Source organism: Oncorhynchus mykiss, chromosome 17 (genome assembly GCF_057628025.1).
Source record: "Oncorhynchus mykiss isolate SJ-2025 chromosome 17, ASM5762802v1, whole genome shotgun sequence".
Classification (NCBI taxonomy): Eukaryota; Metazoa; Chordata; class Actinopteri; order Salmoniformes; family Salmonidae; genus Oncorhynchus; species Oncorhynchus mykiss.
In genome coordinates, this window is record NC_143038.1 from 7,349,364 (window position 1) to 7,467,419 (window position 118,056).

Here is a 118,056-nt window from a genome sequence, read left to right on the forward strand (position 1 = left end):
ATATGTTTCTTACAACTGCATTGTTGGTTAAGGGGTGATGAGTAAGCATTTCACCTGTTGTATTCGGCGCATGTGACAAATACAATTTCAATTGATTTGACTCTCATAGCCATCACACCAAAGCCAATGTTGCCAATATCAGACCGCTGCGCTATAGGAGTATGTCTGAAAAAAGCAATTTCCTGGTGCAGAGGAATGGAATGGTGTACCATATAATATCAATTCCTACGTTAAAAGTCCCCAAGATACACCTTAAGAAATGGTTTATGGGCAAAATGCTTTAAAACTCTACAGGCTTAAAGAAAGTATAATTGTTTTCAATGAACGTTACATGGTCATCTATTTTATTCCTTTTACGGTTTCGTCCCTATTTATGAGACGTATTTTGTTTCCATGTTATAATGTTGTGTATATTTTGTTTTCATGTATTTTCATGAGGACCACAATGGAAATACGTTTAAACTTTTTGTGTCAATCCTCAGTGACTTTAATGGCATGGTACTGTATCTACACGTGTGGTTGTATTGTGTTTTAAAATGGTAAAATACATGAATGGGAAAATGTGTGTGGAAGGTCTCGTTCAAATCAAAAGGTGTGCGGGCAAAAAGTCAAATGGATTTACCCTCCTTTGCTGCTACTCGTTGTTATTATCTATGCATAGCCACTTAATATAACTCTACCTACATGTATATAATTACCTCAACACCGGTGCCCCCGCACATTGACACACTGACTCTGTACGGATACCCCCTGTATATAGCCCCGCTATTGTTATTTACTGCGGCGCTTTAATTTTTTGTTATTCTTATCTCTTACTTTTTGTTTGTATTTTCTTAAAACTGCATTGTTGGGTAAGGGCTTGTAAGTGAGCATTTCACTGTTGTATTCGGAGCATGTGACAAATAATATTTGATTTGATTTGAAGATGCGTAGCGATGCCATCTCTGCCAAGTCAGTGGCACTCATTTACCAAATACTTTCAAATACAATATTAGACAAAGAATATCAACTCCCGCAATTGTACACTTTATACATGATCTAATAGCAATATTTTATTTAATAGCAATATTGGACCAATGGGGCAATGGACTCGTGTATCTGTTCCATTATGGCTGTGAGCACACAGTCAACGCCATTGAGGCCATCTCCATGATCTTCTACCTCCACTATGAGTTGGTAAACAAACTGAATGGTTGCACACTGCCACCTGGATGTGTTGTTTGAACAGATATAAAGCCAAAGGGTTGGCGATGTATACTCATGTTTGCTAATGAGTATAATTCATGGGCTGATTCCTCTTGATGACCCAGATGGAATTATACGAGCCTTCCTTAACCCATAGGATGTTCCACCCAGTTAACCACTTCAAAATGTTGAAAGTCCTCAATGGTGCTGCCCAGGCTAAAACAGGATTTTGAGCACTAAAGTCCTCTGTCTCGATGGGCAGTGCATGGTCAGGAAAAACGCATAGCCCTAAATGTTAGGCGTATTTGACTTTATTTCACTCTGTTCATCTCTGAAATGTGTGTCTGTCTGGGCATTTTGCTCTGAGGTAATGTTATCTTCCTATCCCCCCAGAATACAAATTCAGTTGCCTACTTGGAGGCATCCAAGGCCCACGTCTTACATTATTCAACACAGGTGACCATCCAATACATGCATAGAGTAGAAGACTCACTCTCACTCTCTCTGAAAAACACACGCGCTGCAAACTGGAGTGAGAGTACATACTGTCCTCACTGTTCTCCCTCTCCCTGTCTTCTCAGCTGGAGAAGTGGGGGGGGGGGGGGGGGGGGGGGGGCAGGACCGAGTTTTAGAAACCCTCTCCTAACCTGCCACGTTAATTATCCTAACCTGCTGTGTAATACTACCTAACCTGTTACGAAATGTCACTTCTGCTTGTCAAAACCGGCAGCCTGCTTTCAGAACAGTGTGAGTTTCCACTAATGCGATACACATGTAAAAGATATGTTCCAGGTAGAATGTCCCAGATAATAAACGCTATTGTGTACTGACAAGTTTTTACCACTGGGTGGCAGTATATGTATGTATTTGGCTGCAGGTTGAATGTGGCACCTAGACTCACATACCTAAACTCAGCAAAAAAATAAATGTGCTTTTTTCAGGACCCTGTCTTTCAAATATAGTTTGTAAAAAAATCAAAATAACTTCACAGATCTTCATTGTAAAGGGTTTTAAACACGGTTTCCCATGATTGTTCAATGAACCATAAATTTAACCATAAATGAATGAACATGCACCTGTGGAACGGTCGTTCAGACACTAACAGCTTACAGACGGTAGGCAATTAAGGTCACAGTTCTGAAAACTTAGGACACTAAAGAGACCTTTCTACTGACTCTGAAAAACACCAAAAGAAAGATGCCCAGGGTCCATGCTCATCTGCGTGAACATGCCTTAGGCATGCTGCAAGGAGGCATGTGGACTACAGGTGACCAGGGCAAGAAATTGCAATGTCCGTACTGTGAGAAGCCTAAGACAGGGAGACAGGACGAACAGCTGATTGCCCTAGCAGTGGCAGACCACGTGTAACAACACCTGCACAGGATTGGTACATCCAAACATCACACTTGCGGGACAGGTACAAGATGGCAACAACTGCCTGAGATACCAGGAACGCACAATCCCTCCATCAGTGCTCAGACTGTCCGTAATAGGCTGAGAGAGGCTGGACTGAGGGCTTGTAGGCCTGTTGTAAGGCAGGTCCTCACCAGACATCACCGGCAACAACGTCGCGTATGGACACAAACCCACTGTCGCTTGACCCGACAGGACTGGCAAAAAGTGCTCTCCTCTGACAAGTCGTGGTTTTGTCTCATGGTCGGATTCACGTTTATCATCGAAGGAATGAGCGTTACACCAAGGCCTGTACTCTGGAGCGGGATCGTTTTGGAGGTGCAGGGTCCGTCATGGTCTGCGGTGGTGTGTCACAGCATCATCGGACTGAGCTTGTTGTCATTGCAGGCAATCTCAACGCTTTGCGTTACAGGGAAGACATCCTCCTCCCTCATGTGGTACCCTTCCTGCAGGCTCATCCTGACATGACCCTCCAGCATGACAATGCCACCAGCCATTCTGCTCGTTCTGTGCGTGATTTCCTGCAAGACAGGAATGTCAGTGTTCTACCATGGCCAGCCAAGAGCCCGGATCTCAATCCCATTGAGCACGTCTGGGACCTGTTGGATCGGAGGGTGAGGGCTAGGGCCATTCCCCTCAGAAATGTCCGGGAACTTGCAGGTGCCTTGGTGGAAGAGTGGGGTAACATCTCACAGCAAGAACTTTCAAATCTGGTGTAGTCCATGAGGAGGAGATGCACTGCAGTACTTAATGCAGCTGGTAGACACACAAGATGCTGACTGTTACTTTTGACCCCCCCCCCCCTTTGTTCAGAGACACATTATTCCATTTCTGTGGAACTTGTTCAGTTTATGTCTCAATTGTTTAATCTTGTTATGTTCACACAAATATTTACACATGTTAAGTTTTCTGAACATGAATGCAGTTGACAGCGAGATGACATTTCTTCTTTTGCTGAGTTTAGTTACCTCGGCTCACGGCACACTTTTCATATTTGCACTAATGTATGAAATGAGTATTGTGAATGATTTAAGTGTTGTTTGTCGTTAGCTGAATTACTGTATGGATTACATTTTAGTCCTTTAGCAGACCCTCTTATCCAGAGTGACTTACAATTAGTGCATTCATTTTAAGATAGCTAGGTGAGACAACACATCAATTGTATAATGTTCATTTACCCTCAACAAAGTATTATTAGTATTTATATAGTATTTTGGGAGGGGGGGGGGGGTGTTTCAGACAGTTTCAAAAGATGTGCAGGGACTTTGCTGTCCTGACTTTAGAGGGAAGCTTGTTCCACCATTGGGGTGCCAGGACAGAAGAGCTTTGAATGGGCTGAGCGGGAGCTGCCCTCCTGTAGAGGTGGCAGGTTCAAGAGACCAGAGGTGGCAGAACGGAGTGCTCGGTTTAGGATGTAGGGTTTGAGCATAGCCTGAAGGAAAGGAGGTGCAGTTTCCCTTGCTGCTCCGTCGGCAAGCATCAGGACCTTGAAGATGATATGAGCTTTGACTGGAAGCCAGTGGAGTATGTGGAGGAGCGGGACGACATGGCAGAACTTAGGAAGGTTGAACACCAGGTGGACTGCGGCATTCTGGATACATTTCAGGGGTTTGATGGCACAAGCGGGGAGCTCAGCCAAGCAGAGTTGCAGCAGTCTAGATGGGAGATGACAAGTGCCTGGATTGGGACCTGCGCCGCTTCCTGTGTGAGGAAAGGTCGTACTCTATGGATGTTGTAGAGCATGAAACTGCAGGAACGAGTCACTGCTTTGATGTTTGCAGAGAACGACAGGATGTTGTCCAGGGTCACGCCAAGGTTCTTCGCACTCTGGGAGGGGAACACTGTGGATTTGTCAACCGTGATGGAGACGTCTTGAAGCGGACAACCCTTTCCCGGGAGGAAGAGCAGCTCTGTTTTGACGAGGTTGAGCTTGAGGTGGTGGGCCGACATCCAAGCTGAGATGTCTGCCAGGCACACAGAGATGCATGTCGCCACCTGGGTATCAGAAGGGGGAAGGAGAAGAGTAGTTGAGTGTCATCCACATAGCAATGATAGAAGAGACCATGTGAGGACCGAGTGACTTGGTTTACAGAGAAAAGAGGAGAACCATAACAATAGTGATTGAATCAATCACCCCTCATTCAATACTAAATACTGATGAGCACTGAGGAATATCATTATATTTGATAAATTGTTGCCTTATCTTTTCGATCTAATATACATCTTGGTAGTCTGAAGATTCTGATTTTTAAAAATGACACAAAACGTTAATTTAATATTATAATGATGGCACCTGTAGAAGGTGGGCAATGTCATGGGCTACATACCCAGTTGATTGAGATGTATTGTCATTAGTTTGTAGTTAGGTTCAAGGATCCATCATAAATATTTTATTAGCAGCTAACGTGAGTGTTCAGTTATCAAGATTAATTTACTAAAATCATGCATGAATGATAAACATTGTACAGTACATTTTTGATTTGTTGTCCCTTGTTACTGGTTAGTGTAATCGTCAGTCATATACACCTCGCCAATCACAGGTCTATTTATAGCGTCCCCTTCTCAACCTTGCAGCTCGATTGGCTACTTCTCTCATCTAAAGGTAGGCGGGCTATGTTGCGACATTTCATCCCTGAATGCAGATTGGATTAGATATCCACAATATCAGATTGTTGATTGGCCTGCGGCTCGTGTAGAATAAAAATAGGAGGAGTTATGATACAGATAATTTCCGCTATTGGTGTTATTTGACAGTACTGTAAAGATTGACGAGAAACACGCAGTTCAGGTAAGGGCGGTTATCGTTTTCACTTAACAGGTCAATAAATATCATGTAATTGCTAGTGGGAGGTATGTCTAGCTGCATAAATTGACATATGTATGAGTCTTTGTGTTAGAGATTGTGTCACCAATGTCCAGATAGTGCGCGGGCTGTGCCGAGCATGTCAATCAATAAGCACTGTCCCTGCGGAGGTCAAAAGACAGCATCTTTGCATTAACCAGATTCTGGTGGCTTTTCTACACGGGCCGACTTGGTGAAATTCGAAAGCGACTGTATTTGTACATTAAATTAGATTTTTTTTCTACGGCTGTTTGGTCTCATCGTCAACAACGATCTAACGTTAGCTGTTGTGTTGGCGTTATCGGTCATTTAATGCCACTGCTAACTAGAGGGGACCATAGTTTGCGAGGTGTATGATGCTTGCCTGCTGTTTCAAAGCGTGTCAACTTAGCTATACTGTAACCAGGCTACTGAATTGTGGTGTAGAGGCACACATTGTAACTGTTAGCTATGTACCTAGCTAACTAGCTACAAAATAATGAGATTACTTAATTGAGTTCAAGTTTCTAATGGGCTTTCCAGAACATGTTTGGCCCTGTAGTACTGCTAAGGTAGATCAGTGCCTAGACACGAAATTAACATAACTTCACCAGTTTCATTACCGTACTCTGCGCAAAAACACACCCACGGTTTGCGCAGGTCCGAACGAGAATGCGGCTACATTAGATTCAAATGAACGAGTTGAGGCACGATCGATTTGATGTGGAGAAAGACAACCCTCTCTGTCACCATCAATTCATCGGACAGGCCCTGTCCCGACTTCTCTGTTTACAAATGGCTCTTTATAGCTACTAAAGGGCCGACCAGGTGATTAATGAGGACTAGTAATGCAAGACCACACGCCAGGGTTGCGAATTATGCAACAACTATTTTGACATAGACACCCGAGCTGACCTACTATTGCCACACTGTCCTGCTACGGTTCACGCGACTCATGAGCTACTAATTCATGTCACACGAGCTATAAAGTAGTTTTAATCTACACATTTGAAAACGGTAATATGGTTCATGCTAATTTCTAGACTTTTTAGAGAGCAACGGTCAAGTTGGGAACTATGCGTGTGCAGGTTTCTGTTCTCTATGACCCTAGTTATTGCTCATCACAGAAAGTTGGCTAAGTCACAGTTCATGTAGTTTCTATCGTTGCTGCATTGCCCAACTGCCATGCCACAGTAACGATGCCATCCTTATCTGCAATAAAACATGTCCAAGCCAAATCAGTAAGCCATGTATTGTTGTATAGTTATCTGAAACGAAGCACGCAAAAAGGGCAAGACCAATTCATTTGAGCAATCTAGTAGGCCTAGCCTATGTTCCAGTCCATTGTCCCCACAGTCGTTTTGTCTGTTCTCTAGGGTCTGACAGGCTGACCCAGTAGAAACAACATGCTATAGCTATAGGCTGTTGTTGGTGGTGTTAATCCCTGTCCCAGAATGTGCAGTGTACGTAAATAAAACGGGCTTGGTTGTGCTATTCTTGCTCCTGGTGTGAGTGGAGGAGGGATGACGAGAGAGGGAAAGGGAGTTAGTCCATGCCTGGCCTTGGGACATCAACACTGGCAGCATTGTTTTTATGAGGACAATGGGAATAGCCACCCAGCTATATGGAGGAGTTACCGGAGAGTGTGAGAGAGACAGTTCTAGTGTCTGCTTCTGCTAGAGGAGATTTGTAACATTTACTCTTTTCACTGACAGTGATCTTATTACTCTGTAATAATTCTGCTAGCCTTGTAGTAGTAGAGCGCAATGAATGCAATAGAGTTAGCATGGGCCTACTACGTGTTACACAATAGTGTATATACACTGACAACCCTTAATGTTCACTGAGGTGAAGGGACACGGACACTCGCTCTTGGGATCATTGGACACGCAGTACTTTATGTTTGCCTGATTGATTGTATTTCATCCTTCGAGAGCACATTCTGTCCACGACCAAAGCCTAGCACTGCAACTGTGAGTGAGGGGCAGGGAAAATGTCATGATGAGCCAATGGAAACGTGTATGTTTTCCATTCTATATGATTAACCCTGGGCCTCCTTGTTGTCTATACAGCACAGACCAGCAGAGCATGTGATGTTTCCAGAGCCAGACAGTACTGCTTGGCTGGGTGGAATCATGGCTAGGCCTAGTTTACCATGGTATTTAATTAAAATGGGCATTCATAAACATAGGGATATTCAGTAGTTTGGGTACTTACAGTTTTGCTTCAGCAGTTGGTTAAGTGAGTCAAACACAAATGAATGGTGGAGGATGAGAGAGAATAGACCTTGATGCTACTCGTCCTGTTTCAGGTCTGTTTGTGACAGGCTATGCAATATGACAGTCAGCCACTCTCTCGGATTTGATTTCATCCAATGCAGCTCTCGGGGGCGGCAGATAGCCTAGTGGTTAGAGCATTGGACTAGTAACCGGAAGGTTGCTAGATCTAATCCCCGAGCTGACAAGGTAAAAATCTGTCGTTCTGCCCCTGAACAAGGCAGTTAACCCAGTGTTCCTAGGCCGTCATTGAAAATAAGAATTTGTTCTTAACTGCTTTGCCTAGTTAAATAAAGGTAAAATAAATATAAAATAAAATGGCCTCTGGTTCCTAGACCATGATGTCATAGATTATCCCTTTAGCTGGAGTTCAAAACGTACATACAGTACATTCAGAAAGTATTCAGATCCCTTCACTTTTTCCACATTTTGTTGTGTTACAGCCTTACTCTAAAATTGATGAGAATTTTTTTTTTTTTAAATCCATCTACACACAATACCCCATAATGACAAAGCAAAACAAGTTTTTAAAAATGAGTATTCAGACCCTTTACTCTGTAATTTGTTGAAGCCGCTTTGGCACCGATTACAACCATGAGTCTTCTTGGGTATGAAGCTACAAGCTTGGCACACCTGTATTTGGGGAGTTTCTCCCATTTTTCTCTGCAGATCCTCTGAAGCCCTGTCAGGTTGGTTGGGGAGCGTTTCTGCACAGTTATTTCCAAGTCTCTCCAGAGATGTTACATCGGATTCAAGTCTGGGTTCTGGCTGAGTAACTCACTGGGACATTGAGACTTGTCCCAAAGCCACCCCCGCATTGTCTTGGCTGTGTGCTTAAGGTTGTTGTCCTGTTTGAAGGTGAACCTTTACCCCAGTCTGAGGTCCTGAGCAGGTTTTCATCAAGGATCTCTCTGTACTTTGCTCTTTTCATCTTTTCCTCAATCCTGACTAGTCTCCCAGTCCCTGCAGTTGAAAAACATCCCAAAGCATGATGATGCTGCCACCACCATGCTTCACCATAGAAATGGTGCCAGGTTTCCTCCAGATGTGACGCTTGGAATTTAGGCCAAGAAGTTCAATCTTGGTTTCATCAGACCAGAGAATCTTGTTTCTCATGGTCTGAGAGTTCTTTAGTTGCCTTTTGGTAAACTCCAAGCAGGCTTTCATGTGCCATTTACTGAGGAGTGACTTTCATCTGGATACTTTACCATAAAAGCCTGATTGGTGGAGTGCTGCAGAGATCGTTGTCCTTCTGGAAGGTTCTCCCATCTCCATAGAGGAACTCTGGAGCTCTGTCAGTGACCATCAAGTTCTTGGTCACCTCCCTGACTAAGGCCCGTCTCCCCTGATTGCTCAGTTTGGCCTCATGGCTTGGTTTTTGCTCTGGCATGCACTGTCATCTGTGGGACCTTTTATATAGACAGGTCTGTGACTTTCCAAATCATGTCCAATCAATTGAATTTACCACAGGTGGATTCCAATCAAGTTGTGGAAACATCTCAAGGATGATCACTGGAAACAGGATGCACCTGAGCTCAATTTCATTGCAAAGGGTCTGAATAATTATGTAAATAAGGTATTTCTGTTTTTAATTTTTAATGTTTCTCTAAAAAATTTTTGTGTAGATTGAGGATTTCTTAAAATGTGATCTATTTTAGAATAAAACTGTAACGTAACAAAATGTGTGGAAGGGAATGCACTGAACTTTCCCAATGCACTGTAGTAGGCCTTAACCATATCACATTAGATTGTATGGCTAAATATCTTTCTGTTTGCCTAGCTAGGGTATGTTTGCTCAGTTTCAGTGGGAGTCAATGGAGGTTTGAATGCAAAGCTCGCTGCTTGTTTGTCTGCTCAGCGTGTAGCCTGTAAAGACTTTGTTTGGATTGTATACTTGCATTTGTTTGGGTCAACAAATGGGTTAAGAGAGCGAGAGGGAGGGATGGAGAGAGGGGGAGATGGTGGAGGGTCTGGAACGTCTGCTGTGATAACTGGATGGAGTGGGAGGAAGAAAAGTAAAGAGGCGAGATGAAGGGAACAGATGTGGGTGGAGTTTCATTGGTCAGGGCTAGGCCTAAATCCCAGGAGTATTAACCCAAATAGGGCTGGGGGGGTAAACCCTCTTAGAGGACCAGCCCTCAGGGAGATGGTCGGGGGGGGGGGGGGGGGGGGGGTAGTCCAATGTCAACTGGGCACGGCAGGATTGTCTGTCTCTCTGGATCATGTGTCCCAAATGCCACCCTATTACCTATATGGTGCACTACTTTTGATTAGTGCTCAGTTCAAAAGTAGTTCACTGTGTAGGGAACAGGACGCCCTTTGGGATGTTGCCTGTGTGTCATTGGAGCACTGTTATTATCTCTAACTCCGTTTGGGACTGGGAGAGGATCATGTTGCCAGTTTCAGTGGGGGAGGGGAACGGATGGGGATTGGCTGAGAGGCTCTGCTGTTTATGCATAAACACATATACAGTACGTATCTATAAACAGCAGTACCTCTGAGAAACCTGGATAGGTGACTTTCCCAAAGTTCCCAGGTTTTCCAGGAGTATTCTGTAATTCCTGCTTGTTGCCTCCTGATTCAGGGACTTTTCCAACCTGGGATTTCTGGAAAACCTGGACATTTTTAGGAAAGTAACCAGAATTTTGCAACCCTAAACCTGGACAACCTTTACAAAGAGCAATGAGTCATAATTGCATACTAGAAAGTATTTAGAATAATTTTGTTAGTCATTGCTCCAGGTTTCTCTTCCAAGCTACTAAAAAGCTATTTGCTTTACTGCTTGTGTGTGAGATGTAAACTGTAGCCTGCATGTCTAAAGCCAACTTCCTGTTTTGTCTCCTTAGAGGCCATTGATGGACCAGCCTGGTGAAGAGGCGGGGTTAGAATGGGACAGAGCACCTCGGAACAAGAGGGCCAGGAACATGCAGATGCCCCTCTGGAAGTAAGAACACACACACACACACACACAATCCTGTCCTCTACCACTTACTCGGGCCCCATTGACCTCACCAACTACTACAGTACCGCTTCCATAGAGAGAGAGAGTGTGTGAGGGGATACCTAGTCAGTTGCACAACTGTATTAATTCAACCGAAATGTCTTCTGCAGTATGTACAGTATCCACCATCTCTCAGACCATAACCAACCTCTCATCAATAATTGCAGCTGAGTCCTTTTCTCTTTCGTCTCTTCTCCTGATCAATAAGCACTGACCGCCCTTCTCCTCCAGCTCAGTCACTGATTGGCTGAGAGCCAGAGTACTAAAAGCCCATTGGCCTTGCCCCATAGTTATACACGATCTGATTGGCCATGTGACCAGTGGTCAACTCAGCCATCCCCTTCTCTCTCTCTCACACACACACACACACACACACACTTTCTATTGCAGCAACACTGTATATAAGCTTATCTCCGAGCTAGGATCTCCACTCCTTCAATGAGTCATATAGGGCCTAGTCTTAATCAGTGAAGGAAATAGAACAGGGAAGGTCCGTTTGGCAGGACATCACTCAAGTTCTACGATATCCTTCTGGAAAAAAAGAGTCCTATTGATTTGATGTTAAAGTGACCTCAAAAGACAAGAGACTCTCACTGTAATTTCTCTGCTATGGTCCCCAACTGTGTGGTTGTGTGTGGCATAGGAGTTAGACATCTCTCTTGGGTCTCTCTCACTCGTTCCTTCGCGGTCTCTTGTATGCTCTCTCAAGTTTCCTCATTCCCTTTTTATCTTTCTAATTTGCTCTGTTTCTTGTTCGCATGCAGGCTACAGCCAGCTGATCACAGCCAAATTAGATTGCATCATGTCTCAATTTAGATCTGTGTTATTGTCTGGTGCAGCAGAGTGAAGAAGTAGCAGTCACTTTTCCTATTATTGGTCTCAGAGCCAGGCTGACATGGGTGCAAGGCAACTAAACCAATATTGACAGAAGGCAATTAGGCTTACTGTATAATAATAATGATCATCATCAAAGGTATTGTTTGGGAGTTATGTTGTCCCATATATTTATATGGAGCTATTTGAGTTAAGCTGGGTAAAGAAGGGAAGGCGGAACGAACAAGTGGGTTGGGGTGCTGACAAAAGAGGATGTTGAGGATAAATAGTTAGGCCAAACTAAACACATTGGGTGACTGGATGTGTTTAAAAGCCCCTCTGGGAATCGTCAGACCTGATTCAACCCAGATGAAACATTTTTACTTCATCATTCCTCCTTCTCCTCTGCCATTCCTTTCCCTGGGCATGGCAAATCCCAAAGCCTGGATTCCTTTACACGTCAGTAATTTAACTCCGTAACAGAACTTTCCCAGCTCTGGAATAAGTTCCCTGTCTACATAGTATATAGGCTATTTTACACGGTTGTTCACTTCTCTTTTTTTTGTCTACCAACAGGAAGGGTTTAATAACATCAAGGCGTTTGTGGAGGAAGAGCTACAGACGAGCATGGTTCGTTCGTATGTTGTGGTCTGGTGTGCAGTGTTTCATTCCATGAAGTCGTTCTAATTATGCTTTAATCAGCGGCTGCACACCTCTCCCTCTGTCCGCCTCTCTCTACATCTCTCTCCCTCTGTCCGTCTCTCTCTACATCTCTCTCCCTCTGTCCGTCTCTCTCTGTCCATGTGCGTCTCTCTCTCTAGATGATGGGGATGGTGATTGGTGCGGGCATCGCCATAATCCTCATCGCCATCCTCATCTTCTTCATGCTGCGGAGGATCCAGCTCAGAAGTACGTGTCACATTCTCTCTCCAATGTGTTTTCTCCGTTAATTATTAAATGAAATAAATGCTAGCTTCAGGTACTCTAGCGATTGCCCTTCACTTACACCTAAGAACTTTGGGGTGCTGTCCCCGACCCCCGAAGAATTCGGTTGACCGAAAGTCGTCGATTGTGTCTTTGTCCATAAACACTATATGGCCAAAAGTATGTGGACACCCCATCAAATTAGTACATTCAGCTATTTCAGCCACACCCATTGCTGACAGGTGTATAAAATCGAGCACACAGCCATGTACTGTCCATAGACAAACATTGGTAGTAGATTGTCCTGTACGGAAGAGCTCCGTTACTTTCAATGTGGCACTATCATAGGATTCCACCTTTCCAACAAGTTAGTTCATCAAATTTGTACCCTGCTAGAGCTGCCGCGGTCAACTGTAAGTGCAGTTATTGTAAAGTGGAAACGTCTAGGAGCAACAACAGCTCAGCGGCAAAGTGGTAGGCCTCACAAGCTCATAGAACGGGACTGCCAAGTATTGAGGAGCATAGCGCATAAAAATTGTCTGTCCTCGGTTGCAACACTCACTACTGAGTTCCAAACTGCCTCTGGAAGCAACGTCAGCACAAGAACTGTTCGTCGGGAGCTTCATGAAATGTGTTTCCATGGTCGAGAAACTGCAGAAAAGCCTAAGATCACCATGCACAATGCCAAGCCTCGGCCGGAGTGGTGTAAAGCTCACCTCCATTGGACTCTGGAGCAGTGGAAACGCGTTCTCTGGAGGGATGAATCACTCTTCACCATCTGGCAATCTGACGGACTAATCTGTTTGGCGGATACCAGGTGTGGAAGAACTTGAATGGGCTGCACAGAGCCCTGACGTCAACCCCATCAAACACCTTTGGGATGAATTGGAACACCGACTGCGAGCCATGCCTAATCGCCCAACATCAGTGCCCGACCTCACTAATTCTCTTCTGGCTGAATGGAAGCAAGACCCGGCAGCAATGTTCCAACATCTGGTGGAAAACCTTCCCAGAAGAGTGGAGGCTGATATAGCAGCAACGGGGGGACCAACTCCATATTAATGCCCATGATTTTGGAATGAGATGTTTGATGAGCAGGTGTCCACACATACACACCCTTCATGACTAAAAGTATCTATACACTAGGTTTGAATAAAATCAACTATATGTACTGAGCTTGTCTGATGCTTTAAGCACACTGTTTGGTTTAAATAATTAAGATACATGACCCTTGAGGAAGCCAGGGATCAAGATAGCCTAAATCATTTCCTGACCCTCCTGCTCACCTTCGCAGATTCTGCCGTTAAGCTCCCGAAGTTGCCGTTAATAAGGCAACACCAGGGGTCGGCAACCTTTAACATTTGGAGTACCAATCTTAACATTTCTACCGATCTGCGTGGCAGTTATGATTTTCGTATGCACATTTTCGTGAAACAGTTTAATTTAATTGATAATAATCTTTGTATCTCAAAGTCATTGTCATGTGGTTAATCTAAATTATATCGAAATCTAAATGAACATGATACAAATCTAAAAGCAACTATTGCCATTTATGTACAAATTGCCTACATAAAGCCAGCAAATAAAAACATTGCAGCCTGCAGGTAGAAAATATCCTGATTTTAAATATAAGTATCCTATCAATTACTTTGGCAATGCATGGCCTGTCTGCAATGAACTTGAAACAATTTATCAACTGTGTCCTGCAGAAGCTCCTGCTAGCAAACTTGTAACATTGTATAAAATACTCTGGGCCCTCAGTTTCCTGCTCCAGTGATCTCGAGACAGACACAGCTGTAGGCTATTTGTGCAAGGGATAAGAATTAATCCAGGTATTTTATGACATTTCCACTGGATCAGAGCATTAGATGTTTCCCTTTCATGCTGAGTGGTTATTGAAAGGGAGAGAGCTGGAAATATATTTCAAATGCATTGACAAACTATTGTCATTCTCACACTTTTGTTAACGTTCTCTTTGAGGTGAAGAAAGCGTTTCTTTGAGAAGCAAAACGGCTTAGTGAGTTAAGACAATCAGAAATACTATCAGACATCTCCAAATGGGCACATTTTATAGGCCACCATTAGCGCGCAGGCCAGGGAGCCTAGGCCTACTTCTATATGCGTAATCAGGTGCACGTCCTTACTCAACATTGACAGGTGTGTTCCAAACAAAAGACAATGAATAAATTGACAATTTGTAAATGGAATGAAATCAACCAACTTTTTTCTCACAAGTGTAGCATAGGCTGTGATTACTGCAAACAACGTGTCCACTCCGACAATGAGAACGGTAAACGACTGTAGACATAATAATATTTTAACAGAAATTACCATAAACAAACAGACATTGTAGATTGGGAGTTAACGGTAAATGTTGGTTACTACTGGTGATGTCTGTAATGTGGAATTGATAGACACTTAAAATCAGAGGGCAAAGAATTCACACAATTAATTTATGAAACAATGAATGTTTACGAAATGGTGGGAAAGAGCCCATTCTGGGGAGAGACATGTCATTTTAGCCACACCCCCTTTCATCTTGGACCGTGGCATCCCCTCTGCCTCCTCATTGGATTAGTCCACTGAGACAGGCGCCAATCAGACCGGTGTCTCGTGTGCCATGGAATTTAAAAAAATCCATTTGCAACTGCTCGACTAAAAAAATCTTGGTCGACCAACAGCCTGTTGACCGAACAATCGTCCAGTCAACTAAATGGGGTCAGCCCAATAACTTTATATATATATTTTTTTGTGTTAATTTCAGTTTTGCTAGTGAATATATGGTTTTAGCTTACATTATAGCATTGTATAGCGTCTTAAAATGTTCATACGGGTACTTTATCTTACTCACATTGACTTACTGTTTGTGTCCGTGCTCTAGTATCTATATGTATGTTTTAACTTCTCACAGACCTGCAAGCCCAGGAGGCCCCCAAGTATCGATTCCGCAAGAGGGACAAGGTCATGTTCTATGGGCGAAAGATCATGCGCAAGGTTAGTGGCAGTGGTGGGATGCGTTTTGGGGGTTCTAGCAAAGTAAAATGGTACCCTTTTGTTCGACAATGCGTCTTTTTGCCATAGTTGCCCTTTGACCTCTTGCTCTCACAGGTGTCCCAGTCCACCTCTTCCCTGGTGGGCACAGCCTCCTCCTCGCGCCCACGACTCAAAAAGAAGCAGAAAATGCTCAACATTGCCAAAAAGTGTGTGAACACGGTTTACCCTGTCTACTCTACTGATATCCATGACGCTAACTTACTTGGTGACTACAGAGTAGAGAACAATAGTCTGTTATACATTTATCCTCCCGCTTTCCCATCCTTCTCTCCATCCCTCCCCCTCTCCTTCCTCCAGGATTCTGCGTTTTAAGAAGGAGGTGCCCACCCTGGTAGCTAAGGAGCCTCCTCCCTCAGTGCTGGAGGCGGACCTTACAGAGTTTGACGTGGCCAACTCCCACCTGCCCTCCGAGGTGCTCTACATGCTCAAGAACGTCCGGTACGTAGGGACTTCTCCGAGTTTCTGTGTGTGTAGAGTGTACTCTGTGTGTGTTAGGATGTTGTGGAGTCCTTATCTATATGGAGGAGACGTGTGTTTGAAAGTATCTAAACCGCCATGTATCATGGGTAAATTGTGACAGACTGATCTACAAATAAAATTGAGTAGTTATTTATGATGCAAGGTGATGTGTGTGTGTGTGTGTGTGTGTAGTAATCTCTCCATCTCTACCCCCCCTGCAGTGTGCTGGGCCACTTTGAGAAGCCTCTGTTCCTGGAGCTGTGTAAACACATGGTGTTCCTGCAGTTTCAACAGGGAGAGTACGTCTTCAGACCGGGCCAGCCTGACAGCAGCATCTACGTGGTGCAGGATGGAAAACTAGAACTGTGCCTTACTGGAATGGTGAGAGAGAGCGTCTCTCTGTGTGTGTGTGTGTGTGTGGGAGGGGGCAGACATTTACATTTTCTTGTTTGTTTTTTGCCTTCTGTGCAATTGAGCCTCCACCCATGCTAACAAATAAATAGGGACTTTATAAGGGGCTTACAGTTCTCTAACAATTTACTCTCTAGTAGGACATAAACTAATAGGTGCTAATCATTATTTATTGATTCAGATTATCCCAATGTGGAGGAAAAGGCTCAAATGGAATGTTCTTGGAATTTAGAAAGTTATGACCACGATAAACTTGCATTTGGGCAAAGATTGGAATGACTTAACATGAACATAATGTTTTCAAGATAATTGTACTGTTTGCCTGTGTTTTTCTGTGCTTTTTATTTTTTTTAACACAAAAATGTACGTGTCTTTTGTCTATGTTAATTTGTTATGACATACTCTGTTTTACCCCTGTGTGTTTTTAGGACGGCAAGGACGGTGTGGTGAAGGAGGTGTACCCCGGAGACAGTGTCCACAGCCTCCTCAGCATCCTGGACGTCATCACCGTAAGACACGCCCACTTCCTGTCCCGCATTCCACACTCCCTAAATCACCATACGCGTGTCGTTTCTTGTTCGAGTCACCCCTTTGTCTTTCCCTTTCACGTTTCAGTCAGACATTTGAACTTAGTCAAGGAACAAGTCAGGGCAATCTAGTGTTGAATCATAGCCTCAGCTTTGGAGGCTAAGTTGAATCCTATCAAAATCATGATGATTTCGCAATTTAATGTTATATCATGAAGCACTGTGTGGCTTAAATCAGCTTTGACTTTTGGTGGGATTTTTTACACTTCCAATAAGTATACAATGAGCCATTAAACACATGATCCTTTACAGTCGAGGAGTTGGTAGCTAGAATGTAACCCCTATATTTAGTCCTGGGAACTCACTGACACAAACATCCATGAGCCCTTGCTTTACGGCTGAGAAAAGGAAATGGAAAATGTCTCTAAAGCAATGGTTTCTGCTGGTGTGTTCTGCTAGTTCCCTCTTCTTGGTTTGAGACTATAAACATTTTGTTAAGTAGTTCAGTTCTTTGTTAGTGCGTGGGTCACAGGGACATTTTAAAAAGGCTTCACCCAAGTCACTGCAGCAAAACGGCTGCTTTCATTTTTCATTGACTGCTATATGGCCTCCCGAAGTGGCGCTGCGGTCTAAGAAATTGCATCGCAGTAGTAGGCCAAGTAGGCCGTCATTATAAAATAAAAATGTGTTCTTAACTGACTTGCCTAGTTAAATAAATAGGAGAGTGATGAAAGAGCCTTGTCATTGTGTTTGTTTCAGGTACACCTAGCTAGCATGTAAAAACCACTCCCAACACAAACTTCCCCTCCCTTTACTGCTGAAAACAGGAACTTGTAAAATGTCTCAAGTCTCCAAAATGTCTGTAAAGTCACCAATATTGAGTTAGTACAGTATATTCTAAGAGTGTGTGTGTGTGTTTCAGGGACACCAGAAGCCGTACAGGACGGTGTCGGCGCGGGCGGCTGAGGTGTCCACCGTACTGCGTCTACCTGTCGAGGCCTTCCTCTCCATCTTCGAGAAGTACCCTGAGAGCCTGGTGCGGGTTGTCCAGGTAAGCTGTAGTGTGTGTGTGTGTGTGTTTGTCACTAGGTGTGGATATGCGTTTTCTCTTGGTGTTCACGTGACCTTTTCCTCCGTCTGTCTTCTCATGCAGATCATCATGGTTCGTCTCCAAAGAGTAACCGTTCTGGCGCTGCACAACTACCTAGGGCTCACCAACGAGCTCTTTAGCCACGTGAGTCAAGCTCCCCTTACACACACACACACACACACACACACACACACACACACACACACAGCGCCACGGTTCATTATACCACCCAGATCCTCAAACAACACACACCCACACATGGACATTCTGTTTGTTACTTCATCTACCAGGAATGCTACTTCGTTAGCTGAAGCTACATCAGACATGCTGTTTTCATTACGATTGAGTCATTCAACGCTGACGCTACCGCTAGTCACTTTTCAATGCTGACCTGGTAATTATAATGATGCTAATTCAACACTAGCCTGCCTTCATTGATCCTAACCTCTCTCTCTCGCTCTCTCTTCCCCCCCCCCCCATGCCCCTGTCCTCCCGTCCCTATAGGAGATGCAGCTCCTGCGCCTGCTGCCCCTGTCCCCCCACCCCGTGCCCCGCACCAGCCCCCAGCGCCACGGCAAGCGTTTCGGGAGCCTGACCGTGCCCGCGGAGGACCGCGAGGCCGCTGTGAAGGACGCATCAGATCCTGGGAAGGATGGAGCCACAGTCCCACCAACCCTCAGCAGGACCATCTCCATGCCTGTAGACATCGCTGGTGACTAACTCTTTCTGTCGGTCCTCTCGATCCCTCTCTGTCCTCTTCCGTTCTTTTCTCTCTGTCCTCTTCCGTTCTTTTCTCTCTGTCTGTATGGTAGCATCGACATTCTTAGTATGTAACTTTAGCTCTGTGGCTTGAGTCCAGTTTTTACTGCATGTTAGGGACCTAATTTGACATTAGTGCACTTTATGTTCCTAGTATGTAACTTAGCTCTGTTGCTTCTCAAGACTGTTGACTGTGGCATTTACACGTGTTTGTGTCAACATGATTTCTGTTGTGTGTGTGTGTGTGTGTGTGTGTGTGTGTGTGTGTGGTGTCTACACACAGGCATGCAGAAGAATCTGCGGTCGGATTTCGACATGGCCTACGAGAGAGGACGGATCTCAGTTTCCGCTGAGGACGGCAACACGCCACCCACCTATACACGGGTTAGCATACACGAATGCATGCGCACACACACACACACACACACACACACACACACACACACACACAAAGTTGGATATTAGTCACATGTGTATAGAACATGTATTTACATTTGAAATCAAATCGAAAATGCACATTTGCACTTCAACGTAGACCACTAACTCTTGTCTTTGTACGACACAGATCTGCACTTCAACGTAGACCACTAACTCTTGTCTTTGTACGACACAGATCTGCACTTCAACGTAGACCACTAACTCTTGTCTTTGTACGACACAGATCTGCACTTCAACGTAGACCACTAACTCTTGTCTTTGTACGACACAGATCTGCACTTCAACGTAGACCACTAACTCTTGTCTTTGTACGACACAGATCTGCACTTCAACGTAGACCACTAACTCTTGTCTTTGTACGACACAGATCTGCACTTCAACGTAGACCACTAACTCTTGTCTTTGTACGACACAGATCTGCACTTCAACGTAGACCACTAACTCTTGTCTTTGTACGACACAGATCTGCACTTCAACGTAGACCACTAACTCTTGTCTTTGTACGACACAGATCTGCACTTCAACGTAGACCACTAACTCTTGTCTTTGTACGACACAGATCTGCACTTCAACGTAGACCACTAACTCTTATCTTTGTACGACACAGATCTGCACTTCAACGTAGACCACTAACTCTTATCTTTGTACGACACAGATCTGCACTTCCAAGTAGACCACTAACTCTTGTCTTTGTACGACACAGATCTGCACTTCAACGTAGACCACTAACTCTTGTCTTTGTACGACACAGATCTGCACTTCCAAGTAGACCAGGCACAGGGTACAGTAATTGACATTCATGTCCCTCTATGTTTTCTGTTTCTTTCCCAGGACCAGCGGGAGAGGAGGGTGACCGTAGACGAGGTGCCATCGGGGGTGTACCTGTACCCCGAGGAGGAGGGGGGTCCGGACAACCAGTTCTCACCAGGACCAGGACCCGTCCCTGGTCGCCCCAGCCCTGCCCTGTTCGAGGAGGCCCTGAAGGAGCTCCTCAAACTCATGAGGATAGAGGTTAGTACTAACTACTACTTAGTAACCTTAGCACATGGTCAGTCGATGGTTGCTATCTATGCAACCATGACTCTAGTATCAATGTAATCATGTGGTATTTATCCGATTATTGCGTTAAACTGTCACCAAGTTACTTTGTCCTGTGGGATAATGTACCATGTCTAGACGAGGCATTTTGAAACGCAAAACCTAAAAGTGTTCTTATTGGACAAGTTCAAGTAGTACCTCCCCATTTGAAAACATGTCTCCTTACTGGACATCACCCAGCACTTTCTCCCTCTGACTCCTTTTATCTAAGCTTCTTACAGTTCCATTTCACAATCTACTGTTATGGTTGGCACCGAGCATCTGAAATGTACAATATTGAAAGTTCTGTCTCCTTCCGTATATTTGCCAACCCTCTTGATTTGCAGCCCAGGAGAGAAAAAAGGGAATCCAGATGTTGTTTCACCACCAAGAGTGTTTCCTCATTCCCTCCCTCAAATGCTGTCTCACTCTTTCTTTCTCTCGTTCTGTTCTTTTTCCTTCTTCTGCCAGGACCCCGCTCTGCTGAATGGGAGAGTGACTCTGCACCATGCCAAGGCAGGAACTGTGCTGGCTAGACAAGGAGACCAGGTACTTTACTGAGGCTTGGAGAGAGGGAAGATGTCTTCCCTCTCTCCTCTCCTCTGTTTTAATGCAGGTTGATGTTTATTGTCATGAATCTTGCCATGGAGGCAGAACTGAGCTATTTCCGCTAGATGGGCCAGCTGCAAAGTCAAAATTGTCTATATCTCCACGACAATACATACCAACCTGACTGTTTAATCACCAATTCTGCAATATCAAAAACCTATCATCCCTTACTGTTTTCCTTGACATCTTTCCCTGTCCAAGTCCCTCTTTCTCATGTACTTTATTCTCTCCTCCCCAGCTCCTTCCCCCCTCTATTCTCCTCCCCTCTCTTCAACCCCTCTAAACACACCAAAACATGAGATGTGAAATCTGAACTCCCTCTTCTCCTCTCAGGATGTGAGTCTCCACTTTATCCTGTCCGGCTGTCTCCACGTGTACCAGCGGATGATCGACAAGCAGGATGCGGTGTGCCTGTTTGTCACCCAGCCGGGTGAGATGGTGGGCCAGCTGGCCGTGTTGACTGGAGAGCCCCTCATCTTCACCATCAAGGCCAACAGAGACTGCACCTTCCTCAAGATCTCCAAGTCTGACTTCTACGAGTGGGTGTCTAGTAGAGACCAGACTAGAAAGAGACTAGGGGGGGGGGGGGCCGCAGGAACTTCCTGTTTTTGATTTAACCGACCTGGAAGACCAGCTGTGTTAAATTTAGGCGATGAACTGCTCAATTAGCTCAGTTGGTCAGGTGTGGTGCCTAGTTGGAACAACATCCTGCTGTACCCGTGGCCCTCCAGGAACAGGGTTTCCTACCCCTGGGCTAAACCCTTCTGTGTGAAAGGGGTATCGTTCACAGTCTGGGCATTAAGCTGGACAATTTTAGTTTAAGCCTAACTTGGGTTTAGAATTAGAGGTATGCAGTTTGTTGAATGATTACATGAAATATACCAGCTGTCACTGACTGTTGAATATTAAACCATCTGTTATAAGTAGGTTGGCTTCAGTTCCAGACATGCATTTCTCGTTCTATGTCACAACTGTCTTACTGCTGATAAGATGCTGGTTATTACTATCTATCTGGTCGTGGTAGAAAGGAGGGAAGTGGCTAACACTTCCCCTAACCCTAGCTTTATTTATCAGTTGCTGTGGTATTTAAGCGTAGTGACTGCCTCCCCTAAGATACTGCCTGTGTTTTTTTCCTGATCTTGTGTGCTCTGTGCTGCCCCCTGTCTTTAGGATCATGAGGGAACAGCCCAGTGTGGTTCTGAGTGCAGCCCACACCGTAGCCATCCGCATGTCCCCCTTCGTCAGACAGATGGACTTCGCCATAGACTGGATGGCTGTGGAGGCTGGCAGAGCCCTCTATAGGTATTTTTAATTTTGACCAGAAAATCTGTATTAGTGAGTTTGTTCTTATTTACAAGCAGGCAAACTTTTTCTGACTGACAATATATTTTTCTTTGACACGTTCAAATGAACACTGTCCTGAAACCAAACAACTCTTTTTTTGGAGGGGGGGGGGTAGGGGAAATCTGATGAAAACTGAACTGACTGTCCTCCACCTCCTCTCGTCCTATCACCAGGCAGGAAGACCAGTCGGACTGCACCTACATAGTTCTGAATGGACGTCTGCGTTCTGTTATACGTAAAGCTAACGGGAAGAAGGAGCTGGTAGGAGAGTACGGTCGAGGAGACCTCATAGGAGTGGTGAGACTTTGGCCCATTTCTACAGCTCTCATCGTTCTGGTCTTTCATGTAAAGGCTGTATATGTTGTTGCTATATTAGCTTATAAAGCTAATATTCAGAATAAAGTAAACCTAATTTATTTATATTAGACCTATGTGTTTATAGTGTATATTTGGGTTGTATTAGATCATTGGGGATTCTGTACCTTTTTAAATCCCATGGTTTTGGAGCTCTTGCAATCTCCTCCTGTTTTCCCCAGGTTGAGGCTCTGACCCGACAGCCCAGAGCCACCACGGTCCACGCGGTCAGAGACACAGAGCTGGTCAAGCTACCAGAGGGAACGCTCAACAACATCAAGAGGAGGTACCCACAGGTGGTCACCAGGTTGATCCACCTGCTGGGACAGAAGATCCTGGGGAACCTGCAACAGGCCCGAGGACCATTTTCAGGTGTGTGTGTGTACACAGGCATGTACTGTATGCATACACACACTTTCCCTCTTTGTCCTCTAGATAAAGCCATGTACTTCTCTCTCCGTTTCTACCCCCCCCCCCCCCAGGTTCTGCCCTCGGCCGGTCCAGCGTAGCGTCCAGCCCTGACGTCACCAACCCGGCCAGTAACCTGTCCACTGTGGCCGTACTGCCCATCTGTGACGAGGTGCCAATCAACGCCTTTAACCTGGAGCTCAGCCACGCCCTCAGCGCCATAGGTACACACCTCTAGAGACTAGCATAGCAACTGTCGATCCAACCTGACTATGACTTGAACGTCTTGTAATCACTATTGGCTAATATGAAACATCTGCCTAATGTGACTAGATTCTGTGGACAATAAAGTTGTTCTGTCAACTAAAATTGCCACATTGAGCGACCATGATATCCAATTTTATATCCATCAATTGTTCTCTCTGAAATATTAAACCTATTTCTATTTGTCCTTGATGTGTGTAGGACCTGCCCTGCTGCTGACCAGTGACATCATCAGAGAGCGACTGGGGGCCTCCGCTCTGGATAGGTCCGTTTTTATCCTCTCTTCTTCCTCTCTCCCTCTGCAGTATCCATACCAGTTGGTTGTTCTAAACTCTCGTTCTCCCCTCGCAACAGTATCCACGAGTACCGTCTGTCTGGCTGGCTGGCCCAGCAGGAGGACATCAACAGGATAGTCCTGTACCAGACAGACAGCAGTATGACTCCCTGGACCCAGCGCTGCATCAGACAGGCTGACTGCATCCTCATCGTGGGCCTGGGGGAACAGGAACCTGCGCTGGGACAGGTAGGAGGGACGGGGTGAAGAGCTGGAGGTTGATTTGGGTGGGGCTCAATTGGAGGATGGGTTGCTAGTGTTTGGAGGATTGGTTGACTTTTGAAGCTACTCTACTCACAAGCTGCCTACTTACATTTGTTTGTTCAATTTAAAACTTTAGTTGTGAAATTATACATTAACCTCATATTTAAGCTTATTTGTAGAGATTCTTTTTTAAAAGCAGTCTAGTTTTGACTGCATCTCATCCTCCGTACTGTATCTAACCATGCCTCTCTCTCTCTCTCTCTCTCTCTCTCTCCTCTAGTTAGAGCAGATGTTGGAGAACACCGCGGTGAGGGCCCTGAAACAGCTGGTGCTGCTCCATAAAGAGGACGGCTCGGGGCCCTCCAGGACCGTAGAGTGGCTCAACATGAGGAGCTGGTGCTCCGGACACCTCCACCTCCGCTGCCCCCGCCGGGTCTTCTCACGACGCAGCCCCTCGAAACTGGTGCGACTCCCTGGGGAGATGCCATGATTTCTTTAGTTTCTTTTTTTTTTTTAAACTTTCTCTCTTCCTAACTTTAGTTTGTTTTGTCTTTTCTTTCAATTCGTTTATTCATTCGTTACACACCGACCTTTGACCTCATCTGATTGTTTATCCATTAAATGGAGGATGAGGACAGTTGTAAAGAGAGCTCTGACGATGTGGTAAGAGCGGAGGCTAGTCTGTTTGCAAGAAAGTGTTTTATATATATAAATATATATACTTTAATAGCCTGTTGAGCATGTCCTCTTAATCCATTCTATATATATGTTTTTGTTTTATCCTGCACGGCGTGACCGCTCAAAATGAAGCCCTTTGCTGTTCTACGAGTAACATGAGTTTTGGTTTTCATGAGAAATAACATAGTGCTTTAGCTACAAAGGCTTTGGGAATCCCAGCCCATGTCGTTTTGGGGACATGATCCATTGGCAAGCTTACCAACCAATTACAGCGCTTCGGTGGATAACAACTGTCGCTAACCAGGCCCAAGTCTGAATAGTTGAACAAGCTCTCGTTTCAAGCGCATGGAAGCCTATGAATTGCTCTGATTATCATCTGAATTCGACTTTGTGTGTGTTTTGTGCAGAGGGAGGTGTATGAGAAGGTGTTTGAGAAGACAGCGGACCGACACAGTGATTTCTCTCGGCTGGCCCGGGTACTGACTGGGAACAGCATCGCTGTGGTGCTAGGAGGAGGAGGAGCCAGGTCAGTGGACTTGGTTTTTATAGGAACACCTCTCTTTTTGTAAATGATCAAGTAGTACATTCTTTACTCCACACGATCTACATCATCAAATGCATGTTTTCAATGACAGTCATGGGACCACAGCTCTTTGCGTGAGAAGTCCTGTCTGTTGATTATTATCAAGATTTCTTGTAACCTTAATGTCCTTCGGTGTATCTGTAGTATTGAATTAGTCTTGTTCTGTCAGATCTTTTCAAATTAATGAAAGGAGTGGAAGAAATGCAGGCAAAGTTGGTCTCTTTAGTCCTCAAACAGACAGTGAATTTCCTCCTCTCTGATTGGTTGTTGTCTCTGTCACTCTCGCAGAGGCTGCTCCCACGTGGGAGTGATCAAGGCCATGGAGGAGGCAGGGATTCCCATCGACATCGTGGGCGGGACGTCCATCGGGTCGTTCATCGGGGCGCTGTACGCCGAGGAGAGGAGTGCGGTGCGCACCAAGCAGAGAGCCCGCGAGTGGTCCAAGGTCTGATCCTCCCACCGTCTGATCCTCCCACCATCATGCACTTCTCTTGTTCCTGTATCTGACCGTTTGACACATTCCTTTGTCAGGTGACATGTAGCGTATTAGAGGGGATCAGTTTGAGCATGGCGAGACACAGGATCACTCGTCTTGACCACATAATGAGTGGTCATGTGGGACACGGGGTGATTTGTGGATCAGTGATTCTGTGCGGTCCGACTGATCTCAGACATGCTCAATATTAACCTTTTTGTCTCTCCCTCCTTCCCTCCCTCCCTCCAGGCGATGAACTCCGTATTCAAAACCATCCTTGACCTGACCTATCCCATCACCTCAATGTTCACCGGCGCCGCCTTCAACACCAGCATCTCCAAAGTGTTCCAGGACAAGCAGGCTGAGGTGAGAGGTCACACTGTCTGTCAGTGCTACTAGAGATGTCTGTCTGTGAAGGAAACTGGGCCCACGTTCAGTCGGCAAACCTTGTGAACAGTTGCAGATAGAGATGTCTTGAATAGAGCAGCCGTTGATACCTGCTCCACATTTTGGAGAGGCATATTTGTTCTACGTAATATATATCCGTCTGAACGTTCCTTATCCCAATTCATATGGAATGTGTGGTCTATGTATCCATCAGGACCTGTGGTTGCCCTACTTCAACGTGACTACTGACATCACGGCGTCCGCCATGCGTGTGCACCAAGACGGTGAGTGACAGGCAGCTAACCGCTGGCCCCTCCCCCCTCTGCTCTATCGCTGTTTATAAATGGACGACTAGATTTTTTAAAGTTGTCTTGACCACACTACAGAAGTAATTGTCCTAGTTCTGCGGGATTTTGAGTGGAAATTGGATATAGCTGTTAGGATAACTCTCATGCAGTCAGATAAACACACACTATATAACTATATATATATATATATATATATATATAACTATATAACTATATAACTATATATATATATACTCCATATGTAACGCTATTTAACTCAATCCACTCACGCTGGTACGCTCAAACTACCGTGGGATTGACATGATCATGCATTCCTAATGTCATTCGGCGTTTGCCGATAACAGCTGGCTAATTTGGAGTATGCGTTATGAGATTAAAATCCTACATTTGGGTCATTTAGCTCTCATCCAGAGCGATTTACAGTTAGTGCCTTCACCTTAAGATCGCTCGGTGTTGTTATAATTAGGAGTTTGAGATAAATTGGTTAGATTCTGCATGCCTTTCAGCTGTATAATATTAATAGGGGGGGTCATCCAATTGGTACACTGAAAGTCCTCTTTTCCCTGCTTGTTTGTTATGTTCATCCGTTGACTCACACTTAATATATGGATTGTTTATGTATGGGATGACTGACTGAGTGAGAAATGCACTACCACTAACTGTAGCTAGAATAGTCCTAGAGGCTGGCAGTATGACCCCTGCTGACCTCTTGGAGTCAAAGGCCACAACCTTTGGCTTATGGAAGGAAGCCTACCCCCAAATCCAGTGTTGGTACATGTTGCGTGCCTTTTGTTATCACCGGTAATGTCCACTAGTTTGTAAGAGCAAAGGGATTTATAAAAAGTCATGTATATTAGTTGACGTTATTTATGTACTGATTTCTGGCCACATGGGCAAATGAAGCAAATGAATCCTCCTGGATTTGGGGTGTCAAGGTTGTGGGGTCCTCCAGTTATATCTTCAATGCTTGTCTGCACTTGGCATGTTTACTAACGGCGAGAGCAAAGCTTTACAACGCTCTCTCTCTTTACCTATCTCCTGCCTCCTCCCTAGTGTGATGTCACTTCCTGTTGACACAGCCTAGTACACTCCCACTGCTCATCTCTATTGCTCTCTTTCTCAGGTTATTCCTCCTACCTTTCTGACATCTGTTTTTATGTTTAAAACATGTCTTTAAAACAACACCAAACAAACCATGCCACAGTGACTTCCCTAATGACTTCCCTCTGCTTATATGGGGACACTTTCACCATCTGCTGTTTTGGCTTACTATTAGCCTGGTCCCAGATCTGTTTTGCCATCTTGCCCACTCGTATGGTCATTGTTGGGTAGATGGCACAAACCGATCTGGGACCAGGCTAGTGTACTATAGGCATAGTGTAGTGTGCTAGTCGCTGATCCTTCCACCCCTGTCCATGTCAACAAGTAGGATCCAGAACACTCTTCCCTTGCTTTACCCCTCCGCACCCTAACGCCTCTCCCTCCATCCCTCCCTCGCTTCCCGTAGTTTCTCCCAATGTGCTTTTCTGCAGCTCTGAGAAAGTGGGCAGTTTTAACACCAACCTCAGGGTTTTTCAACAGGAAGTTGCACCGTTGGCGCATTTGTAACGCGAGGACTTTACGAGTTGGTGGTGACACTTTGGTTTATGCAAACACCCCATGTTCCCATAAGCCAACCAATGAACGTTAGTCTCTTTGACGTTGTGTAAATTTGGCATCATTTAGTCTTTTATTTTTTTATGTTACGCTTGACCTGTAGCTTAATTTCAAGATGGCGGCTTTTAGAGTACGGTCATAGCCATCAAGTTTCTAGATCCTGCGTCGTGTGCGCTAGCTAACTCTCCCTGGCTTGGAGATGGATCTTTCTCCATCTTCCTTTTTGATATTTTTCTAACTCTAACTTCTCTCTTTCACTGGCCTCCTCCCTCTATCACTCTCTGAGAATGTTGGTGCATTTTGTAGTAATCTTGTTTGTTGCCGGCTGCTATCTGACCAAGCTAATAATAATTCTAACACTCTAAACTAAACGCCAAACAGGACGACCGTGGCTGTTGATAGCCTGGGAAAGAGTGGAAATACACTGTGTACAAAACATTAGGAATACCTCCTTAATGTTGTGTTGTACCCCTTTTTTGCCTTTAGAACAGCCTCAATCCGTCGGGGAGTGGACTCTACAAGGTGTTAGAACCGTTTCACAGGGATGCTGGCCCATGTTGACTCCCAATGCTTCCCACAGTTGTGTCAAGTTGGCTGAATGTCCTTTTTGAGTGGCGGGCACTTACATTTTTGTTGTCTTGCCCGTTCACACTCTGAGTGGCACACGTATACGATCTGTGTCTCAAGGCTTGAAATTCCTTCTTTAACCTGTCTCCTCCCCTTCATCTACACTGATTTTGAAGTGGATTTAACAAGTGACATCAATAAGGGATCATGGCTGTCACCTGGTCAGTCTATGTCATGGAAAGAGCAGGTTTTCTTAATGTCTTGTGCACTCAGTGTATGCAGGTCTCCATTTTCCAATGAGGTTTCGGAACTAATACATGGTTCCTTTGAGGGGTTTAGGACAACGCCATTTAGCTATTAGTTTGAAATTCACTGTAATATTAATGCTGTGACGCTATTTGGTTATTTTCTATCTGTATTTTAAAAACGAACTACAGTCCTGTCTGTGCCATCTGTTTTAGTTCTAGAACTGGCCTCTGTTTTTTTTGTTAGTTCTAGAAACGTTGCGTTATGTTACCTGACCATGTTCACTGAGGGTTTTCTATTGTATACGTCAGATACAATTTCAGGTCGTTTACGTTTTTAGATTGTATACGTTGAGAGCTCTGGACATGTTCTGCCCCTTTTTTATCTCCTGCTCTTTTCTGTCCCTCTCTCTCTTGATATATACATCTGTCTGTCTCTAGCTCGGTCTTGCTCCTAGGTTTACAAAATTTACAGAGACTTTCCAAAGTTCCCAGGTTTTTCAAAAATCCCAGTTGGAGGATCCCCAGAATCAACAAATATGGGAACTTTGGGAACGTTTCTGACAATTTGGAACCCTAATCTCTCTCCTCTCTATCTCTCTCCTCTCTCTCTCTTTCTGGCTCTGCCTCTCTCTCTCTCTGGCTCTGCCTCTCTCTCTCTCTGGCTCTGCCTCTCTCTCTCTCTGGCTCTGCCTCTCTCTCTCTCTGCCTCTCTCTCCCTGTCCATGTTTGATGTCCCCTCTCCATCTTCCATTCTGACAGGCTCGCTGTGGCGCTATGTTAGAGCGAGTGCCTCCTACACCCCCTATTTACCTCCCCTCTGCGACCCCAAGGATGGCCACCTGCTTGTGGATGGTTGCTATGTTAACAATGTCCCAGGTCAGAGTTCATAGTTCAAACCCCGACCCCCCCCCCCCCCCCCCGTCTCACCCCTTAACCCCAAAAGGAGTTGTAGAAGTTGCTCCTGACCACTGATACAGGGTCATATTATTTTCACCCACCTGATGGTTAATGTTAGGATTGGGGTTATGTCATCTGATCCCAGATCTGGGGTTAGGGGCAACTTCTACCTTAAGCTCTTTTGAAATGACCGACAATCGACCACTCCCTCCCCCTCCCTCTTTCCCACGTTCCGTCTCACCTTAACCCCACCTGACCAGTCGGACATTGGGAACCCATGGTTTGGAAGGAAAGTTAGGCTAATAATACAGTGTCTATTTCGGTATGTGAGTGGAGGGGATGCAATGTTTCGCTCCCCTACACCCAGAACCACCCATTCTTAACACCAATACTTCTCTATTCAATTTGGCTTCAATAGTTCACACTCCTACACAAGTCAGTTCCGAATTGGCTTTGTCCCGCCCCCCAGTGTCAGTAAGCCCCTCTCCATGCCTCCAGATTGGCAGTGAGGCTTTGCTCATGCAGGTACATATCCATGGGTCAGACAGAGAGGTGCATGATGATCCTGCTTTTGGTGCCCCGCCCCCTCCCTGTTTTTGGTTCTCCATGCTCCTCCACTTCATCTCCCAAGTTCTCCTGCACTTGGCTGGTATACTACACACCAAGTGTACACTTACTCGCCTGCTTTTTCCTGAGCATGTCACACAGGCTTTTCCCTGAGGCCTTTCCACACAGTTTGCTGCTTGTCGTTTCCCACGTTCTAAAGCTTGGGCCTCAGTCACTCGTTTGTCAGTGTAGGTCCATAGGTTGTAGCTTTTTTGCGTATCGACCTAGCTATAGGAACACAACATGTAGCGTTCTCTTCAGGGTTTTGAAGCTGATCCTATGGTGTGGGGAAATAAAGGTTTTGTGTTGAGGTCAGAGAAGGTCACCATATAGGCTATTTCATGTTTTGTTTTTTAATTGTGGGTCTGTAGTCTGGGTTTTTTCTCTGTCCATTTGTCTGCCCGTTCGTCCATCGCTTGATCCCATGTCGTCATACCGAGCAGTGCTTATAAATGGCTTATGTCAACCATTTGTACCCCCTCCCCCAGCAGCTACACCTCCCCCTCCCCCTGTCCATGTATGTGCATGTGTCTGTGTACTGTACGCATCTATATATATTTACTCTTTACATATATATTGATGACAGTGTTGCTGATGCTACCCGTTTCCCTTTAGCTTTTTCTAGCGAGATGCCAAAAGTGTTCTGGATCCTACCAATGCCCATAGACGAGCATACAGTTCTATCACTCTTGTCAGTGAAAGGCTTGATTGAAGCCTCAAATTAAAAGTGGGCTGAAAATGGTGACTGTGCGTTTTGTTAGTACTTCTAAGTCCTGAACAGTTCAGTTCAATGATTCCACACTGAAATTCTTCAGTCTCCTATGTCCCCTTCAAACTCCACCCACACACACAGCAGCATCCTTCTCTTCCTCTGGTGCTCCTTCTCCTTCCAATCCATGCAGCGCCCAGCCTCCCCCTGCCCTCTCCTGGTCCGGAGTGGTATTACAGGACCACAGCTCTGGGCAGGGCTGGCTGGTTGCCCCTAACATGTTCACTAGTGTCTGAGAGATCTCCAAATGCTGTGACCAGACTACCAACCCCCTGTGCTCCTTGTGTCTAGTTGAGGAGTCAGGGAACTGAAGGCGAAGTTTAAAAGGTTCCTCATACCTCTATTTTTGGTGATTTTTTTTGTTTTTGTATGTTTTCACCAAGTGCTGTAAAACAGATACTATTTTTTTGTAAATGGTTATAAAAGAAAAAGCTTCACTTTGGCTCGATAACCTTTCACAGGGGTTAACTCACAGGGGTTAACTCACAGGGGTTAACTCACAGGGGTTAACTCACAGGGAGCATACGGTTGTGGTTGGGGACAGAGTCTGGAGATCGAACCAACCCTTGATACTCTGTGGCTGCACCCTTACCCCCTGTACCCTGTGCGTAGACCTGACACACACAGGTCTCTGTGCATGGTAAGGTGGTTCAGGGGATGCAGAAGTGATTTGAGAGGTTGGGCAGCACCACATTCACATCCCGTGGCTAACCCTTTGGCGGTTACCCACCTCTGGGTTAACCAATTGGGATGGCACCCTTTGGTTTGGGGCTGTGGTCTGCTGCCAAAACGCATGACCAACCTGAAGTTACACCAACATTATTGAGATGTTATCCCCTCCCCCCTCCCCCTCCCCCCCCTGGGTGTGGCTCACAGGGTCACTGTGGCGCTATGTGAGGGCGAGCATGACCCTCTCAGGGTACCTGCCGCCCCTCTGCGACCCCAAAGATGGCAACTTGCTTATGGACGGGGGCTACATCAACAACCTGCCAGGCAAGTAGATGATGATGAGGAGGAGAATAGGGAGGAGGGAGGGGGTAGTAGGACATTTTCAGAGTTATTTTAGTTGAGGGGGGGGGGGGGGTTGAGAGAGCGTCCATGGGTAAGTAGGGGCTGTCATTGACGATGGTGGAGATGACAGTTTGACAGAATTCAGTTGCATTTTCTACCATCTGAGCAGTGGGAATGAGCGTTCAAATCATTTCCATTTGTCGAAATGTTCAATTTAATTTGCCAACAATTTGCTCAAAATATAGCCAATCTTTACCTATCAGATGGGAGAAAATACAACACAGAGCGTCAAGTGTGTTAGTGGTGGTGGACACTGGCGGTACAAAGTATCCCATTGTCCAGTATCCACAAGCTTTTTAAATCAGCACTAAATCAACAGAGTTTCAGAATGCTATGTGTCTGTCAGTCAGGCTTCCTGGTGTCTTACTGGCTGAGAACATCTAAAGGTATGGGACATACCGTGTTCCTCAGATGATTTGGGTGTTGATAGAGTGGTGAGCTTTCAAACGATATACAGTTGGCTTTCTCAATTCCATAAAACGAATCAGTGACTTACTAGACACCAGTCGGCTCTGACAGTACATTCCCTTCCAGTAGGAAGACGACACGCAGTATCAGGCCCCTCAACAAACCGGTATTCATTAGGCTGTTACCAACCTGGGAGTAATTCCAAATGGATGTATGGATTGCCTGTTGCATTCCTACTGGAAAAAAAGACAACTTGAAACATTCTTTTTTTTCCTTCTGCATACTACTCAAATGTCTATCTCTTCTACTATGCTACTCTTATCTCCTCTGGAAGTTGTCATTGTAGCGTGCCGGGAAAAAATGTGACTCACAAAACCATGTTTCACAAACCTGATGAAGTTGAACATCATCCGTCTCTATTTTGGGTGATTCAGGTTCATTTAGATGTGGAATCTCCTTGCGGTTTGTGCAACATGGTCGGGTGGCTTCGAGGTTTACGATACGTGTGATTATTTGACGTTTTGGGTGGACACACCCACAGAGTTGGACCCCAGTGTCTGTCGAGGTAAAGCAATGACTAGTCTCACATTCTAATAGGCAGAGGAGGCGCAATGCCATAGCCACCATCTAGTGTTCACAGGTGGTTTAGATAGCTAGTACCCATAGAACTAACGCTAATGATATACATTTAGGCTTGGTTCATTTTTACATTTGTCATTTAATAATTAACAGACGCAACTTACATGAGAAATTAGGTGCCTTGCTCAAGGGCACATCGACTGATTTTTATTTTATTTTTTTCCCCCCCGGCTTCGGGGATTCGAACCAGCGACCTTTGTGTTACTGGACCAACACTCTAAACCGCTAGGCTAAACACATTGGGTCAACACTGTGGAGTGGACTGGTGAGACCTGCACCCTTCACAGGGTTACTTGGTCTCAAACCCTGTCTGGGACTCGCACCATAAACACACACCAAGGCTGCATTATCAACCATGCAGGAGCGTACAAAACGTGGAGATAAGAATTCACCCAAACATTGGGACCATCAAAACATGAGTAGATGCACTGTATAAAACTGGAAATTAAATGAAGTTTTGATGTGATTATCCAGTGAGTGATAATCCAGCCAATTGGGATGTCTGTTTCTGGTGGAGTGAGTTTGAATATGGTAATAAAGTATATGAAGGACAAGGTTCCTATTAGGAATTAACCCCAGACTGGGTTTTCCTTATCGTCCCTGCTGCCGGCTCGTGTACGTCCGTGTTTGTGTGTCGTTACGTGTGTGTGTGTATGTGTGTGTCACAACGTGACGTCCCACAGCGGACATCGCGAGGAACATGGGCGCCAAGACTGTCATCGCCATCGACGTAGGTAGCCAGGACGAGACGGACCTCTGTAACTATGGCGACAGCCTGTCGGGCTGGTGGTTGCTGTGGAAACGAATCAACCCCTGGGCAGAGAAAGTGAAGGTATGATGATCAACGCAGATGGCCCCACACACCGACACGCGCGCACACACTCCTACACACTATCGTCTATACCCACCCAGGTTCCAGACATGGCAGAGATCCAGTCCAGGCTGGCCTATGTGTCGTGTGTACGTCAGCTGGAAGTGGTTAAGAAGAGTGCCTACTGCGAGTACATCAGACCACCCATCGACCGCTTCAAGACAATGGACTTTGGCAAGTTTGACGAGATCTACGTGAGTTCCACAATTCCTTCTCAACACCTCTCTCTCGGTCTCGTCTCCTTATGCAGGCTCTGGGATATGTTCAAAGTGTATTTACATTCATGATCACGTCTTTGTTACAGTTGAAGTCGGATGTTTATGTACACTTATGTTGGAGTCGTTAACTTGTTTTTCAACCACTCCACAAACTTCTTGTTAACAAACTATAGTTTTGGCAAGTCGGTTAGGACATCTACCTTTGTGCATGACACAAGTCATTTTTCCAACAATTGTTTACAGACAGATTATTTCACTTATAATTCACTGTATCACAATTCCAGTGCACAGAAGTTTACATAAAGTTGACTGTGCCTTTTAAACAGCTTGGAAAATTCCAGAAAATGATATCATGGCTTTAGAAGCTTCTGATAGGCTAATTGACATCATTTGAGTCTATTGGAGGTGTACCTGTGGATGAATTTCAAGGCCTTCCTTCAAACTCTGCCTCTTTGCTTGACATCGTGGGAAAATCAAAAGAAATCAGCCAAGATCTCAGAAAACAAATTGTAGACCTCCACAAGTCTGGTTCATCCTTGGGATCAATTTCCAAATGCATGAAGGTACCACGTTCATCTGTACAAACAATCACACGCAAGTATAAAAACCATGGGACCACGCAACCGTCATACCGCTCAGGAAGGAGAAGCATTCTGTCTCCTAGAGATGAACGTACTTTGGTGCGAAAAGTGCAAATCAATCCCAGAACAACAGCAAAGGACCTTCTGAAGATTCTGTAGGAAACCGGTACAAAAGTATCTATATCCACAGTAAAACGAGTCCTTTATCGACATAACCTGAAAGGCCACTCAGCAAGGAAAAAGCCACTGCTCCAAAACCACCATAAAAAAAGCCAGACTACGGTTTGCAGCTGCACATGGGGACAAAGATCTTACTTTCTGGAGAAATGTCCTCTGGTCTGATGAAACATAAATATATCTGTTTGGCCATAATGACCATCGTTATGTTTGGAGGGAAAAAGGGGAGGCTTACAAGCCAAAGAACACCATCCCAACCGTGGAGCACGGGGGTGGCAGCATCATGTTGTGGGGGTGCAGGGGGACTGGTGCACTTCACAAAATAGATGTTATCATGAGGGAGGAAAATTATGTGGATATATTGAAGCAACAGCTCAAGACATCAGTCAGGAAGTTAAAGCTTGGTCACAAATGTGTCTTCCAAATGGACAATGACCCCAAGCATAATTCCAAAGTTGTGGCAAAATGGCTTAAGGACAACAAAGTCAAGGTATTGGAGTGGCCATGACAAAGCTCTGACCTCAATCCTATAGAAAATGTGTTGGCAGAACTGAAAAGGCATGTGTGAGCAAGGAGGCCAACAAACCTGACTCGAATACACCAGCTCTGTCAGGAGAAATGGGCCAAAATTCACCCAACTTATTGTGGGAAGCTTGTGGAAGGCTACCCGGGAACGTTTGACCCAAATAAACCATTTAAAGGCAATGCTACCAACTACTAATTGACTGTATGTAAACTTCTGACCCACTGGCAATGTGATTTAAAGAAATAAATAATTCTCTCTACTATTATTCTAACATTTCACATTCTTAAAATAAAGTGGTGATCCTAACTGACTTAAGACAGAATTTTTACTAGGATTAAATGTCAGGAAATGTGAGAAGTTTAGTTGAAATGTATTTGGCTAAGGTGTATGTAAGCTTCCGCCTTCAACTGTATGTAATTTTAGATAACAGCTGACATTAAGTTTTGGTAAAATACAGTCTCCTGTTCATAGCTAACAAATCACACGGTAAAAGACCATCTTCGAAGCTTGGCCTCCACCAGACTCTGTTGCTGCGGTAGCTTGTTTCTGTAAAACATGGTCTGTTACCCCAGGCTAACCTGTCCTCTCTGTCAGGATGTGGGCTACCAGCACGGCAAGCTGCTCTTCACCGGATGGGCCCGTGGTGACATCATCGACAACATGCTCAAGGACCACCGCTCGGCAGACTACAACGACAGCAAGACCAAGACAGACGTGAGTCACACACACACACACACACGCATCACAAATCTTACATTCACCATCTCACAGCTGCTCCACTTTACATTAGCACAGTTACATTTCTATAACGTTATTATAACCGTCTTTACATTATGACCTTCTCCTAACATAACATTTACCTAACGTTATTATAACATTCCCATGACATTCTCTTGTTTTTAAGCTGTGTTCGTTATTACATTTTTACACAAATTCTAACATTCTCGTACCATAATGACATTGTCTTGTTTGTATTCCAGTCCTATACGTGTCCAGGGTCAGACTTCACTGACCTGGCTGAGATAGTGTCCAGGATTGAGCCGGTCCAGACCTACGTCGATCCTGATGCTGCTGAGGGTAAGAGGCTATTATAAAGTGGAACATGTACCGAAGTCTGGCAGCAGTAACCCTGCTGCCATGGCGATAAGGGTTTGAGCCTTTCCCCTTCCTCTCCGTTTCCCTCTGTTACTGTCTCCGTTTCCCTCTGTTACCGTCTCCGTTTCCCTCTGTTACCGTCTCCGTTTCCCTCTGTTACCGTCTCCGTTTCCCTCTCCGTTTCCCTCTGTTACCGTCTCCGTTTCCCTCTGTTACCGTCTCCGTTTCCCTCTGTTACCGTCTCCGTTTCCCTCTGTTACCGTCTCCGTTTCCCTCTGTTACCGTCTCCGTTTCCCTCTATTACCGTCTCCGTTTCCGTCTGTTACCCTCTCCGTTTCCCTCTTCCAAGTGTCCTGCAATAAAATAATAATCAGAGCTCCAGAGCCAGTGTCCATGAAGCCTCTCAGAGCAGGATTGCTGATCTAGAATCAGGTTTGCCTTTTAGATCATAATGAATAAGATTTCTATGGAAAGATCCTAGGTCAGCACTCCTACTCTGGAGACTGAATACGGACCCTGGTCACCTTTAAAAAAATATATATTGAATGTATCTTTACTTAAATTGTAGCTCCTTTACGATAGAATATACCTGGAGAGAGACTATATATACCTAGGTGTGGACACCTCTTCAAATTAGAGGATTCGGCTATTTCAAACAGTCTAATATTGGCAGTAGAATGTCCTTACTGAAGAGCTCAGTGACTTTCAATGTGGCACCGTCATAGGATGCCACCTTTCCAACAAGTCACAACATCATATTAATACCCGTGATTTTTGAATGAGATGTTTGACAAACATACTTTCGGTCATGTAGTGCATCACATGGCAATCTTCAGTCTTGTTGCTAGAGCTACGGTAGGGCTGGTCTCTTTCATATAGCGCATTACTGTGTCTGTGTGTCCCACAGCGGGGGACGAGTCAGACTGCCTGACGGAATATGAGGAGGACGGGATGGACACGGTGAGAGAAGAGGAGGAGGAAGAAGAGGAGGAGGAAGAGGGGGAACAGGAACTCGATGACCTCTCCCCGGGAGAATGGGGTCAGAACGGAGTCTTCCAGGCGGTACGTGTAACACACAGACCCCATATCCACATCATAGACTCACACACCCTGCTGTTAGTAGTGTAACTAACATATCAACATCATAGACTCACACACCCTGCTGTTAGTAGTGTAACTAACATATCAACATCATAGACTCACACACCCTGCTGTTAGTAGTGACTGTCTGTGTGTTCCTCTAGGATGAGGAGAAGTCAGTCCGCCAGCGGAGGAAAACAGAAGGTGAAGCCAACACCTACTCCGAGCTCTCCGACTGCTGACAGGAGGAGAGAAAAAATGAGAAAGAGACCGACTTTGGGTCCAAGAACTATGAGGAAGGAAGGAGGGAAAGGCAGGGAGGAAAAGAGATATGAGTCAGGCTCTGTGTCCAAAAACTAAGGAGGTGGAAGATGAAAGTTGGACGTCGGGCAATTTCTGCAGCTACTGTAGTTCAACAAATACTTATTTATCCCAACTCTAATCTACCACACCTGATTCTAATAATTAGCTGGTTTATCAAATAAATCAGGTTAGTTACATCAAGGGTTGAAAACCTACATGAGCGCTCTCCAGGAACAGTGTTGGAGAGCCCCGCTCTAACCCCTGACCCTTAACCCGTAAGCCATTGGACCACTGGTGTCCAGTGTGACTTGGACCATGAATGGACTCTCTCCAATCTGAAGATGGACTCAACTGGGACCCCTCCACTCTCTCCCTCCTGCCAAAGCTGAAATAATTTTATTGGGGTGACTAAGGTGTGTCCCTCATACTACAGGGAACACGTTAGTACTTGGTTGAAGTTAAAAACCTAGTTTCTTTAAAGCTTTCAGCTCCAATGCTTTGGCCCTATTCAGACTGTCTGTCTGCATGTCCTGTCTGTCCATAATCAGGAGAGGTTCTTATTGATGGTTCTCTGTTCTCTGTTAAGACACAGATGGGTATTACGTGGATGGAAGTTGGAAAGGTGTGTGTGTGTGTGTCATATTGATTTATTTGCTAGTAGTAGTATTGATGTTGAATGGAGAGGGAGAGAGATATATAAAAGGCTGATAATGAAAGAGGTGCAAAACCGCTGACGCGCACAAACAGTAGAAAGACGGATGTATACTGAACAAAAATATAAACACAACATACAACAATTTAAAAAGTTTTACTGAGTTCATATAAGGAAATCTGTCAATTGCAATTCATTAGGCCCTAGTCTATGGATTTCACATGACTGGGCAGGGGAGCAGCCATAGGTCCACCCACTTGGGGGCCAGGACTAGCCAATCAGAATGTGTTTTTCCCCACAAAAGGGCTTCATTACAGACAGAAATACTCCTCAGTTTCACCAGCTGTCAGGGTGTCTGGTCTCAGACAGTCCTGCAGGTGAAGAAGCTGGATGTGCAGGTCCTTGACTGGTGTGGTCTGCGGTTGTGAGGCCGTTTGGACGTACTGCCAAATTCTCAAAAACAACGTTGGAGGTGGCTTATTGTAGAGAAATTAACATTTTTAAATTCTCTGGCAACAGCTCTGGAGGACATTCTTGCAGTCAGCATGCCAATTGCACACCCTCAAAACGTGAGACATTTGTGGCATTGTGTTATGTAATAAAACTACACATTTTAGTGGCCTTTTATTGTCCCCAGCACAAGGTGCACCTGTGTAATGATCATACTTTTTAATCAGCTTCTTGATATGTCACACCTGTCAGGTGGATGGATTATCTTGGCAAAAGGAGAAATGCTCACTAACAGAGATTTAAACCAATTTTTGCACAAAATTTGAGAGAAGCTTTTTGTGTGCATATTAAACATTTCTGGGATCTTTTATTTCAGCTCATGAAACACTTTACATGTTGCATTTTATATTTTTGTTCAGTGTATATTATTGTAAGTTGAAGTAGGGAGATGAAAATGTGTAGAGGAGAGGTGTGTGTGTCATTGGTTTCCACCATGCTTGCTACTACTGTATTCTGCTTGTTCCAAGCAGAGAATAACAATGCCTTTTTAACCTGAATTTAACCGTTTAAAAACGATGGCGGGGAGACTTTGCCAATGGACCTTTTCGTATAGAAACCCCCTCTCCCTACTTGCCTAATGCTTGCATGGGGTCCTGTGTACTCCCTAACCAACAAGTGTCAAACTCATTCCACGGAGGGCCAAGTGTCTGGGTGGTTTTCGCTCCTTATTTTTACTTGATGAATTAAGGTCGCTAATTAGTAAAGAACTCCCTTCACCTGGTTGTCTAGGTCATAATTGAAAGGAAAAACCAAAAACCCACTTCAACTAGGCCCTCCATGGGATGAGTTTGACACCCCTGCCCTAACCTCTCAAATGGTCACAGAGTAAACTTAGTCTAATCTTAGTAATAACTATATATACACACTATACCTACTTTACACCTGTTAATACTCATATGTATATAATAAATACTTTCTATGTCAATGTTTTTCTGCTGCGAAACTAGGACTTTTCACCTGAGAGATGTCCTTCCTAAATCCATTCAAACGTGCACAGAATTTTTTTTGTTGCCAATTTTAGTTTTTATTTATTTTGTTTTACGCTTTTTTTTTTTTAAATAGCCTTCTTTTTTTTAACACTGAACAAAAAGTAAAAAAATCCTAATGGAGAATTCTAATTACAGACGTGAATAATGAACTCTACTGTCCTTTCTTATTAGATTGGGTTTCGCTATTTTGCACTGATGAATAAAAATAATATTCCTTGGTTGGAAAGGAGGTTGTTTTATTTGCATCTTCCTTAAGATGCCCTATGGGGACAGGATGGTATGGGATGTCATTTCAATTTAAAGAAATGTTCAAATGCATACTGAATAATACATCTAAATTGTAATGCAAACATTGTTTTTATTTTCTAACAGGTAGAGGAGAGGATTTCTCTCCGGTAACTTTGCTTTTACTGTACCTGTAGTTTCTGAAGTTGTCCACAGGAGGGAGCCCTGTTCATTCAACGTGATGAGAACCCCCCCCCCCCCCAAACACTGCTCTACTGAATCATCATAGTTTGCCAGCATCACACCTCCCTCTCTCTACACAGCAGAGGTGGATGTGCAGAAACACGTCCAGAAGCGGCTCATCCTTGCACCCTCTCGCTCCACCCCAGCCTCAGCTCCACATCTCTGGGTGCTGCGTCTGCAGTTCCCCCTCAGTGAAATTACTCAACCACATTACATGACTGGACATGGCCATTCCCTCCAATAACAGTCTTTGCATGCTTGTGAAAGGGATATAACGTAATCTCTCACTCTGGAGGTTTTCATTGTATTGCTCTTTGTAGTCCTACTGCACTAATAGTATGTTGAAGCCATTAACAGTCCCATTACACTTTTTAACCTGTTTTGTCCTATGTTGTCCAGAAGCCGATGACAGGATGTTACATCATGACCTATGTTGTGTTACATCAAACCATGCACTGTGGTGGTACAAAATTGACTAACAGGATATTAAGAGTGAAGTGACACACACACCAAATACTAAGAAGTGAACTACTGTTTGACAGACAAATTCCTCCTTACATTTAAACTGTAAATCAGGTTGGTTTTATCAAGATGGCTGGTGTAATCTCAGGTAATCTAACTGCATAATATCTCTCCCCTGCAGTTGAACAAAATGAGTTCTACCCTGGACTGCAGATACCATATGTAATAAGTATATGTTCATGTGACAGTGGTGGCTGGTGGCTGGCTTTCACTTTAGTGTCAGCTGTTGCGACACGCCTACCCGCCTCCTCGGAAGCCTATCTGTTCATCTTTGATGCCAGGCTGATTGAAGGAGAGGAGAGGGGGATGGGGTAATAGCAGGGTTGTAAAAGTAACTTGACACCACAGAACAAGCACAAAGAACCACACCTCCCTACCACTCTCTCTCTCACTCACTCGTTCTCTGGCCCTCTTTGACCATATTAGGTAGAGAAGTCACAAATGCTTACATTGGGGAACTGAGAAAGTGGAAGTGGAAGACAGTATCTCCTTATGAATGGTAGAAACAGATTGGTACATGTTTGTTTGGGGATTAGTGAGTCATGCCTGGGGCTAGTTTTCATACTCTTACCTGCGGAATCTTTTTTGTGTGCTTTTTAACCAGATCGGTTTGTGAGGCATGTCATATCACCTTACCTGGCTGTCTGTAATTGGCTGTGTTTACACAGGCAACCCAATTCTGATCTTCTTTTTTTCACGCTAATTGGTCTTTTGACCAATCAGTTCTGAAAAATATCTGATGTGAAACGATCTGATGTGATTGGTCAAAATACCAATTTAGTGGAAAAAAATATCAGAATTAGGCTGCCTGTATAAACACAGCCTTTGGAGGTTCATTCTTCTCTCATGACGTGACAAGGATGACGTGACAAAAAGTTGTATAAATATGTCACAGGTGTGATGAATGCCCTATTATTACTGTGCATGCACTAGCCCTGGTGCTCCGAATTGAGTCTTTGTTAACTGATTCATTGAAACATGTGATTGGCTGTTTTCTCCTGTCTCTTCATAACCCTTGTTCAGTTTGTTTGAGGTGTGGCTGCTTAGGGGAAGCGGTGTTGTGGTAGAGTGCCTTTTAAGCCTTGGTTTTGCAAAGAGAAGTATGATTTGAGGAATGATGATCTGAGTTGATGTTTAAATGCATTCCCTGCACAGAAACCTGTTTTTAGTTTGAGTCCAAAAAGTAGGAAGGCGGGTGGTCTGGTTATTGTGGACCAAGTTTGACGGGGGTGTAAACCCTCTCTCGTTGTCTCTTCCTCTCTGGGTAGAGTTAACTTGGTTTAGGGAAGCTGAAATTGGGAGTGAGAAATAAACTGTGACCTGTCTCAGACTTTCATTCCATGTACTTCCACTCAAGCCCATTCTAAAATAACCAGTGTGGTCTGTGCTATGAGTTATTCAGTGGCCCCTATGCGCTTGGTGTAAACCTAGGGTGTGTAGATTTGTCACATGCGCCGAATACAACAGGTGTAGACCTTACTGGGAAATGCTTACTTACAAGCCCAACAATGCAGTTCAAGAAATAGAGTTACGAAAATATTTATTAAATTAACAAAAGTAAAAAATACCCCAATAAAATAATGAGGCCATGTACCGGGAATACTGAGTCAATGTGCGGGGTACAGGTTAGTCGAGGTAATTTGTACATGTAGGTAGGGGTAAAGTGACTATTGACCTGAACTGAGTTGACACAGCACCTCTCGGCCAGGGTCTGTCAAATGCATGCGAATGTTTACCTAGTTTTTAATACATGCTAAAAATAAGCTAAAGTGTACAGTGCATGGTGAGGTTTTCAATCACATTGATGAAGAAATTCTCCTACATCATCATTAGTGCATCTTTATTGACACCAGCCCACCTTCAGAGTGGCTGCAGATCAGACCTTTCTACACCCCTCTTCCCAACAACTAAAGGTCTCAAAGCTTCTACCGTCTCCCCCACCTGTCCCCCCCCCCCTCCAGCCCCCAAGCCTTCTGTGACCTGGCTCAGAAAATTACAGGAAGGGCAGGTACAGGCAAGACTCCTGCATTTCTCCACACATACTCTACTCTCTCAGACCAGATGCTCACCTTCTGTCACAACACCCCTTCCTCTCTCCTTCCCAAGCCTTACCATCCAGTATGGTTAAATAACAAACAGATCTGTTAATAGCAATATTTATTGGCCTGGGTGAGGTCTGCCTCTGGAGATAAGTGTTAGATATTTGACTATGGTGCTAAAGTATTGGTAGTTTATTCTTTGGCAATTGACAATAGAAAGTGATAATTCACCAAATCAAACACATCAATATGCATGATCATCCCTCCAAATCCCACCCTATTTCTCCTACCACATTATGATGTTGTTGGTTGATACATGGGGGGTGAGGCACAAATACCTATCTGCAATATGGTGAACCGCCCCGGGTTGAAACGCCCAGAGAAACCCTGTCACCTCTTCTTTTGGCACCTGGCTACGTCCTTGTTCTAGCAGGATAGGATAATTATCAAAGCAGGTTAGGAGAACTAAAGTAGCAGGTTAAGATAAGTAATGTAGCAGGTTAGGACATCTAAAGTAGCAGGTTATGACATCTAAAGTAGCAGGTTAGGACAACTAAAGTAGTAGGCTAGGAGAACTAAAGTAGCAGTTTGGATAATTAACGTGGCAAGATAGAACTAATGTAGGTAGCAGGTTAGGATAACTAACTTGGCAGGTTAGGAGAACTAATGTAACAGGTTAGAATAATTAACGTGGCAGGTTAAGATAAATAACTTGGCAGGTTAGGAGAACTAATGTAGCAGATTAGGATAATTAATGTAGCAGGTTAAGATAATTTACGTGCCGGGTTAGGAGAACTAATGTAGCAGGTTAGGAGAACTAACGTGGCAGGTTAAGATAATTTACGTGCCAGGTTAGGAGAACTAATGTAGCAGGTTAGGAGAACTAATGTGGCAGGTTAGGATAATTAATGTGGCAGGTTAGGAGAACTAATGTGGCAGGTTAGAATAATTAACGTGGCAGGTTCAGATAAATAACGTGGCAGATTAGGATACTTAATGTAGCAGGTTAGGATAATTTATGTGGCAAGTTAGGAGAACTAATGTAGCAGGTTGGGAGAACTAATGTGGCAGGTTAGGATAATTAATGTAGCAGGTTAGGATAATTTACGTGGCAGGTTAGGATAATTAATGTAGCAGGTTAGGATAATTTACATGGCAGGTTAGGAGAACTAATGTAGCAGGTTATAATAATTAACTAGCAGGTTAGGAGAACTAATGTAGCAAGTTAGAATAATTAACTAGCAGGTTAGGATAATTTATGTGGCAAGTTAGGAGAACTAATGTAGCAGGTTAGGAGAACTAATGTGGCAGGTTAGGATAATTAATGTAGCAGGTTAGGATAATTTACGTGGCAGGTTAGGATAACTAATGTAGCAGGTTATACTAATTAACTAGCAGGTTAGGAGAACTAATGTAGCAAGTTAGAATAATTAACAAGCAGGTTAGGATCATTCATGTAGCGGGATAGGAGAATAAGGTTATGGTCAGGAAAAGGGTTAGGCTTAGCTAAAGTGCTACAGGGACAGCAGGTAACCTAGCAGTTAAGAGTGTTGGGCCAGTAACCGTAAGGTTGATGGTTCGAATCCTTGACCAGACTACGTGAAAAATCAATCGATGTGTCCTTGAGCAAGGCACTTAACCCTAATTGTTCTGGATAAGAGCTTCTGCTACATTACTCAAATGTAAGTAGCCAAGAGCCAGTACAAGAGGGGCGGGCTTTCTATGGCGTGGGCGTTTCTTACCTCGTCTTGGCGAGGACACGGGTCGCAGTCAGACCTTTCTCACCTGTGAATGATAAAGTGGGTGGATCATAGTTTAGATATGTCCACCCCATTTCAGTCACGCCCAGCGCAGAGACAACAGAAAGGGAGATAATTGAGAAGGACATAATCTGCAGTAGGGTTTCTTGAGTTTGCTGTCGCGCGGAAGAAGTTGCCTTTGAAAACACGGAAACCGGTAGAGCAAACGAATTCACCCCGTAGTGCCTACAACCCGAGTAGAAGGTAAGTTGTTTTTAATCAAGGTTACCTATTAGTCGGTCCCTCCGTAATCCTCGTGGGATGAGATATGTTTATAATATGTTAGTACTCTCTTCGAGGTCTGTTGCGGGGAACTCTACGAACGACGACAGACAAGTAGGTTATTTTTTTATTAGTTCTGTGTCATGTGCGCGTTTGCGTTTTTATCGCGAATGCAGATCGAAAGGTGACGCGTCCAGCAGCATCCGCACTACTCGACGTCAAGGTAGCCTTGTCACTGCTTCAGGTGAGAACGTAGTCGGTAGCAGTAACGAAGGGACACTTGGAAAGATTGCAAACTAACGTTACATTGCTAGTTGATGGGATTTAATATTTACTCTTTCTAGTCATTTCACATTAGTCCCGTCAAACTTGCACTGTTGCAGTTTGATTTTAGCCATTGAGTAAAGCTAACCTGGATAGCAGCATCTGCAAGGGTAAGCCAATTGTAGGCTACCTATACAAACAATGATTATTTCACCTTGTTAGTGATAAGTAATTAACAATGACAACACCCAGCCAATGTCCAATCCTATGCTCTGTTTCCCGAACTTGGTGGCTATTCCAAACCACAGCCATCAACTCTGTAGTAGTGCACTTTACGTTGACCAATCATTTCACACTAGAAGGTGAGCTACCCTACACTAAAGCTACCCTTCAAAAAACACATGGTTTACTCAACTGAAGGCTAAAATACACTTTGATTAAATATGACCCCAAAGTGATTTGTTCTTTAAATTTGTAGTCTGACATTTCAGAAAATGTAAAAGGTATATTTTAGCCTATTAAACAAACCATGTTTCAAGTGAGAATTAGGCAGGTCTGATGTGGAAAAATATACATTTGCCTACTAAATATTTAACTTGCTAGTTGGACTAAATGGAGTACACTGCTCAACACTGCCAATGTATCTGATGTTTGCTTGTCTTGGTTTGAAGTTGTAATTTGAGACCGTGGCTTGGAGGGTTGGTTGGAGCACAAAATGCACGCACGCCCTGATATGGATCTGCCCTAAGGATACACAATTTGCACACACTCGCATTCAAATGGTTTTGGCACCTGAAATACTGGGTCTCGTGTTTGTTGTTTCGTATGGTAAAGGTGTGTCATTCAACTATCAACTGTTGAGCCAAACCTGTGTTCAGTGAATGTCCTACTCAGGACACTGCGCTGTCTGCAAGCTATTTTAGCAGAATGCAATGTTCCTGGTAGGAATCAAGTCTTTCCTTGGGGACTAGACCATACACACCTTAAAATAGAATTATATGATTAGTACATGCATAGCTGTTATGCAATCATATCTGCCATCTTGCTTAGTTACTTCCCCCACCCATTTTATTATAGATACTAACACTGTTAATGCCGGCCTCTCCTAGTACCTGCATTAACTAGATGATAAGAGACAGCCTGGTCTCAGACTACACGTAACATAGTAAATGTAAATCCGGGGGGGACTCAAATTAGTATGATATGTTACATTTGGTATAGTAGGGCACCAGGTAGCCTAGTGGTTAGAGCGTTGGACTAGTAACTGAAAGGTTGCAAGATCGAATCCCAGAGCTGACAAGGTAAAAAATCTGTTCCTCCCCTAGGCCGTCATTGAAAATAATAATTTTTCTTAACTGACTTGCGTAGTTAAAGTTAAAATAGTTACGTATGACAGAAGGTTATTTAAGACAAAAAAAATAAGTAGGGTGGTTGAGCGGGCAGAAGTATAAAGCGCATTTCTTGTAACCCAAAGGTTGTGTGTTCTCATCACGGGCAGTTTTAGCAACTTTCCGACTACTTTTTAGCTACTCTGAAACTACTTGGCATGTTGGCTAACCTTAACCACCTAACCCCAGCTAACGTTAGTTACCTAGCTAACAACAAATTGAAATTTGTAACAGCACATGAAATGGATGATGGACATCCACAAATTAATACAAACCATACGAAATGTAACATCATACTAATTGGAGTGTCTCAAATTTACATTTGACATTTTCCCAAGAGTCAAGATTTTAAATAGGGGGCATTAAGCCTACCTGGCGTGCCAGATGGGTGATGTTTGCACTGTTGGGACTATGCCATTGGTTCCATTGTGCCACGAAATTAAGCCCAGCTAGTATTCGACCGATTTTTCAAAATGCTGTTTGTTTAAAACCAGGTGTGTTGAGGTCACCACTGGCTAATGTCTAGCTCTGACAGACCTGCCCTGCTGTCCTCAGCAACACGTTTCAACACCTCTACACACTTGTGTTCTTGGCCTCCATTCAATCCAGTCTTTAGCTTGGCTTCCCCCTGCCCTTTTAACATGCCACCTGCAACAGCTTGAGCTGTAGGACTTTATTATGCTGTCTGACAACAGTTTTGAGATACAATGACTGCATAACATAGGTAAATGACACTGGTTGGTAGCAGAGTTGGATGAGTTGCCATACGGGATTTATAACAGGGTTTCCTAACCACCAGGTCTAGTCCCCAAGGAAAGACTTGGTAGCATTGGCTACCAGGCCGCCAAATACATTTCTTATTTTTCCCGCTGGTTTAGGACTCATTTTCTTACCTTTGTTTTTCAAATACTTTAATCTAATTGGGCAACTGCAAGACGAACCATGCCGAGGTCCCTCGAGTGAATGGATAAGGAGTTGTGTTAAAGGGCAGTTCTGCCACTTTTCAACCTCAATCATTATCTCCAGTGACTTTTAAACTTTATGTGCATTTTTCAAATATGTAGATGGACACTGGTGTTGTGCTGGAGATGATGGAAATTAGGTTGAAAGTGGTGTAATTGCCCTTTTTAATTGACACACTAGTCATTTGAGTTGGCAAGCCAGTCATACGAGTTGAAAGGTGACTAGGAAATCCTTGACAGCCACAGCCCACTGCATGGGCTTACACTCTGATCCCCTTAACACTGTATGACAATGGGTACCATCAATTGTGGATGTCAGTGTCCTTTTCTAGACTGAAGTTGGGCAATAAGACCCTCAGGAAATGCATGTGTCAACACTGCAACACCATATCACGCAACTTCCTGTGGAAGTTGGCCCACAGTTTGCACTTTGTTGCTGAAAACCCACGTTCATGTGAAAGTCTTTCGTTCTCATCTTGTCTGCATTTCCTCATGTTTCCCACGAGAACCCATTCCTCCTATGTGTTTCAGATGGGGCTTATGTACATGAGATCAGCCTGATTCCCAGATCTGTTTGTGCCAACTTCTTGTCAGTCAGTGTCATTTTTCGGTCTGAGTGACAAGGAGTTGGGATCAGGCTAGCATGCCTGGGCCATCATGAGTGGGAACAGTCCTGATTTTTCAGCTGTCTACTCACTGGTTTTCTCTGGTTTAGTAGTCCACTCCTGCTGGCACATGTAGTGAGCAGCCAACAGCATGGACACAGATCTTAAGGTGATCCTCCCCCTCTGTCTTTAATCAGAGCATCAGTCTGAGCCCATAATGAACTTAGACACCTGGATGTTATCCAGCTGGATGTTATCGCTCTGTCCCTCTCTATCCCCCTTTCTCTCTGTCCCTATTATTTCACACTTTCTCCCTTATAGGGGGGACATGGGTTAGAAACACAACACTGTTTAGTGTCACCACCTCTGGCACTATGGGTACATGATCAACACGCGGTGATGTTTTGCTTGGAAGCAGGAGAAAACCTTGAAATATATGCTGATAGATCTGGACACAGCTTCATTAGCCTTCAACCAGTATAAGGCAGCGTTTACACAGACATCCAATTCTGATCTTTCTTCCACTTATTGGTCTTTTGAACTATCACTTAAGATCTTTTCGCATAAGATCCAATTGGTCAAAAGACAAAATGGGAGTTCTGAATTGTGCTGCCTGTGTAAATGCAGCACAAGAGGCATAGCATTATAATGGTGGACAAGGCAACCCTGTACAAGTTATGTAATCCTAAAGATAATGATCTCACCTGGAATGTAATTACAATGTTATCATGGAGGTAAAAACTGGTTACGACTGGGTGTTGTAGTCTGTACTTGTAGCCTGAGGCCATGAGTATGTACACACACGCGCACACACACACCCTTGAAAGGGTCATAGCTAGAGACGCAAGCAGATAGAAATAGAAATTGACCTAGAATACCTGGGCCTGTATTCATAAAGCGCCCCAGTCTAGGAGTTCTGATCCAGGATCAGCCTTTTGGATCATATTGAATAAGCTTATGGACAGGTGGGCCCTTATCCTAGATCAGCACTAGAGCTACTCGGAGACGCTTTATGAATACAGGCCCAAGGATAGAAGGGGGAAGTAGTAGGGTAAGATGTGGATCTGTCTGTGTATTCACCAATTTAACCTGAAGAGTGAAGGTATTCTTAAAGAGCCATGGTGTCTGTTCTTAAGGGAGTGGTGGCTGAGTATAATGAAATGTTTCTGTCTAAACTTGCTCCAGACATTCCTCACTGGCTGTCCTGTTTTCTGTTCCCTTTCAAAGGAAGTTAGGGAGCCCTCATTTGTCTTCCTCTGACTGGTCCACCGCTCTTTACTTGTCTGTAAGACAATGTTCTGTAATACATGACAGCTGGAGTGCATTCGTTATGGCACACCGTAGCAACATTTTTTTTTTTGCAACAACACACCAAGCGATTCTTATTAGAGTAAGTTCAGGTAGTACTACCCTTCGATGTTGTCAACTTCATCGAGCATAGGCATCAAGCTATAACGGGAGTGTTCTGTTTTTGGTTATTAAGGAACAGGAAGACAACAAGGGGAAGGTTAAGGTGCATCTATGGAACAGTTGTGGGAGAGAAGTGCCCATCTCTATGTAGGAAGCAGCAGGAGTGAGAAAGACCAGCTTGTAAGTGCCAAAGGTCACGATGGAAAGGTGTCACTGGTTTTGTGTGTGTGACTCCAATGACGTGTGCATGCACAATTCCTGATTGTCACAACCCATTTAGAGTCTGATCCAGTTTATGCTTGGCCAAAGTCAGTCCATAACGCCTCTTATGTCTCATGGGGACAATCTACCAAGCTTACAGAGGATCATCCTCATAATACATCCTCATAGTACAACCTCTAGCATGCGCGAGCGTGTGCGAGCGGGGGTGTGTGAGCGTCCTCTCATACATGGCAAATATTCCTGAGAAGCCCATTTCATGTAACACATGTTTTATGTCACGCATAACAATGCATTTTCAGCAAATGGGAATCGCATGTTTAACATTGTAGAACAAGCTCATGTTCAGCGTTCTCAACAATGATCACCTGTTCTGAAATGGTTACAGTCATTTGATATAGGTCCATGCTGCGCATATGACCTGAACTTAGACAGGTTGAGTGAATTATACACTTAAACATTTCACTCTAACGTCGTCTCTAAAGTGCTAAATCCAAGGAATGGGACGCCGTATGACCAAAATAATTACATCAGTTGAGTTGTACCTTTTACTCATTTGGTCTGAGCTGCACCTGCATGCTGTTTGTGGTTGCCCCTCACTTTAAAGTAAGGCATTTCGACCAAAATAGTAACAATCTTAGGTTAGCTCAGCATGTCTGCATTTTTTTTTTTCCTCCTCTGGACACTTGTCCTATTTTCCCTATCCATTCTACAGCCATGTCAGAAACAAATCAGTTATTGTACAGGGAGAAGCTGAACTCGATAAATCCGGTCATGTGTTCAGTACAAACTCATGGGCCAAACCATGATCATCAATTTATTTTTCACTGGGTGTTTCCATGTCTTGTGTTTTTCCTCTCTGCTCTACAGCCACTATGTTCTGGCTCACGTTCCTTTCTCCAGCCTACCTCCTGGGTGGTCTTATTGTTTGTTATTGTCTTCATCCTACAGCCACCATGTCGGAAGCGGACAAGTTCCTCTACAGAGATAGTGGGAAGGTCGCCAACCCCCTAGACCAGGCCGACTGGGCCACCAAGAAGCTCGTATGGATCCCTTCGGAGACGCTGGGGTTCGTGGCCGGCTCCGTCAAGGAAGAGAAAGGAGAGGAGTGTCTGGTGGAGCTAGCCGACACAGGCAAGAAGGTGACTGTGAACAAGGACGATATCCAGAAGATGAACCCTCCCAAGTTCAGTAAGGTGGAGGACATGGCTGAGCTCACGTGTTTGAACGAGGCTTCAGTGCTGCACAACCTCAAGGACCGCTACTACTCTGGCCTCATCTACGTGAGGGTTTTGCATGCTTCAAATGCACATATTTACATAAAGACAGAATCCACATAAATACGCGTAAAATAACACAGGTATACAGAAAACCCTTATCCAGAACAATTTACATTTCTGATAAATACACAGCACTCTGGACAACTGATTTTTGTAACGGTTTTGTAACTTGGTATAGATGGTTAGTGTTGCCTGTGTGCTCAGTCCCTTCTCTTGTAACTTTCAGACCTACTCTGGCCTCTTCTGTGTGGTGATCAACCCCTACAAGTACCTTCCCATCTACTCCAAGAACATCATAGAGATGTACAAGGGCAAGAAGAGACACGAGATGCCCCCTCACATCTACGCCATCACAGACAACGCTTACAGGAGTATGATGCAGGGTGAGAGAATGTGATGCCACACACCTGTGCCACATACACACCTGTGACGCGCGCACACACTCACATGTATTTTCTGTCTTCTATTTCAGATCGTGAAGATCAGTCCATCCTCTGCACGTAAGCTATGTCTCTGCTCAATCTTCCCTGTTTTATTTATGCTTGTTGTCTAGCTCCGATGAGATGTCTTTTGCCGTCTGTTCCCTTCAATCAGCAACTCCTGTTCTCTCCCTCCCGCTCTCATTTCTATCTAATTTCTCTCCTCCCTTTTTTTTCTCTCCTTTCCTGCAGAGGAGAATCGGGAGCTGGAAAGACAGAGAACACCAAGAAAGTGATCCAGTATTTGGCACACGTTGCCTCTTCCTTTAAGTCAAAGAAAGACCAGGTTAGTACCAGTCCTCCTTTTCACCTCCTCACTCCCCCTCTTCCTACACCTCCATTCTCTGTCCTCTGTAGTTTTCCTGTTCTGCTGCTCATTTTCTCATCCCCCTGTACTTATTCCAGGTAGTTGTTCCTAACATTCCTGTTTCAGGCCCGGACCTGCCTGACTCGCCTCCCTGTAGTCACCAGTGCTAGTATTCATAAACCGTCTGAGGGAGTGCTGATCTAGGACCAGTTTTAGCATTTTAGCTCTCAATATGAGCGAAATTACATGGACGGAGCGACCTGATCCTTGAGCAGCACTGTTTCCTACTGAGACGCTTTATGAATAGAGGCCCTTTTCCTGAATTCAGGTTGTTGAATACAGCCCATTGACATTGGATGGGACTGTAATGACTGTTGCATGACACTGTATTAGTTTGTTTTACCACTGTAGGCTAGTACTTGTGATAAACTCTTTTCTCTTATCCATCGTTCCCATCTCTAGGGTGCAGCGTTAGCACATGTGAGTTAATCGCTCGCCATCTCTCCCGCTTGCCAGCGCCCCCCCCCCCCATGTACATGTATGTTCTACTAACTGCAGTCTGTCTGCAAGCTGTGTGGTGGTGTAATGTACAGGTGAAAGGATGTATTTGAGGTGTGGTGAAGTGTTAGGCTGAAAAGAGTACTGCGGGATATTTCAAATGACTGCATAGTAAAGCAGATCAAGTAACAATGCTTCGGACTGTTTACACAGGCTGCCCAATTCTGATCTTTTTTCTTTTCTTCACTAATTGGTCAAAAGACCAATCGGATCAGCTCTGAAAAAGATCTGATATGGAGTGGGGGGGACATCAGAATTGGGACGCTGTGTAAAAACAGCCCTAGAATCCAATTTAAGTTGTGTGTTTAGCCATCAGCAAAGTGCTCATGAGTCAGGCCACATTAGTAGTGTTTGTCTGACCTGTCCCACTCCCTGGCCTTTGTCCACCTCATCTGGTTGGTCTTAGAACAAGTGGACAACAACAAAAGCTGATTTATCTGTTTTGGGTGTTCTATGCCTGTGTGCTGTCTTGGGATCTTGGCGACTGTCTCCGATGTACTTTAAGCGCTTATCTTTTATGCTTGTAAGGCTGGGCTTGTGGTTGGGACGGGAGAGTGTGTCGGAATGTGGAATATTTAACATGAATGAGTGTGGGGGTTTATTTGGAATTTATAGCTTCCCTGGGGTCATACTTTCTTGGTTTGTTTCATAATGGTAGCATATCCTGCTGTTTACTGCTTAAAGCTATGCACACCTGCTAATTTATGTCTATGATAACTGATCTAAGGCAATATACACTCGGGACAGTTTCAGGTACACCATCACATTCACAAAAAAATGGTTTGCTCCTACAGACTGTGAGCCACTAGCTGTGGCTTGCTATAAAAAGCAGGCAGACGAGCTGTGAAGCATTCAGTTGCTGTTTGATTGAATGTTAGAATGGGCAAAACGAGTGACCTATGACTGAGTGTGGTATGATTGTTGCTGCCAAGCACCCCGGTTCCAGTATCTCGGAAACGGTCGGCCTCCTGGGTTTTTCACTCACGACAGTGTCTAGGGTTTACGAAGAATGGTGCGACAAACAAAAAACATCCAGTAAGCGGCCGTCCTGTGGGTGAAAACAGCTTGTTAATGAGAGGTCGAAGGAGAATGGCAAGAATTGTGCAAGCTAACAGGAGGGCCACAAACAGGCAAAAAACGGAGGAATGCATAACTCCTCTATCCTTGTCACGGATGGGCTATTTCATCAGACGACGACACGGAGTTCCACTCCGATCAGTGGCACGCAATCGCCAACGCTGGACACTTAAGGAGTGGAGAAACATTCCTTGGTCTGACAAATCCTGGTTCCTGTTGAGTCCTGCTGATGGTCAAGATTTGGCGTAGCACCATGAGTCCATGGCCTCATCCTGCCTGGCGTCAACGGTACAGACTGGTGGTGTCATGGTTTGGGGAAGAGTTTTCCTGGGGCACATTAGGTCCCTTGATACCAATTGAGCAACATTTGAACACCACGCCTTGTAGAATTGATGCCCCGGGTCCAACCCGATACTAGATGGTCATACCTAATAAACTGGCCGCTGAGTGTACGTGTGAATAACATGGCTATTGTTCCACGACAAATGCATGGAGTCAAGTGGGTTTTCCCAATGCTTCTCGCCAAGATGAAATGCAATGCTTGCAGCGATGAATTAAGGAGTTGCAGCATCTTACTGCATGAATGCCCATGTTGAGTCATCCTGCCATCCTACTGCCATAATGATAACATGTGGTATACCTGTGAGTATATTTGTGAATATACTGCATCTATATGTTTTTTCACCAGGGGGAGCTAGAGAAACAACTTCTGCAGGCTAACCCCATCCTAGAGGCCTTCGGAAACGGCAAGACGGTCAAGAATGACAACTCCTCCAGATTCGTAAGAACCTTCTTTTTTTTTCGTCTTTGCGCAATTATGTGGCGGCGATAATGACGAGACCAATATTGACTGTAACTGGATCCACTGCCACCTGGTCATACAAGTGACAAATCTCGCCTTCTCTCTCTTTCTAGGGGAAGTTTATCCGGATCAACTTTGACGTCAATGGATATATTGTGGGAGCCAACATTGAAACTTGTATCCTTTTGATCAATACGTCTTCATAGTTCTTGAAGGACACGTACAGCCTTCAAGCTAGAATCGTTAGTTGAAAAAGCTGAGGGATGGGCTTGGATAAATAAACACACACAAATTCATGGCTAGAGCTATGGGTGTGAGGACTGACCATCCATGATGGCAACATTTTAGTGTCAGCCATGTCTTGAAGCTATACAGTGTTTAACGTTTACATTTGTTTACAAACATTTGGAGTCAAACAAGCTTCTATTTTGGGTCCTGGGGCTGCACGGCAGTATAGCTAAGCTAATGAGGCAGTTTAAGTTATTCTTCAAGAATCAATGGGTAAAAATCACTAAGTCCAGAAATAGGTGCAGCAACAATGGATTGTAGCTTTAACATCAAATATTCCACAACTTATTGGTTGTCTGTGGTGGGGTTTTCTTTTCTTGACGAACCATGTTGCCAGATCTGCTGGAGAAGTCCAGAGCCATCCGGCAGGCTAAGGATGAACGAGCCTTCCACATCTTCTATTATATGCTCACAGGAGCTGGGGACAAAATGCGCTGTGAGTGACCAACAAACTCGTTTTATATCAATGTTTATGCCGTGTCATTTTTTTTGGGGGGGGGGGGCAATTATTACATTTTGTGTCATTATAGCAAAAACTCTTATCCAAAGTGACTTGGAGGAACAAATAGGATGAGTTCCTTGCTCAAGGGTACATTGAACCAACAACCATTCGGTTACTGGCCCAACGCTCTTAACTGCTATATGCCGGCCGTTATTATTAGTATAATGTAAAATAAGTTTTGATTTTAAATCAAATTATATCCAGTAACACTTTTTACTTGAAGCCTGCAGATATATATATATATATATATATAGGCTCGGGAGAGAGGAACAGCGCGCATCCAACCCGGAAGCCAGCCGCACCAATGTGTCGGAGGGAACACCGTGCACCTGGCAACCTTGGTTAGCGTGCGCTACTCCCGGCCTGCCACAGGAGTCGCTGGTGAGCGATGAGACAAGGATATCCCTACCGGCCAAACCCTCCCTAACCCGGACAATGCTATGCCAATTGTGCGTCGCCCCACGGACCTCCCGGGCGCGGCCGGTTACGACAGAGCCTGGGCGCGAACCCAGAGGCTCTGGTGGCACAGCTGGCGCTGCAGTACAGCGCCCTTAACCACTGTGCCACCCGGGAGACCATATCTTCCTTTTATAATGGCTTATGTGTTTTCTCTTTAACCAGCTGAGCTGTGTCTGGAGGACTACAAGAACTACCGGTTCCTGACCCACGGGAACGTGACCATCCCTGGTCAGCAGGACCGTGACCTGTTTGTAGAGACCATGGACGCCTTCAACATCATGAGCATCCCAGAGGAGGAGCGTATAGGTACACAAACTCCCCTCTGTCACACCTGATTCTTAGCCTGTAATAGTACAATATTCAAATAGCTTTTTCAAGATCAATGCAATTTCTGTAAATAACTGATATATTGTGATTGATGGTCTTGTACTCCATCAGGTCTTCTGAAAACTGTGTCCGCCGTTCTCCAGCTGGGTAACATGAGCTTCAAGAAGGAGCGCAACTCTGACCAGGCCTCCATGCCTGATGACACAGGTACTTTACATCTGTTTTTCACTAATCATTTCTGGGGTTCCCCCAGGATCGGTACTGGGTTCATTTTTTTGTTTTAGTTCGTCAGTAACTCAACTGGTTCTACTAATGAAGAGCTCTGTGATTTAATTGAATCAAGTGTGTTCTGGGTTGGAACAAAAGTGTGCACCCTCTACTCCACAACTTGGGTCCTTAATGACACTTTGTCTCCTGCAACCCTCCTTCATGGCTTTGACAATCCCTTACGTTCTCCATTCATCCAACACCAACCACTCACCCACCCCTTTCTCTCTCCCTCAGCGGCCCAGAAAGTGTGCCACCTGCTGGGCATGAACGTGACCGACTTCACCCGGGCCATCCTGTCCCCCAGGATCAAGGTGGGCAGGGACTACGTTCAGAAGGCCCAGACCCAGGAGCAGGCTGAGTTTGCGGTGGAGGCCCTGGCCAAGGCCTCCTATGAGAGGATGTTCCGCTGGCTGGTGATGAGGATCAACAAGGCCCTGGACAAGACCAAGAGACAGGGAGCTTCCTTCATCGGCATCTTGGACATAGCTGGCTTTGAGATCTTTGAGGTGAGATGAAGATCGTGGGAAAGGGGTTTGTTTGTTGGTCATTGAATACAAAACAATGGATTGGCGTGAGTGGTCATTGATTGTCAATTTGTTTTCAAAATGCATCTTTATCTCTATTTAGATGGTGCGTGGACATCATTACTGCTTCTCGCGTTAAGATAAACGTTGCATTTCTGAGTTTCCACCAACAAGGTCTGTCTAATTCATGTGTACCTTCTGTCTTTTCCCCGCTTTCTCCTGTAGCTGAACTCGTTTGAGCAGCTGTGCATCAACTACACCAACGAGAAGCTGCAGCAGCTGTTCAACCACACCATGTTCGTCCTGGAGCAGGAGGAGTACCAGAGGGAGGGCATCGAGTGGAGCTTCATCGACTTCGGCCTGGACCTGCAGCCCTGCATCGACCTCATCGAGAAGCATGTAAGTATATTGCCGCTACCACCTCTTCGCTAATGGACCTGAGGCTTATGTGATTTGTTCTGTTCCAAATTACACGTTGTCTTTGAACAAGCATAAACAGCAAACCAAATACAAACTTAGGCATTTTTTTCTTCACAAAACCAATGCAAGTCAATATCCCCTAAAGTTAGCATGTCCTGCACAACCCAACATGCACTGAATTTATGTCTCCACCTTTCTCTCTGCTGTTCCTAGGCCAGTCCTCCTGGTGTGCTGGCGCTGCTGGATGAGGAGTGCTGGTTCCCCAAGGCCACGGACAAGAGCTTTGTGGAGAAGGTGGTTCAGGAGCAGGGCAACAACCCCAAGTTCCAGAAGCCCAAGAAACTCAAGGACTCTGCCGACTTCTGCATCATCCACTACGCTGGAAAGGTCAGTTTACCACTCGTGGGGAATCTAATTGGGTGGTAAAATGTGGGACTTTATGAAAGTTTTCAGAGATCCTACAACTGGGTTTTCTGAAGAAACTTAGTTTTGCAACCCTTATTTATCTTGAACCTGAGACTTGGTAATACCACAACTTGACTGGTCAGCTATGTGATCACAAAATGGTTCCTCCCCAGGTGGACTACAAGGCAGATGAGTGGCTGATGAAGAACATGGACCCTTTGAATGACAACGTGGCCACGCTGCTCAACCAGTCCACTGACAAGTTTGTGTCGGAGCTTTGGAGAGACGGTAAGTTTCGCGAGATACTGAGAGCTGACTAGACCTGTGGCGTCTGAGGGGAGGAGGGCTCCTAATGATGGTTATCAAATGCCTGAAAACTATTCATTATGAGCCATCCTCCCCTCAGACATCTCCACTAGACTAGAAAGTAACTGGGTTGGGCTGTAGACTCATAGTGTCACCTACTGTTGGTACATGGAACTGCATGATTGGTGTTGGCCAATAGAACTACAGCAACCTTTCTGTGTTTGAACTGAAACTATATGGTGAAAGAACTGCAGGAAAGATGATAAGTGTTATCTATGATCCTGTTGCTCCTTTTCATTCTCTCTCAGTGGACCGTATTGTGGGCCTGGACAAAGTTGCTGGGATGTCTGATGGGGGGATGCATGGGGCCACAAAGATCCGAAAGGGCATGTTCCGCACCGTGGGCCAGCTCTACAAGGAGCAGCTGTCCAACCTCATGACCACTCTCAGGAACACCAACCCCAACTTCGTCCGCTGCATCATCCCCAACCACGAGAAGAAGGTATGGTGTCTACAGACACCAACTCTTCCATTGATCAAAGTGTTTTTGACTATAAACTTAAATAATAAATATATGATAAATACGAGGCACAGGCAGTTGGTCTTTGCTTTAGCACATATACTATAACATTTATATTTAAAATCCTGCCTCTTCACTTTGTCACTCAGGCTGGTAAGCTGGAGCCCCACCTGGTTCTTGAACAGCTGAGGTGTAATGGAGTTCTGGAGGGTATCCGTATCTGCAGACAAGGCTTCCCCAACCGCATCGTCTTCCAGGAGTTCAGACAGAGGTAACTACGGAAACTTATCTTTGTGTGCTCATCTCCTACCTATCAGCTTCACTGTGATCAGACTAGTCTGTTACTGTTTTTCAGTGTCTTACCTTAAACTTCTCCTGTTTTCCCAGATATGAGATCCTCACTCCCAACGCCATTCCCAAGGGATTCATGGACGGCAAACAAGCCTGTGTGCTCATGGTAAGAGGCGTCAGAACAAACCATCATTCAGCAGTCTTCCAATGTCATTCCCAAATGTCATCCTCTCTCTCCTTCCTCTGCCCAGATCAAGGCCCTGGAGCTGGATTCCAACCTGTTCCGGATTGGCCAGAGTAAGGTGTTTTTCCGGGCCGGTGTCTTGGCCCACCTGGAGGAGGAGAGGGATATTAAGATCACCGACATCATCATCAGCTTCCAGTCCTGGTGTCGTGGATACGTGGCCCGCAAGTAAGGAATTTGTCATTTAGAGCAGTAGGTTTGGCTTGTGATTTTTCTACTGTATATTAGTTGGTGTGTGAGCATTCTATGCACACATATTCCAATAACATCATTTATATTGGTGAACTTTTTTTATTTTCTGTCTCCAGAGCCTTCACAAAGAGACAGCAGCAGCTGACTGCTATGAAGGTGATCCAGAGGAACTGTGCTGCTTACCTCAAACTCAGGAACTGGCAGTGGTGGAGGCTCTTCACCAAGGTAGACACACTGTTGCAAATCCATATGGGAGCATCCTAATATCAGTGTTGCAGACCTCATCCCCTACTCCTCAGCTACTTGCATTGTCTTGAGTCCCCGTCCTCTTCCCCTACTCCCCCAGGTGAAGCCTCTGCTGCAGGTGACCAGGCAGGAGGAGGAGATGCAGGCTAGGGAGGATGAGCTGGAGAAGACCAAGGAGAGGCAGCAGCAAGCTGAGGAGCAGCTGCAGGAGTTTGAAGCCAAGCAGCAACAGGTATGGAGGGTCCTTCTAGTAATTCTATTTCTATGGATTGGACTAAGCCCCAAATGTAAGGTAATGACTTGGTACACTCAGAATGATTATGAATTGGTGCCTTTTCAATATGCCTTATTGGTGTAGTTTCCCAGATTGACTCGTCCTGGACTAAAAAGTATTTATCTGAGTCACCATTGAGTTTGCTATTTAGTCCAAGGCTTAATCTGTCCAGGAAATCGCCCCTAGTGTCTTATACATTGTTGATGGATGGAGTGAATTACTTCCATCATAAACCAACCAGCATTTCAGCCTTGCTGTGTATCATTGCCCTGTTTCTAACACATGCCCTTCCCTCCCCAGCTGAATGCAGAGAAGCTAGCCCTGCAGGAGCAGCTGCAGGCGGAGACGGAGCTGTGTGCCGAGGCAGAGGAGATGCGCTCCAAGCTGGCCACCAGGAAGCAGGAGCTGGAGGAGATCCTCCACGACCTGGAGTCCAGAGTGGAGGAGGAAGAGGAAAGGGTCACCCAGCTACAGACCGAGCGGAAGAAGATGCAGACCAACATCACGGTAGTTTTTTTTAGTTTTATATATTATTTATGGTGGACTGTAACTTTCCTTTAATTGAGCCTTGTGGTCAACTTGTCAGACAAATGTAAAGATATGAACTTGATTTCTCCTATTAAATTGCCTTTGCAAATTGTCAATTTTCACTGGTTTTCATTTTCCCTTCCATTTCACCCTCCAAGGGGTGTGGTGCTTTTAATGAACTTGGAGAGGAAGGGAGTGATAGAAGGATTTGAGGTGAAAACATCTGAATGAAAACGTTCCATCTCTCTCCCTCCGTCCGTCTGTAGGACCTGGAGCAGCAGCTGGATGAGGAGGAGGCAGCCAGGCAGAAGCTGCAGCTGGAGAAGATGACCACAGATGCCAAGCTGAAGAAGATAGAGGAGAATGTCATGGTGCTGGAGGACCAGAATAACAAACTCAATAAGGTTTGTAGTACAAGTTGATGCATTAGCATGTTTTTTTTTCAGACGGATGGAAGAATAAAATAATCAATTAGGCAGTTATTCATTCATCCCAGCAATAAAGCAAGTAGTCATGGACCAATTTTTATTCAGAGTAAATTAGGGGGGTGTGTGGGGTTATTTGTTTACTTGCAGGAGAAGAAGCTGTTGGAGGAACGTATCTCAGAGTTCACCACCAACCTGACTGAGGAGGAGGAGAAGTCCAAGAGCCTGCAGAAACTCAAGAACAAGCACGAGGCCATGATCACTGACCTGGAGGGTAGGTGGACCGTAGACATACAATGACATAGATTCTAAGTTTGAGGTGAACCACTTTTCCTTGTCTCTTATCCTTCGTCTGTACTGATTTGAAAAGCGCCGGTGAGGGCAGTAGTATTGAGACAACCCTGGTTTCCTCTCCATCAGACCGTCTGAGGAAGGAGGAGAAGAGTCGTCAGGAGCTGGAAAAGAACCGCAGGAAGCTGGAGGGGGACTCCACGGAGCTGAATGACCAGATGGCTGACCTGCACGCCCAGATAGCTGAGCTCCGAGCCCAGCTGGCCAAGAAGGAGGAGGAGCTAATGGCTGCGCTGGCCAGGTGAGGGGGAAGGGCAATGCTTGATTGGAGAAAGGGGCCTAAATTCACTTTCTGATGTGTGTATTTTTTACATTTTATAAATGATGCCGCATGTATGAAGAAAGAAACGCAGGGCCACATTTAATTAGCTTGCGGCCCGCATTTGGTTGGCCTGAACGAGATGTTTTACTTTCCATTGAAAGAGTTTGATCTGCTGTTTATTAGGATTTCATTTAAGCCCATACAGTAAAACCAAAGTCGAGAAAATCATCTTGTATGACTTTTAATTTCAATGCTTTACACTCTAACCCCCATCCTTCTTTACTCCCCACCACCCTCCAGGATAGAGGAGGAGGCCGCGGCCAAGAACACGGCCCAGAAGAAGATCCGGGAGCTGGAGGCCCAGCTTTCTGAGCTGCAGGAGGACCTGGAGCTGGAGAGGGCTGCGAGGGCCAAGGCTGAAAAACACCGCAGGGACCTGGGAGAGGAGCTGGAGGCTCTGAAGACTGAGCTGGAGGACACACTGGACTCCACTGCAACACAACAAGAGCTCAGGTACTGGGAGCGTGCATACACACACAGTTAGAGGTGAAGGACAGTGGTTTATCATGCGTAAATGTCAAGTGTTAGTTATAGACCATTACCCGTTGAGAAGACATATGGGGCCAGTCCTCAATTCCCCTCTTCCTCCACCACTTTCAATCGCTCCGTCCTGTTGTTCAGAACCAAGCGTGAGACTGAGGTGACCCAGCTAAAGAAGGTTCTGGAGGACGAGGCCAAAGTGCACGAGCAGCAGGTGGCGGACATGAGGCACAAACACAACCAGGCCTTTGATGAGCTCAACGAACAGCTGGAGCAGGCCAAGAGGGTGAGGGCTCTTTTTACTGCATTATACTGTTCATATGTAGGCATCATGGGGTGGCAGGGTAGCCTAGTGGTTAGAGCGTTGGACGAGTAACTGAAAGGTTGCAAGTTCAAGCTGATAAGGTTACAAATCTGTCGTTCTGCCCATGAACAGGCAGTTAACCCACTGTTCCTAGGCCGTCATTGAAAAATAAGAATTTGTTCTTAACTGACTTGCCTGGTTAAATTAAGGTAAAAAGAGAAAATAATAATAATAATGGGAATTTCTCTTTTGGGGTGGGGGGGGCATGACTGTGTGAATGGTGGAATCTTTATTTTAATTCTATAATGCCTGTCGATTGACCGGTCAGCCTGTAACAGTCAAGGTTTTACTGTAATAGTTTGTATTTCATATTGAAGTTTTCCTCAGCATGACCTTTATATAACCAACAGTACAATATGAACATGAACTCTTTCTCTGAAGTAAAACAAGCTTTACGTTATAGTATTTCGGTAGAGAACCGCCTATGTAACCTCCTGCCCATGTGTCTGCTCGTTCAGAACAAGGCATCAGTGGAGAAAGCCAAGCAGGCTATGGAAAGCGAACATAATGAGCTGGCCATCGAGCTGAAGACCCTGACCCAGGGGAAGAGCGAGTCAGAGCAGCGCAGGAAGAAGGCTGAGACCCAGGTCCAGGAACTGCAGATCAAACACTCTGAGAGCGAGAGGCAAAGGAAGGAGCTGGCCGAGAAGGTGGCCAAGATGCAGGTAGGTGTGGACTGGATGTTGGATACTGTGGCTTGGCTGTTGCTGATGGAGAAAGGGATGACATGAGGCAAGAGGGTGAATGAATGGGGTATCCAGAACACTTTGGGCGATTTCAAAGTATTATGTTGGTGGATGGATAGATTAACATTATACAATAGTATTTGTCACATGCACCGAATACAACAGGTGTAGTAGACCTTAGAGTGAAGTGCTTACTTACGAGCCCTTAACCAACAATGCAGTTCAAGAAATGGAGTGAAGAACATTTTTACTAAATAAACTAAAGTACAAAATAAAGTAATACAATAAGGCTACATACGGGGGGGGGTCGAGGTAATTTGTACATGTAGGTAGGGGTGAAGTGACTGCATAGATAATGAACAGCGAGTAGCAGCAGTGTAAAAACAAAAGGGGGGGGGGTTAATGGATGGTAATGAATATATGCATTTATATTAGGGATCATGGATTGACGTGGTTCTGGAGGATGTGGTTAAATGGCTGTTAATTCCTCCTTTCTGTGTCTTGTCTAGTCTGAGCTGGACAACGTCAACAGCGTGTTGAGTGTGGTTGAGAGCAAGTCCATCAAGGCAACTAAAGACTGTTCCACTGTGGAGTCTCAACTGCAGGATGTACAGGTACGGTCACAGACGCGCGCACACACACCCATGTTGTGCTGTTTAGAAACGGCCTTAAAAGCACACTAACCATATTTTCCCTCCTTTTTGTCTTTCTAGGCGCTCCTCCAGGAGGAAACTCGTCAGAAGCTCTCCTTCTCCACTCGTCTGCGTCAGATGGAGGATGACCAGAACAACCTGAGGGAGACGCTGGAGGAAGAGGAGCAGGGCAAGAAGAACACGGAGAAGCAGCTCCACACCCTCCAAGCTCAGGTTAGTACCAGCTCTACACCCTCGAAGCTCAGGTTAGTACCAGCTCTACACCCTCCAAGCTCTGGTTGCTAGCTCGTTCCTCTGTCCCTCTTATCTCCATAATACTATCCAGTTTTGTTTCCCCTATCGTGCATGTATTACACCACCTTACTGAATGCTTACAGAAGTCTTCCTATTTTCTCAAAATCCAGATTTGAACTATGCCACCTTGTACGCTAGGACATACAGACCATGAAGTCTGAGGCATTTAATGTATTTTACGTATTGACATGACTTGATGCTTTAGCTTGACCAATCGGCACTACCGGTACATTTCATGTGCATCTCTTCCTCTCCCTTTACCTTTTTCTACCGAACTTCTCATACTCTTCCCTTATCCTCAGCTGACGGAGATGAAGAAGAAGATGGAGCTGGAGACCCAGTCCCTGGAGGGGGCGGAGGAGAACAAGAAACGTATGCAGCGGGAGCTGGAGGGCGTGGTCCAACAGCTGGAGGAGAAGGCATCGGCCTACGACAAGCTGGACAAGACCAAGACCCGTCTGCAGCAGGAGCTGGATGACATGATGGTGGACCAGGACAACCTCAGGCAGACTGTGTCCAACCTGGAGAAGAAGCAGAAGAAGTTTGACCAGGTGAATTGTTTGATGGGTGATGATGGCATAGAGGTTCTATAGCATCATATGATGATGAATAGATCAATCGTTTTCGGTTCATATTTGCTTCGAGCACTATCAAAACAAAAAAATTGGATTTGACTCTGTCTTACTAAAATACCTTCTCGCCTGTCCCTGTAACAGATGCTGACTGAGGAGAAGAGCATCTCCAGCCGGAATGCTGAGGAGAGGGACCGGGCTGAGGCAGAGGCCAGGGAGAAGGAAACGCGGGCCCTGACTCTGACCCGCGAGCTGGAGACCATTAAGGACCTGAAGGATGAACTGGACCGAGCCAACAAGGTCCTCAAGGCAGAGATGGATGACCTGGTCTCATCGAAGGACGACGTTGGTAAAAGTGTAAGTCCGATCACGAATGTTGTTGTGGAACTATTGCTAGTGGGTGAATCAAGTTCTCAATTCATTGCGTCCTGCCTTATAGACTCCTAAAAATGCAAATCCAGTCTGACCTTCTCCTCCAATGTGTTTTGCAAATCGTGAGGATAGTTTGGAACATTTCCAAATGCCGCAAAATGTGAATGCACCATTCCTCCCTCATTGTTGAATGAAGATGTTTTTATTTTATCCCTCCTTTTTGCATCTTGTGCAGGTCCACGAGCTGGAGAAAGCGAAGCGTGCCATGGATCAACAGCTGGAGGAGATGCGCGTGCAGCTGGAGGAGCTGGAGGACGAGCTGCAGGCCACGGAGGACGCCAAGCTGCGTCTGGAGGTCAACATGCAGGCCATGAAAGCCCAGTCCGACAGGGACCTGCAGGCCAGAGACGAGCAGGGTGAAGAGAGGAGGAAGCAGCTGGTCAAACAGGTACTGGGTTGTGTTCATTACATGCCAATTAGAAGAAAGCAGTCTGAAACCCGGAACAGACAACTTATACAATAAGAAATGCTAATAAAATAAATAAAATAAAAAACTCTAACCTAATAAACACAACCTTGGATCTGTGTGATGTTCCCCAGGTGCGTGAGATGGAGACCGAGCTGGAGGATGAGCGCCGGCAGAAAGCCCTGGCCACGGCTGCTAAGAAGAAGCTGGAGGCAGACCTGGGAGAGCTGGAGGCAGGCATCAGCATGGCCAACAAGGGCCGTGACGAGGCCCTCAAACAGCTGAAGAAACTGCAGGTAATACAGAGGCACGCACACAGGAGGGCAGTGAGTTTTGGGCTACTTTTTGAGGCACTCTGCTTTTACTGGTATTTCTAGGATTGTTTGTGTTGCTACATGTAGGAAATGTTTTGTAATTGACACAAGCTGTTTCCAGTCAATTAAAAGGTGTTGGCTTACCAGTCGCTAGACCCGGGTTCGAGTCTCGGTCGGGGCTACCCCCTTAATTTGCGACATTATACTTCCATGGTTGGTTTCATTGACTCTCCCCTTTTTTAACTGACCCTAATTGACCAATTTATTTTTCCTACGACTTCCAAGTCCGTTGGCGAGGATCAGCTTGTGCAAATTGAGGTATAGAATCAATGATCTACAAAAAGTATTCCCTGCCAAATAGGTTTTGTGCATCGCGTTATGTTATGGGGGTGAAGGTTAGTTTTAGGACAAACACACTACCATGGTACACTACCACACTCCATCCCCAGGTGGCAGCAGCAACTGGGTTAAGATGCTGAGCTAAGCCTTTATTTGCACATAGGTGCTGCCAGTGAAGATGATAGTCAGTGTCCCAGCTGGCATAGCTTGAGGCTGCTGGTTGTGTTTGTTGGCCACGAGGCCTTTTGTTTTTAGTTTGGGTATACCTTCTGTAGGCATTTGTTTTGTCACCACCTGAACAAATAATAACCTGCTTGGACTGGCCGACCAAGTTGTCATGAAGGCGCTGGACCTAAGGTAAGGTGGCTTGTTCCTGGGGTGTGTTCAGTTATATTGAACATTTGCTATGTTGTGTAACTGTCTCTCCTGAAAGACGTGTTTCCCCAAAATGTTCTTGAAGCTACGTTTGTTCCATGTGGTGGGGTGTTGGCTCGAAGCATGAAGTTACTTATTTAAAAGGATAATGCAAGATCTTCTACAAACCCAGAATCTGATGACCTTGTGGATACCATTTGTTTGTCTCTGCTTGCTTGCTGTCTGAATGAAGTTGGCAGTTTCGTGAGCGAATGCTAACTATCTAAAGTAAGCTAGGAGATGTTTGGCGCAGTGCTAGTGAGTTTCAGCTGATGGGTTTTGGTCAACAAATGTTTGTGGTGGCGGCCATGAGGTTAGAACATTGTTTGCAGCTGGTATTTATCTACTGTAGGGCATTTAAATATTTAAAAAAATGTAATCTGTTTTGCAGGATTAGATTTCCCAGTTGGGAGTCTGAGTATCTGTTAGCACTAGGCTAGTGGCTAACTGTTGCTATGGTTGGTAGCATTGTGCATGGCATGCTTTTTATTATATTTTTTTCCCCCTCGCAGTGGTTCTCTTAGGCTTGGAGCATGTGCATGTTTTTGGTTAGCGGTGAGCTAATGGATAACTTGTCAGTTGATTTATTGGTTTTCTTTGGCATACTGATTTTACCTATGGGGGCATTTGAGCCAGCAGTGTATTGTGTAGGGGTAGAGGATGTTGGAGTTTCCTCAAGCTAATGAGGGATCAGTTATTGCAGGTGGCAGAAATGGTAGAGGTTACTTTGAATGGTCAGTGCTTTTTGTGCTCCTTGGTACATCTCAAACCTTAACCCCTACTTTAAGTATCTTTTTCAACTTCAAATGGGAGACGTCCCAAGGATCCCAGATGACGAGGATTGTTTAACAGACAGGTGCGTTTTTCTCCGCTTGTTGGGTATGGCGTGATGAATGACTTATTTAAAGGACAGTGGTCATGCTAACAGGGTTCCCTAACTCCCTTTGTCAACTGGTCATTCAGAACAGCACTTGATTAAATTACTTTCCACTTTGTTTTGTACTGAATGCAGCCCGAGCATAGTTTCTCAAGGGGCGTTTTGAGTTAAGCCCAGTTTGTAAAGTTAATCATCTTTAGAGTGCTGATGGGAAAAAAACGATGGCGGTGGATTTGCTAAACTAGATGGTGGCTCCCAGGAAATTCTTGTCTCTAGCTGAGACCTTCTGGGCAGAGATGTGTGCCTTCTGCAGGTTGAGAGATTTGTGTGTCTGTTTACAGACATGTTTCTTGTCAAAGTAGCTAAGGTTGTGGTTCCTCAGCAGGCTGACCGTGAGCTTGTTTGGGTGTCAGATTTATCTGACAATTTTCTCACTAAACCGTGTGAGGGAGATTCTTCCCAGTCGTGATGCTAGTGTGGATCTGCTGGGAGACCTGATCTGTTTTTTGCAGGGTTTCACTGCTGTTTTTGTGAGGGGAATCAAGAGCTTGAAAAATAGTTTGGAAAAGCCAGATCCACTGGTTTTGACATTTCCTGTTGAGGCGCGGTTGACAGTTCCTGTAGCATGTAGGCTTAGTGAGTCTCCTGTTAAAGTGGAAGAAAGTGAGGATATGGCTAGCGGTTTCCTTCCAGTGAGTACTCAGGGCTGAGGAAAGAGGATTTGGGGAACAGGCTTGTTCCTAGTGACTTTTCTGAAGTTGGTTAATGTTCACTTGTCCCTGGCGGTGGTTGCTCTCATCGGTGCATGCATATCAGATGGCACTTGGTGCTTGTGACCATGGACCTAGTTAATGGATTTGGTCTCAGTTTAGAACCAGAGGGGTCACAGCTGGTCCCTTGAACAAACCAAGTCAGACTTTTAGCAGGAAGTAATTACCTGAGTGCAGAGCTGTAAATTTGATGGGTTTTTGTTTTAACTAGCTTCTTGTTTTGAGAATGGTTAGATCTCTCACATACTTCTCTATGCACCAAAAGTGAGTTGAAGGCATGTTTTAACAGCTGTTAGGTTTACACTGACAAAAACGTAGTTCACCGCTCACTACAAATTAGGCAGTGTGCGGTCTTTTTCAGTAGAAGGATACCAAGCCCTACAGTCTGGTGTGGTACTTGACTCAGTCCTTTGGTTCTCTCCTATACAGGCCCTGTTGAAAGATCAGATGAGGGAGCTGGAGGATCTGCGTCTGTCCAGGGACGAGGCCCTCAACATGGCCAAGGAGAACGAAAAGAAGGTCAAGGCAATGGAGGCTGACACCATCCATCTCCAGGAGGTATGTCTGTCTGCAGGGCTCTGGCTCACTGTCTCCATCCCCACTGTCTGTTCTTATACTCCTCTCCATCTTCCATAGGAGTTGGCGTCTGCTGAGCGAGTCAAGAAACAGGCCCAGACAGAGCGGGATGAACTGCAGGATGAGCTCAACAGCCACAACGCTAAGAAGTACGGCTCAGACACCTCATAGAAACACTATGAAATTGCATTAATTTGCATGGAATTTGCAAGGTCTGTCATGGTTTTCTTCCTCCCAACCAAAATGTTCCCCCCCACCCTCAGTTCCCTGACGGTGGATGAGAAGAGGAGGCTGGAGGTTCGTATCGCTAAGCTAGAGGAGGAATTGGAGGAGGAGCAGTTGAACACAGAGATGGTCAACGACCGCTTGAGGAGAACCACACTGCAGGTAATGAACTGATTGCAAAGCAGAAGAGCTGTAGCGAGGAAAGTGTTTCATTTATCTGGGTTAGTCACAAGGACATGAAGGGAAAATAGGGATTCTGGTTGAAGAATAATTGAGTTTGTGGTGTTTCAACCGGAGTCATTAGAGCTCTATTTGTAGGAAAAGTACACTGAGACAAATACACCATGTCTAACGTTATGGGCTGGCCACTACATTGTCCAATTCATCTCAATGCATAGTCTTGTTCATACCTCCACACACTCCGCTCTAGACTGACCAGCTGACCATTGAGCTGACGGCGGAGCGCAGTACCGCCCAGCGCCTGGAGGGGACCCGGGCCCAGCTGGACCGGCAGAACAAGGAGCTGAAGCTCAAGCTGCAGGAGCTGGAGGAGACTGTGAAGTCCAGATACAAGGCCTCTATCGCCGCCCTGGAGGCCAAGATACTGCAGCTGGAGGAGCAACTGGACTTGGAGTTCAAGTAAGTAAAAACCATTGGTGCGGTCTCCCTTGGTCTTCCCTCAATTCCTCACGTCCTCTCTCCTTGTTTCCTTTTCAATGTATTGTAGGAGAGGATCCAAGGTCCCTCCCCTTTGACTAACCAATGAATTTTGAGAAGCAGGTTAGGAGTAAACACCCCTTCATGAGTCATGTCTTGACTTTTTTTTTCTATTCTTAGGGAGCGTCAGCATTCGTCCAGGCTGGTCAGGCGCACGGAGAAGAAGCTGAAGGAGGTGCTGCTGCAGGTGGAGGACGAGAGACGCAACACCGAGCAGTACAAAGCAGAGGTGGGTCTACTCTGTGTAGAACTCAATCAGTTACCTACTCCAACATCAGTTGCCTACCCCTATATCAGTAGCAACATGGGTGTAATGTATATCAGCGAAGGCTGCTGAATTTCTATAATGGAGCGAATGGCATCAAACCCATATGTTTGTATTTGATATCATTCTACTCCAGCCATTACTAGGAGCCCGTTCTTCCCAATTAAGGTGCTACCAACCTCCTGTGGTGTGTATAGTCCCAGGTGCAATGTAACCAGACAAGCGAGACGACGGCTGCAAATTCTATTGTAAAGATCTGGGGAGTTAATTATTCAGATTGTGCAGACCTGTCCTATATCTGGGAAAACAACAAACCCGCATGCTGTATAGCTGCAGCCCACTGAACCACCTTGCACAGTCACTGTATAGTGACTCCATAGATGGATACATATATTTGCAGCCACTGATCGAAGGTCCTCTGCCTGTACTCCACAGGCGGACAAGGCGAACAACCGCACACGTCAGCTAAAGCGTCAGCTGGAGGAGGCAGAGGAGGAAGTGACACGGGCCAACGCCAACCGCAGGAAGCTGCAGAGGGAGCTTGACGATGCCACTGAGTCGCAAGACGCCGTGACCCGAGAGGTCAGCACCCTGAAGAGCAAGCTCAGGTATGGTCCATCCCTCCCTATATTCATTAGAGTGAAATGTTGCACAAGGTTTCGTTAGAAATGGATCGTGTAGAGCAGGGTTTCCCAAACGTGGTCGTGGGGCCCCCCTGGGTGCACGTTCTGTTTTTTTTCCATAGGTGTAGAATGTATGTCGGGTAGAATAAGGGATCATGTCAGAAATGTGCTTTTGGAAACATTCTGAATTCACTGAATACAACAGCCTTTTTATAGTTATGGTGTTTTTGGCACACCTTTTTACAGAAATACAATGTGTTGGGTCTTTCGACTTTGAACAAGCATAAAAGGATCTCAAAATGTATTTAAATAATTGCAGTCATAAAACCTGTTACCAAATATCTCTGAAGTCGTTGATTTACTCTTTGCAGGCGCGGGGACTTGCCTTTAAACATGCGCCGTGTCATGAATCGCACAGGCATGGGGGACAGTGATGAGGAGATGGATCTGACCAGCGACGCGTCCAAGCCTATACCTGAGTGAGATGAACGTGACAGGAGGGAGCAGCCAACTTTTACAGGGACCATACTGGAAATGCAACATTTATCATGGATTTAAATAGTGCATTCTATAGCTGCCTGCTCCATCAGCTATCCTTGCTATCATACAAATAATTGTATACCAAGATTTATACTATTCTCTTCCATGTCCATTTTTGACTGTTTTGTTCAGGTCGGACATCTGAGATCGTTCTCATAGATTTACTCATTCACATTCAATCTGTACAAGGCATTTTGTGCTTGTGTGCAAAACAAATCTGTGGCCAAATTTATATTTTCTCATGAATGTGACTTTTTTTTTTGTTGAGGCTAGCGTTCCAAATATGTGACTTTCCAGATCCATTTTTCTACTCAGCCATTTTCAATATTATAAAAAGTATATTATTCAGACATTGTTTAGCTGCTTAAATTGTTAGTGTGGCTAGAATACACCACTATCTGCTGCAACCTCTTTTTCCCTTGGAACTTGTATGATAGTGTTTCTGCCATCTTTCGCTGTGCACATGTTTTTGTCTTTATGAATGCAGTGATTTAATATGGGTTATTAGTGTTGTATCATGTACTTCTGGTGTTTGTTTTTTTTTCCACTGGTATTTTCTGCACACAGTAGTACTTCACTTTTAATCCACATATTGTAGTACTTGCATCACATTAGGACATTTGTACACCGTTATTACGTCTACAGTTAAAGCCTGCACTTTATACCTAACGGTCACATAGGAATGGAGGTGGTACATACACTGAGCATAACTGCAGCCTAAACACTTGCAAATCGTATTATGCTGAAACGTGCGTGGTCTTCTCCGATTTAGTTATTGGTCTCTTGAAATTGACTGCTTTGGGTTGATCCATGTGCTCTGCTAAATAGGGAGAGTGGTGGTGGGTTAGATGGCACTCTTCTTTGCACATGAGTGGCAGTGAATACTACATGGTGTGAATTCTACTTCATATCGAAGAATAGATACTCTTAATCTAGTTCGGTCACTTTTTTGCTGTTATCGCACTTTCACATTTCAATTATTGAGTTTCTAGAGATTCTGCAAGATCTAGTGGGGATGTATGCTTATGTGCAATTTTCACTGTTTTAATGAATTGTAACTGAGGGGTATATTGACAATTTGTTTTATTTCAGTATTTTATCAGATGCCATGTGTCAATAAAATAATATTAAAAGGATATGACTGCAATATTTAACCCTGAAATTAATTAATATTGATGCAGTGAAACCATTTTCTCACACTAACAGGAGCGATACCACAAATTAGCTTCAGTATTTACACACATGCAGTCCTCAAGTACACCACCAGAGGGTTCAGAGTATAACTAGAAATATTGCCTATGCTTCCCTCCCACTATATTTTGCAGTGGAAAGCGAGATGAAACCGGTTGGCCCCGACTGGTACAGGGTAGAGAGGAGGTGCTTGGGGCGACGTGGGGGGGAAATTGCTGATCTCTCACTACGCAGGTTTCACTTTTCCCGACACCGAACAACATTGTCATTGACAGTAAAAATATTTAAAAAAGGTGGATGGCAGCAACTGCATAGCTGTCTACGTTTTAAATCTAGTGAATTATATTTTCCTAGCTAGTAGATGAATACACGTCGGTTGCTGTGAGCAGTCAAACGTTTTAGTACAAAGCCAGCCAACTACTTTTGCAAAGTCAGTACAGCTAACGTTGGCTAGCTTGCGTAATTTTGGTGAGACAGTTTGCTAGCTACCTAACGAGTAAAATTAGTATTTTCGCGAAACACAATTCTAGTATTACTCAAAGGTCCGCGCTTACTAAGTTTCTAGTTTTTGGTTCAGCTGACAGTTCGCTAGTTGGTGTAGTGACCGATTTACCGGCAAAATGTCTTTGAAATTAATAATCGATCCCTAGCGAACTTCAAAGCCAGGTAAGGTATGTTTGCGTGCCGTGTCCATCTCATTTGACCACTTTTTCGATAGCTAGAGGTAGCTAACTAGTGTGCTCAGTTTGAACTAATATATTCAGTTTGACCTGATGTCATTTTATAGTTCAGTAGCTGTAGCGAGTCTGGAAAACATTGCATCATTATGTTGACGTGCGTATGTAATTGGTATAGCTATTCACCCCCTCACTGTAGTTGGGGCTGTAAACAAACAGCGACAAGACGGCAGGAGAAGGGAAGGAGGCGCTCGAATCGCTCCTTCAGGATTCATCCACTGCATCATCAAAAATGGAGTTGGCACTGGTAAGTTAGTAACGTTAGCTACAAATGTATACATGAACACTGTAGTTCACAGGCGTCTGGCATCTTCGTCTTTGTTACTATACAAGCGAACTAACCTGACAGTGATAGTCAGTCTCAGAAGATTCAGTTTAATTAAAACTGCAGAAAACGCTCCACCATTTCCTGGTTGCTAAAAATCTAATAGTTCGCCTAATTTAAGTTTATATGACAAAAGTGTTGGGTATCGGTTTTTTAACCATATAAACCGCTGTGAAATATATTTTCCATTACCAAAAATATATCTTCAGATGTTTGTAGTTGGTGTACAAAAGTAAGACGCAAAAAACGAAATTAAGAACAGGAAGCATAGAAATATGCACATAGAGCAGGTCTAATTAGTCTTTCAATGAGAATGACAGATCTATAACTCAATTTCTGTGAATTTGGTCTTCACCCAAAAGTTACATATTGCAGCTTTAAAATGTATGTCAAATAAAAACCAATGACTGCAGAGTTAAACCATACAACTCTCTGCACAAGGACTACTTCTACCAAATTCCACAAATGTTACTAAAACACATTTTCTTGAAGATTGCAGGTGCAATGTTTGGTAACAGAATGATGGCACAAACAGTTAGCTAAATTCGTTTTCTGCAAAGATTTGGTTTGAATACCTGCGGTCAAAAGCAGGATTTGACTATATTCTCCAGAAGTAAGGAGTTGAAATCTTCCGAAGTGCATGGAGGTGAGGCCCAACACCGTTTAATGTTCTATAGGCAGCCCTTTATTGGTCATAGTTGTTTGTTGCCATGGCATTCTTTAGAAAAATAGGACTTTTTTTGTAATGATGAGAATAATGTGCTGTGGGCCTGAGCCTGTGACGTCGGGATAAAGGAGGCTGCCATAGACGGAGAAAGTAGTATTTTCTGTGCAAACATTGTACTATTCTACTACACTAATTTTACATTGGTTATGTCATCCTGGCCTGGGGAAGACCGTATAGTGCACACAGGCTGAAAGTCACACATTCATTTGCATAACCAGTCTCCCACCACCATCCAATTCTCAGTGACCCATATTTAGTGTCACACACACAGAGACAGACTCTCTCTCTCTCACACACACAGTTTAAATCACAGACACTCTCTCACACACACAGTCTAAATCACACACAGAGACACAGCCACTGCATGACTCACATTTCATAGAGACAAAATTTGTCAGAAAGCGATTTAGAGGGGAGGGGAGAGAGCAGCGCAGTTCTGTTGTGTGTGTGTGTGTGCGAATCAACGAGCAATTGAGAGAGAAACCAATTTAGAAGCCTGTGGGTGGGGGCGAGAAGAGGGGTAGCAGCAGCAAACCATTGTGTGTTAGATCGAGAAGCAAACCATTGTGTTTTAGATCGAGAGAGAGGGAAGTGAGAGATGGAGATGTCTTATTTTGTAATATGCTGTTCGTAGCAGCAGCACACAGAGAGAGAGAGGTGAAAGAGGGAGACATGCAACAGAAACAGGATTCTCAAGGAGGCAAACCCTCAAGCATCCTGGGAAAGGTAGGGAGGATAGCCAGTGTCGTGTGTGTGTTACTGTCAAGTGCCAATGTGGATGCGTTTTCGTGCTATGCTGTTGTGCAGTTGCGTCTACATGCTTTTAAAAGTAATTGTTAATCACCATGATTACAGTATTTGAGACCCGGCATCATCCGCCTGTCAGCATCTATATGTCTTTGTTTGTATGTATGTTTGTGTGTCCATGTGTTTCAGATTGAGTGTTTAAAATTCACATGTACAGGGTTGCAGGTGTAGTTGGATGGTACAGTGAACATCTGCTGCAGGACTACGTGAAATAAAACAATAAATTGTTATAAAAAACAATAGAAATAGCGCTATAAACATAACTGAAGCAGTGATGAATAAATACATGTCCATTGAGGCAGAATAAAGACTGTTGAGGGGGTGTGGGGACCAAGTGAAATAAAACAATAGAAATAATAAGAAGAATATACATATTTACATCTGCAACAGTGATGAATGTCATTGGGTGGGGAGGAAATGTCCATGGTGGAGTAGCCGGGGGGAGGGGGTAGTAGGATGCTGACGTGGTAGCTATTCAGCAGCCTGATGGTCTGGGTGTAGAAACTATTGGCCAGTCTTCCAGTTTTAGCCATGATGCTCCTGTACTGCCTGCATCTGAGTGATGGAAGCTGCGAGAACAGGCCGTGGCTACGGTGGCTGAGGTCAATGATGATCTTCTTGGCCTCCCTGCAACACCTGGTGTTGTAGATGTCCTGGAGGGCAGACAGTGTGCACCCAGTGGTGCGTTTGGCTGCACGTATCACCCTCTGAAGTGCCTTACGGTCAGAGGCAGTGGAGTTGCCGTACCAGGCTGTGATGCAGCCCGACAGTATGCTCTCGATGGTGCTCCTGTAGAACACTGAGGGCCCTCTTAGAGAGGCCCAATTTCTTCAGCCTCCTGAAGTTGTTCTGCCGCCTTCACCATGGTGTCCGTGTGATTTGACCATTTTAGCTTTTCTAAGACATCTACACAGAGGAATTTGAAGTTCTTGACCATCTCCACGCGGTCCTGTTGATGAGGATGGGGGCTGTCCGACCTGGTTCCTACGGAAGTCCACAATCAGCTCCTTTGTTTTGCTGACGTTGAGGGAGCGGTTGTTTACCAGGCACCATGCCGTCAGAGTGCCTACCTCCTCCCTGTAGGCCATCTCGTCGTTGTTGGTAACGAGGCCTACTACTGTTGCGTTGTCAGCAAACTTGAGGATGGAGTTGGAACTGTGTGAGGCCATACAGAGAATACAGGAGGGGCCTGAGGACGCACCCTTGTGGGTCCCCAGTGTTGAGAATCAGTGTCGAGCACGTAATGTTGCCTACTTTCACCACCTGGGGGCGGCCCGTCAGGAAGTCCAGGACCCAGTTGCATAGGCAGGAGTTCAGACCCAGGGTCGTGAGCTTTGTAATGAGTTTATAGGGCACTATGATATTGAAGGCTGAGCTGTAGTCGATGAACATCATCCTCACATATACATTCCTTTTGTCCAGATGAGTAAGGGGAGTGTGCAGTGAAATGGTTTATGTATGTATGTACGTGCGCCTGTGTGTTGGTATTTATCAGTGTGTGTCCCATTTATCCCTGCGTCTCGAGCTATATTTAGTGTTTGTCTGTGTACATCTCCCCCTTCCATGTATGTCCATCAGACCTGTGAATAATGAGAATGCTCAGTCTCCATGTGATTCGCCATGACAGCTCCTCTGTTAGTGTGTTGACTGTCTGCACGCATCTCCATCACCACTGGTTGTGTTGTTATATCTGCGTGTACTTGTGCATACATCATGAACATGTTTCTGTACTGTGCGTAGCCTTTTAGGGCGTCGTTTGTGTTTTCACAAACGGATTGTGCGGTGTAAGCTGTATTGCCTTCCTACATGCCCGTGTACGTAGCATCAGTCACACATAAAACGACATGTGGACGTGTGCTTATCCCTCGTCCTCTTTTTTTCTCACCCTCTTCTCTCCTCCCATCTCGCTCTCGCTCCATGCCCCCCGCAGGCGCATCCAGCTCTCAAGGCCTTCATGTGTGGCTCCCTCAGTGGTACCTGCTCCACGCTGCTCTTCCAGCCTCTGGACCTGGTCAAGACGCGCCTGCAGACCCTGCAGAACACCATGAAGCCTGGGTATGTAGTGGAGCTCGGCAATACGGACAACAATCCACATCGCCATAAATGGACACATTTGTTGCGATTCAATTAGGCTAAATTATTTTTGGGGGGAGGTGCACAGTTACTCTCCGTTTGCACCCTATTTACACTGTGTCAAAGAAATGGCCATAATATATTATCCTAAGTTATTTGGTTACCAGGTGATCCAGCATTTAAAAGATGATGTAACACTGCGACAGGAAGAGACCTGTATTTTAAACCGTCTACAAAGCACCTGCAGCGCAGCTTCAGCTTCGATGTTGTGCAGTGTCAATGACATGTAGGGCTTCGCCGTCCTACTGGATCACATTTCAGTTGTTGCCAAATACTGCGCTGCACCCGTTTCAGCTCCGATGCTATTTTGCCATGACATTGTATTTCTTGTCCAGATTGTGAACCATCTTCTTTTGCGATGTGGTACGTTATGTCATCTGTAATTTCATTCCATGGGTTAGTGTGTGTTGCATAGTAAGTTGTGTATGCAAACGATTCCTTGTTGCGTTGTTGTCCCTGGGCACTGCTCTTGTCATGACTAAGGCTGTTATAGTGACCATATTACCGCCACACCGCTAGTTATGAGTCATGGCCACAGTCAAATTCCACATGACCGTTGAGTCTCGGTAACGAGGCTCCAAAACTGCGCTCTGATGCCGCTGATTGCCTACCAAACTTGCTAACTTCTGCTAATGTCCGGTACTCAGCCCTTCATTCTCCCTTTAAATCACTGTGTTCTTCTGAAATAGACTACATTTTCTTCCTCATAATGTTTCTTTAGACCTGCCTAAAATATCCAATGGATTTATCGGAATGCTGTAAGCCAGTCGTTCTGCCCCTGAACAAGGCAGTTAACCCACTGTTCCTAGGCCGTCATTGTAAATAAGAATTTGTACTTAACGGACTTGCCTAGTTAAATAAAGGTTAAATAAAATAATATTAAATGGATTTATTTGACTTAAAATGTATATGTTCCAAAGGTCTGCATCAGTGGCTTGTAGGCTATGTGTGGTAGTCAGAAAGGCTAAACACGTTTATGTTAGTTAACAGTCAATTACCGTTAGTCAGGCAGTTATTTGCATCACAGTCACCCGCTGACAACTTTTCATGACAGCCCTAGTCATGACACTTGTTGACCTCTGTCTAATTCTTCTTCGCCATGCGTTCGTCATGCTGTATTACCTGCCTGTGTTTCAAAGGGTGGAAACAGTTGTTGGTGTTACCTCGAGTGGTTGTTATAGTTGTGCGACAGTTCAAGCACATCGCCTCACTCTGCTCAATGTCACTGGGTTGAAAACCAGAATAGGCCCAAACAACCGACACAGCGTCCTTATTTGGTAGCAATTGTTCTTGGATTTCTGGGACGGCAGTTTGTTTGTCTCTGTTCATTTGACCCCGCTAATGAACAAGGCCACTCGCAACATCACTTGGGAGAACTGCCAACAGCAGGTGTTGGAAGCTTGGGATAGAACACGGCTCTGATTGGCTCAAATGAAACGGCCTAGATGAAAGTGTTGTGTTCCGGCAGCGTGATGCTTTCATATATGCATTCGCAAAATTTCTTCAGTATGATATGGAATGTCAGTGTCGGTCATTTTTGGTTTCTCGTCCCAGCTCTAGTCTTTAGGACACACATACACAGAAAGAGCCGGAGACACACAGGCACACACACTCGCGCATGTATACTTGCATAAACACCGATACAAACACGCTGAGAGATACACATACTGCAGGGTAGAACCCCTCTTCAGTAGCTTTCAGACCGTTTGAATCCCCTCATTTGACCCATATATGCTAATTAGACACACTTCCATGCTAACAACTCCTCACTAGAATTGACCCCCGAAGACGTGTTGGGAACATATCTACAGGTGTCTTTTTAGACTTTCGCTTATTTTCAAGTATCCAGTCTCTAAGCTTAATGGGTGTGTGTGTGTGTGTGTGTGTAACCATTTATTTATCTCCTGTCTCAGAGCTCCTAAGGTGGGGATGATGACGGTGCTTATCCAGGTCATTCGAACAGAGAGCTTCCTGGGCCTGTGGAAGGGAGTGTCACCGGTGAGAGTCTAATCGAAGCAGTCTGGCTTCCCTGTTCATCTTGTGGTTTACTTTCCCTGTTTTAACACAGTCTGTGATCAAAGTCTGACTTACTGTATCACTTTGGTTAGTGAATCATTTTCTAAGAACCAGACCTTCTTAGTAGATCACGTCACTCTCCAAAAACGACTGAACTTTTTTTTTTTTTTTTACAACTGTTTTATTTTGTGTGAACAATAGCAGAGATGCATAAAGATGGCGACCCCGTGTACAGTTGATGTCAGAAGTTTACATACACTTAGGTTGTAGTCATTAGAACTCGTTTTTCAACCACTCCACAAATGTCTTGTTAACAAACTATAGTTTTGGCAAGTTGGTTAGGACAGATGTAATATTTTCAACAATTGTTTACAGACAGATTATTTCACTTATAATTCACTGTATCACAATTCCGGTGGGTCAGAGGTTTACATACACTAAGTTGACTGTGCCATTAAGCAGCTTGGAAAATTCCAGAAAATTATGTAATGGCTTTAGAAGCTTCTGATAGGCTAATTTACGTAATTTGAATCAAATGGAGGTGTATATGTGCATGTATTTCAAGGCCTACCTTCAAACTCTGTGCCTCTTTGCTTAACATCATGGGAAAATCAAAAGATATCAGCCAAGACCTCAGAAAACAAATTGTAGACCTCCACAAATCTGGTTCGTCCTTGGGAGCAATTTCCAAATGCCTGAAGGTACCCTGTTCATCTGTACAAACAATAGTACGCAAGTATAAACACCATGGGACCACGCAGCCGTCATACCGCTCAGGAAGGAGACGCGTTCTGTCTCCTAGAGATGAGCATACTTTGGTGCGAAAAGTGCTAATCAATCCCAGAACAACAGCAAAGGACCTTGTGAAGATGCTGGAGGAAACAGGTACAAAAGTATCTATATCCACAGTAAAACGAGTCCTATATCGACATAACCTGAAAGGCCGCTCAGCAAGGAAGAAGCCACTGCTCCAAAACCACCATAAAAAAGCCAGACTACGGTTTGCAACTGCACATAGGGACAAAGATCGTACTTTTTGGAGAAATGTCCTCTGGTCTGATGAAACAAAAATAGAACTGTTTGGCCATGACCATTGTTATGTTTGGAGGAAAAAAGGGGGAGGCTTACAAGCCGAAGAACACCATCAAAACCGTGAAGCACGGGGGTGGCAGAATCATATTGTGGGGGTGCTTTGCTGCAGGAGGGACTGGTGCACTTCACAAAATAGATGGCATCATGAGGGAGGAAAATGAAGTGGATATATTGAAGCAACATCTCAAGTTAAAGCTTGGTCGCAAATGGGTCTTCCCATTTTATTGTGGGAAGCTTGTGGAAGGCTACCCGAAACCTTTGACCCAGGTTAAACAATTAAGGCAATGCTACCAAATACTAATTGAGTGTATGTAAACTTCTGACCCACTGGGAATGTGATGAAAGAAATAAAAGCTTAAATAAATAATTCTCTCTCCTATTATTCTAACATTTCACATTCTTAAAATAAAGTGGTGATCCTAACTGACCTAAGACGGAATTATTACTGCGATTAAATGTCAGGAATTGTGAGTTTTGGCTAAAGTGTATGTAAACTTCCGACTTCAACTGTACTTATCACAAATGCCTCGTTTGCGCATTTCCCCGAATTGTACATGGCTCTCCTTGACTCTTTTATTGTGTTCTCATTAGCACAATATACATGATAACAATTCTCGCTCCAAGACAGCAGCAATTTGAAACCCCCAAAAAGTTGATTGTGCTGATTTATTGTTGTTGAACCATGTCGCGCTCCGTCGTTTAAAAACTCAGTGGATGTCATGTCTGAGTTCCACCGTCTTTAGCCACTTCACCATAGTTTCTACCTTAAAGAAGAATTCAGCTACAATCTAAATCTTGAACTTTCTATCTCGCCCTCCTCTCTCTCTCTCCCTCTCTCACCTCTCTCTCTGTCCTCGCACTCTCTCTCTCTGTCCTCGCACTCTCTCTCTGTCCTCGCACTCTCTCTCTCTCCCCTCTATCTCTGTCCTCATACTCTATCTCTCTCCAGTCTTTTGTGCGCTGTATCCCAGGCGTAGGGATCTACTTCTCTACCTTCTACTCACTGAAGCAGCACTACTTCCAGGAGGGCCGGGCCCCTAACGCTGGGGAGGCTGTGCTGCTGGGGGCCGGGGCCAGGGCCGTGGCTGGGGTCTGCATGCTGCCTGTCACCGTCATCAAGACACGCTTCGAGGTGAGAGCTTCTTCTCGGTGTTGTGAATGGGGATGGACTAAAATAAAAGATGGAGAGGGAAAGGAGCTGGGATTAAGGCATGGTTGAGTGGGCGAGAGGTTGTTACAACTATATCAGGATGGAAAAATACTTTGAGGCAATGGTGTAGGATGGAGAGAAGGAGGTGGAGGGAGAGGAGCAAGGATGAGGTGAGGGTTGCTACAGCCATGTATGTTTAGGATTGATTAGGAGGAAGATAAGCATGAATGGATAGAAGAAGGGTTGGAAGGATGTATGAATTAAGATGAGGAATGGTTCAGAATCAGAATGTGTGTGAGGAAAGGGAGAATGAAGTCAGGAAGTAAACAAAGGAGGAAGGGGAGGAGTTGGTGGTTCAGTAATAACATAGAACAAGCACTAGCAGATAGGCTGGGATATTTCTGGTGTCTGGGCTGGAGCTGGAAGGTAGAATTAGAGAGAAGATGATGGTAGAATTAGCAGCCTGCCACCGCAGAGAGAGAAGGAGAAGATGAAGGGAAAAGAGAGGCGAGAGAGCGTGGAGAGAGAGAAGGTTATCTGATGAGAGCTGATTGCCTTGGGAATTAAACGCTTCTATCTGCATTTGAATAAATTCTGTTCTGTTGGTTTTATAAGGACTGAGCATCTAGCTGTGCGTAGAGGATCTGTCACGACTACAAATGTTTAATGTAACTATGTCACCTGCTAGTTTTTTCATCTGTATGACTACGTGTCATCTGTTTATTAATGGGGCTCCGTTGGTTTCCAGAGGTGGTGGATATCTATCTGGTTTAGTGTTTAAATGTTGCTAGTAGTTGTGTGTAATGTTGTGTATTGAGTTAGTTTTCAATCAGTGGAGGCTGCTGAGGGGAGGACGGCTCATAATAATGGCCGGAATGGAGTGAATGGGAAGGTATCAAACAGATGAAAACCATGTGTTTGATACCATTCCATTGTCTCCATTCCGGTCATTACTATGAGCCGTCCTTTGCTGTATTCAGAGTTGGGGTCAATTCCATTTCAATTCAGTCAATTGAAATGGAACCGACCCCAACCCTCTTGGTAATCTGTAGGTATTCCAGAGTGGACGGTATAACTACGTGATCTACTGTGGTTGTAGTGTATAATGTGTTGTATTACTGTGTGCGTTGCGCAGAGCGGACGGTACAACTACGTGAGCGTCCTGGGAGCTCTGAAGAGCGTGTGTGAGACGGAGGGACCCAGGGCTCTGTTCTCCGGGCTGACGGCCACACTGCTCCGAGACGCCCCCTTCTCTGGCATCTATGTCATGTTCTACAGCCAGGCCAAGAGGTCCCTGCCACCGGGTAAGAGAAACACACTCTCTATGTGAGAGGAGGGGAAGAGGGCGAGTGAGAGACTACAAAATGTCACACCGACACACTGAATAGTCAAGTGTGTTACTTCAGCAGGATTTCTTTACATTGGCGTCTGTTAGTGTAAACAGCTATTAAACGCCATGTGGGGTATTGCTTGCATGTGAATTCCAAGTAATCCAGAATAATGACATGTTTATTTTACCTTTTTTAAATAGGCAAGTCAGTTAATAAGAAATTCTTATTTATAATGACGGCCTAACAACAGTGGGTTAACTGCCTTGTTCAGGAGCAGAACGACAGATTTTTACCTTGTCAGCTCGGGGATTCGATGTTGCAACCTTTCAGTTACTAGTCCAACACTCTAACCACTAGGTTACCTGACGCTGTATTTTCTGTTAGTGCCCGTGTAGGTCTGACCATTCTCTGTGCGGTCTCTTCTCTCAGAGGTGAGCTCGTCACCCTATGCCCCATTGGGGAACTTTGGCTGTGGGGTGATGGCCGGAGTCCTAGCCTCTGTGGTCACCCAGCCAGCTGACGTGGTCAAGACTCACATCCAGGTCAGCCCCGCCCACTGGACCACCAAGGACGCCATTCGCTACATCTATACGGTGAGGCCTGAATCTTAATGAAAATATACACTACATGATTCATTTCCTATGTGTAAGGTACCATTCTTGGTCTTCCAATTGTTCCTATTCTGAGGGTATTTTAATACATGAGATATCACTATGGAGCACTTCTTATTGAACGTAAATGTTCCTCCAAAAGCGACTGAACATCTCTTCTTGCACACACTATTGTTTTTACCAACTGAACAGTGAACTCTTCTCTCTCCTTCAGGAGCATGGTCTGAGGGGTTTCTTCCGTGGGGCTGTGCCACGCTCTCTGAGGAGGACTCTGATGGCAGCCATGGCCTGGACCGTCTACGAACAGCTGATGGCCCGCATGGGACTCAAGTCCTGAGGAGAGGAGACAGGGAGGAACTGATAAAGGAGGAATATGGGGACTTGTTTTTATACAAAGCAGCAGTATGAAGTAGAAGAAAGAGAGGAGGATGAGAAGGAGTGAAGGAGGAGGGAGAGAGGAGGTGTAGGGACTGTTTATCACTGCAACTAGCTTGGGAAAGAAAGAGGTGGGTGTCTGTGGCATGGAAGAGTGTGTGTTTTACATGTTGATGTTTATGAGAGTTATTGTGAATGTTTGATGTATGTCCTTACATTGTCAACCCTGACCTTAAATGACATCCCCTTTTTCTGAGAACTGAACTGATCCCTCTCTGACTGGGGAGACCATAGAGAACTATCTATTTCTATGGGGTAGACCATAGGGATGTATTTAATATATTTATATGGGGGAGACCCTCTCCGACTGGGGAGACCATAGAGAATGATCTATTTCTATGGGGGAGAACCTCAGACTGGGGAGACTATAGAGAATGATCTATTTATATTAGGGAGACCCTCTCAGACTGGGGAGACCATAGAGAATGATCTATTTCTATGGGGGAGAACCTCAGACTGGGGAGACTATAGAGAATGATCTAATTATATTTCTATGGGGGAGACCCTCTCAGACTTGGGAGACCATAGATAATGATATATTTCTATGGGGGAAAACCTCAGACTGGGGAGACCATAGATAATTATCTATTTATATTGGGGAGACCCTCTCAGACTGGGGAGACCATAGAGAATTATATAATTATATTTCTATGGGGGAGAACCTCAGACTGGGGAGACCATAGATAATTATCTATTTATATTGGGGAGACCCTCTCAGACTGGGGAGACCATAGAGAATGATATAATTATATTTCTATGGGGGAGACTCTCAGACTGGGGAGACCATAGAGAATGATCTAATTATATTTCTATTGGGCAGACCCTCAGACTATGACCACTGTGGTTTAGCTCTGGATACCACTCCAGTGACAGAGACTGTCGCCGACTGTCACCCACTACCACTGTCTATGACTATGAATGACTGGGACTAACATCTAGGTGTCTCTAACACTCCCAAGACGAAACAGCAGCTTTGATTGAATTAGCTCAGCAAGAGGTTATCTGCTGGCTAAAAGTGTAGTGGACTGGACAAAGCTACCCAGTGCCATAACCACGCAACATATTTACAAATGACTGGCAGAATACATTATAACAGCACAGTGATTATTGTGACCTGTCGACTGACTGAAGGAAATACGATATTTATTGACTGACAAAAATATTTCTTACTAGCTTGGACAATCAAGACAATATTGCTGTGCATTGTCGAAAAAGACAAGGCTGATATTTTCTATACCGCAACTGCACAATTAGCTACTAGCAACTTGGCATTGGCATACTTAGCCATATTAAAATAGTGTACAGCAGGTGTTCTCTATACCCAATTCAACTGGGATCTCATTTCTAGTGCATTCCATTCTGGTTGCAGTGTTGTAGACCGGATGTGCTTAATCTAACCAGTAATGATAGTCAATCCCAGAGTCATAGATGGATAATTGGCTCTAGTCAATGCCATTGGAACCCAGACAATGCAACTCTGGCCCCCATTGTGCTGTAGCATTGTGAGACAATAGTCAACATCACGATCATGAACATGCAGCTTCAGCATCACTGTATTACATGGGCCAGATTCAGTAATCGCAAAAAGAAAGCAAACCGGAGGGACTAGCTTATCTTGTCCTAAATGACATGTAAAATGTTTTTGTTTTTCAATGCAAAACATTTTGCTACGGTGTGCACTAATGTACACTACCCAGCTAAATATAGGAATCCATATCAGTGATGCACAGCCATGGTCCTGGATGGTCTCTTATTAGTTTTGTAAATGAATAGGCCTATGTATTCAGCATTTTGAGTAGTTCATTTTTGGAAGCCCATACACGTGTATATTTTTTAACCCACAGTGTCCAGTGTGCCATGTCATGGGTATTATTTTTTGAACATGTCAGTTTTAAAGAGATGTGTTATATTTAAAAGTATTGTTACAGATTCAAAATATACACTAAGTGAGCTCTACTCAGTATTAGGAGGGTGTTCTTAATGTTTGGAATACTCAGTCTATAGAGCCTGAAGCTTTGAGGACCAGAGATGGCTGAGAGAAACTGATTTAAATCCAGTACCATCACTACAATCACTGTTTGCCAACTGTTTTTGGGTTTTACAAACACAAATGAAAAGGACAAAACAGCTTCAATATACACTGTGGTCAGTTTATTAGGTACATCCATCTAGTACCGGGTCGAACCCCCTTTGCTTCCAGAACAACCTGAATTCTTTGGGGCGTGGAAACATTGCTCAATCAAGGGACCTAACGTGCGCCAGGAAAACTTTACCCACATCGTGACACCACCGCCACCAGCCTGGATGGGGCAATGGACTCCTGTTGTTTATGCCAAATCCTGACTCTGCCATCAGTATGAAGCAACAGGAACCTGGATTCGTCTGACCAGGCAATGTTTTTCCACTCCTCAGTTGTCCAGTGTTGGAGATCACGTGTCCACTGGAAGCGCTTGTTTATAACTTATAGGACCGGACCCCGGTGTGGTTGTCTGTTGCAATAGGCCATCCTAGACTAGGATAGATGAGTTGCACATCTCGAAATGCCGTTCCCCGCCATTATTTGCCTGTTGTTGTCCCTCCTGTTAGCTTGCACAATTCTTGCCATTCTCCTTCGACCTCTCATCAACAAGCTGTTTTCACCCACAGGACGGCCGCTTACTGGATGTTTTTTGTTTGTCGCACCATTCTCCGTAAACCCTAGACACTGTCGTGAGTGAAAAACCCAGGAGGCCGACCGTTTACGAGATACTGGAACCGGCGCGCCTGGCAGCAACGATCATACCACACTCAAAGTTGCGTAGGTTACTCATTTTTCTCATTCTAACGTTCAATCGACTGGTAACTAAATGCGTTGATGCCTGTCTGCCTGCTTTTTATAGCAAGCCACGGCCACGTGACTCACTGTCTGTAGGAGTGAAACCATTTTTGTGAACGGACCTAATAAACTGGCCGCTGAGTAGTTTGAGTCATTGAGAGGGGAAACACTGAGTTAACCCTAGCTCAATGCCAGTCAGTGACTGCACTTTAGAATTCAACGCATATTTATTCATTCATTCAAGCCCCTTAGCAGCGGCTGGTAAAAGGACTGGGGTGATTGACATTTCTTGAGAATTGGTAGCTCTTCAGCCCTTGTCTGTGTGTTTGTGTTGTCGTTACACCAAGTTGTTTTTTGCCATAACATTCTTACCTTGGCGATTATCATCGCTATCACTATTGTCCTTGATATTGTGACTTTACACTGTATATTGTCTGTTATTATTGTCAATATTTTGTCTGTGTGTGTGAGTTTGCTCAGACTGATGCTGTGCCTGTTTTGTTTTTAAGTGAATAAAATTCCCCCCATTTTTGTACAATTCCTGATGTTTATTTGATTCAATCTTTGCCTAGATTAACTTCAACATTGGTTCATCATGTTATCATCCTTTGTGAGTCTCTTTACCTTGAGCTGCTGTATTTTCAGGCTCAAACCTCAGTACCAGGGGTTACTACAACGCTGATCAAGGAGTTAACCAGATAACTTCTTCTTAAAGTTTTAATTTTTTATTAAAACAAGCATGAGATGGGCATGATCTAATTGATTAAACAAATGAACACACATCTAAGTTAAGCTTTTATAATGAACCAGAAGATCAATAGTTATTTCTGGTTGCTTATCAAAGTTAGCTGGCTAACTCATTGATCCTAATTTGTTGTATAGCCCGCTGGTCTCTCCAAAGCAACACCACATTGACATAACAGACAGTGACGGACTACAGCTCATGTCCTCAGAACACCGGGGCCCATGTGTCCTGAGGAAGAGACAGTCACTGCACAAGACAGCCCCACAGCTGACTTTCCCTGATGTGGAGAGGGGGGAAATAATCAGTGTGATCGACACATGCTGATATGCACAAGGACACAGTCACTAAGACTGAGGTCAGGATAACGTATTCTTAAATGACCTCTTTAGCAAGTATTCTCTAACAGCACAGATTCCTTGCATAGTAGGACAGATCTTCCTTGAAACACCAATCCACTGTATTTACTCTCACACTTACCATTGACCCTGTTAAAATAACCTGCATAACCATGAGAAATACATACACTCGTGAGTACTGTACCAATCCATAATGCAAACAGACTTGGCCGATATAAGCAGAGTAAGGTGGTTAACCAGTGACAGAGAGGGAAACTAAAAGACAGTGATGAGATATCAAACGAGTGAGGAGTTCACAGAGAAGTCTGGTCTTTCAATGGATTATCAGCCATTAGATATAGATAGATATGGTCTTGTATGACTCATTGCTTCCTACATTTACACTTATCCAGAGTGACTGGTAGTTAGTGCATTCATCTTAAGAATGCTAGGTGGGACAACCACATATCACAGGCAGAGTAAGTATACTTTTTCTTGAGGTGAGGAAGGGGATTATTTTATATTCTTTGAAAGGGTAGGGCTTCAGGTGTTTTTGGAAGATGGGCAGGGACTCAGCTGTCCTAGCTTCAGGGGGAAGCTGGTTCCATCATTAGGGTGCCAGGACAGAGAAGAGCTTAGACTGGGCTGAGCGGGAGCTGCCCTCCTATAAGGGTGGGAGGGCCAAGAGACCAGAGGTGGCAGAACGGAGTACTTGGATTGGGATGTAGGGTTTGAGCATAGCCTGAATGTAGGGAGGGGCAGTTCCTCTTGATGCTCCGTAGGCAAGCACCATGGTCTTGCTCCGCCGCAAAATCCACTGGCTTCCAGTTCGAAGCTCGCATCCACTGGAAGCCAGTGGATTTTGCGGCGGAGCGGGAGAACTTGGGAAGGTTGAAAACCAGGCGGGCTGCAGTGTTCCTCTTCTCTCTCCTGACTATGTATTTCATCCCAGACAGGAACCGGCTGTAACTGTTCACTTTCTTATGATGTGGCCTGAATTGATTTAATTTCAAAGCAGTGGATTTTATATTCCGTTTGAACAGTACCCGAATTAGATAATGTTTTAATTGAAATGGCATCAAATTATTCAAAGATATAAGTACCTCAAAATGGTAACCTATAATTTTACTGACATAAACAGACTATAAAGCCGTTCAATCAATCATTACTATATGGGGTGAAGGCATGATCTCTTGGCAATAACTTTACTGTATTTAATTATACATTTAACAGAATTTGAAGTAACAACTGCTTCCATCACAATTTATGCCCGTTCTCATAGCACTTTAGTCTCAAATGATTTGACTACCATCTATCGACCTTTTTATGAATTGGTTCTACTACAATCATGGAGACGGAAATGGAAGATGATTGGTGGAATTTACAGTATATAAATACGTCACTTCCGTTTCTCTTTCTCTTTTACCGTGAGGTACAGAACTCCATACGGCGTTGTCTCGTGGTGAGATAACAATTTTATATTTTCTTGAGGTAAAAGTTGCGGAGACCAATATTAAAGCCTTGTTACGAACAACTAGGAAATTGTGTCTAAATGTTTCCCATATCCGTATAAATCCAACAGCTGTAAATAGCGAATTACATGTTAGACAGCTAGGCCAAAAGCCATGTAGCTACTACTAACCTTAGCACTAGTAGCTAGTTAGCCATGCGTGCTCGTGAAATCCATTGAAGATGTTGGATACTAATAACTGAGGTAGCCAACATCCATAAATTCAATTAGACTAGTTTCACGCATGTAAGGCTCTTTTGCAACATTGTATTTATTGATATTAATTGGTCAGTAATATTGCACTGAATTGGGGTTAGTGGACTAAACCTGCTGCTTATACAACACTTTTTTTATTTAACCATTATTTAACAAGGCAAGCCGGTGAAGAACAAATTCTTATTTACATTAACGGCCTATCAGGGAACAGTGGGTTAACTGCCTTGTTCAGGTGCCGAACAACAGATTTGTACCTTGTTGGCTCAGGGATGAGATCCAGCAACCTTTCTGTTACTGGCCCAACCCTCTAACCACTGTTACCTGCCGCCCCTCTTCCCCACATGCTCATGTCGATCATCACTCAAGAGATCAGATGTCATTCATAAGGAACTGCAACAATATTTTTTATTTAATAATTGTACATTTTGTATTTAGAAACGGATGCTGTTGCAAGTGCCTGTATAAGTACACTAAATAATTATAAGCATTGCAGCATTGACAGTTGTTCAGCACACAATTAAAGCCTGACACGGTCTGATGTCTGTGTTCAGGTGTCGGAAGTGTGCCAGAATGATCCGGCCGGGTTTTCGCTAACATCAGTAGGGCTACTGCCCCATGACTGGAGTTTGATAGTGACCTGAGCCACAATGACCCCTCAGTTCCAACTGCAACCATTCTCTGCTTCCCTACCTTTATGTAACATCTCACCTGTCTCTTTTTTTTCCTGCAGCTTTTCCACATAACTCGTAACTTAGGAAAAGTGGTCACGATGTCCGGAGGTCTGGATGTGCTGCAGATGAAGGAGGAGGATGTGCTCAAGTTCCTGGCAGCCGGGACCCACCTGGGAGGTACCAACATGGACTTCCAGATGGAGCACTACACGTACAAGAGAAAGAGTGATGGTGAGTGGAGGAATACGAGATCCCTGGTTATTTGTCACTTTATGATCTGAAGACTTCCTGAACTCGCACATATTTTGACTGGAGGATGTGAATGCTTTTCTTCCAGCCCTGCATTATCATACGTAATTCAACTATTTGTGGTCTTGACGTGATACACTGAAACAGGTGCAGGAACAATAGTCTGCACACAAGTTTATAGGATCAGAGTTGTTGATACCTCTGAAATACACATTCCCCTTCTAAAAGCACTTGCGTTGTCCGGTCAGTGACTGGGTGAGTTGTCGTTGGAAGGGAATAGTAAAACCATCACTGTGGGTGAGATGGCAGTCTGAAACCGTAACTGACCCATCTCAATCAGTGATGGAACATATCTTCCTAATATTGAATGTTTTTCTCTAGCTCAGACATTTATCCAGTAGATAATGAGCTTAATGTGGGTGAAACACCAGTCCTCAGTCAGTTTTAATGGGTACAGTCTTTTTCTTCATGGATTGTCCTGAGAAAGGCTAGGATGTGTATAGACATTATGGCTGTATGCGTGTCGGGTATCAACATGTAAATAATGTAACTGGTTGTCCCCTCAGGTGTGTACATCATCAACCTGAAGAAGACATGGGAGAAGCTGCTGCTGGCTGCCCGTGCCATCGTGGCCATTGAGAACCCAGCTGATGTCTGCGTCATCTCCTCCAGGAACACTGGACAGGTGAGACCCCCACTGCTAGCTCACCTGACATTCGAGGGCCCAGAGTTTCTCCTGGGTTATGTTCAGGGGGTGCAAAATGGAAGTGAACGGTCTAAAGAGGAGAGGTACTATCTAAACTTGTCCAATAAGAAACTTGTTTTTATTTCCTGGTGTCCCCTAATGAACATTACTTTGGTCAGCTCAGTTGGCCTGATGTAATTGTGGGTGACTAGCTAAACGGCACACAATTAAAGCCTGGCACTGTGATGTCTGTGTTCAGGTGTCGGAAGTGTGCCAGAGTGATCCGGCCGGGTTTTCGCTAACATCAGTAGGGCTGCTGCCCAATGACTGGAGTTTGATAGTAACCTGAGCCACAACCAAAACATACTAAATTACTGCTAAGTTATATTCTTGGCTGGATCACCTGCTTGTTAGCCAATCCACTAACTCCACTCTCCGTTCTCCTCCAACCAGAGGGCTGTGCTGAAGTTTGCATCCGCCACCGGCGCCACCACCTTCCACGGTCGTTTTACCCCCGGAACCTTCACCAATCAGATCCAGGCTGCTTTCCGTGAGCCCCGCCTCCTGATCGTGACAGACCCCCGTGCCGACCACCAGCCCCTGACTGAGGCCTCCTACGTCAACATCCCCACTATCGCCATGTGCAACACCGACTCTCCCCTCAGATACGTGGACATCGCCATCCCCTGCAACAACAAGGTACAGACAGGCCATAGACTACAGATGTATATTCTAGTGGTCTCACATTTATATATATATATATATATATATGAATGACTTTAACAGCCTATCATATCAGTTTTGTCCCCAATGGTGTTTCCTCAAAGTGAAAGCGTAGATGGGGACTTCCGCAGATATCCTGGTAGACTGATGAAAATATGCAGCACACAATTAAAGCCTGACACAGTCGCATGTCTGTGTTCAGGTGTCGGAAGTGTGCCAGAGTGATCTGGCCGGGTTTTCGCTAACATCAGTAGGGCTGCTGCCCCATGACTGGAGTTTGATAGTGACCTGAGCCACAACCATGAACCCTACTCGGTCTCTTCCTACCTAGGGAGTTTCCTTTGTACTTCCTCGTCAGTATTTGAAGATGCCCTCCCATGTAGTCATGTTTTTACTTGGTATCAGTTAATCCACTAACCAATTCTACTAGTTTAGACTGATCAATTCTGTTGATGGCCTTCGTGTCTCTGTATGACTGACTGTTGCCAGTGCACATAATCGTCATTGACTTACTATACAACCCTATGTCTAACTGACTGTTGTCTGATGTGTTCCAGGGCCACCACTCTGTTGGTCTGATGTGGTGGATGCTGTCCAGGGAGGTGCTGCGGATGAGGGGCACCATTTCCAGGGAACACCCCTGGGAGGTCATGCCTGATCTCTACTTCTACAGAGATCCAGAGGAGGTAACTGATATACTGGGACACTATGGTTCACACACTGTTTATACCAGGGGTTTTCAAATCTGATTGTGGAGAGCTGTGTGTTTGGGGTTTTTGTTCTAGCCCTGCACTAATTGTTTGATACAACTTAACTAATCATGGGCCTCTGTCTGGACCACGATTAATTGCATCAGATGTGTTGGTGCTGGACTGGAACAAAAGCCTGCTCACCATGTAGCTATTCGGGAATGGAGTTTGGAGACCTCGAATGCACATTCTCCTTCTAAAAGCACTTGCTTTGTCCGGTCAGTGACTGGGTGAGTTGTCGTTGGAAGGGAATAGTAAAACCATCACTGTGGGTGAGATGGCAGTCTGAAACAGTAACTGACCTATCTCAATCAGTGATGGAACAACTTGAGAAGCAAAATATGCTTCTGATGTGGTGTTGGAGTGTTGTATGCTTGCGCTAAGAATCTATATACCTGTGGTGCCTGCTTACCTGAGCGCTCACGCAAATTGTGACTGTCACATCCCTAACTTCTAACCTCTTCGTCCCGATCCAGATTGAGAAGGAGGAGCAGGCCGCGGCCGAGAAGGCTGTTGGCAAGGAGGAGTTCCAGGGTGAGTGGACCGCCCCCACGGCCGACTTTGCCCAGCCCGAGGTGGCCGACTGGTCCGAGGGAGTGGCAGTGCCCTCTGTGCCCATCCAGCAGTTCCCTGCTGGCATTGAGGGTAAGAGCTTCACCGAGGGTAAGCAATGAATACACAGGAGTGGAGGCCACAAATGCAAAGGTGGATGGAGTAGCACATTTTGACAATCACAAAACAAAATGTCTACCGGAATACATTTGACTCAAACTTTGTTTAATTCTCCTTTTCAGCCGCTGCACCTTCCAAGGCCCCAGCTGCAGCTGAAGGCTTTGCTGGTAAGATCTACTGAAAGTAAATTAGTATTGCCCCTTTTTTGCCCATCTAGGACCTAAAATGTCCTATATGACTAACACAGGGGGGTAGAGTAGTTCTCTCATAAACCTGTAGTGAAGCCTCAAATCCTCACTGTGGATCCTGTCGGGAGAAACACAATTTCTCTTGACTGTGGAAATGTCTGTACAATAAATTTGGATTTTCTCACACACATGATTGTATTCCTACAGAGGATTGGAGTGCCCAGCCCGCCACAGAGGATTGGTCCGCTGCCCCCACCGCCCAGGCTACCGAGTGGGGTGGTGCCTCCGCTGATTGGTCCTAAGTGGTGTCAATCAAGAGTCAAAAGCTGTGCTTTAAACAGTGACTGTCAATAAACTTGGCTTATTGTTTTTAAACTTGTCTATTTTTCTTGGGGTGAGGGCGATTACAAATACATGGGTTTATTATATTGTGTTTTTCACATTGACATAGAATTTAACCTGTCATCTACTCATGTGGTGTCTTCAGTTTGGCCTTCAACACTCAACCACAGAGTCACAATGGATACACAGAAATCCATACAAATATTATAGTGACTGTTCAGTTTACAATTGATATTTAAAGATGGAATCCTTAGTTGCTGCATCCATTTTTGGACTTGAATAGTAAAGACACATTTTGTTTCTTGAAAAATATAATTTATAAATGCCTAGTTAGTTCAACTATTACAAAACTTGTTTCAATTAAGCTTTAAAGGGGAATAACAGACGGTTGACTCCTGTGACCTGAATTTGTGCATAACAGGTTGATTGTAGAAAGTTCTTGACAGATTTGAACTATTTGGCATCGTGTCCACCAATCAGGACTGTAGTTGCACAGGCATAAGCTACATGACATGAACAACAGTCCACTTTGCAGGCAAGACTGATTTCACGTTATTATGCCTACCCAATGAAAGTTTCAGTTTCTGGGTGAAAATAGTATCACCCCAGATGGGACTCGAACCCACAATCCCTGGCTTAGGAGGCCAGTGCCTTATCCATTAGGCCACTGGGGCTGTTCCGAATAGATGTGACGAAACCACTGTTTCAATGCCATGCGGTTGGCAATTTTTATTTGACGAATATGCACGTGAATGGGGTTAAATCCAGAGTCAATTTGCATTTCGACATCTGATCCTGACGTAAAAAGGATGAACAGCGTTGCTAGGCAACACACGCGTAATCCCCACACGGCAAGGAAATCACAGTCAGATGTTTCATTAGCTAGTGGCTAACGTTAGCTAGCTTGATGCTCTTCGTTCACCTTACTTATTCATGCTATTCTTTGATAACAATTTTAGACAGCGAAAAGAAAATGTGTATTTTCTTTTCGTATCTGTTTGTTCACTGTTAGCTAGCCAGCCAGCTATGCTAATTCTAGCTAGAAAAAAATCTAATAGTGCTAACGTGTAGCAAATTTACCACTAACGTTACCAAGTGTTGTTATCTAGCTATAATCAATTTCTCCAAGCTGAACAGTGACATAATGCAAGGGTAACTGCTGTGCCGTCATGGTAAGTCTTACAAGTTAGCCTACTAGTTGAGTAACATACTAGTTTGTTAGCTAAAAGTCTTGCTGTGTAGTTAACGTTAGCTAGTTAGCTTTTTAGATTAATCATTGTCGCTTGCCAGCTACCAGTCTATTTCACCTATCTGTGATATGTGACGAGGTTAATTTGAAAGTAATGGCAGGTAGCTAGTTTGACAGGATAAGTGCTACACTACATCTATTAAAACATGACCGTCTATCTTACCAAATGTGCAAATAGTGTTTGATTCCCGCTTTAGTAAACAAATTGCCAGCTGTCATGTCCACAATAAGGATTCTCTTCCTTGTCACATCCATCCAGATTCTGTCTCGGGTGAAGCCAGCAGTAGGTGGAGATTCTGCAGCTAGCGTCAGTGAGAAGAAGAAGAAAAACAAAGCCAAGAAGAGCCCTCGCCTGGAGGAATACCTCAACCAGAGAGACTACCTTGGGGCACAAACTCTGTTAGAGGTAGCCAGATAGGAACTCATGTAGCTAGCTGTCATGTGCAATCAGCAAATGAATGATGAGCAACTCTGTAATAAATGTGACAAGATATCATGCGATCTGTGAAAGTCCTGTGTCCTCTTAAGGTCTTTCTGTTTCCTTATTACAGTTGCATAGGTGTGTGTGTGTGAGCGTTGAGAAGGAGCGAGCGAGAGCACTGTGTCCTACTGTTGATGTGTTGCTTTGTCTTCCAGTTTCAGCGAGATGTTGGAGAAAAAGAGGAGCATGCAGACCTTTGGATTGGCTACTGTGCCTTTCACTTGGGGGATTACAAGAGAGCAATGGAGGTGTGTGTGTGTCTGTGCGTGCGTGCGTGTTTGTTCAGTCAAATTAATTATTGTCTGAAAAAAAGCCCTTTTTACAATACTCTATTTGACACATATGTCTATTTATATCCATGAAAGGAGTACAGGGCCTTGACACTCCGGTTAGAAGAACCAGGGGAGGTGTGGGTGTATCTGGCCTGCACTCAGTTTTTCCTGGGACTCTACAGAGAGGCAGAGGAGGCTGCAAACAAGGGTGAGTATTTAGCTAACATGTTTTGTAAATGTTCTGTTTTTCATCCTCCTGTTTCTATTTCTTGCCCTAGTCGATAAGGTGTTCCTCCTTTTTTCCTGTAGCTCCAAAGTGTGCACTTCAGAATCGCCTGCTCTTCCACCTGGCTCATAAGGTCAGAACTGTTACTTTTCTGAATTCTTTAATATGTTAACCATAATTGATTCACATTACTTTAATAAAAGATTTCAGTTGTTGTGTATATTACATTTGTTTTAGACCTATTTGATGACTGTATTATTTCATTCCAAGTCATCGTCTCATCACCATAGAGCTGATACCTATGCTGTCTGACAAAAACTATTTTACTAGTTCTTCAAAGTAATTAAGGCATACTTTTATGACTGCTGAATACCAATTATCAATCATAGATCATGTATTTTCAGGTAAAGATACGTCACGAAGCAACTGCTCTCTATCCCTCTCGATCACACGTTCTTCTCTCTCTTCTCTCCTTCTCAGACCAGACAAGTAGGCACGCAATGGATTATGGTCATTGTAGTTAATTACCACGTTTTCTTTGCTAAACTATGTTGAATATTGGCATTTTGGAAACTTACAACCCCTTACTACATCGTACAGTTTGTGCTTGATTTGATTTATCTGTAGAGAAACTGTGCATTGAGCACAAAATGTAATTAAAATAATTGAACCGGCATCGGTCAGTTAGTTGTTTAAAGATGTAAAAATAACCAACATTTCAGTTAATCGCTCAGCTCTCAATACTTATACTGAACAAAAATATAAATGCAACATGATAGGGGCGTGGATCCGAAAACCAGTCAGTATCTGGTGTGACCGCCATTTGCCTCGTGCTGCGTGACACATCTCCTTCGCATAGAGTTGATCAGGCTGTTGATTGTGTCCTGTGGAATGTTGTCTCACTCCTCATCAATGGCTGTGCGAAGTTGCTGGATATGGGCGAGAACTGGAACACGCTGTCGTACATGTCGATCCAGAGCATCACAGACATGCTCATTGGGTGACATATCTGGTGAGTATGCGGGCCATGGAAGAACTGGGACATTTTCAGCTTCCAGAAATTGTGTACAGATCCTTGCGACATGGGTCAATGCATTATCATGATGAAACATGAGGTGATGGCGGCGGATGAATAGCACAACAATGGGCCTCAGGATCTCGTCACGTCATCTCTGTGCATTAAAATTGCCATCGATAAAATGCAATTGTGTTCGTTGTCCGTAGCTTATGCCTGCCCATGCCATAACCCCACCGCCACCATGGGGCACTCTGTTCACAACATTGACATCAGCAAACCCCTCGCCCACACAACGGTTGTGAGGCCATTTGGACATACGGTCAAATTCTCTAAAATGATGTTGGAGGCGGCTTATGGTAGAGAAATTAACATTACATTTTCTGGCAACAGTTTGCCAATTACACGCTCCCTCAAACATTTTAGACATCTGTGGCATTGTGTTTTGTGACAAAACTGCACATTTCAGAGTGGACTTTTATTGTCCTCAGCACAAGGTGTACCTGTGTAATGATCATGCTGTTTAATCAGCTTCCTGATATGCCACACCTGTCAGGTGGGTGGATTGTGTTGGCAAAGGAGAAATGCTCACTAACCGGGATGTAAACAAATTTGCACAAAATTTGAGCAAAATAAGCTATTTGTTCGTATAGAAAATTTGGGGGATCTTTTATTTCAGCTCATGAAACATGTTTATACTTTTGTTCAGTGTACTTTTCTCTTTCTTTGTAATGCAACTGTATGCTACTGTGTAATAACAAAGCAATAGACAAACCAACCATGCCTTTCCTTTCTGTTCCCAGTTCAACGATGAGAAGAAGCTGATGGGTTTCCACCAGAACCTGGAGGATGTGACTGAGGACCAGCTGAGCCTGGCCTCCATCCACTACATGAGATCACACTATCAGGAGGCCATCGACATCTACAAACGCATCCTGCTACAGAATAGGTACTTATACTGGGCCATTCTCCCATGTCCCTTCATCAAAATCACTGATAGACAAGAGCATAGTCCCACAAATCCCTCATATGCCAGATTACAGTGGTCCCACTAGTACCAATAGGTATTGTGGATTGTCTGAATGAGTCAGTGTCAATTTTACTGTAAATTATTATATCTATATACAGTAAACATACCATAAGCCATACATTTAGGATGAAGTATTAGAAAATAGGAAGGACACATTTCCTTGTGTTGAGACCGAGACAAGAATATGGAGGGAGGCTATAGTTATTTTGCAGTGGAGGAAGATGCATTGGAGAAAGTGGAGAAAAGTGCATTATATTGGACGGTGCAGTCAAAAAGCAAGAGAGAAAGATGCACAAGGACTTCTATTCAAGAACGCAGTGTGAGCTATAGGACTAGCTATTGCGTGTTTTACCATATTTACCATATTTACATATTTATTTTAACCAGAGATTTCCTGGCTCTTAACGTGTACGTAGCGCTGTGCTACTACAAGTTGGACTACTATGATGTTTCCCAAGAGGTGTTGGCTGTGTATCTGCAGAGTATTCCTGAATCCACCATCGCTCTCAACCTCAAGGCCTGCAACCACTTCAGGCTGTACAATGGCAAGGCAGCTGAGGTAAAGCAACTCTGTATGCGTCTACGGTCAAAACAGACTGCCGTGCATCTACACGCGTAACAACCACAGTCGATGTTCATGCCTACACTTGTCATTGTACAGCAATAAATAATGTGGTTAAATTTGTTCTTTTCTCTCTCAGGCTGAGTTAAAGAACCTCATAGACATCTCCTCCTGCTCCTTTGAGTTTGCTAAGGAGCTTATCCGGCATAACCTGGTAACCCATTCCACCACCTCTGTTGTGTGACTGTGTTTGCAAGACAGTGACCCCATGCTCTATAACCTTTGACCTCTATCACCCCAGGTGGTGTTTCGTGGTGGGGAGGGGGCGTTGCAGGTGCTGCCCCCGTTGATTGATGTTATCTCTGAGGCTCGGTTGAACCTGGTCATCTACTACCTCAGACAAGGTGGGCCTTAGCCACTGGTGGTTGTCTTTGAATCCTAATCCTAACATTGAAACGTTGAATGGCTCTTTTATCATCAATAATGTGCATCTTTATGTTTCAGATGATGTTCAAGAGGCTTACACCCTCATAAAAGACTTGGAGCCAACCACACCACAGGTAGTAATAGTTTCACATTATCAGGTGTCATAAGCAGAGGAAGTCTCGTTGTTTAAAGACTAAAGCCTTAATAGCGTACATGCAGTGTCTTAACAAAATCCATTTCGTTAAGGAGTACATTTTGAAAGGAGTGGTGAATGCCGCTTTGGGTCAAGAAATTGGATCGGTGAGTAAGTGTTTGACAAACTACCCGAAAACCTCCTAGGACCACACAGTAGAAATGTCTGAGTAGATTAGGAATGTCTTATAAACCTGGTTAAGTAGATCGTCACTGAAATCTGACTGACTGACTGTCTCTATTGCCTCCTCCTCGTCCCTGCCTGTATCTCTGCTGCAGAGGGATCACCTGAAGATTGCTCAACAGTTCTTCCAGCTGGTCGGAGGCTCAGCCAGCGAATGCGGTAATGTGAATGAATGAATCTAAAGCGATTCAACCAAGAAGCTAGGAGTTAGCGTGTGTGTGTGTGTGTGTGTGTGTGTGTGTGTGTGTGTGTGTGTGTATCTGCGTTGGAGTGAGCATGTGCGTCTTTGTCTCACTGTCTGCATCTCACTCTCCTCAGACACGATACCTGGAAGACAGTGTATGGCTTCCTGTTTCTTCCTTCTGAGGCAGTTTGAAGACGTTCTCATCTACCTCAACTCAGTCAAGGTTTGCATGGCCCAAAACATGTAGCATACAGACCAATAGGACAGTACACCACTTAGGCATGTTTGCACACACATAATCTCTTTCTTTTTCTTTTTGCATTTGACTGCTTGACATATTTATGGATTGGTGTGGAATTAACATGTATACTTGGGGAAAGGAGGCAAGCATAATTTCTGTTTGTTTATTTTTGATTTGTCATTAACAGAGTTACTTCTATACCGAGGATACGTTCAATTTCAACTACGCCCAGGCCAAAGCTGCCTTGGGCAACTTCAAAGAAGCAGAGGAGGTACATACTGTCAACATAGAAATATGCATTACTGCTTGCATGAGTAGTGTATTGAATCAGTTCAAAGTTCATGTTGTAACATTCTTTTATATTGGACTCAGCTATTTCTGCTGATCCAGGGTGAGAAGATGAAGACTGACTATGTATACCTGAGCTGGCTGACTCGCTGCTGTATGTATCCAGTCTGAAATACATTATCCATTTGTTGTCAATACATTTTCAATACCTATACATCAATGCGATATTTACATACATGATCTAAGAAACTAAATATATTACTAACTTATTTAAATACATATATTATCTAAATAGTGTTGTCTCTCCTCTCGCTCAGACATCATGAACCAGAAAGGCCGACTAGCCTGGGAGCTGTATCTGAAGATGGGGGCTTCGCCAGACTCCTTCAGCCTCCTACAACTCATTGCCAATGACTGCTATCAGGTGAGGCTCACTACTATTCTCTCTACTAACTTAGTTTCCAGGCTAACCACAAGTCAGCAATGGCTTAATCTCCCACACCAGACTTCCTCCACAATAGACTGGGGACGAGATTAGCAAAGGCCAAGCTTTCTCAATATTCAATGCAATTAAATGTTGCTCTGTCTGTCTGCTTTCAGATGGGTCAGTTCTACTGGGCAGCCAAAGCGTTCGATTCTCTGGAGAAACTGGATCCCGACTCCAACTACTGGGAGGGCAAGAGAGGGGCTTGTGTCGGAATCTTCCAGCTCATACTGGCAGGCAGAGAGTCGAAGTAAGTATTGGCTAAGTTTCTTAGTCTTTAGTCCAATTTGGACTTATACTTATAGTCACCAACACATCAAATATGAAAATCTTGTCCTCCACAGAGATGTTTTGGTACATCAATTTGTGCCTTGTGTAATTTACATAGCACGGTAAAGTGTGACTTTTGTGATTCAAGCTCTTTCTTTTTAACTTTATTGACAACCGTTATGGTAATGTTATGAAAAAATTGCCATTGTACAATATGACCTGTTCCTAACTTCCCATCACTAATAACCATTGTCTGTGGTTCCACAGGGAAACCTTGAAGGAGGTGCTGCCCCTGTTGAGGAGCACACAGAACCCCCAGGTGGAGTACATTATCAGAGCTCTGAGGAAATGGGCCAAAGACAACAGGGTTCCTCTGACATAGCAATGTCATAACGTGCTTAACTCACATAATACACTTACTACATGTTGTTATTACATTATATATGTGGTTTACATGTGCATTTTTTATCAGACTCTTTTACTAGTGAAAAATCTACAAAATAACCTGTTCTCATGAGTCATGCACAATGTGTATTGATGCGCTTTATTGTACGAGTCACAATATTTATATCATGAAATACATGTTTTATTTGCAATGTATATAATTCTGTACAATCTTGCCAATCAATTGTATTGAAATGTGTATTTTGTATTACTCAAATGATGCTGATACAAGTATTAAACCGTATTCTCTTTATAAAGGGTTGTTGACCTTTTTCTCTATTGTTTGTTCTCTCTGCATTCAATAGTTCTGTCATGATGTCGTTTTTTTGTGGCCATACTGACACAAATACTGTAGGCATACATTTGAATGAAATAGTACATGTACTGTCTTTTGAAGTCCAAAATGCCCTATTGCTAATCAGCTTCTTCCTCATCTAAATTAAAGGAAGTAGTGTCTCTACAAAATAACTGAACACAAAACCCATCAATTTCAACAGGTGTCCACCAATGTTTGCTTGTGTTGCGTCATAGGTAACTCACAGAGCCACCCAACTGGCTTGTTTGGTTCCTTTTGGGATTTACTGTGAGTGTAGCTAGGTCATTGTGGAAAAACGCACAATTCAGCATTTCAGGACTGAATGGATGACATAAGAATGGCATCAAAACAGATGCCATCCATTTTCTATATTAGTGAGCAAAATGCATAAATTATTCTGGAGACATGATCTGATAAAATGTCCTTTCACAAAAGACATCTCCGTTAAGGTCATAATACTAGTGCCATCTTCAGATGTTCTTATTATCGCCTGTTGTGATAGGGGTGGGATTAAAATGGGGGCGAATGCGGTGATTGGCCATGATAACCGCCCTCGCTCACGCTCCTTCCGTTTTGTCGGTGCGCGCAGGCCCAGTGACCTCTCTCTGATATTTTATTTACTCCTGAAATCCAAGATGGCCACCTTGAATATCTCGATCCCATAGCAATTGAGGATGCAAGTAGGTACCGAAAAAACAACTTTTCCCCGACCATCTTATCCCCTGAAATTCAATTCGAATTGTGCGGATGACCCCCTTACATCTTATTAGCCACCAAATAGCCATTGCATTTTCGCGCAAACCCCTTCAATTTGCCAATTTGAAGTAGTTTCGCGAAGTAGCTCGCGCTGTCGCTGTCTGTCCGAAGCGAGGTTCAGACAGGCAGCACATCCAAATGGCCGAACCGAGAAAAGTACAATTTGTCACCCTCTCGGCCTTCGCTGCTGGATCAGCCACGGAGACTAGGAAACGCCGGTTGGAGGATGACGAGGCCGACATCGACTTGGATGTGGAATGCGAGGACGACACGAAAGCGTCCGGGGCAGATGGTAGCGGTGGGCTTTTCGGCAAAACTAGTAGTGACAAGGACAACGCTGAAGGAAAACGGATTACCGTGCGATTGAATCTATCTCTGTCCGAGCCCAGCGATCAATCGTCGGCCGAGTTTAACTACAGCGAACTCATCCAAAACATCCAGGTATGACTCCTGTTTGGCCAAGAAAGACATGGATCAACACCAGTTGATTTTATTAACTTGGTTAGTGGGGACTTGTTGTAAGATAGGATATGAAAGTGGGTGTATCTTGTCTTTCCACGGAATAGCGTGGTCGGTGGGAGGAAATTACTAGTCACGGACTTCACACAAAAGACCCTAACTCAGCCATTCATGAAGCCATTCACTCAAATCACTTGGTACTCAACTCGAACGGCACGTCAAGATTACAGTTGTAGGCACGCCTAATGCACATGCAGTGATAAAGGTTGTCTGGCGTTACCTGTTTCCTGTTCTTGTTAACTTGCCAACTCTCTTGTTAGTTTACACCAGTCATACAGCCATTAATATGGCACGTAGAATAAGTGCCCCAGTACAGTTGAGTTTAGCCTCCTATGGGTGACATATTGAAGATCAGTCAGGGCTGAATATATGGAGTAGGTTTGAAAGTACAAGGATGTATCCTAAATAAAGGGAGTTGTGCAAATATCGGTATTATATTACCAAGACACTCGGTGGTGTGTACAGACATCATTGCATGGTACAGTAGTTTACGCTTTTTTTGTTACATATTTGCATAGCGATTATGCTGAATATATAATACATTGTTCTCCAACTTGTACAAGTGATACTACTTTATAAACCAGCTGTAAATATAAATATAAATGCTTCCTCACCAATGCTATTTGGGCAATATGATTTCATGACAATATGCTTTACATCCAGTACAATAACAACACAATATTATTTGTGACTTTGTTCGTTGTTTTTTTATTGTGGGTAAGTCCATTTCTTTTACAGTACACTTTTCTTCACCCATTCCCCCCCTTTCTAGGCAAAAAAGATCACTCCTTCTCCAGCCCCGACTCAGACTCCAACTCCTTTTATCCTGCCTCCTGCCCTTGACCCTAGCGACCATTTCAACAATGACGAGAGAGAACGACTGCAGGTGGAGGCCCTGGCCAAGAAGTTTGAGAACAAATATGTATGTTCTTTTTTTGGAGCCGTGGTAAAACCTTGTGCTCTAATAACACCACTTATAAGATACACGTTTTAAGATTAGTTTGACTTTTTGTTATCTGGTTAATAGTTAGTTGTATCAAGTTTTAAGCCTGTTATATCTGGTTATAAGCCATGTTTTTCTCGTTTCTGACTACTGGTTATACAGTATGTAGATGTGAAAGTATGTATCGCCTGTGACACAGGGCAATGCGAATGCAGCAGGAAAGAGGAAGAGGAAGGATAGAATGCAGGATCTGATTGACATCGGCTTCGGCTACGACGAGACCGACCCTTTCATTGACAACTCAGAGGCTGTAAGTATCCCTTTATTTTTTACCTTCTACACCCCTTCATGTGGAGAAGGCATGTTAGGCTGTATTATAGGTGGAGAAAACAGGAATCTGCTCGATTCTGGCAAACTCCTCTCTGGAGTTTCGCTTCCTGTTTGGAGCAGGCTTAAGACTGTCAATCCGCTGTACTGCAGCGCCAGCTGTGCCATCAGAGACTCTGGGTTCGCACCCAGGCTCTGTCGTAACCGGCCGCGACCGGGAGGTCCGTGGGGCGACGCACAATTGGCCTAGCGTCGCCCGGGTTAGGGAGGGTTTGGTCGGTAGCGGTGTCCTTGTCTCATCGCGCACCAGCGACTCCTGTGGCGGGCTGGGCGAGATGCGCACTAACCAAGGTTGCCAGGTGCACAGTGTTTCCTCCGACACATTGGTGCGGCTGGCTTCCGGGTTGGATGCACGCTGTGTTAAGAAGCAGTGCGGCTTGGTTGGGTTGTGTATCGGAGGACGCATGACTTTCAACCTTCGTCTCTCCCGAGCCCGTACGGGAGTTGTAGCGATGAGACAAGATAGTAGCTACTAAAACAATTGGATACCACGAAATTGGGGAGAAAAAGGGGTAAAAAAAAAAAAAAAGATTGTCAATCAACCACAGCACCACAGTGACATGTTGTTGTTTTTTGTTGTTGTCAGAGACTCATTGAAGTTACTCTGTGTTCTGCGTCTATGCTCTCTCCTGTGTGCTATGAATGTAACAGCTGCCATTTTGTTTTCTGTGACAGTATGACGAGCTGGTCCCGGCCTCCCTGACTACCAAGCTGGGAGGGTTCTACATCAACACGGGCACGTTGCAGTTCAGAGCTGCTTCCGAGTCCGAGGGAGAGGATGGGGGCAAGGATGTCAAACCCAGAGTAAGGATGGGATACTGGCATGACGTATTGTATACAGTGAAATTACACTATATTAGTCAGCTGGGGTCAATTCCATTTCAGTGATATCAATTCAGGAAGTAAACAGAAATTCTCATTCATTCAAAATCAATGAGAAAATCCATGAATTTTTGTTTACTTACTGAACTGATGAGAATAATTGACCCCATCCCTGATAGGAGTATGACAAACCTGCTTTATTTGTGTTTATCCAACTGGTTTTGGTTTTTCATGAGTTGTGTCTGTGCCTTCCGGTGGTAGCAGGAGCTGAAGGATGGCGAGGAGCAAGTGATCAAGAGACGAAGGAGGAAAGAAGGAAACAATTTGGAGGAGAAGAAACCCCGGAAGAACAGAGTGCCCAAACCAGGGTGAGATGATAGGATAATGGGATGGATAAATCGCTGCTTCTTGTGCCTGTCAGGCATGTCTGTACCTTCACAGATTACAATTTCAGATAGAATGGTTGTTGAATAATTTGGATGATTTTGTTCTTGCTGTAAGAGCAAATCATCTAAGGGGACATTGCGGTTCTATGCATATTTCTCAAATAGAACTGAGCACATTGCAAGAACCATTCCTCAAAATGTCTTGTAATGGTTTTTGATTCAGTTTTTATACCTCCCCGCGTCAAACCCTATCAAATGTGTACTGAAATTGAAATGTGTGCACTTCAGCATAGAATACAATAGACAAATTCATCATATTTTTGTTCATTCCTACCCATGTACAGATATGTCTGGCTATGACATGATACAATGTGATGCTCTCTCTGAATGGCTCGTGGGCTTGTGTGACAGGCCAAGTGTCCTTAACAAAGGCTCCATTAGCTACGCTCTGATAGGCTGATCACTCCGCTGCCATAAATACTCCTATTCCCAGAAATAGACCAGCAGATATTACGAGACTGTTTTTTTCCCTTGTATCATATTGAAAATACATTGCCTTGCTTATAGGTTTCTTGTCTTTGAGATTACACATCAGAATATCCCTCAATATTTTCTCTCTCCTTTCTCTTTCTTCCTTTTCTCTTCGCACTCTTTCCCCTCTTCACCCCTCTCTCTTGTCTTTCTGACCCAGGGTGTCGTCTCTGATGAACATCCACCGGCCAGAGAAGAAGAAGAGGAAGAAGCTGATGAAGGACTCCTTGTGCTTGGCAGCCATGTTGCGCCGCTTCACCCGGGAGAAGCAGGAGATGAGGAAGATGAACCCCACCGCGCCGCACCCCGGCATGGGTAGCTCCGTGGCCAACGCCCCGCGAGCCAACCACCTGCTGGCTAACTCCCACCTGCACGCTAACGCGGCTAACAACGACGTCTCATTGGCCGAGCTCACCGCGGACCCCACCATGATGTCACTGCTGGGCTCGGCAAATGAGAAGGAGCTTCAGGATCTTCTGGGTGACCTGGACTTCAGCCTTCTGGACAGTTCGGCTAATCCGCACGTGGCCACGCCCGGGAGAGAGAATGGCCTGATGGGAATTGGAGTTTCAGCGCCAAAGCCGAGTGGGGGCGGGTTAGGGAGGGGGCTGGGGGTTTCAGGGGGTCTCCTACACCCACCTCCGCTCCCTGACGGCCTGCCTGCTCCCCTCATCAAGCGCATCGAGGACTTACGGGCGGTAGGTCTCACTGATGAGTCTCACTGATGAGTCTCACTGATGAGTCTCACTGATGAGGCTTTTCCAGTTTATCATAGGTTTATTTATTTGGTTATTTAATGTTTATGTGAACATCCCTTGATTTAATTGTTGAGTAACTTCCTGGAATTTTGTACAGTTGAAATGTGTGGCAGCCATTTTCTTAAACCATGACGATATCACTTAAAATAGTGTTTCAGTTCTTGGACGATTTGTAATGCATTTCTTGACAGGCTGATAAAAATGCAAAGAGAGGTTAGAGAGGAGCAGAGCAGAAAGGAAGAGCGGATGAGAGCAAAACACATGAAAGAAAGGTAGACTAGCAACAGACAACTGGTGGCCAAAAGGGAGAGAGAAGAAAGAGAGAGTGACAAATCGAGGATGAGCAAAAACTGGCAAGATGCGGATGCAGCCATTTTGATAACTGACACGGAAGGCTTATTTTTGCTTTTGTGCATCTTTCCATGGAAGACAGTATGCTCACCAACCTCCTTTCTTCACAGGCCTCTCGTCAGTTTGATCAAGAGGGAAGGAAGAAATTCTTCACCCTGGATATGAATAACATCCTACTGGAGTGAGTTTGTCATTCTTTTGACACGTTGTACATCTCTCTCCGTCTCCACCCTGAATGTGTCATACTGCTGATATTGGAGTCGATTCTTCATCTCTTTCCCTGTCTTTTTCACCCCCACTCTGTTCCACATTCTTCCCAACATCCTTCTCTCTCGCTCAAATTGTTTTATTCTTTGTCGTCTCTCCTTTATCCCTTTTCCTTGCTTACCATCTTTCTCTCTCCATCCCCCCTTTCTCTCACTCCTGTTACTTCCCTCTGTCGCTCCTCTCCCTTCCCTCCACTCTCTCCTCCCCCAGTATTGAGCTGCAGGTGCAGGAGCAGCCGATGGGGCTCCGCGGGGAGGTGTATTCTCACCTGGAGGCCTTTGTGCCCTGCAATAAGGAGGCCCTGCTCAAACGCCTCAAGAAGCTTAGCCTCAACATCCAGGACGACCGTCTGCGTACGCCCCTGTTGAAGCTGAAGCTGGCTGTGTGCAGTGTGATGCCCGAGCAGATCCAACGATACAACTTGGACTGCATGGTCAAGGCTGCCAAGTAAGAAGACTACAATACTCCATAGTGTACTGCAGCCAAACTCAACAGGCGGACCGCGGTCCGGATGCGGACCCAGAAGGTGGTCAATACGGACCGCGGCTCCCGACTTTACATTTGGTATTGCATTGGGCAGTTTGTCATCCCCTGACAGAGAGCCATTTTGATTTAGTACCTGTCAGAAATGTCCAGTTGATCAAATAGCCCATGTTAGGTATATGGGTACGCCCAGGGGCCTCGACCCCCAGCGGGCCCCCATTTGATTTTGTTGAGTCATTCACTCAGGTATCATATGGTAAAATGTGTAGAAATGCAGGAAATTAGCTTTAAAACGGCAAAACATTTCTCCACCAACAAGAAGGATGTGAACAATTTGAACAGTTTGTAGTTGTTGGAAGGGGCGTTGTTACTACGCCAATAAATGACTAAATTCATCCTGACTTTTGCCACCTAGGTAATTTGTATGACCGGACCTTCTTAAATAGTTGAGTACCCCTGGTATACTGTAATGCCATATCGCTAATCCATAATGGTTGTTAGGTTATTTGTAGTGCTCCACTCTGCCTGTGTTCTTCACTGCTTTCATTTATATGCGTCTCTGCCTCTGCGGGAATATATTGAGGTTGGTAGAATATGTTGGTTCTGAGATGTGTGTGTGTTGGACCCTAGCAGGCAGCAGCCCGGCGAGGGAGAGAAGAACGGATCAGAGGAGGAGGACGAGGGGAAGCCGGGGAAGAGGATGATGGGCCCACGGAAGAAGTTTGTCTGGGACGACAAGCTCAGGTAATGGCCCATCCACTGCCCTCAATCAGATCTAATTTATTTGTCAGTTGTCACAAAGTGCTTTTATAGTAATCCGGCCTAGACACTAAAGTGAAATTCTCGAGCAAAGTCATAGAGAAAATGGCTGATTTGAAAATATAAAAGATTAGTAAGCTTTCTTCATTTGTGTGTGTGTGTGTGTGTGTGTGTGTGTGTGTGTGCGTGTGTACGTGTGTGTAGGTCGCTGCTGTGTAACCTGGTGCGTGTGAAGTTGAGCTGCTATGAACTGGAGTCGTCTCAGTGCTCTCTCTCCGTGGAGGATTACCTCAAGGCCTTCATGGAGAACGAGGTCAAACCACTGTGGCCCAAGGGCTGGATGCAGGCCAGGATGCTGTTCAAGGAGAGCCGTGTTGTACACAGTCACCTCACTGTCAACATGTAAGTTATCTCAACTGTAGTTGGACCTTATAAATAAGTTGGCTTTATAATGGCAATTATACCTTTTATTGTATATATGCCTGATTGACAGATCAAATACAATATTATTGGTCGCATACACATATTTCGCAGATGTTATTGCGGGCGGAGCGAAATGCATGTGTTCCCAGCTCCAACAGTGCAGTAATATCTAACAGCGCACAACAATACACACAAATCTAAAAAGTAAAAGAATGGGATTTAGAAATATTAGGACGAGTAATGTCGGGGTCCATAGTATAAATATACAGTGCCTTCGGAAAGTATTCAGACCCCTTGACTGTTGTTGCGTTACAGCCTTATTCTAAAATTGATGAAATACATGTTTTTCCTCATCAATCTACACACAATACCCCATAATAGCAAAGCCTAAACAGGTTTTTAGAAATTTTAGCAAATGTATTAAAAATAGAAAAACAGAAATACCTTATTTACATAAGTATTCAGACCCTTTACTATGAGACTTGAAATTGAGTTCAGGTGGATCCTGTTTCCATTGATCATCTTTGATCTTTCTACAACTTGGTTGGAGTCCACCTGTGGTAAATTCTATTGATTGGACATGATTTGGAAAGGCAAAGTTGACACTACATGTCAGAGCAAAAACCAAGCGTTGAAGTCTAAGGAATTGTCCGTAGAGCTCCGAGACAGGATTTTGTCGAGGCACAGATCTGGAGAAGGGTACCAAAAAATGTCTGAAGCATTGAAGATCCACAAGAACACAGTGGCCTCCATCATTCTTAAATGGAAGAAGTTTGGAACCACCAAGTTTCTTCCTAGGGCTGGCCGCCAGACCAAACTGAGCAGTCAGGGGAAAATGACTTTGGTCAGGGAGGTGTTCCTCTATGGAGATGGGAGAACCTTCTAGAAGGACAACCATCTCTGCAGCACTCCACCAATCAGGCCTTTATGTTAGAGTGGCCAGACGGAAGCCACGCCTCAGTAAAAGTCACATGACCACCCGCTTGGAGCTTGCCAAAAGGCACCTAAAGACTCTCAGACCATGAGAAACAAGATTCTCTGGTCTGATGAAAGAAAGATTTAATTATTTGGCCTGAATGCCAAGTATCACATCTGGAGGAAACCTGGCACATTCCCTACGGAGAAGCCTGGTGGTGGCAGCATCATGCTGTGGGAATATTTTTAAGCGGCAGGAACTGGGAGACTACTCAGGATCAAGGGAAAGATGAACGGAGCAAAGAGATCCTTGAAGAAAACCTGCTCCAGAGCGCTGAGGACCTCAGACTGGGGCGAAGGTTCACCTTCCAACAGGATACGCAGCGAAGAATGGGAGCTCCACAAATACAGGTGTGCCAAGCTTCTAGTGTTATACCCAAGAAGACTTGAGTCTGTAATCGCTGCCAAAGGTGCTTCAACAAAGCACTGAGTAAAGGTTCTGAATACTTATGTAAACGTTATTTCCGTTTCCCTGTTGTTGCTTTATGATAATGGGGTAGATTGATGAGGGGAAAAAAACAATATAGAAACACACACACACACACACACACACACACACACACACACACACACACACACACACACACAGTATGTGATGGGATGTATAGACTATATGGATAGAAGATGTACAGAATATCTGAATAAACAGATGATTGATTGACAGATGGATTAGCATTCCTGTGCAGATGTTAACTTAACACACCATTGGTTTCTCTGTCCAGGGCCAAGAAAAGGATGGTCCCCACCCCCAGGGCTAAAGCAAAGGTCAGTGAAATCTCTTCACTCTCAACTGACGTTTGTAACCTTTTCTACAAGATGGTTATTTGGTATTACTTGCGGTGCCATGTGTTCTGATGCGAGTCCAATGCAAACCTTTGTCCTATCCCTGTGTTCCAGGAGGGCCAATGGATCCAGCAGAGGCCCAATCTCCCCACCGCCACCACCCCTTCTCTCCCCCACGTCCCCTCCACCCCCTCCGTCATCCAGGCCCGAGGGACCTCCTCGTCCCCCTTGGAGCCCATCTGCCTGTCCGACTCGCTGGACGAGGACCTCCGCGCCCCCTCCCTGGATTCCGTCTCCCACGCCCTCGCCTTCCTCAGCCAAGCCGCCAAGGGCCTGGGTCCCCACGGCAGCGTCACTGACCTCACCCTCACCTCCCCCCTCTCTCCTCCGCCTCTCCAGATCCCCAACTCCTCCCCCCCCTCCATCACCCCTCACTACTCCCCCTCGTCTTCCCTACTCACCTCACATTCTCTTTCCAAGATAAACGCCAACTCGTCGACAACGGTGACGATGCCATCGATGGCCAACATTAAGACCACACTATCTACCTCTCCCTCCACTTCCACGGCGTCGTCGGCTCGCATGCAGCTCGCGGGGGCCACGTTGGTGTCTCGTGGCGCCGACGGAGTGTACGGCGTGATGAAAGGGGCAGGCTCTATGGGACAGACTCAGAGACACAATGTTAGCATGGCGACCTCCACTCACAGGCAAGGGGGCATGACTGGAGGGAGTAAGCTCCACCCACCGTCGTCCCCCTCCCCGCCCACCAAGCAGCGTCCCCCTCCCACAGCCTCTCCGCTCCTGCCCCCCCATCAGAAGGTCGCCCTGGGCATGGGGGTGGCAATACCAGGACTGGGGAAGAGCAGTGTCAAAGCCAACAGCAGTAGTAATGGCAGTGCCATGATGAGCAACATGCCCTCCTCCTCCCCTCAGTCCCGTGCCACCAACTCCCACTCACACCCCCAACAGCTCAACTCCAAGAGCCCCCAGCAGCTCAACTCTAAGAGCCCCCAGCAACCCTCCTACCTCACCTCCACGGTGGGCTCCTCACCCTCCCAGTCCCCCTCCCACCACCAGGGAAAATCCAAGCCCCACCACCAGTCCAACTTCATCACCCCCATGCAGGCAACCCTCACCAAGTCCTCCCACAGCAACAACTCCTCCCCCATCATTAAGCTCACCCCTCGCCCCCCTGCCCCCACCCCTCCTCCCATCTCCTCCCCTTCCTCCTCCTCTTCCAACCTCCTCTCTCACTCTCAAATGATCTCCAGCCCTCTCCAGTACCAGTCCCCCAAGACTGCCGGTTTCCGCCCCCCATTTAGTGTCCAAGGTGGGGGTCAGGTGAAGTCGGGCCAGGGCAGTTATAGCTTCGCGGGGAGCCAGAAGGCTCCGTCTGTCATTAGCAGTAGTAGCGTTAGCAGCGCTACCTCCAACAGCAGCCCCATGCGCATGTCGCCCGTCACCAGTCGCCCGGACAACAGCCCCTCCCCCTCCGGCACGATCTCGACCAATCACGGTCAGAGACAGAGGGCCGTGGGCGGATCCAAGGCTGTAGGCAGTCGGGTGCCCACGTCAACCATGGCCACACCCTCCGTCACCTCACACCTGACGCAGGTGAGTCAGCCAATCACAGGCGACCAGAAAAAGTGTCAAGAAGAGTGAAAAACAGGATCAAGAGAAGCACCTTTTAGATACTGACTGCATTTGTCTCGCTAGAGTTTTGAGCATGTTCTGCAAAGACTTGGCCAAGTTGTCAGAACAGAAGAGAAGGGAAAATTGTGTCAGGCACTTCACATGTCACCTGATCCCTTCTCTCTCTCTCTCTCTTCCCCCCCAGGTGTCAGCTGGCAGTCCCCTCCTGGGCGGGCCACTTGGCTTTGGGATGTTGGGGGGGCTGGTGCCCGTCTCGCTGCCCTTCCAGTTCCCCTCGCTGCTCAACTTCACTCCTCCTGGAGCCCCGGGGGTCAGCGGCCTGGGCACGGGCGCCAACTCAGGATACAGCCTCTCACAGAGCGACTTAATGGGTGAGTAATTGGCAACTGGTGCCCACCTGGCAGTGGCTCCACAAGACTGATCTTTCAAAGCACGCAAATGTATAGGATCAAAAATAAAGCATTAGTTCTCTACGGTTCAGTAGAACTTTTAGGGCTCTTAATACCACAGAAAAAGTCTCTACTGTACATCATGATGTGATAAACGTCTTAAAATAATTTGCTACTTCATTAGTATGACATTTTATTGGATGGATTTGATCAAATGACAAAGAAAATCAGTGTTTATTAAGATGGCAAAATATATGGAGCCGCAGTTAGATTTGTTTGTGGTCCCTTGAGATTCATCTAGTCTTAAGTTTGTGTTACTCATGGTCAGTGTTGTGGTGTGCAGTGTGTGTGTGTGTGTGTGTGCGTGCTGTGGATCCATACTGAAGTATAACCAGCTCTAATGTGCCTCTGCTGCAGGTTTCTTACTGTAACTCTTGTCCTGCCTGTCTCGTTTTCTCATCCAATCCCTCACTCCTTCTCCCCCTCCGTCCATCATTCATCCATCCATCCATCATCCATCCATCCTCTCCTTCCTTCACTCCTGTGTTCTTTAATCCCCATTTTATCTGCCTTCACTTTCTGATTTGATGCTTTCCTTCAATTCTACTTTCATCTTTTAATGTTCCGTTTCTCACCTTTATTCTCCTCAACCCCTTCCCCCTCTCCATTCTTCTTCTCGTCTGTCCACCCCTCCCTCCATCTCTCCTCAGATCTGTATAAGAGTCTCCAGTCAGGGTCACAGGCTGCTCTACCTCCTCACTTGCAGCTTGCTTTCTCAGGTAAACTTCACACCTCCTCCTCCCGTACTTCTCTCCTCCTCCCTTACCTCCCTCCTCCTCTACCTCCCTCCCTCCTCTTCCCTTCCCCCACTTGTGTTGTCATTCCCCGCGTCATGTTGATATCGCTCACTCGCTGTTTGGCTGTAAAGTCTTCTTTCCCAACCTGTCTGCCTGCTCCAGTGTTAGTGGTGATCTGCATGCCTAGGTTAACACTAGAGGCACGTGTCTTGTCTGTCGATGAAGAATACCCTCCCTGTGTGTTGGGTATGTTTCTGCATCTTCATGTATTATTATTTTACCCCCCCCTCCTCCTCAGATGCGAACCAAAGCCAGGGTGGCGACATGAAGAGGAAGTCCCACTGACCAATAGAGACGGACAGAGACATCCACTAGGATCACTTTGATTGGACAGATGGACATAATGATGTAATAATACAGGGGGGTGGAGCCTTCTTCCCTCAATATGGACCTGAATAATCAATTCCCCCTCACCATGACGATTTCTGAATTTAATTGAACTGTATTTTTATTATTACTGGATTTAAAATGGACCTCGGGTGAATGATAAATGAAACTTTTTTTCCTTACATTTTTTTTTCGTGTCAACATGTTTACATGACCGACCTTTATCACTGTGGAATGAGGACAGGGTCGTATTCATTAGGCTCCAAACGTAGAAAAATAAATACAGAAACAAGGACGGACTGCCTGAACACTCGTTTTCGAAAAAGTGTTTTGCTATGTTGTGTCGATCCGGTCGTTTGGCGCGGTCTGTTTTACGGACCACCCCGCCAGTGACGGTCTGATCGATGACATTTTCGCTCGATTCTACATGTAGAATCCGTTTGCAAATTACGGCTGGCACTCTGTTCAGAGGTGCTAAGTACTCTCGGCCTGCAAACGCTACCAGTGTGTCCGTTCCTTAATGAAAACCACCCAGGAGAGGGAGCACGCTGTTAGCAAAGTCATTTAATTTGAATTTAAGTCTGTTTATATTTTTTCTCGTCTAAAGCAGATTTGAGTGTATATTATTTTTTGGTCATTGTCTTGACTGTCTGAGAAAGGTAGTTGTTAACTTGTCTCCGATGTGAGATGGTGTGTCCATTGAGTTGTATTGTTTTAAAGTCTCCTCTGCTCCCCACAACTGACTGTTAAGGGTTAAGGTAGTATAGCTAATATAGATATTGATAAATTATTTGTAATTTACACAGGGATAAAAACAACAATATTTAGAGGGGTGTGTGTGTGTGTGTGTGTGTGTGTGTGTGTGTGTGTGTGTGTGTGTGTGTGTGTGTGTGTGTGTGTGTGTGTGTGTGTGTGTGTGTGTGTGTGTGTGTGTGTGTGTGTGTGTGTGTACGTACACACAACCTACATATATTATTATATATTGTATTTTCTTTCCAGGTCGGTCTGTGCTGTGTGTGTGCAAATTGCATACCCTCTTTTCTCTGTTGTGTGTGTGTTTGAGAGAGTGAATATTCCCCTCTCTTGCTCAGCGTGTCTTTGGTGCTGTATAATCACACTGGACCTTTTCTGGAGAAAAAACTTGAACTGTAAAAGCTAGACTCCTCTTGGAGGGTGAGAGAGGGGACAAAGATGCCAGATTGTAGCCTACTTGAACTTTTTTTAAAATTGTAATTAATTTGCTTTGTAAAAAAAAAAACGCTTATCAACTCAAACACACTCAATATGACAAAACGCCTTAGGTTGTAAGTTTCATTAAAGAACTATGCAGGACTATAAATGCTTCAATGCAAAAGTGCAAGTCGTTGCTTGGCTTTCAACCTCTTACTCAGCTGTCAATGTATTTCTGGGAGTTGTGAATGTTTGTGTGTACGTATGTCTGAGTCCTTTTCCCATCTAAAGAACTCTCCCTTCTCACCTACTGAATACCTCTCTAGAAACTGTTCTTCCTTACTCTCTTCCTATATCTGGGAAGATCTCAATAGCATACTCCTCACTTCCTCTCTCCTAGTCGTCTTCTCAAAACCCATTGGGGGAGAAGGTCAGAGGGGAGGGACCTCTGGCTTTCTTGCCTCTGTCCATCTCTTATCATCCTTCCTTCCAATGTCAGTATGAATGTCGACCAACTGCACCAAGAATGGCGCCAAAGATGAGTTTCCTAGCATATAGATGGGGTGCCTTGGTCAGTGTGTGTGTTTTCCTATCATTCTCTTTGAAATGTACCCATGAGTGTTTGTCTGTCTGTGGTCTGTCAGGATGTCATGGTGAAAAGTTGTTTTTTCTGTGACTGGAGCAGGTGACATTTTAAAGCTTTTGGGGCGAGGGGTAAAGATTACATTTCATGGTAACTGGTTACTTAATTCGGTCTCTTTTGTAGATGATTTTTGTGTGTTGATTTATGGAATAAAATACAGTTGGTTTTCAATAGGTCCTGATTCATTTCTTTGTCCCTGTCTTCTGTCCTCCATTGTGATCGATGTCTTTCAAAAGAACACTTCTAGTTCTGAAGGTAGGGCACAACTACACTCTCGAGACACCTGTTAGAGGAAGCTCTATTCAATCCGTATTGTAGGGCACAACTACACTCTCGAGACACCTGTTAGAGGAAGCTCTATTCAATCTGTATTGTAGGGCACAACTACACTCGAGACACCTGTTAAAGGAAGCTCTATTCAATCTGTATTGTAGGGCACAACTACACTCTCGAGACACCTGTTAGAGGAAGCTCTATTCAATCTGTATTGTAGGGCACAACTACACTCTCGAGACACCTGTTAGAGGAAGCTCTATTCAATCCGTATTGTAGGGCACAACTACACTCTCGAGACACCTGTTAGAGGAAGCTCTATTCAATCTGTATTGTAGGGCACAACTACACTCTCGAGACACCTGTTAAAGGAAGCTCTATTCAATCCGTATTGTAGGGCACAACTACACTCTCGAGACACCTGTTAAAGGAAGCTCTATTCAATCCGTATTGTAGGGCACAACTACACTCTCGAGACACCTGTTAAAGGAAGCTCTATTCAATCCGTATTGTAGGGCACAACTACACTCTCGAGACACCTGTTAGAGGAAGCTCTATTCAATCCGTATTGTAGGGCACAACTACACTCAAGACACCTGTTAAAGGAAGCTCTATTCAATCTGTATTGTAGGGCACAACTACACTCTCGAGACACCTGTTAGAGGAAGCTCTATTCAATCTGTATTGTAGGGCACAACTACACTCGAGACACCTGTTAAAGGAAGCTCTATTCAATCCGTATTGTAGGGCACAACTACACTCTCGAGACACCTGTTAAAGGAAGCTCTATTCAATCCGTATTGTAGGGCACAACTACACTCTCGAGACACCTGTTAGAGGAAGCTCTATTCAATCCGTATTGTAGGGCACAACTACACTCTCGAGACACCTGTTAAAGGAAGCTCTATTCAATCCGTATTGTAGGGCACAACTACACTCTCGAGACACCTGTTAAAGGAAGCTCTATTCAATCTGTATTGTAGGGCACAACTACACTCAAGACACCTGTTAAAGGAAGCTCTATTCAATCTGTATTGTAGGGCACAACTACACTCTCGAGACACCTGTTAGAGGAAGCTCTATTCAATCTGTATTGTAGGGCACAACTACACTCGAGACACCTGTTAAAGGAAGCTCTATTCAATCCGTATTGTAGGGCACAACTACACTCTCGAGACACCTGTTAAAGGAAGCTCTATTCAATCCGTATTGTAGGGCACAACTACACTCTCGAGACACCTGTTAGAGGAAGCTCTATTCAATCCGTATTGTAGGGCACAACTACACTCTCGAGACACCTGTTAAAGGAAGCTCTATTCAATCCGTATTGTAGGGCACAACTACACTCTCGAGACACCTGTTAAAGGAAGCTCTATTCAATCTGTATTGTAGGGCACAACTACACTCTCGAGACACCTGTTAAAGGAAGCTCTATTCAATCCGTATTGTAGGGCACAACTACACTCTCGAGACACCTGTTAGAGGAAGCTCTATTCAATCCGTATTGTAGGGCACAACTACACTCTCGAGACACCTGTTAGAGGAAGCTCTATTCAATCTGTATTGTAGGGCACAACTACACTCTCGAGACACCTGTTAGAGGAAGCTCTATTCAATCCGTATTGTAGGGCACAACTACACTCTCGAGACACCTGTTAAAGGAAGCTCTATTCAATCCGTATTGTAGGGCACAACTACACTCGAGACACCTGTTAAAGGAAGCTCTATTCAATCTGTATTGTAGGGCACAACTACACTCCGAGACACCTGTTAAAGGAAGCTCTATTCAATCCGTATTGTGGAAGTTCATTTAAAGACAATGTTCCTGCCTTAAAGGTAATTTCCAATTGCTAGCTCAATCAGAATTTACCTTAACATTTCTAGTGTGCGAACTGTAACGCTTCAGATGAAATACAGCTTTTTTTATTTATTTAACCAGGCAAGTCAGTTAAGAACAAATTCTTATTTACAATGACAGCCTACCCCAGCCAACACTGGTCCAATTGTGCACCCCCCTATGGGACTCCCAATCACAGCCGGATGTGATACAGCCTGGATTTGAACCAGGGACTGTAGTGAAGCCTTGCACTGAGATGCAGTGCCTTAGACCACTGTGTCACTTGGGTGCCCCAAGTGAAGAGACGTTGCACTCGGGAGCCTTAAAACATTGCAATACGTTTTTTTTCATACATTTGTCATAAGTCCATGACAGTCCCTCAATTATATCAACATTCGTGTTCACTTTCTGTACCCTGGAAAGGTCAGGGCTCGATTCAATCCATAAGGCTGAAGATCTGTGCTACAATGCAGTTTAAATGTAAAGGTAAATTCCTATTAAGTGGACATCAGCAGCGTTTACTGTGAATGCAGTCTCCTGCAAC

At 44.8% G+C, this 118,056-nt stretch overlaps 6 protein-coding genes and 3 non-coding genes across 19 annotated transcripts; 8 read left to right on the forward strand and 1 right to left on the reverse strand.

Annotated features, from left to right (window-relative positions):
• The first annotated feature begins 5,226 nt into the window (after positions 1-5,226).
• On the forward strand, positions 5,227-40,285 carry LOC110493542 (patatin-like phospholipase domain-containing protein 6). Of its 3 annotated transcripts, XM_090204640.1 has the most exons (35): positions 5,227-5,386; positions 10,542-10,639; positions 12,086-12,139; positions 12,331-12,418; positions 15,345-15,427; positions 15,542-15,633; positions 15,785-15,925; positions 16,168-16,327; positions 16,786-16,866; positions 17,807-17,935; positions 18,038-18,118; positions 18,479-18,686; positions 19,017-19,117; positions 20,003-20,182; positions 20,720-20,797; positions 21,191-21,396; positions 22,028-22,159; positions 22,375-22,498; positions 22,738-22,927; positions 23,038-23,187; positions 23,429-23,492; positions 23,582-23,750; positions 24,046-24,228; positions 24,851-24,969; positions 25,315-25,471; positions 25,751-25,867; positions 26,103-26,172; positions 29,427-29,543; positions 31,816-31,932; positions 33,741-33,889; positions 33,970-34,122; positions 36,025-36,144; positions 36,411-36,507; positions 37,433-37,587; positions 37,770-40,285. In XM_090204640.1, the coding sequence occupies exons 2-35, from the start codon at positions 10,583-10,585 to the stop codon at positions 37,845-37,847; spliced, it is 4,200 nt and encodes a 1,399-aa protein (XP_090060766.1). In that variant the 5' UTR covers positions 5,227-5,386; positions 10,542-10,582; the 3' UTR covers positions 37,848-40,285. The 3 variants fall into 3 exon arrangements, with proteins under 3 accessions (XP_090060766.1, XP_036805368.2, XP_036805367.2); XM_036949473.2 differs by lacking the exon at positions 31,816-31,932; XM_036949472.2 differs by lacking the exon at positions 29,427-29,543.
• Positions 40,286-44,787: 4,502 nt separating this feature from the next.
• LOC110493551 (myosin-10) lies at positions 44,788-72,037 on the forward strand. Of its 2 annotated transcripts, XM_036949469.2 has the most exons (41): positions 44,791-45,091; positions 50,909-51,240; positions 51,464-51,620; positions 51,710-51,737; positions 51,909-52,002; positions 52,486-52,503; positions 54,347-54,439; positions 54,574-54,637; positions 55,086-55,184; positions 55,872-56,015; positions 56,148-56,243; positions 56,541-56,812; positions 57,056-57,229; positions 57,464-57,637; positions 57,829-57,943; positions 58,270-58,463; positions 58,631-58,752; positions 58,869-58,938; positions 59,024-59,184; positions 59,325-59,433; positions 59,555-59,686; positions 60,029-60,235; positions 60,523-60,660; positions 60,832-60,955; positions 61,102-61,273; positions 61,595-61,807; positions 61,976-62,120; positions 62,657-62,863; positions 63,394-63,498; positions 63,598-63,750; positions 64,134-64,382; positions 64,548-64,760; positions 65,011-65,223; positions 65,376-65,537; positions 68,385-68,513; positions 68,592-68,680; positions 68,795-68,918; positions 69,187-69,395; positions 69,594-69,702; positions 70,174-70,346; positions 70,733-72,037. In XM_036949469.2, the coding sequence occupies exons 2-41, from the start codon at positions 50,914-50,916 to the stop codon at positions 70,842-70,844; spliced, it is 5,889 nt and encodes a 1,962-aa protein (XP_036805364.2). In that variant the 5' UTR covers positions 44,791-45,091; positions 50,909-50,913; the 3' UTR covers positions 70,845-72,037. The 2 variants fall into 2 exon arrangements, with proteins under 2 accessions (XP_036805366.2, XP_036805364.2); XM_036949471.2 differs by lacking the exon at positions 52,486-52,503 and having other exon boundaries at positions 44,788-45,091.
• A 175-nt stretch (positions 72,038-72,212) lies between these two features.
• LOC110493547 (mitochondrial glycine transporter B) lies at positions 72,213-86,811 on the forward strand. Of its 4 annotated transcripts, XM_090204641.1 has the most exons (9): positions 72,321-72,758; positions 72,969-73,076; positions 74,516-74,607; positions 76,619-76,743; positions 78,735-78,819; positions 80,879-81,061; positions 82,215-82,383; positions 82,840-83,003; positions 83,236-86,811. In XM_090204641.1, exons 3-9 carry the CDS (start codon positions 74,554-74,556, stop codon positions 83,356-83,358), a joined length of 903 nt encoding a protein of 300 aa, XP_090060767.1. In that variant the 5' UTR covers positions 72,321-72,758; positions 72,969-73,076; positions 74,516-74,553; the 3' UTR covers positions 83,359-86,811. The 4 variants fall into 4 exon arrangements, with proteins under 4 accessions (XP_021423568.2, XP_036805379.1, XP_090060767.1 ...); XM_021567893.3 differs by lacking the exon at positions 74,516-74,607 and having other exon boundaries at positions 72,213-72,758; XM_036949484.2 differs by lacking the exon at positions 74,516-74,607 and having other exon boundaries at positions 72,266-72,763.
• Positions 86,812-89,833: 3,022 nt separating this feature from the next.
• On the forward strand, positions 89,834-93,389 carry LOC110493546 (small ribosomal subunit protein uS2). 2 transcript variants are annotated; one of them, XM_021567890.3, is made up of 7 exons: positions 89,834-89,979; positions 90,564-90,682; positions 91,136-91,381; positions 91,963-92,091; positions 92,631-92,817; positions 92,949-92,993; positions 93,222-93,389. In XM_021567890.3, the coding sequence occupies exons 1-7, from the start codon at positions 89,847-89,849 to the stop codon at positions 93,314-93,316; spliced, it is 954 nt and encodes a 317-aa protein (XP_021423565.1). In that variant the 5' UTR covers positions 89,834-89,846; the 3' UTR covers positions 93,317-93,389. The 2 variants fall into 2 exon arrangements, with proteins under 2 accessions (XP_021423565.1, XP_021423566.3); XM_021567891.3 differs by having other exon boundaries at positions 92,631-92,799.
• LOC118940661 (small nucleolar RNA SNORA62/SNORA6 family) lies at positions 90,899-91,040 on the forward strand. Its single transcript, XR_005037247.1, has one exon. It is a non-coding gene; the product is annotated as a small nucleolar RNA SNORA62/SNORA6 family (small nucleolar RNA).
• LOC118940680 (small nucleolar RNA SNORA26) lies at positions 93,032-93,150 on the forward strand. The gene has a single exon (XR_005037266.1). It is a non-coding gene; the product is annotated as a small nucleolar RNA SNORA26 (small nucleolar RNA).
• A 568-nt stretch (positions 93,390-93,957) lies between the features above and the next one.
• On the reverse strand, positions 93,958-94,030 carry trnar-ccu (transfer RNA arginine (anticodon CCU)). The gene has a single exon. It is a non-coding gene; the product is annotated as a tRNA-Arg (tRNA).
• Positions 94,003-101,161, forward strand: LOC110493545 (intraflagellar transport protein 56). The gene is made up of 18 exons (XM_021567885.3): positions 94,003-94,528; positions 94,865-95,011; positions 95,242-95,334; positions 95,452-95,566; positions 95,668-95,717; positions 97,403-97,548; positions 98,017-98,188; positions 98,331-98,405; positions 98,493-98,595; positions 98,696-98,751; positions 98,864-98,917; positions 99,089-99,152; positions 99,312-99,400; positions 99,606-99,689; positions 99,791-99,860; positions 100,024-100,130; positions 100,307-100,440; positions 100,728-101,161. Exons 1-18 carry the CDS (start codon positions 94,526-94,528, stop codon positions 100,840-100,842), a joined length of 1,677 nt encoding a protein of 558 aa, XP_021423560.3. The 5' UTR covers positions 94,003-94,525; the 3' UTR covers positions 100,843-101,161.
• A 634-nt stretch (positions 101,162-101,795) lies between these two features.
• Positions 101,796-115,575, forward strand: LOC110493543 (ubinuclein-2). Of its 4 annotated transcripts, none has more exons than XM_036949475.2 (15): positions 101,796-102,417; positions 103,268-103,417; positions 103,638-103,748; positions 104,501-104,629; positions 104,909-105,015; positions 105,725-106,262; positions 106,784-106,854; positions 107,151-107,387; positions 108,054-108,167; positions 108,387-108,584; positions 110,303-110,345; positions 110,478-111,977; positions 112,201-112,387; positions 113,116-113,184; positions 113,501-115,575. In XM_036949475.2, exons 1-15 carry the CDS (start codon positions 102,115-102,117, stop codon positions 113,545-113,547), a joined length of 3,804 nt encoding a protein of 1,267 aa, XP_036805370.2. In that variant the 5' UTR covers positions 101,796-102,114; the 3' UTR covers positions 113,548-115,575. The 4 variants fall into 4 exon arrangements, with proteins under 4 accessions (XP_036805370.2, XP_036805372.2, XP_036805371.2 ...); XM_036949476.2 differs by having other exon boundaries at positions 101,821-102,417; positions 104,912-105,015; XM_036949477.2 differs by lacking the exon at positions 113,116-113,184.
• Positions 115,576-118,056: the final 2,481 nt, after the last annotated feature.

What these genes read in the sequence shown, in the direction of transcription:
- LOC110493542 (XM_090204640.1), top strand. Translation starts at nt 10,583, where the DNA reads ATGGGACAGAGCACCTCGGAACAAGAGGGCCAGGAACATGCAGATGCC. An exon ending in CATGCCTGTAGACATCGCTG is followed by an intron (nt 18,687 to 19,016) that starts GTGACTAACTCT and finishes GTCTACACACAG; the next exon opens with GCATGCAGAAGAATCTGCGG. An exon ending in TCAAACTCATGAGGATAGAG is followed by an intron (nt 20,183 to 20,719) that starts GTTAGTACTAAC and finishes TTCTTCTGCCAG; the next exon opens with GACCCCGCTCTGCTGAATGG.
- LOC110493551 (XM_036949469.2), top strand. Translation starts at nt 50,914, where the DNA reads ATGTCGGAAGCGGACAAGTTCCTCTACAGAGATAGTGGGAAGGTCGCC. An exon ending in GTCGGAGCTTTGGAGAGACG is followed by an intron (nt 57,944 to 58,269) that starts GTAAGTTTCGCG and finishes ATTCTCTCTCAG; the next exon opens with TGGACCGTATTGTGGGCCTG. An exon ending in TGAGGAGAACCACACTGCAG is followed by an intron (nt 68,919 to 69,186) that starts GTAATGAACTGA and finishes ACTCCGCTCTAG; the next exon opens with ACTGACCAGCTGACCATTGA.
- LOC110493547 (XM_090204641.1), top strand. Translation starts at nt 74,554, where the DNA reads ATGCAACAGAAACAGGATTCTCAAGGAGGCAAACCCTCAAGCATCCTG. An exon ending in CCTCAAGCATCCTGGGAAAG is followed by an intron (nt 74,608 to 76,618) that starts GTAGGGAGGATA and finishes TGCCCCCCGCAG; the next exon opens with GCGCATCCAGCTCTCAAGGC. An exon ending in TGTGGAAGGGAGTGTCACCG is followed by an intron (nt 78,820 to 80,878) that starts GTGAGAGTCTAA and finishes ATCTCTCTCCAG; the next exon opens with TCTTTTGTGCGCTGTATCCC.
- LOC110493546 (XM_021567890.3), top strand. Translation starts at nt 89,847, where the DNA reads ATGTCCGGAGGTCTGGATGTGCTGCAGATGAAGGAGGAGGATGTGCTC. An exon ending in CCTCCAGGAACACTGGACAG is followed by an intron (nt 90,683 to 91,135) that starts GTGAGACCCCCA and finishes TCCTCCAACCAG; the next exon opens with AGGGCTGTGCTGAAGTTTGC. An exon ending in CCATCCCCTGCAACAACAAG is followed by an intron (nt 91,382 to 91,962) that starts GTACAGACAGGC and finishes GATGTGTTCCAG; the next exon opens with GGCCACCACTCTGTTGGTCT.
- LOC110493545 (XM_021567885.3), top strand. An exon ending in TCTTCCACCTGGCTCATAAG is followed by an intron (nt 95,718 to 97,402) that starts GTCAGAACTGTT and finishes TTCTGTTCCCAG; the next exon opens with TTCAACGATGAGAAGAAGCT. An exon ending in TGGGTCAAGAAATTGGATCG is followed by an intron (nt 98,918 to 99,088) that starts GTGAGTAAGTGT and finishes TCTCTGCTGCAG; the next exon opens with AGGGATCACCTGAAGATTGC.
- LOC110493543 (XM_036949475.2), top strand. Translation starts at nt 102,115, where the DNA reads ATGGCCGAACCGAGAAAAGTACAATTTGTCACCCTCTCGGCCTTCGCT. An exon ending in AACTCATCCAAAACATCCAG is followed by an intron (nt 102,418 to 103,267) that starts GTATGACTCCTG and finishes CCCCCTTTCTAG; the next exon opens with GCAAAAAAGATCACTCCTTC. An exon ending in GCAAGGATGTCAAACCCAGA is followed by an intron (nt 104,630 to 104,908) that starts GTAAGGATGGGA and finishes TTCCGGTGGTAG; the next exon opens with CAGGAGCTGAAGGATGGCGA.